The 144,179-nt window shown below is 41.8% G+C and overlaps 3 protein-coding genes across 3 annotated transcripts; 1 reads left to right on the forward strand and 2 right to left on the reverse strand.

Annotated features, from left to right (window-relative positions):
* Positions 1-268: 268 nt before the first annotated feature.
* vsig8b (V-set and immunoglobulin domain containing 8b) lies at positions 269-7,546 on the reverse strand. The gene is made up of 8 exons (XM_073466551.1): positions 7,405-7,546; positions 7,010-7,090; positions 2,880-3,049; positions 2,552-2,753; positions 2,157-2,309; positions 1,945-2,067; positions 1,623-1,761; positions 269-1,541 (listed from the first exon to the last, which is right to left on the reverse strand). Exons 2-8 carry the CDS (start codon positions 7,080-7,082, stop codon positions 1,298-1,300), a joined length of 1,104 nt encoding a protein of 367 aa, XP_073322652.1. The 5' UTR covers positions 7,083-7,090; positions 7,405-7,546; the 3' UTR covers positions 269-1,297.
* Positions 7,547-29,968: 22,422 nt separating this feature from the next.
* On the reverse strand, positions 29,969-31,955 carry lrrtm4l2 (leucine rich repeat transmembrane neuronal 4 like 2). Its single transcript, XM_073467127.1, has 2 exons — positions 31,952-31,955; positions 29,969-31,581 (listed from the first exon to the last, which is right to left on the reverse strand). The coding sequence occupies exons 1-2, from the start codon at positions 31,953-31,955 to the stop codon at positions 29,969-29,971; spliced, it is 1,617 nt and encodes a 538-aa protein (XP_073323228.1).
* A 14,737-nt stretch (positions 31,956-46,692) lies between these two features.
* LOC140996442 (leucine-rich repeat transmembrane neuronal protein 4) lies at positions 46,693-105,270 on the forward strand. Its single transcript, XM_073466851.1, has 3 exons — positions 46,693-46,723; positions 47,068-48,611; positions 105,052-105,270. The coding sequence occupies exons 1-3, from the start codon at positions 46,693-46,695 to the stop codon at positions 105,268-105,270; spliced, it is 1,794 nt and encodes a 597-aa protein (XP_073322952.1).
* Positions 105,271-144,179: the final 38,909 nt, after the last annotated feature.

Below are 144,179 nucleotides of genomic sequence, written 5' to 3' on the forward strand. Positions count from 1 at the left end.
GTGACAACACCGATTAACCTGGTGCACTGATCTTTTACAGGAAAAGACGCTCAACGTCAGTAGAGCGCTGTGCTAATTTATTGCTAATGCAAACATTTTCTACAGCTGCAGCTTCAAATTAAAAGCATTTACCTGGTGAAACAGGAGTTGGCTTTTATTTTGAAGTAGGCTAGACACAGAAAATGCTTTGTACTCGGTACCAGAGATGCGTTTACAGAGCAAAATAACGGGCAGCCCAGAAGGATGGATTCAAAGGATGAAGCATTCAGTTAAAAAATGTTTAATTGTAGTCATACTTTAAAAAAGTCATACATTGATCGAGCTACATGCATCATAGAAAAAAAAAGCAGCAATAAAAATACACATTTTTGATATTTACATTTTAAATAAAGTTTTAGCATAATCAGTGTAATAATGACTGAATTGTGAGATGTCGTTGTGCCACAGTGCATTATGAAAGTCAGCCAGGTGTACATTGTGTGTCCTGGGCTGAGGTGAGATTTTATGTGTTGAATACCAGCACCAGCACTCCCATTATTCTCCGATTTAATATATTCTATTGCACCATTTGTCACATAACCAGCCAAGCCAACAGAATAAAGTGTTGGGATTATATGTTTCTGCAAACCACGTGTGAGCATTCCTACAATATGCGTCATATCATGTTTACATCACACGTACATGAGCTGATGTTTATGTCGTGACAGCTGCCAAGCCAGAAACCACTGTTCGAGGCGGTGTTTCAACATTTGTAAGCGTGAAATCACTTGATATTTTTTTTACAAGGCGTCAGGATGTTTTCCAGCCGTGCTTGTGGCGACAGAACCACGTATTTTAAGCCAAAACACGATCTTTTCCTAAACATAACCGAGTGGTTTTTGTGCCTAAAGCCAACCAGGTGGAGAAGAGGCTGGTTATATGCACATCATGTCGGTATAAGGATATAGATAAGAAGGTAACGCCTGTACACTCACTCGGTGCCACAGAGGTTTAATAAAGGCGTTTCGATTCCACTTGGACCAAACTGTTTCAGCTGTTTGAACAATCTAACCTGATAAAAGGTCCAAGTCGGATCAAAATGTTTTCTTTACAGCACTTCTGTGGTGTGGAGTGCAGTTGTAACCATCTTTCCTAAACTGAACCAGATCGTAATCACAACATAAAACTGAAGGATATCTGTGTGATTTACAGAAACGTACATTGCCAACACCTGTTCTAGCTTTACAAAGAGTCTTATTTTCTTCAGAAGGCGTAGTTTTATACAAAAAATAAACACTGTCAGGCGTTCTGGCTGTAGTTACACAGGGTAACCGTACTGATGGTCATATTGGAGGGCAGCAGATTTGTCCCCGACAGGAGTGGACAGTGGTGTGCCGTTACTCCCCCCTGTGTAGACGGCACTGCGACCTGACGCCCTTGCACCGGGCAGGTGGTTCCTCACGGAGCTGTAGTGCACCCCGGGGTGGGTCCGGTACCCCAACACTGAACGGAAACTGGTGTTTCTGCTGGAGGGTCTGCTCTCTGGGGCCACGGCGTCCTCCCTGAGGGAACAAGTCACACACGTCTCAAACACATGCTTATTTCATGGATGTCAGAAATCCTCTCCAGCTCTGAAACAATACCTTATTTCATTTGCAACCTCTTTCTGATATTTGCGCTTGTGGCAGCAGCAGATGAGGAGCCAGATGAGAAGCAGGAGGAGCAGCAGCAGCAGGAGGGCACCTATCACCGCTCCAACTATGACACCCGCCTTGTTGGTAGCTGAAGGAGAGGACATGGCTCAGCTTTAATTCTTTGTAGTCATGAATTCCAGCTCTAAGAGGCTTACATGTGGTGTAACGACTCTCAGACTAGAGCAAATATTTGGCAAATATAAGGTTCCTTTAGGGCACAAAAGTGTTAAATACTTAAGAGTAAAATGAGATGATAATATCATGGACTTACGGTTATATGCATGCAGTGCATATTTGCACTGAGCTTTGCCGACAGCGTTTTTCGCCTCACAAACGTAACTTCCGATGTTGCTGTCTGTGTGGTTCTTTATCAAAAGCTCCCCCGTCTGTGGGTCTTAATGAAAGAAGACAACGTTCAGTACAAACACAGCATCATGAATGTATTATAGAAAAGCCTTTTTGTCCGCCGAGCTGCTTCTTCACCTTGGACTGCAGTGGATGGTATTGAACCTCCAGTCTCCCTCATCCACACATAGCTGAGAGGGGTGGATCCCTGAGAAGATTTGCAGCGGAGGGAGACCGGGCCACCTTTCTCCTCGCCTCCCTCCACCCAACACTTGGGCGGTGTTGGAGGAACTAGTGAAAGGAAATAAATAAAAACAATTTTTAGAGTCATGCCTCAGTGCTTCGGTTCATCATGGAGAGGGTGTAAAAGGAGAACAATCTCAATTTTGGCTGCAGAGAAGGGTGTGTTCACTGACTGAGACTGAGCAGAGAAGGTTTCTACATTCCTTGTGAATGAGAGCAGCTTTTAAAAGAAGAAAGGGAAGGCTGTGAAAATGAACAGGTATAACCGGTAGAAAGGAAGTCTTCCTCACCCATCACTACCAGAGTGAGTTTTCTTGTGTCAACACCCGGCGCCTTCTTGACTTTACACAGGTACGTTGCTGTGTCTGAGACCCTCACATCAGAGATAGCGATGGAAGCATCGCCCAGCTTGGGGTCCCCTGTGAACTTCAGTCTGCTGGAGATGCTGGGATCGCCGTATCGGTGCGTCTGACCTCCAGTGAACGATAAGATCTGAGATGCAGAGATGGCTGTGAGTGATGACACTTCGTCAAAGCAGGTTTTTCCACCAACAGAGCCCAAAGGGGAAAAGATAACCCCCCTCTCTAACATGTTTATCTGGTCTGTCCTCAAACCTACCAGTTTGTCTTTCTGCGTCATGTCTGGGCTGACGTCGGACCACTCAATATCCAGCTCCCCTGTGTCCTCGGGGCCGGGGGTGTAGGTGCATCCAAGGTTCACTGTCTCCCCCTGGGCCTTCTGAATAGTCTGTGGCCCCGAGGATGTCACCACCATCGCTTCTGTCACATCTGAAGGGTCAGAAAAATTCAGATTTGTTTCATTCATCCAAGTATTCAGACACTAATCTACTACTTAACTGAATGCATCATATTCTATAAGATCATCATGTGTTTGTAGCACAGCTGTTCTGTGACAAAAACGTTTCTCTAAAAAGTTTAATGTCAGAAAAACAGCCTGTATTCAGCTAATCCAAGAGGCTTTTTAAGTCTTTATTTAGTTTATAGGAGCTCTATATAACAATTTGTAGCAATTTGCATGTATTAATCACTTTTTTATTGGCCATATGTGAGCGGATTATAAGGTGATGTGAAAAGTGAGACCTTCCCCGTCTCTCTCGGTTGCTTCTAGACTGTGGATTTCTTTGTGAAAGACTCGGATTTTCTGCCAAAGTCCAAAGGATGTGACTTTATTCACGTTCTCGAGTGCCTCGTCTCCACGCCGCTAATGGAGACCAACAGCAGCAAACGTTAGTTTAGATTCTGCCATCATAAACTAACAAACTCCTTCCAACACAAGTTCCACAGAGACCCTTTAAGAAGTTTTCTCAACACATAATCCTTCAGTTCATCACAAACATCTGGGGATGCCTGGCTTTCACTGGACACTAACAATGTAGAAGTAGAGAGCATAAAATGGAAATGCAGCCCCCTCTCCCTCCGAACGCTTCAATTAAAGCAGCCTGGTTGGTGGCCTTACACTTCCAAGTATGATGCAATAGTTACCCCACTACCATCAGTTCTGGAAGCGCCCCTGTTGTGCAGTGGAGCGAGAAAAGTCAGAAAAGACGGAGGGTGGTTGGGGCGGTTGGATGGGTCATACCCACGTAGGGCTATATATATATATATATATATATATATATATATATATATATCGACTTTGATACTGTTATGGCACGGACTGAATCTTCTTTTGTTATTCAAACCAAATTTGAATACCTCTGGAGTTAATCTCATCAGCGTCAGGAAGCTCATAAGCATGCAGCATGTTTGTTGTGCCAAGATCTGATAGTGCTGGTGATTGGCTGTCTCGAGGCATGCAGGAAAAAAAAGTATGTTACGCCCAGAGACTGGGCTCATCACCAGTATAATGTATGCAATGTTTGTCCTCAAGCTTTATTTTGAAAGTCTAACAGGACGTTGCACAGTTATTATTTCTAACTTGACCACAGAGCCTGTCACCTGCAAAAATGACGCTAGAGGGGTCGGTAGAGCGCCATAGTTCAAAGCTAAAGGCCAGTGACCAAGCTCTTGTATTTGACACACTCACGATGGACAATTTAAGAAAATAGGATTAAAATTAATGCTGCAAATCCGTGAATATCGCCTCTTGGGGGTGGGTGTGTTAAGCTAGTAACGCTAATGTACCCTGGAGCTGATAACCACAGCTGAGATGAAGGGCAGCTACTGAGGTCTGGTAAGCTCACTCCTTTCTGACTCCAGCCCACCAATTCTTTTTCGTTTTCAGACTTGCAGTCTTCAGCCCCAAGTGTCAATTTATCAGACTTCATGCAGCTCCCTCTGGAGCCACAAAACGCTTTATACGAGTACTTGCCAAGACCTGTAAACAGACTATGATGTGTAAAAATGGTGCAGTTTTCCTAAAAAAAGTATACTCCTTGACTTAATGCATTTTGTCCACCACTGATTTCATCCCACAATCCTCCTCCCTCCGATTTTCATGATCACCCATCCGGGCCAAAAGACAAACAGAAAGAAAAGACAGAACTGTCTCTCAAACACATTAATATCTCTCCCTCTTAATAACATTCAAGCTCTGGGCCTGAGCTCGTAAACAGTCTCAGAGAGGAGTAGGTGCTGATCTGAGACTAATTGGCCTCTTAAGCCAAACGGAGGAGGATTTAGAGCTGGAATAAAAGTGAAAGAGGTATTTTTGTGAAAATGAGTTACGTATTAATTTAAAAACTCTTGAGGCTCATTAGTTGTCAGGAATATATTAGTAAATGATGATGAAAACTGAATGGATGAGCAAACATGAAAAATGCACTTGACAAGTGGCAGTTAAAAGCCGCCTCTGAGTTGACACACACCCTGCTGACTCACTGTTTATGGCCGTGGATTTTAATTAATGCTGATAGCTTGACGTTTGTAGAAGGAACACAACACGATTATTATCGTCACGTGAAAACAGCTTCTTTCAACAGATCCATCCAATTTAGTAATTCTTGTAACGCTGTCATTCAATTTCTCAGACAACTGGAGCAAATTTCTTTTCACCATTTTCCACATTAAGATGTTAAACATTCACTAAATATCTTAATGGAGCCTATTGATAAATCAAATCAGCCTCTCTTTTGACAACACTCATCATTAAATCCACTATAGCACTCAGAAAGCACTTCAATTCCACTGCAACAAAACAAACATGTCGGAGGTTTTAATGAAAGCGATTAAATGGCAGAACCTCAAATTAGTCACTCAAATGTTTACAATGCTAGAGCCCGCTTTGGGTTAAATGCTGCAAACCAAGGATGGTGTGTTTTCTATGTAGAGCGCAGTCACTAAGCTTTACACAAATAGCTGTGGCTATTCAAATCCTGTGCACCTCCTCATTTGCACTTACAATATCAGCTCAGATAACATTTCCTGCTCAGTCTGCTGCCGAAACTAAAGGGTGTAATTTATAAGAAATGGCCAGAATTCAAAAGGTAGCTGCAAAACTGTAGGTGGGCAGCATAACTACCTGCTACCTGCTTTGCACTTGCTATCTTTAGCTATCGTTCGCAAGAAGGTTTTCATTACAACCTCAGATGATGACGCAATCAGTGCGGTCAACACGGCTCAGCAAACACTGCAGACTGGGACTGAACGCAGCCTCTGAGACCGACGGAGCTCAGGTTTGAGACAGGGGATACAGTATGGAGGCGATTTACAGCAGCTCTGACGAGGACTTTGATTTTGACAGGCGGCGACAGGAGAGGCATGAAGCGGCAGACGAGAGAGAGAGAGAGTCGGACATCAGCAGCGGGTGAAAACGGCATGTAGAGCGTGTTTTACGATGAGTTAACGAGGCGATGAAGCTCGTCTTAGTTCGGTAGAGGAGAGAGAGACTTGAATTCAGATGGTGTGCGGTTGTATTTTTCTGTTTAGTCAGGAAAATAGGTGTGAAAATATTTCCTTTCTTGACAATTTGTGAGCTTTTATTTTGTTTTCTTTCAGACGAAGTAGTGACTCCCCCAGCTGAGACTACAGTGGCTATCAGATTGTCACCTCTTGAGGTACAAAGTGGTATCACAAGACAAGAAAGACTGCTGTTAAACACAACGTTATCTTTGACATAACGTAAGGACACTGTTGTTCCTTCACATTCTGTTGATAATGTTTTAAATTAAAAGCCTGGCTGTATCTTACAAGTTCCCCCTCTATCTTCCCTTTTTGTTTTTGTTTGATTACATCTGTTCTGTATGTACAATGCTTGCTTTCACTCTGCTGCATGCATTCAGTCTGAGTTTACTTCTGTTTTATGTTGTTTGTGTAATAAAACAGACAGCTTAGATGGAGGCCAGGGACTAATTCCTCCACTGGGGACAATAAAGGCTGTCAGGGTCATACTTTTACAAATGCACAAACCAGTTTGACCATGAACAACGGAGAAAAAAAAGAAACTATGAATGCTATTCAGTGCATCTTCCAGCCACCCTCATTATATGTACATGGTTGATTTATTGTCTGAAATGCAATTCATCTAGTGGTATTACTGCCGGATCATCAGCTAAGAGCATGTCAGACTGCCCAGCGTGTAGTATGAATCACAATCAGACCAGGAGGAAACACTTGTACTGTTAGAGATCATATATTCTCCACTCTCTGGGATCATAATATTGAAGCCTGCTTGTAAACACGGCAGTCAGCGGATGAAAAAGGATATTCAGAAACATGTCAGATGCATTTACTTTGGCTGCACTAAACCTAAAACACAATCTCAAGGGAAGACAAACATATCAGACTCACCTGTAGTGAGCCGAGTGGTTAACAGAAACAGCAGAGCCACCTTTAGCCCCACTCTTGTGAACACAGGCTCCATTAAAAACCCTGAGAGAAACATAAAGAGAAGAAATGATTCAGATAATGTCGACTATCTTTGAAATGCTTGTATACCGTCTCTAATTTAATTTAATGGAAATGGAAAGCCCTCTGCTGAACTGGTGTCCTCAACCTCTCTTTAACAGACGTTGTTTATCTTAAATCGAACATTCACCTTGGAACCAAACAATCGCTGCCTCTATTTTTTTAACAGCTGAGGTCGAGAATAAATGTGGATATAAATGTAAACAAGCAGAGGCAAAAATGAAAAACTCTCTCTTCAGTACAATCAAACAGAGAAGAATCAAAGAGCTCTGACGTACCTTAAAGTTAAAGAATAATCCAAAGTAAAAGTGTGTCCTTAGGCTTGGCAGTGTGTCAGGACTGGTGAGGCGTGCTTATTTTGTTCTCAGGTGAAACTCAGCAGCAGTTACGTTGGCCACACCCTCTCGGTCCATAGTACATCTGCAAGCCACACCTAGAGCTGGAAACATTTCAACACTCATCAAAATACCTTTGGACTCTCGTTTTTTTTAGTTTTTGTTTAATTATTTAATCATAACAATAAAAAAACAAGATTCAGAATCCAGAAAAAGGAGTTAGGTGTCAGTTGTGCTGTCGGTATTTGTTTTTTAACCACAGTTTTATGGACAGTAGCTCATGACAGAGATTAATGATTACCTGAAACTGCTGCGTAGTTCAACAAATATGTTGCTGCACCGCTTTTAAAAAGGGACGATATGTAAGATATGGCCAGAGTTTTAGTTTAAAACATTCAGAAAATTAATATTATCAACAGAATGTGAAGAAACAACAGTGCTGACATTATTTCTTTGCCATTTCTTTTCTTTTTCTACTTGTACAGATCAACAGATCATTGGTTTTATGCCCTTATAACAGTCATTTAAATGATTGTACTCTTTTTCTCTGTTCTCTCTATAGACAGTATCAGGTCAGATATAACCACGGTACTTTTGGGGTTCTACACTAAGGCCAAATGGTCGCATTTAAATAATGTTTTAAAAATGTAACAATATTTCACAATTGACAACAAACTAATAAACACAAAAACAAAAAGAAGAGTCATGAGATGACAGAAGGGAAACAGTTTGAGTTTCCTTACCTGCAAAACCCACCAGGACACGTGTTGGACGCATGCAGGCAGGCGAGGGTGAAGATAAAAAATAATTTAAATAAATTCTCAATCCTGGAGTAAGATGGGAAAAATGTCTGGCTCTACACGACATGTTCACCCGCTGCTGATGTGAAAAAGATGTCTCAAAATAACAATTTTTTGTATGTAGTTCTTCTTTTGGTGAGTTTAACAACTGAAGTAGATGGGGATCTGATTTAAACACTTAACAGCTAATGTGAGGACTTTGGGTGTATATAACATCTTTTTAATCAGTTTAGGATCTCGGGGCTTCTGGAGATTTAGTTTACACCAGACGAGCTGTATGGAGCCATTTGATGTTTTTTTGGTTGTTCTTTCCGTTTTAAAACAAGTCTCCAGCTGCTTCAGTTGTTTAGCATAATGCTGCAACGCCGTTTTTTCTGTGAAGCTCCAGAAATGTTTTGTGGACTACGAAACTTCACCTGACTTTCCATCAGCATGAAGAGAGGAGATAATCACTGACTTTTTCATCTCTGGGTGACTTCTTCCTTTAAGTCTGAACAGGTCTTCCCCGACACACCCGTGAGACACACCTATGAAAACACCCTCGTTGTTGTTGACAGACGGTGCACAGGACGTGTTGATTTGTATTTCGTTGCCAAGACAGTGACGGAGCCAAGCTGCGGAGCAACTAGTTTTCAGGCTGTAAATAAAGCCTTTATTAGATCATCAGTAATTTGAAACTGTTGGAGCTGCTGTATGTGAACCAGCCGACAGTATCACAGCTTCCTATCAGCTGTAAATGATTTACCAAAATGAAGAGTTATTACGATTTATGTAATCCGTTTTAATGTACCAAGTCTCACTGTGGCTGATGATCCAAAAAATGAAAAGAAAGACATTTTCGATGAAGTTGGATGGGCGGTGAAATTATTCCGTATTGATCGTATGAGACTCTACAGTATGTGATGCGAGCACGGAGCGTGACGTTGGCCATTAGGAAACTTAAGTGCTGGGTTAATGCAATCCTGCCAATAGCGTTCATTAAGGAGATGAACAAATTAGTGACGCTCAGCATGAAACATGATCAGAAAGCATATTTGAAATCCGCCCAAAACCCCCTTCTCTTTTGTTGCACGCTGTGTGTTTGCAAGTCATACACCTGGGCTTCACGCAGCGAGTGTGAGTGACACCTGATCTATAAATCTGCGTAGGAAAGTGTTCATGAGTGATCCTGAAAATGTCAGGGTGTGTGTGAAGCTTTGCGGTGTGGCTGTTTAACCAGCAGGTGGTTAATTGCCCCACTCCCTCCCCCAAGTGATAGAGGAGGTTCTGGCACCGGAGCGCTGCGCTGAACAGACTGTGTGACAGGACAAGGCGGGACCAAACAGCCAGCACCGGGACAGACCACCATTAACACTGCAGTAGAGAGAGTGTGAACAAGCATGATGAATACATTTGTGACCAGAGCGGCCTTTTTGTCACTCAGTGATTTCTTAATTATCCAACTTAACTTTGAGGGGACGAAGCTAAACTCTCTTTCTATAAGGCAGAGACTTTCTCTCCCTGTCTATTTTCCTAGATTTGGCAAAGGTAGCCTAATCACACCACAGGGTAGCAAACAAACCACCTTGACAGATGTCCAAATTACAAGTAAACAGCCGAGCATGGGAGGCAAACAAATGACCAAAGAAGGGAGGGGAGAGGCTCCAGAAAGGCTGGGCTTGCCAGCAGCCATACTGAAATAGCACAGCAGCGTGAGTCACGGCGTGTCAATGTCAGGGAGCCAGTTGGGCACATATATTCGTCTTTTTAAGGTGGAACACCACTGGGACAAGGATGGCGCTTCTGGCAGAGGGAGGCAGTCACTCAGCCCCTCAAAGAGCTACGTGAGTGGAATACAGCCAGCACACCATATTCATGACCCCTGAATCTCTGCAATTAAACAACCACTCTGACAGTGAAATTGATTTTTTTGCCTCCTTTACAACAATCAGTTGTTATTCACAGATGTCCTGCCCATCATAAACACGCAGCCTGGATGGTGTTGGTTACAGAACGCAGTAATGAGTACATATATAGCAAATGTTGCCAGTCGTCGTCCAGTTTTGACTGTTGTCTTGTTATACTGTGAAACTGGTAATATTAGTTTCTCTCTCCAAGCAGGGTGCATTTTTTAGGGCTGCTCCTGCCCTGCATGCTTCCACGTGTCATGCTGCAGAATAAATAATAAAGAGGCAACCGCAAAGATTCCTCCTAGCCTCTATGATTCTTTATCTCAGTGAGTAACCCAGTGGAGGAAAGGGCACATCTACCATCAAAGCATGCATGAGCGATGCTGGACACAGCAGGACAAAAATCTCATTTGGTTGCCTTCTATGTATCATACTCGAGTATTAATGATAATAAAACTCATGCAACTAAAGGCAGTATTATCATGACTGTATTTTACATAGGAATGCATGATATGGATTTTCTCAGTTGATGCCAAAAAAGATAACCGATAATTCCACATTTTTGCATCTTAAAAAGAAGTTTATAACCTGTAGTTTATTCACACCTGAGGCAGAGAAAGGCTCAGATGTAGTGAGCAAAGATGGATGATTTAATATTTCTCAGCTCTGATAAGATTTGTTGTCTTAAAACTTCTAGACTTTATCCCTCCTCTCTGAGCTCTTGCAGAAAATGTGTTGCAAACTGCTGACTGTCAAGGTTCAAACAGCCACCGACTGTAGCAGAGGTTGTAAATGCTGTGCTTGTTAAGTCAATGAACGCTATTTGGCTTCTTATTATTGGTTCTTTTAATGGCTAAAATTTTACTAGTACTAGAGCTGCACAAAATTGGAAAATACTAACACTGTAAAAAAACAAAAATTGCAATATAAATATTGGGATGTCAAAAAACACAGAAAATTTCTGCAGATGACATGAAGAGCTTTATGTGCCTCTGAGTGTGTGTATTCACATCATCAGCAGCTCCCTGAGCCAATGCTGGATACAATTTTAAAAGTATTAAATTTTTTTTGTAAACATTGAAGGTTAAGTGACCGATCAAAACTGTTGTGTGTCACTTGATTAGCGTCCTCGCTCCTGCCAGACAAAAACAAAGGCTTTATTATCTCGGCTCGAATCATGTCTGATTGTAGTGGATCATAACACATCTGGTGTTGAGTTAATCTGCATGGATGGATGTCAGTTTTTGAGCCCAAAATATGGCCTGCAACAGACCAGGTGAGCTTTGTTTTTAGCCTAGCAGCTTGCTGAAAATGCCTTTACTACGTGGCAATGCATATTATTGTGGATTCATGATATGGATTTTTTCAGCCGATACAATAACCGATAATTACCTGACTCTCATGACCGATACCGATTAAAGAACAATGACTATTACGCATGCACACATTGCGATGTCGAAATATTGTGCAGTCCTTACCAATACAAAAAAATAACTAAAAATATCAATTCAACGATATCAGGCTGATATATATCGTGCATCCCGTTTTCTTTCTTTTCCATCCACGTAATTGACAGAGTATATAAGAGCAGACGGTGATAAAAAGGTGAAGATTACCTCTAGCCTAAAAACACAACATCCCGCACTGCCCAGGCTGAAATGTGCGTAGGGTGAGCAGGGTTGCTACATCAAACGGGCACCAAGGTCACAAATTGTACATTTTTGGTCCAGAAAATCACATCCACTGTGAATCTCTGTCCGTATGTGGACCATTATGGAGAGGGGTGTCAGTACATCTAACCAAGAATGTGTGCCAAAACCTTATCCTGTGCATGCAGACAAAAGACTTCCTGAGGACGGAAATTAAACAGATGCAAGAACCAGAAAAGCTTGAAGGTCCTGTTTCATTGACAGCAGGCTGCTCCTCAGGACCGCTTCAACTTCTAACCTTCAAACATGAAAAGGCAGAAATTCTGCATATGAAATAGGAGAGTAAATGGGAATTTATCTTGTATTTACTACTCCATCCCTCCCTCGGTTCACAAGCTGCCCACCCACATATCCCCCTGCACACTCACACACACAGAGAGCCTAGAGCAATATGAGCATGGTGGACCCCATAATCCAATAAGTTGTGCTTCTTGTGCTAAACCCAGTGAAGTCTGGCACACACAGAGAGTCCATGGAGAGTGCGGTCCCTTAAGCCTCGCTAGCAGGAGCGGGATAGAAACTGTATTCTCTGAAAAAGAAACGTCAGATCTCTCTTCCCTCTCTCCGCTTCTACGATTGCTCAGATTCCCCCCACACACACACACACTGGGGAGTTATGATGTAAAGATGTGTTTAATGCCTTATTCTCTTTCTATGACAATGTGAATTAAGAGAAATAGTCTTTTTCGTAACAGCCTGGTTCATCAACTGGGAAGATGACTGCTTTTTTATTGTCTGTTTTTTTCCTCAGTCAATGAAAAACAAACAAACATTCATTTGGAGAGGAATAATTTCTGCAGGACTGATGCTCAGTGGAATAAATTCGCATACATTCTTGGCCACGCTTGAAAGCGACATAATAATTCATAGAGTAACGGCATTTTCCATCAAAACCCTCACAATAGTTTATGGGGGAAAATTTGCATTCTTTTGATGCTCTTTGTCTTTGTTGTCTGTCACAGCAACACATTAGTGAACTCTGTTGTAGTCAGACAGTTATAGTCAACGGCGGGCAGTAATACTAACATGACACTGTGCTGCAAAACAGGAGACACTCTCAGTGTAATTAAAGACAACACTCACGCTATCAGACAGTTAGGGAGGACACCCCATCCACTGTTGTCACAACAAAAAGCTGCGTATCTGTACTCTGTCCTTAAATGTAACACAAACCGACATTTTGGGAAAAGAGCTTACTCACTGTCGAGGTATAAAAACAAGTAACTTGGTCACTTCAGAGAAGAACATCATCAAGCTGTCTGTAGTTGACATTTTCATCAACTTATTGATGTGCTGTAGCCCCCACACCTTCTTTTATTTGCTCCATTTTCAGGTTTGTCTCTCCACCTCTGCTTGTTATTGCTGGCTTTAGTAAATAGAAATATGAAGTATTAGTCCTGATTGCTTCGCACAGCCCCGAAAGTTTCAAGAGATTATTACACCTTGGCTTGGTTAGGGTTAAGGAAAGATCAAGGTTTCCATTAAATTGATCACTCCAGTGAGATCTTTGGGTCTGGTGTTACCGTCGAGATTTGGGATGGACCGATATCTGCCTGGCAGATTAATCAGGGTCGATATTCAGCATTTTTGGATTATCATTGTCAGTGTTTTTGTGTGTGATTGCAGACAAAATACATTTTAAAATGCAATACTTTGGCTCTGAAGCAGCATCCTTTCTCTATCTTGTAGTCAACACTCTGTGGCCACAACACTGTCTAATTGGTCACATATCACAAGTAATAGCCTATCAATACTGAATAATTGAACCTGCAAAGTAACTAGTGACTAAAGTTATCATAAAAAGAGTGGAAATATAAATACATATAAATGGGTGACCTCACAGAGACTATTCACTCATCTTGTGGCTCTGTTCGGTCTCCACCAACTCCCAAAGGAAACATCCGGCTCTGTGGCAGCGTAATGCTCCAACATATTCATCTTTATCTGTCCGCTTTGTATTTGTTTTTTAAAGCTTTATCACAGAAAACAGCTGCCCGTTGCAGCTGGAGACTTGATTGACAAGAGTGGGGAGACTACACCAGAACAGTTAAAAGGGAACTCCGAATTCTTTTTGAAAACTCTTTAAAAAATAGAGGAACTGCCAGCAAGAATGAGTCACAGCTGATTATTTAACTGATTTTGACAATCTAGATGAGACAACAACTGTAACAGCTAACCTCCTGAGATTTCAGAGCCAGACTTCTCTTTGAACCAGACTTGTGTTTCTGGTTACAAAAACAAAATTATCTAACAAAAAGGTCTCTCTATGAGGAAGTTGTTTCCCGTAACATTATCAGACACTTAAAAAACAACCTCAGCTTGTCAATGACAAAAATAAGCACTTTAAGTGGACATAACTTTGACAGTTGCCCCAAAGGATTGCGTTGAAGCCGTTGCAGCTGTGCTGAGGCGATCTACTGGACCGATTTCAAAGCTTTTGGTGAGCATTAATCATTTACACACCAAAACATGTAATTACAGGGTCCAGATTTAAAAATCCGGAATTTCCCTTTAATTTGTGAGCCATTATTAAATCAAAACAATGAGCTGTAAGACACTAAAAGGCTTCTTAAAGCTACTGAGAATTAACTGCAGAGCCAGGTGATAATTCTCTCTGTGGGTTTGTCATTGTGAGCGACCTTTCACATTAAACAAAATCATCTGATTCATTGTTTATATAGAAATATTAATTAAACGTATTATTAACCGGAGGCTAATCCTGACTGACTTTAAATCAAACTGCCAACCCCAGACTATCTTGTTAAGAAGCAAGAATCAGCCCAAAGACATCACAGTGACCTTACATAATACTCTGAAGGTCTGAAACTTCTCTCCCTCCCTCTCACACAGACACACTATCTCTCCAGATGAATGGCTGGTGTGGGTGGATTGGCCGCTTTGAATTGAGCCAACCATTTGAACTGGAAAGAAAAGAGTTTTGACACAAGTCTGGAAGGATAAAGAGAGCGAACTCGGACAGAAATACTCGATGCTTTTCATCTGTGATTCTGCTGAAGTGAACTGTGAACCTGAACCAGAGAAGTTCCTGCTTCCCTCCACTTAAGACAGACAGATGGTGAATAACACACAGCTCAGTAAGAATAAGGTGGGCAGGACCACCCAGTCTGTGCTTTCTCCTCCATTGTTCAGATGAATATTTAGAAACAACAACACATGTTTGGACAATAGGTGACACAGACAACATAACTCTTTTTTAGTTTGCAAAATGTTCGAGGCTTCTCAAAAGCACCAATCTACAAAATAAGCATGCAGGTGCAGTGGCTGGTAGCTCCTTCAAATTTTGCTAGTTATTATTTCGGCTTTAATGCTTAAGTAGTACGATCAAAGGTAATATATTCGTCAACATTGGAGGAGAAATTGCAGGTTTTTGATTAAGAGCAGTGGACATTGAGACCATCACTACCCAGAGGCATCCTTCAACGGAGAAGAGGGAAAAGATCCAACATGGAAGTCATGCTTATCCATCTCATCAGGTCATCTTTACAGAGACCCGTCTCCACCACAACATCCCAGAACATCTTTACAGAGGCCTGTCTCCACCTCAACATCCTGTAACATCTTTACAGAGACCTGTCTCCACTACAACATCCCAGAACATCTTTACAGAGGCCTGTCTCCACCTCAACATCCTGTAACATCTTTACAGAGACCTGTCTCCACTACAACATCCCAGAACATCTTTACAGAGGCCTGTCTCCACCTCAACATCCTGTAACATCTTTACAGAGACCCATCTCCACCACAACATCCCAGAACATCTTTACAGAGGCCTGTCTCCACCTCAACATCCTGTAACATCTTTACAGAGACCTGTCTCCACCACAACATCCCAGAACATCTTTACAGAGACCTGTCTCCACCACAACATCCCAGAACATCTTTACAGAGACCTGTGTCCACTGCATAATCTCAGAACATCTTTACAGAGACCTGTCTCCACCACAACATCCCAGAATAACTTTACAGAGACCTGTCTCCGCCACAACACCACAGAACATCTTTACAGAGACCTGTCTCCACTGCATAATCCCAGAACATCTTTACAGAGACCTGTCTCTACCACAAAATCCCAGAACATCTTTACAAAAACCTGTCTCCACCACATAATCCAAGCACATCTGTACAGACACATGTCTCCACCACAACATCCTAGAACATCTTTACAGAGACTTGTTCCTTTTAATTTGAAGATGCCAACCATATCACCTTCACCATCTTGTTGCTGCTCTTTACATACACCCCGATGTAAATTCAGAAAATCAATGTATGTAAATCACTGTATATATGTTCTATGTTTGCTTAGTATGAAGGAGTTTTCAAACTGTCATGTCATTATGCAACCCTGTGCTGTATAATGACAAATAAATCACCTAGAAATGAAATAATCATGTCTTAAAATAAAAACCAGTCACAAGAAACTCCTGTGAGAAAAAACAAACCATCTTTGCATCAATAATACATTTACACGTAGATGTCATTTGGGAAAAAAATGCAGTCTTATGTTCATAGATTTTGACGCTCTAAGTTTATATAAGACTATAAGATTCTCATCAGAGACATTATTTTCTCTGGCCTGACACATCAGATTAAATTAGATAAGTAAGCTGTGTAGGTCTTGGATTTGTTCATGAGTGGGGATAAATAGAGCAGGCGGCTCTGAGAAGGACATGTGGTCTCATTTGTTATGTTGCACTTGAAGCATTGTTGTAGTGAAGTTCAATATCCTGAGTGTGTATGTGCGACAGGGTACAGTATGCTCATTGCATGGGTCAATCTTCATCAAGGCGTTTAATGAGTGTTTTAACGACTCACCGGGTGAATTAGCTCAGAGGATTTTATAAGGTTATAGACTTACTGAGATGTCTAGTTGTTTCTTTTAATCTTTAACTATTTATTTTCTATTTTTTGTTTTGTTTTGATTCTTTTAAATGAAACTTTGAATCTGTTTTTAATGTTTTAATCCTTATGTATTTCTATGCCCCTGTGAAGCACCTTGATATGCCTCATGTCTGAATGCCGCTGTATAAATAAACTTGCCTTCAATCTGCAGTATCACTCGGGGTATCTTATTGATAAATGTTTGATTCTTCATTTGAAGTTTCATCAATATAAATGTGATGCATTGTTATGATGCATTATACATTCATCCATATTGTCTATTAATGATTAAAAATACCCAAAAGTCATACTGAGCAAAAGGCAAGATATCGTGTTAAATATTATTTTGGTAAACACGGAAGTCACCCATACACATCGTACTTGGGTGAAAGTCTTAAAGTATTTTATATTAAATGTAATCTAAGTATCAAAAATACATGATACCTCTTTATTGTATGTATGTATATACAGTCTACCAGTGGTTGATCAAATATTGATGAGGCAGATCCTATTTTCAGCATTTTTCTGATTATTGGAATCAGTGTTTCTTTCTTTTCTTTTTTTTTTTTTTATCCAACTCTGATTAAATAACTTACTAGTTTGGCTCTGATGCAGCATGCAATCTCCAAGGTTACTAGTAGCCAAAAATATCAATGAATGGGGAGTGTAAGGGTAAAGAATCAGAAAATGGAAATACTCTTCCTCTTACTTTTCACCAGGAACAAATTCTTCTTCATTCCTCTAGAATGATGAGGGTGATTTTGTAGGGGACTGCATTTTATCAGACAATCAAAGCAGGCCCTGCTTTGATTGATAGATTGAACAAAATGATTGTGATTGTTGCAAGCAGAGCCTGTATGCCACAAGCAATAACCTCCATCATTTATCCAAGAGCCCTTAAATCAAACTAATATGAGACACAGTAGTTTCTTTTTGTATCAAGCAGCAAAATATACTGTCATGATGTCAGTGTGCCTTACTTGACATCGCACGGCCTGTGATGCACCTTCTGTGCATGCGCACATGGCGATGAGATGCTGAAATGGTATACTATGCAGCTCTGACAAGCATTTCAAAATTGTACTTAGAACTGGAACATAATGGTGGGCCACGGTCCAAAAGCAAACGCCTATTGTGTCATGTTGTTACGATGCAAAACTGTAACGAGGATCCTTAACTGACTGACTTCCTGCTCAAAGTGTTGCTCAGCCTGCCATGCTCAGATTATGACAATGAATAATTAAGGATCCTAAACATCAAAAGAGCATCTTCATCTCACAAAAATGACACAAACAACAATTTATATTACATTTTTTTTTTTTCATTTTAAAACATTTTTATCATCCAAAACATCTGATGGGCCAAAATAAAACTAATGGAGGGCCAGATTTGGCCCACGGACCCCACTTTTAGCAGCCCTGGTTTAAAGGATAAATCTTTTGATATTTTATTTCTGTATGATGAACATGGGCACTAGTTGATCCCACAACCCTGCTGCCTGAAACACTCACCAGATATGTGGTGGAATAGTCCAACACGGCATTATTTAACCTGATTTAAACCTTGTTTAACAGATTAACTACAGTGACCGGCTGTTTTAGGCCTTTTAAAAGATTTAAGTCTTCATTTGGGACCAATAGCCTCAGGGCTAAGAACTACAACTCAAGTTTTGAGAGACAAACTTGAACATCAGTGGCTTTTGGACTTTTAATGGCATTTGTTGACAATAACTAAAAAATATCATCTTAAAAATTATATTAAATGAAAAAAATCCCCCCTCATTTTTTAACAGTTGATAAATAACAACTTTATACTGCTGTGAATGTGCACTTCAGTGCAACTGCTAATATATGAATTATTACATGAGCATGTTCTATTCATTCATTTCCCAGTTTTGCCATTTAAATGCACATTGTAGATGTTGTGTACAGATGATGGGATGTTATAAAGTCTGTGGTATTTTCTATAACTCTCTGTCCAAATAGTTGTCCTTTACACTGTTAGTGTCCCAGACATGTCAAATGCACACATTTCAGATGAAAACCCCCACTGTTGCTGAGTAATTTCAGCCTACTTGCTGTTCTGCCATGCGTGCATGAGTTTTACCATTCATGGAATAAAGCAGATAAATAAATAAAATCTGTTTAAAATGTTAAAATGTCTTTCTAGTCTAACCAGGCAAAGCAATTTACCACGACAACACTCGTTTCACATGACTACACATATTATCATAACATTATAGAGGCGACTGCATTAAGGAAAGTGTGCATGAATATTACTGTAATGTATTTAAATTATTAAGAATTTACATGTTGCATAAGCTATTAAAATGGAAATCATGCTAATTGTCCCAAAATAAAATTATTCAATATATACCCAACAGTGATGAATGTTATTATATTTCGAGAGCAATCAGGGCACTGAAGTACACAAAGAAAGTCTCATCAGCTAGCCTCTAATTAATTAGCTCACTATTTCTAGCTGCAGTAATCACTGCATTGATGATGATCTGCAGAAGCCCACTTCTGTCCCTGAGAAGCACAATGCTAAAGGTATTTCAGTCTGACCCCTTATTCATAAATGTCATGAGTTATAGATTAGACTGGGGAAATACAGAGCACTCATTACTTCACCTAATTAATGAGTTATTGAACTAGATGTAACTATAGCAATGAGATGTGGAGAAGTAATAGTAATCTATAGATGACGAATCAGACAAGGAGCATTTCACACTCTGGCGTGTTGTTTTGAAAGAGAAAAAGTTAATCACTGTTATCAAACCATCACTGCCACTCTCAATAGAAGACCGCATACAGAGCTTTAAAACCAAATGTTCTCCTCTTAAAGGAAAAGTTCACATAAAAATGTAAAAAATAAAGTTTCATAGACACAAAACATTTCTGGAGCTTCACAGCAAAACAGCGTTGCAAGCAAATTAAGCCGAAAGCTTGACCATGTGTTGAAGGTATAAATAATGTCTTTTCAAATCAAGCTGTATACCTTCAACACGTGCTCAAGCCTGTGCGCGCTAATGCTTTTAGCTTAGCGGCTACAGTGATAATTATGGATTAAGGAAGTGTGTAAATAACACATCTTCAAATCAATTTGGGATCTATGGGGGTCGGACTCTTAGATTACACTGGACAAGCTGAATGGAGCGATTTTATTGTTTTTTTCCGTTTTAAATCAAATCTCCAGCTACTTCAGTAGTTTAGCAGAATGCTGCAACACTGTTTTGCTGTGAAGCTCCAGAAATGTTTTGTGCACTACCAAAATTCACCTGACTTTCAAATCAGAAGATAAAATGTTCCTCTAAAATGACGAGAGCAGGCAGTTTAAATGAGCTGTGGGGATGCAGGTCCGTAGCTACAGTAGCTGGGATGAATGATGATGGGGAGTCTTTGGACAGTCACACCGCAGACTTCAATCATGTCAATACATGACTGTTTGTCAGCTGAGATGATTTGTCAACAAGTGAGAGTTTTACTGTCCCATAGGCAAAACTGAGCAATACGTTTCATTTCTATTTCAAATGGAGTCGTGGAAAATGGAGGTAGGACCAAGATATTTGATTCTCAAGCCCAAAAAAAAAGCCAAATGACCAAACAGCATTATAATGACACTCCTGTAAAATGTGATGTAAACCTACTTGTGCTGATGGATCTCTGCTCTAATTAGCAAACAAGCTCTGCTGAAAATGTGGTTTTATTATTTATGCCATAGCGTGAGCTGTGCCAGACTGATGCTGATGTTGCCACAGTTCGTTGGTTGCCAATAGAGGTCAATGGATGCTAAAGATTACTTAACACCACTTAACAAACAGCCGAGGAGGAATCTGCTGCAGAGACAGAGCCCTGCAGGGAAAATCCCAGCTGACATGAGGTTCAAGTTGTTAAAGGAAGTCAAACCTCAGTGATCCACCAGAAATCCACCATCTCTTTTTTTCTCTACTCTGTAACAGCATTTGCTGTGTAGTCTCTGTGGTAATAAAGATGGGTTTTTATCTTTGTTAGGATGTTTCAGAGCACTGTGGATGCCTCCGCATGCTTCTGCTGCACTAATGCCGCCATCATTCATGCAGTAACAGCGAAGCCCAGAGCGCTGAGCCTGAGGGAACTTCTGTCAAAAGGAGGTCTCAATGCAGAAAAAACTTAATAAGAGCAATACATTAGAGCCGTTTATAATGGCAGTGTTTGTGACTCTGCTGTTACAAGCAGTACGCTGGAATAAAAACATTTAGAGGTGGAGAGCCAATTCTACAATGACAATCAGGGGGCTCAAAGGGAACCCCATACAGCACAGGCGCTAATTCACAGGGTTGCCAAGTCTACTTATTAATAAGACATAAGTCACTTAGTTGCTGGGGACGTTTTTTGGGGCTTGTCTCTCATTGCATCCTTCAGCTTGCTCCCATATCTCCTCTTTCTCCTATTAATAGAGCCAACAAACACCTAGTTTGTCCTGTTGTGGGACCCGTCTACAACCCTGCTCTCTCCGCCACTCCCCTCCAACCATACACACCATTAACACATAGCTGATATTTCAAATCAAATAGAGTGATTAATGTTGTTTTTTAGCTACTACGAATGCAATGCCAGGCACGAAGTCAGTGATATATGGGTAGGAAATATTTAAAGTTTGATCAAGGACTTGATTCGAAGTCGAGAGGGGGTTGGCTCAAAGGCACTGCAGATAATGCATGCACAAAAGTGCAGATCTTCTTCAACATGACAGTTTACACAGATGACAATACTGTACTTGATATAGTGAGTGGAATGATGCTATTAAAATCCCTAGAGTTTGGTTTATAATACAGTTACTTTTAAAAAGTAATACATATTGATACCCCCTCCAACATGGGTGTCAAAAACATGAACGCTCGCTGCAAACGGGTGTTTGAATGGAAAGTCTGTGAACTTGCAAGAAACGACAGCAGCAGATTTAACAGTTAAGAGCACTTTAAAAAAAAGACAGGAGGAGTCGGCTCCTAACACATATTCTCAAAGTCGTCTATTGAGCAACTGAATGAAAGTGAAAATGACAACTACAGATTGTATTTACTGCACGTTCCTGCACTTACATAGTTAACCATATTTCTCATGACAGAAACATCTTCATACATAAATATATAAAACCAGCAATATGACAACAGTTGCATTGAGGTCATACAATCCTCACAACATGATGCTTGTGATGATGATGAATCAAATCCATTACACCTGCTCAATAATTTAGCAGTGAAGGGTCACCAAGAAAGCATCCTAGCAGCAAGTCACAAGACAGCAGACCATCATTTCTGCCTCACACATGCTTTACCAGAACCAAAGACACTGTCAACATGCCAAAGAGGAGGCAGATGTGAAAGCCTACTTCTGCAGAAGAGGTAAATAAAGGCCGCGGCCACTATTCGAGGAAATACGGTAAACCACACCAGCCACAGAAGACACTTTCAAAATAAAATAATAAGCTCTATAATGATGGCAAAACGTTTTTCTTCAACAACTAATCCTCCATCGCGTCACTGCTCATGACTGTCACCTAAAATATTAGATAATATGACATGTTATATTAGTAACAACATGCTAACCCACAGGCATGCTAGCTAGCATTTAGCCAACATTGGACGTGAAAGGGCGCGCGATGAGCCACGAAAAAAACGTTAAAGCAAACTTTAGCTTCATATATTTTATCGCAGACACTTGACACAATCTAATAAAAAACTCTCAAGGCGAGAAAATAACTTTAACGTGTATTAAATTAACTTAATAGCTACTTACATAACCCCAGAGTAGAGTCGAGGGAAGACGTGTGTAGCAGTTAAGCTAGCAAACGAGCTAACGTCAAGGTTAAGAAATGGTATGGTCCGGTTTAGGGGTGTCCGAAACCATATTGCGGTATTATTTCCGGCATAAATATGGGTAATATAGATTTTGATATTTAAAAGTAGAGGAAAGACTTATATATAAATAATCCACTCATCCAAGCTGTTGTTTTAACTTGTTTTGGGGGTCCAAGTCTTAATTAAGGGAGACAGACCCCCCCCCCTCATCCCCTCTGGGTTTAAAGGTATAAATATTGGATGTGTTGTTCCAGAGTCTGTTTCAGCCTCCCAGTGATCAATCAGGTCACATTTGATTTCAGCTCCTCTTGATTTAAAATCAGAAAATTGACAGTGGAAAGAATCTGACAGCGTGTCTTCCTATTTCACATATTTTATTTATCATTATTATTTTCTTTTGTTCCAGTTTTGTCAAGTCAGCATCATGTCAGTCACACAGGCAGCTGTCAAACCACTGCACTGTCTTTGAAATGTGTGTATGTATGTGTGTGTGTGTGTGTGTGTGTGTGTGTGTGCATGTATTAGTGTGTGAGGCGACCAAAAGAGAGCACATTATTTTATTTCTTTCCGCAGAGCTGTACGCCTTTCCTTTTTTGCCTCTAAAGTGGATCCTCCGTGGACACGAGCACACTCTCTTTAGTGATGTTTTATTACTCAGGAAACAACAATATGACAAGGTGCGCTGCTTATAAATCTTATACATTTAATTGTTGTTTGCCTTTTGGTTGATTTCCCCGGCGTGGGAAGCAGAGTCTGCTGAAGAATCGGGGGAAATAAATCAAAGACACAAAGAAACAATGAGGTAACATCTCTAAAGAAAGCATTATATTACTCTTACATCACTCAGTGTGCATGTACAGCATGTGTTAGATACAAGATACAGACTTAATCTAAGCTCTAAATCTGTGGCTACAAATATAAATATTACATAAGCCTCTAAATGTAGCAGACATTCTGTCAAAGGAAGTAAAAATGCAGCTGAAAAGGTCAAGCTGTTAACTGGGTTTATGCTGAAAATGATTTCCTGATGTTAATTAAATCAAAGCTAGCTTTGGGATCTGTTGTTATGGGTGAAGAAGTAACCCATAAAATGTACTGTATTATAGTAGATTTCTGGAATAAATATTTCCACTTATGGTTTGTATAATATCATTTAACATTGCTGGGAGGATTTTTACTATAAAGTGTTTTTATTGTGAAAAACATTACAGGAATACTTTTGTTTTTCTATCTACGACTGCTTTCACTTGAACGCAGAGCACTCATTCTTTCTTCTCATTAAGCGACCCTGTATATGTTGAAGTTTCAAGTGGGTAATGAATTGGAAAGATGAATATGAATGTATGAATATGTTATTGTACAAAATAATTTTCTTGGAAGCTATTTCAGAACTCTGTGTGGCGGCACTCTAAGTAATGTCTCCTTGTTGGAACAATGATGTTATTCAAAAGACAGTTTGCTCTTACTGCACACTGTAAGGTCTTTCTTACCATCGACGTGAACAAAGCAGCACAGAGCAATTTTTTCTCCTGTGAAGGTCCACTGGGACGACTGACAAAAGCTGTAAAGCATTAGTATTCAAATGAATTTTTCAGGTGACATACAGTGCACAAAAGGTGGAGTAACAAAGAAATCCTGTTTTGGGAGCAGAGGAGACAGTGCAACTTCTCCCCGGCCCAAACTGTGACCACTGTCTTTGAATGCTTTCATACTTGACTGACTCTATTTTCAGCTGACGCTAATTTTGAATTTAACAGCCTGGAACTCATTATTTTGACTAGCTAGCTCAAAGCTACCAGGACTAACATGTGCATCCTTAAATTCATAAGAGGGTGGATGTGATTCTACTGGCTGTTGTTGCAGACAGAAAGAAAGAAAGAAAGAAAGAAAGAAAGAAAGAAAGAAAGAAAGAAAGAAAGAAAGAAAGAAAGAAAGAAAGACTCTGCTCTGTCTAGTGAGCTCATTTTGTCCTATTTAAGAGCTCTCTGGCTCAATGATCCTTGAAGAGATCCCTTCGAGTGGTTGGTAGGCTGTAAAGTACAAACATTACAGGGAGTGTTTTAATGAAACGCGCTCACAGAGAGGAGCGATGAGCATTTATGGAACATGACAGACAGGAACTGTTCCCAATATTTGGGCAGTGTGCTAATTATCTTTCTTGCTCTGAGTTAGATGAAACAATTGATACGACTCTCGTGTCTGCACTGCTTAAATCAAGCCAATAAAGTGTGTATGAAGATATTTCTTGTTGCCGGGCGGTTTTCATGTCAGAGCATTTCACTTGTTTGAATCTATTTTGTCCTTGATCATCCTAAAAAAGATTTTACTCCTGATAAATGTAATGATTATTATGCAATACAGATTGTATGACAAAATATCTGTTAAACCAAAAAAACAACCACCAAAAACAATACAGACTTTTTAATGAATAATAATCAAGTCAGAAAAAGAGACGATTACTGAATTCTCATGTTTGGGTGAACTGTTGATGATATCGACCTTCTCGTGTAACGCTCGGCAAGAAAAGTTTCAGAACCATCGCTCTGAATTACTCACCTCCTAAATGGAAATCAAGCCGCCAGATAAAAATAAAATATATATTTGAGGTCTACTGACAATAAAACCACGAGCAACAGTGTAGAAATGTCATCACTGCTGCTTTTAGTTGATTGTGCCTGCCTTTTAAAATCTCAGGCATAACCTTTGGCAAAGATGAGCGGAGCGTTGCACACATGTTACCTTCAAATAGTTTCCCCCAGTGAGGTATGTGAATCAAAATTTCATGCCTGCCAGTGAGAGCTGAACAAGTTATCCCTCAAAGTGAGTATTTACAGGAAGCGCAGGGAAAACATGCTGTATTTCTGGATGTTTCCAGGCATGATGTTACTGATTCTGTTTTTGGCCTCGGCTCATCTGCTCGGAGTACCTCGTGCTAGAAGGTACCGTGATAAACTCAAAAAGACATTTTCTTTTAATGTCTCGGAGCATTAGGCTGCGTTGTTGTTGCAGATTCTGCAGGTCGAGTGTGCTTCTATTTGTGCATTGTTATACCAAGTCAATGCTGAGCTCTCCCAACATTTTTCATCTGAACAAATATCCCCAATAATGATCTGCAGACCAAAGGTTCCTAATCAGCATTCTCTCTTTTCTCAGCTGCACAACACCAAAAGATTTCGAAACACGGGCAACTGCTTTTCATCAGTCACGATATGACAAATCAAACACTAATTACAATATCTGCCAAAATTAGATCAACAAATCATTTGTTCTGTACATATTACATTTTTCGTACGGCCCTCGCATTTTTTCCCATTGGCCACTGGAAGAAATTCATCATAAGAGCTGAAATATATGGATATGAATTCAGTTGGCAGCGTGCCTCCATGCCTGCCTGCAGGCTAAAGAAAGCCTGACTCATGTTTAGAAAGTGAATTATGGGAGATCATAAATTCTTATCTGAACAACCTTTGACCAGAGAAACTTTACACGCACAGCACACGAGATGTGTGAACATGCTAATGGCTGATAACAAGGAGAGGGAGTTAAATTCACCTCAGCACAGGTCTGAGAACAGCAGCTGTGGGGAAAGACTGTAGTAAGCATTAGATTATTGTTTTCAGATGAGTGCTACACAGGGAGAAAAAAACACCTTTTTTAAAGCTGTAGCACCAGCACTGCCTAATCCTCACTGGCTTAACTCATGCACATATGTCCCCTGGCGTAGGTTAATTTTCTCTCCTCAGCGAGCAAGGCGGAAAAAAATGAGGCAGGGAGAAAAGGAAAGGAGAAGAGAGGACAGGAAGAAGACAGACTGAGGTGGGCTGATATCTTCTTAATAGCATAACTGCTTTGACCCGTAACACCTTCTGTCCCTCAGCAGCCTGCTTCTATTCTCCCTTTTCCTTTCACCGCACACGAGGAGAGTATATTCAGAGAATTCATGTTTATATAAAAGGGAGACTCTTAAAGGGACAGTTCAGCCCAAAAATGACACTTCAGTCATTATCTGCTCACTGAATAATGAAATTTTTGTGGTTCACGAAACATTTCTCGAGCTTCACAGCAAAACAGCGCTGCAGCATTCTGCTACACAACTGAAGCAGCACAAAACCACCAAAGAAACAAACACAAATGGTGAAAAAATGTAACCTATTGTGAGGTGAAGTCTTCACTGTAGCTGCTAAGCTAGAAGCCTCAGCATGCACCCCGTCTGAAGTGAGTGCACGAGGGTGTAAACAACATCTCTTCAAATCAATCTGGGGCTTCTGGAGATATGGATTATGCTGGACGAGCTGTATCTGCAATTTTCTTTTTGGTTGTTCGGTTGCCAACACAATCATAAAAATAAATGAATATGCATTTCTGCAATCCTTGGATACATTGAAACTTTATGTTTTTTTAGGTTCAATTTTCTTTTCATTCATTCAGTTTTGTCGCCGCAAACAATCCTCCACCGCCCAGTATGACAGTCAGGTCATAAACTTGTAATGTGAGCGTGGGCCGACACATCAGTGTTTTGCGGGAACGTTAAGTGCCAGTATGTTATCCTGGTGACTGTCCATGAGCTTGTTCATGCACAAAGGTTGTAAATAAAAAAAATTTCTAACCAATTTGGGATATGGGAGACTTGGATTACACCGAACAAGCTGTCTTTTACTTTTTAAAATGATTTGTGGACAACAAAATGTCTCCTTTCCATTTCAACTTTCCATCGGCACGTGAGTGAGTAAGAATTATCATTTTTTGGTTGAACTGTTCCTTTACTATGTCTATGTTATGTTAGTGAACTTAAGTGCTGGTAGATTCTGTCAGCTTTGAGCAACACGAGCTAGCTGTTTCCTCCATTTCTGGTCCTAATGCGACGCTAAGACAACCAGCTTCTTGCTCCAGCTACATATTTGCCGTACAGATATGAGAGTGGTATGGATCTTCACGTCCCGCTCAAAAAAACTTCCACTGAACACCAACATTAACATGATGCAGTGTGGAGGCACCACATAAATATATATACATATATATATATATATATATATATATATATATATATATATATATATATTTATATATATATACACACACATATGTATGTATATATACTGCTGCAGGTTCTTTAATGGCATCATCCAGCGTCTCTAAAATATCTTGTGTTCTATAAAACTTCACTGACTTCCCATCAGCGTGTGGATGAGCAGATAATGACCGAGTTGTCATTTTGTGGCTGAACTGTTCCTTTCATCTTTGGTTTCAGGGACTTTCATATTGTTCTTTATCATCGTGGACAAGCACAGAAATGGCGTCGCCTACTTGTGCTCCACATGCACTAAAAGCAAAAACCTGCAGGATAAAAATGGAGAATGAAACATGCCGTCTCCACAGAGCGGCTCTGTTGGGTCTCGGGGACCGACATGAGCCACCTACACCGAGCTGGAGTTGGTGCGTAACCCAGATACAATCGATACTGCTGTCAATACCGTAGTGCCACGAGAGGATAGGAGAGACAAGAGCCAGAAAATGAGACGACATGATGGAAAATATGTCAGCTCCCTTCTCACGCAGCAGCAAATCCAATGAAAATGTATAACATCAAGAGCACAATGCCTGGATTTAGAGAGGGGATTTTTCTCCATGTGAAGCTCCAGTCATCGATATTCTCATCACACACACACACACAAACCTTCTCATCAGTTCTCAGTGTTTCTTTTAATTACACAGTCATAATCACATAGAAGGCCTAGTACCCATACTGTCATGTCTTTACACAAACAATGCATAATCATAATGATAGTAATAATCCATACAAAAGTCTTTATGAAAACCAACAGCGTTATTTTTGACACACCAAGGCCTTCGTTAGACCCGACAGATATTTTTTTTTACAGCTTGGAAAATATCAGTCCTGAGATTAGACTCGTGGGTTTTAAAGGAACAGTTCACCAAAAATAAACAATTCAGTCATCATCTCCTCCCCCTCATGCTGATTGGAGCCTGAGGCGTTCTGTTTTTTAACGTCCCGACCCGACTCGACAAAGTTAATGTAAGCTGAAGCCTGTCATACAGTCGTTACCATAGTTACGGTTGTACAGATGTTTACCCTGATTACAGACGTGTACAGTGTAGATGATCGTTAAAGCTATATTTTCTCTATAGCACTGACCAATGTGACCGAATCTGAACTGACCCTCGACATTGTTTCTTTTTTATATATATACATGTATTTTCATGGCTTTATTGTGATAGTACAGCCAAAGATAGACAGGGAATGGGATGAGGAAGAAGGGTTGATGTTGAGCAAAAGGCCACAGGTCTGTTTTAAACCCTGGGCCACTGCTGCGAGGACACGACCACCATCTGAGCAACTGGGGACATCCGCTTCTAATGTGTTCAGGTTGGGTATCCACGCTCGAGGAAGGAGCCATTTTATGTGTTTCTGTCATTTTCTACATTTTAAATTAAGTCCCCAGCTCCTTCAGTTGTTGAGGAAAATGCTGCAACATTGTTTTGCTGTGAAGCTCCAGAAATGTTTTGTGGACTACGAAACTTCACCTTCCATCAGCGTGGAGGGAGGAGATGATGACTGAATTCTCTAAATTTCAGGTGAAATGTTCCTATAAAAATAGTTTGTTTGTTGGGCTTGTTCCACAATGAACCGAAATACAACATTATCATCAATTAGAGCTGATAGTTTGATAAGAGAGAGAAGCATCTGCAGGAGGGAGAATGAATTCATGCAACAGATCTCAGGACGAGACGCTCTCTCTGCGATTGTTCACACATTTTTTTTGCAGAAGTGCTACTTCTGATTGCTGCACCATGTGCCGAATGCGAGACAGTTTGATGGGACCAATAGTATCTGTGAGGAAAAGAGGTGCAACTCTTCCAACCAGCAGTCGGTAAACCAGGAAGATTCAGGACATCATCCCCCCACAACACGCTCACACACACACATACACTCAAAGACGCACACACATCCTAAATTTGTCCACAAGCTACATAATAAAAATCAGAACTAGCATGTAAAAAGTGGCCTTGTTGGTTCGTTTGTTCTATGGCGATATAGTTAGACTAAGGTCAGCCTCTGTACAGAGCTGACGTCTACTGTAGCAGAGATCCACTCATTAGATTATACACAGCTAACCTGGCTGACCCCACCACTGTTCCCGTGTCAGTCAGGGTGATAATTAGCTCCAAATATACCTCCCGCAATCCAGTCTTGTTTTCTGTGCACGTAATTATATTATACGATGTCCCAAAGTGTTTCCCTCAGAGCTGCAGAATCCGTCACCTCACATTAGAGATAAAGCCACTTAATCTGGTGGAAAAACCATTTACCTCTGCTTCACAAATTGCAGTTTTAGTCCCTTAAGGTGGACCTCAGACCTCACACTCTATGGATCCTGATATGGTGCACGTGCACGGCCTCTCGTTCACCAAAGTGTCCATCGTCTCAGAGTTCGAGTGGTAGCTCAGATAGTACTCTTGCAGCTGGGAGTTAAGGTCCTGCTCCTGCTTGCGGGCCTTTTTCCTGCGTTTATGGTTGACTGAGTGCTGCTGCAGCTGCCTCATGGTGTTGGGGTAGCGCCTCCACGACACATAAATAACCAGAAGGATCAATGACACTGACAGGAACAGGGCTACGCTGCCTGCAATGATTTTATGGAAAGCCATATGTTCGAACTGTAGCTCTGGGGTAAATGATGTCGGGGGTTCAAGGGAGACGGCTGATGTGGAGCTCATGGTCGTTGTCTTCCTGTCGGTCGCTGTAGGACGGACAGACAGAGGGGTTAATCTCTGCACAGGTGACTCGGTCTGAGCCAGGTGTGTGGCATCAGAGGGAGAGAGGTAATCTGTGATGTTCATGACTGGTGTTGATGTGAGAATGAAGAAGAGAGCAGTCGTGGATAACACATCTGACAAGTCCCCACACGTCGAGTGATTCCTCACCACGTCCACGACTCTCTCGCCCTGCACAGACTTGGGGCTGCTGCAGATCATACTGATGTCTTTGGGGTCCTTAAAGTTTCTGAGCCATCCCATGAGAGGGCAGATGCTGGGGCTGCAGTCCCAGGAGTTACCTGCCAGGCTGATGGCGGTCAGCGACGTCCACGCCGCCACAGCTTCCACAGGCACGCTGCTCAGCTTGTTGGATTCGAGGTTGAGCGTCTGTAAGTTCGGCATGCACTGGAAAACTGCCGGGTCCAGGATTTGGATTTCATTCCCTGACAGGTCCAGTTTCTGTAGTTTCTGCCAGGTCCAAGGCACGCCCTGATTGATGGATCGAATGCGGTTCCACTGCAAATAAAGAGCCTGCAGGTTGGTAAGGCGAGGGAAAATGAAGAAGTTAATCCTGGAAAACTGATTGTGCTCTAAGTGAAGTTCCTTCAACTTGTACAGTCCTAAGAAGGTGGTGCGGGTGAGGCTCCGCAAGCGATTATAACCCAAGTCCAGAAACTCCAGGCTGCGGCACTCCAGAAAGGTACGAATGAGGATCTGTCTCAGTCCGTTAGATCGAAGGTGGAGGTTCTGTAGCTTTCGCAGCCCGTAAAAATGTCCCGGCTGCAGAGACTGCAGCTTATTATAGGATAGGTCCAGGTTCCTCAGGTTTGGTATGGCTCTGAATGTCTTATTGTGCAGATGGGAGATTTTATTGGAGCTGAGGATCAGCTCCTTCAGCCTGCGCACGCCATGGAAGGCTAAAGCATCTATAGAATTGATGGAGTTGTGGTCCAAGTAGAGCCAGATGAGCTGATTGAGATGAGCGAACTGGTAGGGCAGCAGAACCAGCAGGTTGTTATAACGCAGAGACAGACCCTGGCATCCCGTGGTGATGTTTGCTGGGATGTCTTGGAAGATGCCCGATTCGCAGTAAACAATCTTGCCTTCGCAGCGACAACTGGCGGGGCACATCCTCTCCCCCTTGCTGAGCAGCAGCAGAGCAGCTGCCTGCAGAAGAAGACATGATAACCTCCAGTCCAACATCACAGAACCTGTTGGGGGCAGATAGGGGGAAACAGGCAATCAAAGGGGGGGACTTTGTTTGAGGAAATTGCGTCCGAACAGGAGAGAAATGAATTCTTCAGACAGGAGATCATGTAGTGAGGAGCAGCTGGAGGTCTGAGACAGCAGACCTGCCTCATGAAGAATTAATAACAGGGTCTGATGTTTGCTACTTTAGAGATGTAAAAGCAAATATTCACAAACGATTCCATTAATGCTTAATTAACAGTAAACTGCCTTTTCTTCAGATGTAATAAATCCAGTTTGGAACTAATAAATCTGTCATAGGTCTGGAAACAAAACATCCTGATGAGGGAGAAACTGTGTTACTAAAAAAATGTGAAGCTCATCATGACTTACCCATCGTTACTGAGGGGAAGGAGTAATCCTCTGGAGGAACCGGATAAAGAGCACATTAAACTGCCCTCACAGGAGAAACATCGCAGCCTCAGAGTCGCTCAGCATCACTCACGTCTGTTTCATTAAGAGGAAGAAAAGCAGAAAATGCAAGTTGTCCGGAAACCTCCTGGTCCGGCGGAGAGAGGACGCCTGCACACTTGGAGCCGCTGGTTCAGCCTGCTGTGTGCGCAATAACCCGTTTGAGCGCCAGTAGACTGATGCACAACCCTCCTCTCCATGCAGTCTCCCTCTCTCTCCCTCTCTCTCTCTCTCTCTCTCTCTCTCCATCTCTTCCTCTATGTCTCTCTCTCCTCTCTCTCCTCTCTCTCTGAGGCGTAGGCGTCTTTAAGCACACACATAAGCCTCTAATATAACACTATATTTATCACGCGTGTATAATCAGCTGTCAGTGGATTATCTCTGTGAGTGTGATGTCTTGTTTTCATTGTTGTGTCAGTGTTACAGGTTAAATAACATCTGTGCGCTGTAATGTAAAGGACCTCGCTCAGCAGGGGGGCAACATGAATTATTAAAAAAAAAAACAAATGTCAAAAAAAAAAATGTCGACATGAAATCTTGTGCATTCACAGCAGACATCAGATTTAGATTTTTAATATTTAATATATATTTTTCTGCTGCCTTCAGTCAGAGGAGTAACGGATTATAAACATGGTCCTGTAATAAAACACACTGCTGACATAGTGAAGATGAAGATGAAGATAAAACAACTGAAATAATGTTTCCTTCCTTCAAAATAAGAGAGGTAGCATGATCCAGATCCAACATTCATTCATTAATAATTAGAAATTAACAGGAAATAACAGGAAGTCTAGTAATCAGAGGTTCTGTTCCCCGTTTGTAGCTCGTTAAAATGTTAATTATGGTGTATATTCAGCTGCTAATTGAACGTAATGTCTTGTTTTAATTCATTTTCTCTTAAATGTTGTGCAGTGGCGGACTCAGGATGTTTGAGGGTCGGGGGCCAAAACAATAAAAAGGGCACCAGGGCGCAGAAAGTGGTGTTCTTCACCACGTTTTGTCCACTGGATGGACACCTTAAAGGGCACTTTAAACAAATGAATCTTTAATGTATTTTTCCTGCAGCTTTCAGAGGGATAGAGGATTATAAACATACAGTGAAGATAAAGATGAAGACAAAGCAACTGAAATAATGTTTCCTTCCTTCAAAATAAGAGAGGTAGCATGATCCAGATCCAACATTCATTCATTAATAATTAGAAATTAACAGGAAATAACAGGAAGTCTGGTGATCAGAGTTTTTGTTTCCTGTCTCTATCTTGTAAAAGTGATGATTATGGCAACAGCCGGCTGCTGAGCTGTTAGTTTAATCTAATATCGTGTTTTCTTTCATGTTCTGTTTAAATCTGTATAAAAATAGGACAATGACTGCTGTGATGTGAGCTCAGCTGTATTTACCTTGCTCAGCAGGGGGCAACATGACATTCTTTGTTTGATTTATTTTCCTTGTGATGTCAAACGATGTGCTTTTAATCAAAGGCTGGCAACCCGGTGATGATGACACACAGCTACTGAAATAACATGTACTTTGTTCACAATAAGAGGGCAGCATGATCCAAATCCTCCATTCATTCATTCATTAACCATTTATTCATTAAACTGACAGGGAGTCTGGTAATTACGTCAAATATTCAGCTGTTAATTGAATGTAATGTCTTGTTTTAATTCATTTTCTGTTAAATGTTGTGCAGTGGTGGACTCAGGATGTTTGAGGGGCAGGGGTGAAAATAATAAAAAGGGCACCAGAGTGCTTTTTTGTCCACTGGAAGGGCACCCAAGAGGGCACTTGGTGTGTTTTTTTCCAACATGAGGACACCAGCGATGTTGTGTTATAGATTAGAGGGGCAATATGTAAGAATTGGACTTCAAACATTCAAAAAGTAACTAAAATCAGCAGAATGTGATGAAATAACAGTTTTGAAGTTGATGTTCTGTGTTGGAGAGATATCTACTGAAGTTAGCCTGCTAACAAGCTAGCTACAGGCCAGAAAAAAAACTCTCCTACTTTCTCCCAGCGGTCAAAGCTCCTGCTAGTGGTGCATACACACCTCCAATCTAGTCTGGTCCACTAGTCTGGCTAGCTGCACGGCTAACTGAGCTAACAAGCTAACAATGACTACAGTCATGGACGTATAAACAGAATACAGTTCCTCTGGCGATTTGCTGCCAACATTTGTTGGGAGTATGAATTTAAATAAATCTGGTACTTTCGATCGAGTGTCAGTATGTCAGTGTAATAACATAATGCTGGTGACACTGATGAGGACGATGATGACATAACAACTAAAATAATATTCCCTCAAAATGCAGGGGTGGCATGATTCATTTAAAACTGACAGGAAATTAAAGGAAGTCTGGTGATCGGGATTTTTGGCCCCAATCTGTAATCTTGTTAAAATGATAATGATGGTGATGATTTTCTCTCTAATGTCGTGTTACAGGTTAAATTAATGTGTATAAAACAGGCTTATGAATGCTGTATGTGTAATGTAAGTTACCTCGCTCAGTCTGCGTCTCCATGAACTGTAAAAAAATAAATGTCAACAAAATGTGGCATGAATCATAGTTACAACTTCTAATTTAATTTCTTTTTTCCTGGTGTCTTTTAATTTGCTTTTAATCTCAGGTCAGTTAATAATAAACGGTGCTGAACGTGATTCAGGATTCAAGTGTTTATTGTCATTGTGCACGAAAGCAAAACAACAAAGTGCAGAAGATAAATGTAATAATAAGAAAAAGAACAAAATACCAAAGATTAAATTGTTGCTTAGAATGAAATAGGAAAGGATTGGATCACTTATATCTTCACAAAATAGAAAGAAAAACAAAAATAAATAGGTATAAAATAAACAGATCAGCAGGTTTTTACACACACAGCAGTCTGATGTATGATGAAGATGATGATGTAGCTTCAAAATAAGGGGGTGCATGATCCTAATCCACCATTCATTCATGAGTAACTTCAACCATTCATTAAAAAAAATGAAATAACAGCAAGTGTGGGAATCAGGATTTCTGGTCCTCGTCAGCAGCTAATTAAAGTGATAATTATAGAAACAGCTTAGGTGTGAAGACACGCAGCATCTATGAACAGTCCGAGGCAACAGGAGGAGCTCTGTAGATAAAGAGTTAACACCTCCAGGTGTCTGGAGGATGCTGCTGAAGACGTGGCAACAGGAGGATTATTGGTATTCAAATTAATGGGCCTCATGAAGAGAGGAGACAGCAGACGGAGGAGGGAGGTGAAGAAAAACACGGGAGATGAAGGGGAAACCGTCATCCTGTGGTCATTTCATGCTCATTTTTCACACGTTGCTTTGTCTGCTCTGAACAGACATCCATCAGATGTTTACAGCAGTGTGGACACTGTTTCTGACTGCTCGGCCTGAAGAGGGCCGAGCTGTTCTGTGTGGTAACAGCAACCCCTTGTGCACGCAGAAAGAAATGTCCCGTTGAAAGAGCAGCTGAGGGTGAGCTTCAGACAGAGGGGGGAGAAGTGTTCAGATCCTTTACTTCAGCCGTGGGCAGGACGGCTGCAGCATTGTCGAAGGTCCTGGGTTCGATTTCCGGAGTTTGCATGTCATCCCCATTCTGTGAGAGTTTCCTCCACCATCATTACATGTACGTTAGATTAATTCTCAGCTCAGTGCCCTTAACCAAAGCCTGTAGATCTGGAGCTGGTCCCCTGGCGCTGTAGGTTGGCTGCCCACTGCTCCCTCGAGACGGGTTAAATGCAGAGAAACAGTTTCCCTATGATGTTGTTGAAGGTTCTCAGTCATCCAGGTCATGGACGTGTTTCAGTTTCTTGAAGACATTTCAAAACAACAGCAAATGGCACAACACAGGAGGGCCAACTCCTCAGGTCCAGACTCTGCTGTCCACTTACATCTGAAGGAGACAAATCATTCCTATGAGGACAACAATGTGAACATCTTGTCCAGAGAAGACAGATGGTTTGAAAGAGGAGTAAAAGAATCCATCTATGTCAAACTGGAACGACACCTGGGCTCACCTAGCCCGAGCAACCCACATGAAGGCCGGTCGGGTCAACGATCCACACGTGTCCTTACCGACTCTGGCAGGACACTCCCACACAGTTTAAAGCCTGCCAGGATGAGAGGTGAAACGTCTTCAAGAAACTGAAACCTTTACTTTCAATACTGTGAGTATAGTACTTGATTAAATGTACTGAATTACTTTCCACTACTGTCTAAAAATACATGACTACATCCAGGAGAGAAATCAGCCTCCAGATCACTTGTGGTTGGAAGAAATGAGTTAATGAATTCATATCAATATTTGTCTGGGAGTGGTAATATTCCTCTTCAAACATGATTTCCTGCGATGCCTGTGGTGGATTGTACTGAGAAGAAATGATTGTGTGAGATCTGCTCCATGAACAGCACAGGAGGGAGGAAACCGAGAGGTGAGAAAATGAGCCATTTTCTTAAGATAATACCTCTCAGACTACTTGCGGCACACTCTGCCTCACACACGTCTCAGGAGATCACATGTCATTCAAGAAATGTGGACATAAAGTGTGGGAAAACGTGCTGCTCGGTAATGATGCTGCAGCTTTGCAACAGAAGAACGCTGCACTGACTGCCGGTGATCATGAGCCTGCTGCAAGATCCATTTATGCACCAGAACCTATATTAAAATAACCAGCCAGCCAGATCTTTGAATAATCATCTTGAGAAAGGTGACAACTATTATCTTCTAACTGCCAATTACAGGAGACATATAGAGAAGGAAAAGTGGATAATAATTCACACTTTGGTGCACAATTATGCTGTTTCAAACCCATTCTGAAAGATTCAGTCCAGCTTAAATTATGTTAAAGTACACGACCTTTAGAAAGTTACAAAAAGTGGAACTTTGAATGCACATACGGTGCGTAGTATACATGCGAACGTACATGTTGAAGGCCGGCAGCGCTGTATGCTATCTATGCAGCACACACTGTACTGTATCTGAAGTTTCTTGTCATTCTTACTGATGCACACTCAGACAGATGGCTAGACAGATGGACAGATAGATTTATTCCTGCAGTCTGCCATCTTTCACTGACTTCTTACCCCTCTCACCAAGCCATATTTTCCAAAGGTGCAGCCATGTCACCAAACTGAAACCAGTGTTGGTGCAAAACAGCAGACTGTCGTCAGTTCTTAGATTTTGAAAACGGCGTTTTTTGGTGGCCTTTGTCATAAGATAGGAGAGGAGAGGAGAGGAAAACGATAGGATAGGATAACAATAAGATAAGATAAGATGTGATATGATGTGATGTGATTAAGTACAAGTGACTCAAAATTGTACAGTACTTGAGTAAATGTATTTAGTTACATTCCATCACTGAGTCTAACCTAGTGCAGTATAACATAGAAACAGATATATAAGGTGAAATATAGTGATATAGTACGACATAGTGAACAGCACGGCAATGTTTCTCAGAACAAGATATATAATAATATGGTGTGAGCAGAGTAAAGTACAATATACAATGAAATACAAAGTAATAGTAGTACTAGTAGTGTGAGTATCTTTGTATCCCAGAAGTCACACTTGAGAGTAAGATATCATGTTTAAATATGACTTTGATTAAAGTGTTAGGCACCCACATGAAAAGTACTTGAGTAAAAGTATCTGATATTAAATATACTTTAGCTTCAAAAGTACAAGTAAAAGTAACTTATCCATACATTATGTATCTATACATAATCAGAACTGATTTTCAGCATCTTTTTTATTAAAATCTTTTCATGTGTTGCCGATAATATAGACAAATTTAAACAGAAGCTCTACTTTTGCTAGTAAGTAACAAGTAACTGAATTCATTAAATAAATGTAGTGGAGTAAAAAAGGACAATATTTGCCTCAGAGTGCAACAGGTGCAGTCAAGAGAAAAGAGAAAGAGATGTTCGCCTGTTTGCATCATGTTCTTCTGATATGTGGCAGCTGTTTTTCACCAGTTTCTAATCTTTTAAATGTTTGAAATGTTCTATATTTTAATGCTATCAACACGGCCCGACGACTTTAATTGAGAGCCTGAGGACCCATTAATTTAGCGACAGTGCGAAGGGGTTTCAGAACATCCCGTCGCTCATGCAAATACACGACTCCGAGTTAAACTCAGGTGCTTCATTAGATTTTCAGCTCATTAATTTTACCAGCACGTAAAATTAAAAAAACAAGGTGGAACAAACCAAACAGCAACCTGACGAGTTGAACGGGAATAAAAAAATGTTATAACAGGAGACTGAACGAGTGGAAGTTCAGTTATTTATAAGATAAAGTATAATTAAAAAAAAAAAAGACGTGTGTTGTTGTTTCTGTGTGATAACATCCGAGGGAGGAGACGCACTTCACACATCACAAATTAAAAAAAGGGAAGTTTAATGAATTTATAGTCAACCATAATTATAAGTGTGTGGCAACAAAAGATATGTAATGTCACACAGTCAGAGTGATGGATGAATATAATTCATTAAACTGCCCTTTTTTACGTGATGACTCAAAGAAGAAGAAGATTTAATAACTCTGCCAATTTTATATCACACTTTATTGTTTACATGTTTGTAAACTAGGAGAAGTTGTGTCTTTGCACAGTAACATGTTGTCCTCTGCAGCAGTATTATGAAAGCGTGTCTGGAAGGTTGCGTCACTCTTCTGAATGTGTGTTTACATGCACACACATCACATTCATGCCCTGCGGTGTGTAGACCTGCTCGAACAGGAGCAGTTCACCTGCAAATCAAAATGCACATTTCTCCTCTCACCTGCAGAGTATCTGGATGTATGTCTGCTGTCTCTCCAGTATAATAGGACTAGATAACACTCAGCTTGTGGAGCTCAAAGTGCCAAAAAAATACGTAAATGTCTCTTTACACATTCGTGACCCGGTTACTCAAGATAATCCACAGAGCTTGTTGTTGTTGACTGTTTTATTTACTGTGCAGGAGGAAGCGTGCGTCGACTCACGAGCGAGAGACTACAAGCTAAGATGAGGAGGACGCCATCAGTGTTTATACCCTGCGCCGTCATGAGCAGCAGCTTCATGAGAGCCTCGTGTCATTCCTATATCATCTGTAGTGCTGGGCAGCAACACATTACTCAGTAATATATCACTGTCAGTCATTCATTAGCTGCAACCACTTATCTTTTACAGCAGCTCTATTCAGCTAGTGGCCCTGTAACAACCTCACTCTGGCCCTTTGTCTGCTTCTAAGCACAAAAATACTTTATATTTTACTAAAGGTGTGTAAGCAGAGGGAATCTTCCTGCTCTTTTGCAAAACAATCCTATTTCAATTGTAATAAAGCTAAGAAAAAATAAACTGTGCATTGTTTTAAACTTTGTTTTTCACAGTTTTACAGCCCAGACAAGGTCAAAGTTCGGCACCGTGGGACTTTGAGTAGCTGAATAGGCCGGCTTCACAGGGTCGTGGGGGGCTGGAGCCAATCCCGCCTGATGCTGGGCGAGCGGCGGGGTACGCCCTGGACAAGTCGCCAGTTCATCACAAGGTCATTACAAGGACTGCAATTTCAAAATCAGTAATAATATTATAATTACTATATCAAGTAACGCTGTTTGTTTGTTGTCCTCTGTAGGCTGTCTTATGATGGCGTGCATGTGTGGCAGGTCACGTCTGCTACTAGCCTAAAAGCTAAAGGAAGGAGGATGATGGAGGGAGGAATGCCTCTGTGAGTTTGTCTCAGTCAAAGATAAAGAAGACTGTAGTCTGTGGCAAACTTTGTGCAAACAGCAAAATGATTTAAACTGCAGAAAATACAACGTGTAAATGACTGAAGCTTCTGATACGACAGCACAGAGACGTGGAAACACTGGAGCTTCTGCCAGTGAAGCAGCGTGAGCTGGACTTCAGCAGGACACAGGTGTGAAGACATGAAGAAGTAATACATCAAGTAATGTAACTAAATACTTCTGATAACAAGTCATAAGTAAAGAGTAACTTTCTACTCTTGCCCAACACTGAACATTTCCCAATATTTAAACATATCTCCAGTTTTTATCGAGTGACTTTTGAATTCTTTTACAACATTTCTTTTTCTTTTATATATTTTTTACGTGAAGCACTTTTCTAACTGTGTCTTTGAAAATGAGCTTTACTCGCTGTCTGTGTTTTGGCTCTCTGTCTGTCTCTGACCTTGCCGGCCCCTCAGGGTTCGTTTGACATTCTGTCTCACACATCTGTGACTGTTTGACGCAGGATTTAAACGCAGAAGCCCATAATCATCATCTGTATAATGCATCACTTACAGATCCTCGCAGACTTCATAGCAGAAGTGTGTTTTTCTTATGCATGAGTGTGAAAAGGTAGGCGAGAGGTTTTTGAATCATCATCGTCTGTCGAATGTTCCTGGAGAAGAAGAATCTGAAGGCGGCACGTTAACCTTTAATACAACCGTGTTTTAAAGCACCTTCTTCCCTCCTAGACTTCGTGGAGAACCATGCTAAGAAAATAGTTCTCTCAAAAATAAAGCAGAATATGAAATCGGGTCAGAGGAACAACTTTTAAGTTTGCAATCTGAAAACTTCAAGAATCCTCTCAGCGCTCTGAGTATCCTCCAACTTTAAAAAATGAAGCATGCACGACACGATCGATGAGCTGTGGTGAGATGAGGATCAATTTTAAGGACATCACTTCATACATATAATCAGAGCAGAGTCAATATGCAGCGCTGGGTATATTACCAGACAAAAAGAAGTGTGTGCAGTGTTTCTCTCTTTTTGTGGCTCATTTGAAGTGGAGAAGCAGCGGGGGGATAAAGCGCCAGATGTTTCGGGACGAGCCCTCTGTCTCAGAAATGTTTACCTTCTGCTCGCCAGTTTTGTGTGTAATTCGCCGGATAATTGAAGTAACACATTTAGAAGTGAGGGTCAGAGTATAAAGAGTTTCTTTGATGGTGTTTTGTGCTGATTATTTCACTTTTTATACGTTTCCACAGTGTGTTTCAGTGGGATTCATTATGCTTCGAGAAAAAAGCAGGTCCTTCCCTCGCTCTATTATTCAGGGCTCAGTCAGTCACAGACAGTCATTAAAGTTTCATAGGAAGCAATTTGGAGGCTGAGTTATTTGCAAAGTGAGGTGAGTGCATATGGAGGTACCATACCTTTGTTTATGGCTGTGGCTTCATGCTTTTCATGTCAACACTCTGCTCTCTCGCGGGATTTAATTTTGACTTGAGGGGAACTTTTGTCGAGAACTACACAGTCACAGAATCATCATTTCATTTGAAGAATGTTTTGACACCCGGCAGCTGTGAGATAAAAAGCAGGAAAACATTAGAGTCAAAAACAAAAAAACAGTTAACGTTGTGATTTTCCTTCCAGTGTTGGGAGTCGACTGATAATATACCGTGAAACTTGATTATTGATCCGTGCATTTCTCTGCATCACCAGTTAAAGCAAATAACCCCCGAAAAAAAGCCAGATGAAATGTGAAAGTGGGTCATGTCAGATTTGTTCAACAGCACAAAGCAGAATTGATGAACGGGCCAGAATTTAAGAGGACGTAGCGCAAACAGATGATAGCACAGCAGCGAGAGTTTAAAGGGTGGTGCAACAGGAGAACAAGACAGGAGACTCTGGCTGTTCATTACTGTATATCAAAAATAGATCTGACAAAATATACAGATGGAAATGACTTTGAGCTGCGGGTAAAGAGAAAAGACACCGAGGGTATCAGCAGGGGCGTGTACAGAAGGGGGGCCTGGGGTGGCTCTGGCCTCTGGAGGAAAAAATTGTTTTTTGAGCTCAAGATATTCAAAGATTTATTAAATTATCCTCAGAAGAAATAACAGTTTTGACATCTATATATTGTGTTGCAGGGATATCTATTGAAGTTAGCATGCTAACCAGCTAGCCCCCAGCCACATTGTGCTTCCAGAGACAATCCCCCGGTGCTCTGAGCTCCCAGTCCAGACAAAGTCCACCAATACGACCGCTCGCTGCATTATTAAAGTGACGACGGGGAACTTTTAAGTGTTTATGAGACAGTCTCTGATTCCTCTGATGATTATAAACGACCTGTAACAGCAAACGAGACCATCAGCGAACAGACTGCTGTTTTTATATCGTTATTATTAATGCCTGTGCTCGGGTCCGACCACATATATCACATATTAAATCACATATAAATACATTGTATACCTCATCGTGATCCATCCTGCGGCTACAGTTAGCATCACTTAGCTTGGAGCAGGAATTCAACAGGTGGCCAGTTCTTACATATTGCACCTTTAAAGAATAAAATGGGAGCTTTATATTATATATTTTATAGTCTCGCTCTGTCGCGTTGTGATTGGCAGAAAGATTATCTTTGAAATGCTCTTACTGTAAGTTGTGTAAACAGATAAAAGCATCAGCTGAATGGATCTAATGTCATGTAAAGAAATTAGAAATGTGAATAAAGGACTGTAGGAAACTGAGACTTTAAAAAGATGTTCGTGCTTCATCCCTGAAGCAAACTGAGGTTTGGATAAATAAATGTTTGCACTTAAGAAAGAAAGAAGAAACCAAACTTCACATCAGTCAGGTCAGAGTTGTGGTTTATGATCCTTTAACGCACAGTAATTAATTTCGGCCACTTGGGGTCTCTCAATCATAACAAAACAAAAAGTCTCACGGGAATCATGGGAGTTGTTGTCTTCATTGTTTAACAGCCGCCTGATGACTCAGACACAAATGTTCACAGACGAGGTGATGTTTGACACAAACCGTTACCTTGATTAAAATCACAGATTTCTCAGGGTTTGAACATTGTTGGAAACATTTATATAATGATGAACTTACAGCTGAGAAAGTTGACCGATGGAGGGCTTCATTAAAGAGGTAAGTACAGCCAAAAAAAAGCAACATTTTTAATTTTAAATACTGCAAAACTGAGGCAGGACTCTCACAGTAACACTCTGAGAAACTGTTTGTAGTAAAAAAGAAATATATGTACAGAAATGTGTCAGTTATTGTCCATTTTGATGATATATTGTGTATTTCTTATTTATTTGAATCTTGTTCACTGTATTCAGTCACTCTGACTCAGAGTTAATGAATGAAACACATTCAGTTAATGTCGTGGTTGGTTTGAAAGCCTCATCACTGCGAGGTAGTTCAGTGAAGGATGCTGCACTGAGAGCTGTGCACAGAGTACTGGGTACTGTAATTGCCATTATTCCAGTCACCTTGGTGTGTGTGTGTGTGTGTGTGTGTGTGTGTGTGTGTGTGGTTGTGTGTAGGTCCCTGCCCCGTCCTTCAACTCCAGTTAGCGGATTGATCCAGCAGTGAAAATTAAATCAGGGGACTGCTGCTGAAGTGCGAGATGCATCAGTTTTATTTTAGTTTCGATCTCTTTGTCACAAACTATCTGCGATCGGCGGTCAAATGTTCATTAACGTCCATCAGCGTTAATTACGTAACCCATTAAGTACAGGGGCAGAGGGAGCCATTAGAAGTGATGACTTTGACCTCGACTCAAAGTCCCATCATGAGGCCTTCAGAGCGCTTTGTTTACGCATGAAGCGCCTCAGCGTCGATAACCAACAATGACGAGAGAGAATTTAGTTTCATTAACACGGATTCAAAATTATTTCAATGTTGTTTTTATATTTATAATCAAATAAATGAGCTAAAGAATAATCACACTCTGTCTGCTGAACCGGCGCCATCTTAGTATTTCTGGTTAAAGGAGCAGTTCATCCAAAAATGTAAATCCAGTCATCATCTCCTCTCCTCCATGCTGATGAAAGTCAGGTGAGGTTTCGTAGTCCACAAAACATTTCTGGAGCTTCACAGCAAAACAACTGAAGTAGCTGGAGACTTGATTCAAAACAGAAAAACAACCAAAAAAACAAACAAAATGGCTCCGCACAGCTCGTCCGGCCAAGTCTCTGGAAGAGATCCAAGATTTGAAAAGATTCTTGTGCTGTAGCGTAGGCAACTGGACCTGTTTCCTGGATGACTGAGAACTTTCATCAACAAGATCTGAAAAGATGTTTTCTCTCTACACTCTTTTCTCTAGCCAAAGTCTTCTAGCTGCTAAGCTAAAAGTGTTAGCACGCACCCCGTCTGAAGTGGGCGCTCTAGCTCAACAACATGTTGAGGACAACACGTTCCCAACTTGTTAAATACGGCAGCTTTGTCAGCGGCCTTAAGCTACCGACCCATCTAAAGTCAGTTCTGTACGTGAAGAGCTCCGTGGTCAAGTCAGCAATAATGAGTAAAAAAAGCAACGTCCAGTTTGACTTTCAAAATAAAGCCTGCTGACAAACAGTCAGCATATTGTGACTTATTGTGAATTTCAGACTGTTATTAACGTTGTCAAACATGCACGGTTTGGTTAAGTTCAGGAAAAGATCAGACTCGAGGTTACAAGAACGACGATAAGTCTCGTAACTTACATAACGAGTTAAGTGAGTACGTTACTCATCTAACCGTCACTTACATCATTTATGTGCGTTTAACTTACTTATGTAACAAAACTTAAACACACATCACTCTTGACTCTCGTCACGGTCGGTGTACAACCCATCAAAACTTCCGACCACCCCCGACTTGGACCTTTCATGCTCTTTAAACTGCTGCGCTAACAGAAGTGAAGGGACCAGGCTGCTGTGACTTTTTAGAGAAAGGGCTGTCGTAAAATAACGTGTTTCAAATCCACTGGGGTCTGGGAGCTCCTGGAGACTTGGATTACACCAGATGAGCTGTGTGTATTTAAAACAAGTCTCCAGATACTTCAGTTGTTCAGGAGAACGCTGCAACGCTGTGCTTTCCATCAGCATGGAGGGAGGACATGATGAATGTATTTTGATGTTTGGGTTAACTGCTCCTTTAAATTTCATATGTACATGTAGAAATGCTTGATTCTTAGATTGTATAAAGGCCGGTCTGGATCCTGTAGATGCAACATGAGACCGTGAACAGTGTTTTTCTTGCTTGTTAGTGTTTTTCACAGTGACACAAACGGGCCCTTAACGAGCTGACCTTTTCACTGTAGGTCTGCCTGCCTATGAAGCACTAATTAAGAATCATATTAAAACCACTGGGGGTCTTCTGAAGTCAGCGGGGGGGCCGGAGTAGTTACATCTCTGCACTACGCCTGCAGTGTGATCAAACACAACACAGGCTGCTGCTGATCCTGAGTCAGGTGATATAACACCACATTAACGCTGCAAACTGCAGGAACAGCAAGAAAACTGACGTGTAATCAGACTTAATTACCTCTGAGGGAAGTAACTAGAAGTACAATCTGTTCCAAGACTGTACGTTTGTAGTCATGTACTCGTTTTTAAAGTAGTTACTCAGGTGCAGCTACATTTACTCAAGTACTGTACTAACATGTTCTGCTACTTTGTTTCTCCTCCACAACAATTCAGAGGTAATTATTGTCCTTTTTTACTCCACTACATTTATCGGACAGCTTTAGTTACAAGTTACTTTACAGGTTTGGGATAATAATACAGAATATAACCAACAAAAGCTCCTTCTAATGCATCAGTAAAAATATTCTGATGATATTTATATACAGTGTTGTACAAAAGTACCCAAAAGTGAAAAGTACTTGAGTAAAATCTGATAGTGAATGATATCAAGTGCAAAAAGTCAAATTATAAATACATTTATTTAACATGTATGTGCTACTTTGACTCTGGCGCAGCATGTAATCTGCAAAGTAACTAGTAACTAAAGCTATTAAGTGAATGTAGTGGAGTAACAAGTATAATATCTGCCTCCAACATGTAGTGGAGTGGAAGAATAAAGTGGCAGAAAATGGAAATACTCAAGTAAACTACAAGTACTTGAGTACTTTGCTACATTCCATAACTGCACACATAGACCTGATATATAACCTTTAATAGAGCCGTTCTGTATAATGAGTACTCGTCCTGTGTGTCTGTAATCAAACTTTATGTCACAAACAAAGGAAATGAAACGTGTAACCGTACAAGTACTCGGATACCAGCTGTGAGGAGCGTCTGACTGTCAGGTTGAACACTGAGCTGCAGCTCTGTCCTCTCCTGGGTGCTGCAGAGTCTCCGTGCGACCAGCAGAGGGCGTCCTGTCCTGAAACGAGCCGCCGCGCTCAGTAATCCTCCTCCAACACCGTTCCTGTTGCTATACAACTCATTTATTCTTGATGCCGCGGTCAGCAGCTCTGATCCTCGGCACACTGCGCCTCCTTCCCTGCGCGCTCCACAGCTCCAGCGGGGGGGACAACTTGTCGGATTGTGGAGGACAGTTTCTCCACCTCGCAGATTTCTTCACTTGCTCGGTTTTTCCGTCTCTTTTCCGTCACTTCACCTGCGTTTACCAGCCGGTGACTGGCTGTGTGAGATGTGTTTGAGAGGCTCCAGGAGCGCGCTCTGAGCGGTGTCATCCTGCCTCATTCAAGGGCTTTTTAAAAAGAGGTGGCGGTCTGACGTGAAGCCTCCAGCTGATGTTGCGCGGTAACGCAGGAAACTACAGGCAGAGGTTGATGCACACCTTCAGGAGCCGCTCACATCTCCGACAGGTGTGCGGCCGTGCGCAAAGCGGATCCCGGGAAGTGCGTATATTCCCCGTGAAGACAGGCGGGCGTCCCCTGGTGCGTGTCCAGCTGTGCGTCTAACATGTGGACCCGGGGCGAGTGCACCAGAGAGCCCTGAGACATGAGGAGAAGCCGACACCAAGCAAATATGGGTATGTATGTTCACCGCTCCTGTCTGTGCGCAAAGTGTCTGCTGCATGAACGATGACTGCAGGCGGGAGGAGGTTTGTCTCTCCACAACTATTTGACAGTGAAGCCTGATGCATGTGGAGATTAATCACCTCTCCAGCGTGTCCAGAGCATGACTTACAGTCATTATCACAGTCAAAGTGTGTGTGTGTGTGTGTGTGTGTGTGTGTGTGTGATGAACAGAGGGATGCAAATGAAGGAGGCTGTGAATAACCTCCTCTGTGGACACATCAGAGCTCAGTGTGGCTTCTCATGCCTGTGTCTAATGCTCCTGGTGTGTTTTCCTGTCACTTCCCCGTGTCTGCAGGACTCCTCGTGCTTTTCCGATGGCTCGTATTCACAGTGGTGGTGCCCGCCTGGCTGCTCGCCGCTCCAAGCGCCATCCGTGAGCGTCCCTGCCCTCAGAGCTGCAGATGTGATGGGAAAATAATATACTGTGAGTCCAATGCTTTCCGTGACGTGCCAAGCAACGTGTCTGTGGGCACGCAGGGCCTCTCCCTGCGCTACAACAGCCTGGCCAACCTCAGAGCTCACCAGTTTGCAGGCCTGAGTCAACTGGTTTGGCTCTACCTCGACCACAATTACATCAGCGCTGTGGACGGAAAGGCTTTCCACGGGATCAGGAGGCTCAAAGAACTGATCCTGAGCTCCAACAAGATCACACTGCTGAAGAACAACACTTTCCACGACGTCCCCAATTTACGTAATCTTGACCTTTCCTACAACAAACTGCAGGTTCTGCAGCCCAATCAGTTTGTGGGTCTGAGGAAGCTCCTCAGTTTGCACTTGAGGTCGAACTCATTAAAAACCGTCCCGATGAGAGTTTTCCTCGACTGTCGGAATCTGGAGTTCCTCGACATCGGCTACAACCGTCTGCGGAGCCTCACGAGGAACGCCTTCGCAGGACTCCTGAAGCTCATCGAGCTTCACCTGGAGCACAACCAGTTCTCAAAGATCAACTTTGCTCATTTCCCGCGCCTGACCAACCTCAGGGCGCTCTACCTGCAGTGGAACCGGATCCGACTGCTGACCCAGGGCCTGCCCTGGATGTGGACTTCCTTGCAGAAGCTGGACCTCTCAGGAAACGAGCTCCAAGTGTTGGACTTGAGTACGTTTCAGTGCCTCCCTAATCTGCAGACTCTGAACCTGGACTCCAACAAGCTGAGCAATGTGTCTCAGCAGACGGTGGAGGCTTGGATCTCCCTCACCACCATCAGTCTGGCCGGTAATCTGTGGTACTGTAACCCCAACATATGTCCCCTGGTGGCCTGGCTCCAGGCCTTTAAGGGGAACAAGGAGACCACGATGATTTGTGCCGGCCCAAAGGAGGCACAGGGAGAGAAAGTGACAGATGTGGTGGAGACTTATAACATCTGTACAGCCACGCCGAGCCCCATCCCCTCCACCACATCACCCCCCATCACTCCTGGGCTTCCACCTGAGCTGCCGCCTCTGCCCACACAGTCTGCGGCGGATAAGAAGCTGATCTGGAACAGGACAGCCTCCCCCACGCCTTCCCAGGCCTCCCCCACCATCCCCCTGCCAGACACCGAGTACGTGTCCTTCCACAAGATCATAGCAGGCAGCGTGGCCCTCCTCCTATCTGTGGCTATAATCCTCCTGGTGATCTACGTCTCGTGGAGGCGCTACCCCAGCAGCATCAAGCAGCTCCAGCAGCGCTCGGCGGTTAAAAAGCGGCAGAAGAAGGCTCGGGAGACTGAGCGCTCCCTTAACTCGCCGCTGCAAGAGTACTATGTGGACTACAAGCCTTCACACTCAGAGACTATGGATGTGCTGGTTAATGGGACAGGACCTTACACATACACCATCACAGGCTCCAGGGAATGCGAGGTATGACCGTTGCCCTCCAAAAATCCATTTCCACAGCGAGGCATGAGAGGTAAATTTTCTAACAACCTGCGGAGAAAAAGTACCTGTGTTTTCTCCTGTGCTCGTGTCTGTGTGGGGATAAGGAAGCTAAAGGTCGGTGCATGGTGACTTGAGTCTGCTCGGTTCCGTGTGGTTACCCAGCTGTTGTTCTGAATCATGCACTTTCATTTGCTCAGATATGATTCCCATTAGCTCAGACTGCAGCAGCAGCAGCAGCAGCAGCTCCTCTCCCTCTGGATAACTTACACACAGTAAGATGCACGATAAACAAAGTAGGTTCATCCTTCATCTCTGACATAAAAGAGCTGCCTGATGAATCTTTGTATTATCATCCAGTCTGTTATTTATCCACTAACGGCCTGCTGTCCACGCCGTAATGAGCAGAATGAATTGGATCAAGTCACTGTGCAGGTGGTCCTCTCCTCTCCTATCCTGTGTGTTTGCTACGTCAGCAAACACACCAGTCATGTGAGTTGTGATGTGTGTGTGTGTGTGTGTGTGTTGCTGTTTTAAATATGTTAATATTTACAATCAGCTGATCGTGTTTCACATTCTCCATTTCTGCTTCCAGCACTTAACATTTAACTCATTAGTTTAATTCAGGTCCAAACAGTCGCCGCAGGAACGCAAAGGCCTGCAGCCAAAGAAAAGATGAATTATACATCTGGGCTCCATTTCTGTCCGGCTGTTGTGTTTCGACCGAGGAACAAAACTGCGTTGTGATACTTTATCTTCGTCTCACACATGTAAAGAAAATATTAGGCGACAGAAGACAAAACCTGGACTCCTTCACATCACTGTGCAGCAGAGGAGTCATGCTGATCCAAGCTGTTTGGGCACCTGCTCCACCAGATTTATGATATCTGGATATTTAGTTTATCATTTTATATTACAAATCAAACATATGCTTCTAATTATGTCATAGATTAGGGATGGGGGGACATTTCATCATCCATATTGGGATGATTGTGAATATCCTCAGTAGTGACTCGTTTAGCTCGACATCGTACAGTTTCATACTTATTTCCTGATTTATTTTTTTGAAATGCCACAAGAGGAGCTCACATTTCTTCAGTCATGCCACAATCCATCCTCCAAATGTATCCTAAGCCTGTCACCATGGCTGAAGTCTCCCACAAGAAAGCTCACTTAGATGTCTGTAGATACTTTGGACTGGGAGATGAGATGCCCACCATTTATTTACACTTTATTTATGCAGGGGGACCTCATGATTTATGATTCTCAGGTCAGATTGATTATTTCTTCACCAAAAAGGTTGTTCTCTAAAGAAAGATGAGTGTCCTGTGATCTGTGATGCAATGACAAATATTTATTTATTAACAAGATGTAAGCATAAAAGTCTTTTCCGTGTCAAATTGGGCTCTTCTAAACGTTACCAGATGAAATCTACAGCTACACTCGTTCACAGCACGGCACTGTCGTGCATTGATGCTGGAGAGGACGCAAGTCAAGCTACAGACTAACAACGTGTTGCATCTTTCCAGCAACGAAAATACTTTAGTTGTATTTTGGAGAACACAGGCAGTTTTCTTTGGCTAGCACCAGCTAAAGTTAGCCACCGCAGTTGTTCAGCCTTCTGGCTCGCTAGCTGGTCGTGACTTGTGATAAATGGTCGTCGCTGTGGAGGCAGAGAGGAGACAGGAAGTTGAGAGAGTTTTTAAGATGGTCATGAAAATCTTACACTTGGCTCCCCCCCCCTCTCTCTCTGACAGCACTGTGTCATGTCGGCACTCACGCTGCTTCTCTGCATTGTGTTTATAAAACAGTTGTTACCATGTTGGCAGCCTGAGCGTTGTCTACATGAATGGGCCTTTTTTATGTGAGTTTATCCCCTTTAAAATGTTTGGCTGAAGTGAGGTAAGACAATCCTCCCAGTCTTTTAATAGACACGTCAAACTGCTTCGTTATTTTGTGTTTTTCCTGGAGAAGGTGCGCCACGCTGCCCTGCTGCACAGCACAGAGGGACGGAGACAGAAGGCCTCGACAGAAAGACTAATCAATCCACTCCAGCTTGATGAGGCACTTTTTTTTGCCTCAGTTCTCTTTTTTCGTCCTAATGCTTTACATCCATCATCTGTCCTGCAGCTTTTATATACATGTATATATTTGGCAGCTTTTTTAAGTGTGATTACCAGAACACGTGGTGTCGGTGAAGATGTTGTGTCGCTGGAATCTTTGCTGCACCTTCGTGTCCAACATGCTGCGGAGAGCAGGAGACATCTTTCATCTTCATTGTATCTGTCAGACCAAGACCACGTTTTATCTCAAACTGCCACACAGCTCATTTCCTATATTCTGCGTGGGGCCTATAAATCATTTGATAATATGTCTTAAGTCAGTGGATTGCACTGTGGCAGCACTTACACTCCTGTTGTGTCCTCTCACTGAGAGGCTGCAGCACCCATACGTTCATTGTTTTCAGTAATGTCACATATACGAGGTACACGGGTAGCTACATCAGCTCTTTGTCAGATTATCTGTGGCGGAGCATTTCTCAAACGCAAGAGGAGCTCGAGGTGAGACGGTCGGCTTATCAATCTTGTAGCTTTCATGTGAGAATGTGGCACGGGAGCATTAAATGGCAGACCTAATGGGGCTTCTGCTAGCTAGAATAACTAATAGCCCATCAGAGGTAAGGAGCCGAGACTTCCCTCTGCTTTTGTTATTCCTCGCCCTCTACAGCTCAGGAGAGCAGCCCGAGTAGTTAAAATGTGATGGGATTGTGTGTGTGTGTGTGTGTGTGTGTGTGTGTGTGTGTGTGTGTGTGTGTGTTACAATGGGCCAAACACAATAATGCAAAGTAAGAAACACATTTCACAGCAGGGAGACTTCAACCACCAGATTTTTAATGCACTGGTGCACTTACACTTCCAAAGCGGTTCAATCGGCCGCATTATTTCATCTGAAGCAGTTTATTGTTTATTAACCATCTAACTCAGAAGTCAGTATCCTGCAGAACAAGAAGCCCGTGCTGTGCAGGGACAGAGTCGAGGACTATTTGCATCACAATGCAGGCAGCGCAGACACGAGAAGACGTTCTGTAGTTTTATTTAAAGCCGGGGTCGGAAGGATTGGAGGAACCAGCGAGAGCGAGCTACGCTTTTAAAATATCCAACTCGATAAAGCCCAACTCTTCATTCCAGGCCTCTAAAACACACGAACACACACTGCCTGACGACGCCAACACCACCTGCCCTGGAGATCTGTGTTAACGCCTTTCCCATTAGTAGGAGACCAGTTTGCAGAACTGTTTTTCTGCTTGTGTGTTACGTTCGTCATCATGAACTTGAAACAGTAGAAAGCAGATGATCCAGAAAACGTTAAAACTTGTTTTAAAAAGTCTTCATCAGTAATATTCTGATTTAGACACATGGTTTGTTTCTGATGGAAGAAGCTAAAGAGTGAGACAGCTGTTGGGCAACAAGGCTTCGGTCGAGATCACTAACGGTGGTTATTGGTTATTTAAGATCTGTTTACGTCAGGCACACGTCAAACTCGCGCTGACTGAACGCTGTTCAAGCTGCTTGAACAGAAATGCATGGGTTGTGTACTGCAGCTCATCGTTGTCATTGCTAACCGTCTTTAACTACTTCACGTCTCATCACATGTAAGAAACATTATCATCACTGTAAACAGCAAACATGGCTACTGTTGGTACTCACAGCTGTGGAGCTAGCTGTTAGCAGTGGAACATTTTTGGATGCTCGATCTCTGACATTCTCATTAATAGCCGAAGAAAACCATCTCTGGCCGAGCCTTGTAGACGATTCTGGAGTGTTTGGGCAGAGTTCATGCAGGTTGGCAGGTCGGCAGGTAAAAAATGAGGTAGACTGTCCAAACTGTTAATTTGATCCGAATGAAAGGATTGGAGAGGTTTATTAGAGGCCTGCGACAGCCACAGCCATCAGATCTGTTTCAGAACATTTGATTTATTGATTTCTCTCTGGATGTAAAGAGATTTTCTTTTCCTTTTTATCCAAGCATCTTTATTTAAGGGATACAAAAGCAGACGATAAGAACAGTAAGAGTCTTCATCCCATTTTTCCCTGATAGTGAAGAAAGTAAGAAAACAAAGATAAAGAAAAATAGAACAAAACAACAAACCGAGGAGGAACTGTGCCCAGGGGCTGCAGCGGTCGGCTGGTTAGTTGTGTAGGTGCTGAGAACTGTCAGTCTGTCAAAAGAAGCAATTAGAGGGTCCAAAACTGTGCAGAACCTTTTATTTGATCCTTTAAGGAAAATATTGTGTTAGTGTTTAAACTCAGAGCCATGAAGACGCATCAGTCATCTCCATTTTACAAGTATTGTCAGACTATTAGGCTGCAAATGCAATAACCCTTTTATTTAATATTATTTTATTTTACATCCCTCAGGACTCCAAATATTGTCTTTCCAGAACTTGGTTGCATCTAAAGCCTCGTTTCAAATCTTAAATATTGATGTCTAAAAATCCCTCCGATTTTCTGCAAATACAACAAAAAAAAGCTGCTTAAATAAGTTCCCATCCAGCTTTAATGGCACACAGCTGAGAGTGAAGAAATAAAGATATCTGCTCTGCTCCAGGGTTCAAACTCACAGTCGGAGGCAGATTGTAAATGCCCCGTGAGCCCCCTGCACATTCTTTCAGCCGTCCCCGATAGCGAGCACTTAAGCTATTAGCTGCATTTTCAATTAGGAGAAAAAGCTTTGTAATTGAAGCCCGTTATCTTCTGCACATGCCCAGACCGACTCCACTCGGAGGAAATTTTCCCCCAGCACAGCTCAGCAGGTCGGCTTCCACACAGCTGCAAACTGAACTGTGAATTTTGATGAACACTTTGAACCGAGCGGCTCACGTGATCTTCCTGTGGCGCATTATTAAGAAAAACCCTCGCTCGCCACCACGCCACCTCGAGTCCACCCTCAGATCATCTCCCTGCAAAGTTAGCTCAGACAACATTAAGGTGAAAATCCCTCCGTCTTAACCAGAGGCCATTCTTCTTCTGTTCTCGGGCAGCATTTGCTCACATTAATAAGGTGAGGAGATCCTGCTCACAGATAATTAAAGTGGGCTGTGAGAGGGCAGATGAAGTGAGGAGACAGGAAGGAGTGTCTGTCACCGCTGCTGCCGCCGCCGCTGCTGCAGCTACCTGACTGATACAAATGCATCCTGTAAGAGTCGACTAAAAATAATATAATATTCAACTTAACTCATTTTTCAAGCTGACAGGGTCAGAAGCATTGTAATGTTAAAACTCTGATGAGCAACCCAGTTTTTCAAGCAACAATTTAGGCCAGCTCGAGCTTTAATCATGCAGGAAGTTGTTTCCAGTTTTTTCCTGCGTCTGCGCTCAGAAGTGTGGCACCCCGCGTCGCCCTCCTGGTTATATTAAAAACTAATGGCTCCTATGCATCCGATCGGTGTTTACTCAGAGCAGATCCTGCAGCTGTTGGGAACATTTGATTCACCAAACATTTGTTTTAAGTTTTAAGCCTCCTGAATATGAGCTCTGTGTTTAAAGTGTCAGGAGTAAGAGAGGAAGATGAGGAAGCGATCAAAGTGATTCCGCCTCGGCTTTTTCCAATTATGGCAGCTTGCAGTTCATCTGTGCGTCGATGCACAGACGGCAGGCTTCCATCATGTGATGGATGTTTGACAGTTTTCAATATTTGTTGTTCACTTGCCAAATAAAGGTTAGCCACATGAGGGAAGTAGCCTCTAAAAAAAGATGTCTTTTTTTAATGTGCGTATGCTGCGGGGCCGCACACATTCATGACAACACAACACACTGAGCTGAATGACAAATTCACGTTTTTAACTATTTAATAAAAAATCTATATCACATGCCATTAATTCTCATTTCTCGTGGTCGTCTTCCTGAAAATTACTGTAGCTGCATGAGTGGATGGCAACAGTCCATGGCACCACAGAAGAAGACTACTTAGCGTTTATCATACCTGATGATTTTGTGAAAAATGGGCTCTGCTTAACTCCATTTAAACTCAGCTGCAGCAGAATGCAGAGAGAAACAGCCTTTTAAGTGGATTGGCTGGAACGGCTCTTACACAACATCATTTTTTAGTGTCACGTATCACTTCTCATTTTGTAAGTGGTGATATAAAAATATCCCCGTGATAGATTTTTGTGTAAAAATCAAGCACACACTGGGGACGTGTTGGAAATGTGACTGTTTTTTGTTTTTTTTCTAATTTAAGTTTTAAATTCAGTTTTGTTTTTCTCTGCAGACGAGTCAAATAAAATCAGGACAGCAACAGGCTCATTTCAGAATGAATGACTTATTCATCGCTCCAAAAACAACATGGCCGTCGCAGCATGCCAGCGAGACGTGCGCCTGACGTTCATCATGCAGGAACACATGGTGGTTTGGGTTAAAATAACTAAGTTACTTATGTTACCTACTTATGCACTTAAGTTATGTACGTGATGTAACTTAACTACGTTAGTAAGTTGAAATAACTCACCACTGGACATGAGCAGCGGTCTCTCCATCCTCCTTCTTATGTGGACTTGTTGCTTCACCTGACTTCCTCCTTTGCTGCCGTGATAATTACTACAGCCACTAGAGGACGCCACTTAACAACAAACCAAAAATACGGGTCGTAATAATGTTATCATTGTAGCAACAAAGGACCCAAACGCAGACTCCAGGCAGGCAAATGGTGGAACAAGTACAAACTTAATAAAGAGTCTGAAACACACAGACTAAACAACTAATGAGGACAATGAAAGGGGATGAGAAACAAGACAAAGACAGGAAGTAACACAACATGAGGATGAACCTTACAAAATAAAACAGGAACCAACATCACAACAATTAATCTGCTCTCGTTTTGGTTGTTTTTCTGATGAGGGAGGCCCGAAAACACAAAAAAGATTATAGAAGCCGTACAGTTCAAGAATACAGGACTATATAACCAAAACTGTGACTAAACAAAGTTACATAGTGCACCTTTAAGAAAAGCAAAAAGGTGTATTTCCTAAAAGTTAAGATGTGTTAACAAAAAGAACTTTGCCTTCAGCTGTAACGTCAACTGATTCAGCATTTTCTTACTCCACAGAGACCTGGAGCCCAAACTTTCCCCCTCGGAGAGTTGAATCTGAAACAGAACTGTTGCTACGGGCTAAAAGCAAACATTTATTCTGCAGCATTGTGAAGATGGAAAATGGTACGAAGACCAGCATTCACACGTTTTTCTAGAAACAGCTGTGGATGACATCAAATCAGTTTTATTTATACAGCCCAAAATCACAATCAGCACGGCGGCACGGTGGTGAGTGCTGTTGGAAGCACCGGGGTTTGAGACCGGGAGTTTGCATTTTCTCCCCGTGTCTGCGTGCGAGTTTTTTGCGTGGAAAAAACACTTTTAACAGGGAAATAAGGTGAAATGATGGATGATGGTGGACTTGACAAAGAAGCAGAGAGACGTCACCTTCGAGTCCAACACGTTTCTCTTTATTAGTTTGTTTACCAATTTCACTGATTGTGCTTTTATTGTGTCGTCACCTTGAACCACCACGTTGTCAACAAGATGAATGACAGCTGTTGTGATGCAGCAGTTGGAGAATCTCACTCATGAGACACAATCAGTTGCACTTTGTCTGCCGTCCTTCTCATTGACAGGTCTGATGAGGGGCGTGGTGAGTAGAAGGGCAAACAGATGTTTGATTGAGATTTATAAAACAGGACCAGACGTACGCACAGCTTAATAACCCTGACACAAACAATGACGATGCATATTTCTGTCGCTGTGCGTACACAGCGTTAGTCGTGAATCTGCACAGAGTTTTATGCATCTGGCCATGAATCGAGCATTATGTTGTGCCAGCTCCGGCCCCTGGGCCTCGCTTTGGGCAGCTCCGCTCTGTACTAACGAAACACTAGCCTCTAAAGAGAGACTTTAAAATGTATCCAAAACTGAATTTATACCTTCAGCTTCACGCTGTGAATTCATGCCGAGTTAAAACGTTGCAGGGGGAATCATTAACAGAAGTGCACATTATCAGAACTTAGACCTATCTTTGGTGTGAAGCACCTCTCGGGCTGCTCTGTGCGTGGGGGGAAGATCTCCTCCACATAAACACACTCTGGGATATGTGCGATTTCTGGCTTCTGACAGATGTTCCTCTCGGAGGTGTGATGTCTGCTCGGCTGAGGAGGTGGAATACATTGAGCACACTGAGCAGCAGGGAGAGGCAGTCAGCGCAGTCACAGTCTGCAATCCAACACGGCTCGTTAAAACAAATACTGGCAATTCTGTTGTTTCACAGTAATTAATCTTAGCATCTCTTCTTTCATGCGATTGATGTCTTCATGATTTTTATTACTCTCATTAGGATCTACTAATAGCACGTGTCCCCGCCTGCTAATAGCTTAATCTGGCACAAGCGGAAAATATGATGTTCCTCCTCCACGCTTCAACACAGTCAATATTGAATTTCGCTCTGCGTTAGTTGTACTTATTTACAGAACGTATATGATGAAGTGCCGTTCGTGTATCTGACTGATCAGCTCAGACTCTCGCAGGAGCCAGACGACTGATAGCTGTAGGCAGATCTCTGAGAAAACATGCAGCCAAATGAAAGTCGTCGCTTTGTTGAGCCGCAAACCTCCACTTTAAATTGAGGTCAGCTGTGATTGACAGCATTATTAACTCTGAAATGCACTTGATATTACACAATAACTCAGTCCTTCACTTAAGCCCAGGATCAAATTAACTTGTCTGTTATAAACAAATCAGGCGAGTCCGTCTGTGTTAGGACAATATTATGCGATAAAATGTTACAAGAAGAAGAATTTAGAGGGCCCAGTTTTATTCAGACTAATTTGGGCCCAAATGAAAAAGACCACAGAGATAAATGAGACTGATTCATCCTCTCTCCACATCACGCTCATCTCCAGTGGTCGTCCCCTCCTGCAGCCACACACAAACCGCGATGAATAATTAAAGTGATATTAAACTTCCCTCTATTGTGTTTCAAGGCCGCTTTGTTCAGGCGGTGGTGAAAGCAGCTAAAGCCAATTTTGTGTTAATTAGAAGTGTGTTTTGATCTGATGAGAATCTCACACCCCGTTACTGAAAACACATCATGTCGACAATCAGCTGGATGCGTTACTGGAAAACAAGGATCGAGCAACAACAACTAAAAAGAGCAGAAGAGTCTACGGAGCCACGCCAGAAGCCTGATGAGGCCGAGCTAAATGCTAACATGCGGATGATTAGCATGTAGGATGTTTATCAATCCTAGTTTAGTGTGTCAGCAGGCTTTAACAGGGCCAGTGTGAAGGATTCAGGAGGATCAGTTGGCAGAAATAGAAATATAATATTCATAATGATGTTTTTATTTGTTTAAATATTGTTTAATCACCTGAAACTGATAATAAATGTGTTTTTGTGACCGCAGAATGAGCTTTCTATCTCTGCAGAGGGAAGAAGTCATCTTAGAGGAGTGTCTTGGTCAAGGACACTGAGCGGAGAGTTAACCTAACATACATTTTTTCATGATGATGGCGACAGCATGTAAACTCCACCCGGGCAGGGAATCGAACCCAGGACCCTCTAGCTGTGTGGCTACAGTGCTAACCCCGGAGCCTCTGCAGCAGCCCGGAACAAACCAAACACCGGCTCTCGAGAGGAGCTTTCACGTTTTTAGCCGAAGTCAGTCAGTGTTATTAATTCTGCAAGTACTTTGTCTTAAACCAAAGATTTGGACGACCTGAGACCTGCTTGTAGCCCCAGAGGGAATCTAGTTGGATCCACATCGTTATCTGGAACGGGGACCATGAGTGTCCAAACCTTGTTGAGATATTTCTGGTCCAAAATGTTGAAACAACCAACCGAGATACTGAGAAACAGTCATGAGTCACGACACTGTAATCGACCGGGTCACATGCTCTCGTGCCTTTTCTCGACTCTTTGACTTGGCTTCCAAGTTCAGACTTTTCATGGATTTGCCTGCGAGTGCACTGATCATAATCTGATTGAACCGAACGTGTGTAACAACAACTCATTGATGCGTGCTGCAGTGGAGCAGCAAACTTTCCAAACAGCGGCAGCGGCTGATATTTATAGAGTCATGAACAGCGTGCCGTGCAGCGGGCTCCGGTTGTGCAGTCAGCAGGACGTCAGGAAACCGCGTTGACAGGCGGCAGTAAGTGTGTCTGTTGTGTTAATGCAAGCTAGCCTGTATCACGCTTCAAGACTACTCCTCCTGCTTTCTGCCATAATGTAAATATTTAAGCTACAAGTGTGCTAGCGGTGTCACGCTCATTGCTGATGAAGGGACAGAAAATTAGAGAGCAAATTATGCACCGAAAAAACAGACAAACTCCCTCAGGAGGACGTGACAGATGTTTGATGATCTTCAGGTGAAAGTGAAGAAGCGCTCAGCTGTATTTAACAGGCAGCTGATGATGAAACATCACAGCATTATCTCCTGACGCCTGAAGCCTGAATGAATCACCGGAGACGTTTTCAGACCGATAAGAGATTGATTCGGCCACTTCTCTGATCTTGTTGTCTTAATGAGATCGGAGGGAGCTGGATGACAGATGTTAGTCGTGTTGACTCGACTCTTAACGGTCATTTGTGTAAATTTATGGATTCGTTTGAGTGTTAGTCAGTGGCGAGGCCCCCACCTGACCCCAGCTAGGCTTCAGGTCGGGGGAAACATGGTGTGGGTTGAAATCACTACTTCATAAAAGTGAAGGGGACCTTTGTCAGTCATGGGAACAATAATAACCACTCGGTCAAGATGAGGGAACATTTGTGGTTGAAAGAAACCAACACTGACTGGAAACTCTTCAGCTTCCTGACTGTTTTCATTCACTGACGCTGTTGTTTGTTTTCTTGGGCGGACAGTCTAAAGTCTTATATTGTCAGTTTTCCAATCTTATCTGAGTAATTAATACGATTGCCTTCGAGGAATTACTTCATCGAGCTGCGATGTAACTTGTTTCTCTGGGCTGATTTTTGCTGTGTGAAGATGTAATATCTCATCCACTGCAACATTCTCCAGCTGGCCCGTATAACTTCAGGGGTGAACATCTACTTTTGGTGTCGTACACTCTGAAAGATTGGCTCCCAATTTCTCACTGGCATTCAACAATCCATCATAAAAGAGAAATGCATTATAGAAGAGGCCCGGAAAAGCAATTTCTTCCACTGACAGCGGCCTCAACGGACCACAATGCAGTGATATCCTGATACGCTGTGGTTTGAGTGACTTTTTGACTCGGGCTGCACGCCGTCACTGTGGAGGTGAACGCAACAAGCTCACACTGCAGTTGTCGAAAAAAAAAAGGATTCAGGGAAAAAGCATGAGATCACTTAGTGAAGCCGAGGCAGATGTGGCCAGTTGAGGGAAGTTGGGCGCCCAAAAAAAACTAATTCATGCCACCTCGATGCTAAATCAGTGCTGGCATGCTGCGAGCCCCACAGATTGATGATAGATAACAGTGTAAGAGTATCCGAGGGTGGATTTTTCCATTAAGTCTTCAGTCTGAGTTAGAGCCAGGGAACAAAAGAACAGTTTCCAATTCTGGGGGAGTCCAGACGAGAGTTTCCCCTTGAAAACAGTGTTGTGTGCAAAAAAAACCAACAAAACCCTGTGAATATCTGAAAACCTTCCCCGCAAAACATCTGAATCCCAGATTGAGTGTCCTATTATTACAGCGTATCTATCAATCAGTAATCACTTGGCCTGGATTCCCTCAGTTTTAAGCGTCTGTTCACTCAATCAGTGACACTCGCGCTGTAATGGGATTTGACGGCTTATCTGCCGCTTTATGAAAAGTCGTGTGCCGCAGACAGAACGAGTGATGTAACACGAACGTATCAGACACAACATATCATGCTGTTTCATGGTCACAGCAGCCACAATCAGTTTTTTCCCTCCTCAGTTTGAAGCAGTTACTGCCTATTTAGCCCTTCATTTTATTATGATTCATTTAATTAGGGTTATTAAGCTAATCAGGCTGAGATGCTGAAGTTGTGCCGACTGTGTCACTTTCATTTCACTGCTAAAGAAGTTGAAAGTGAGACTGAAGTGTCGACTTGGCACATCACCACATGTCCTACTAAGTCGGAAGGACTGCAATTTGTTTCTGCGTCCTCCTCTGCATAAAGACAGGACAGTCTCTTTTATCTTTCATCTCTCTCTCCGCTGGGAAGCTGTTTTGATGTACTGTTGAAGTCTACCTCAAGAATAGTATTGTGATTTCCCCAGAAACTAAAACCCCCTTCATCATGTAGCTGCAACGTCTCCGTCTGTCTGATGGGACAAAGTGGTGAGTCAGTCCGCACAAACTGAGAGTGATGCAGCATCTCTGCCAACTTCTCCCTTCTTCTGGGTTATTATATAATGCTGTCAGGCAGCTGGTTGTGTGGGGAGGAGACGTCCCCAGAATAAGCTTAACCTGGCACATTTCGGTTACCTACTATCTGGCAGTGCTCTTACTGTTTTTTTTATAGTAGCCTGTTTATATTCACTGCTGACACAGAACCAGAAATCTGATCCAACAGGAGAAGTTTAACAGGAGTAAGACTTTATTCAGACTGCAGGCAAATCACATCACGTTTCTCCAAATTTGATCCTGAAAACAGACGGACTGTAACTGCACAAGTGATCAGGTTTGTTTCGTGTGTCCACACATCACCAACCTGTCTGCACCGGTTGCTGTGGCAACGACGAAGGCCTCGGTCGTGTAAAAGTACTCGGCTAAAAATGTACTTAGCTAAAAGTAAAAAAGTAAGTCGGATGACATGATCGGCAGGTAATGGAGTAACACGGATGAACGGTATCGGTGTATTTGCTCTCTGATGTGCTGTACTGCCTCTCTAACACACATTTTTAGTTCAGGCTGTTAGAATGCTAATGAAGCTAATTAATCCAAGCTTTAAGTACAGCGGAGACTAATTGGAGTGTTTTAAAAGAGCAGTTCACCCAAAATATGTAAATCCAGTCATCATCTCCTCCCTCCATGCTGATGAAAGTCAGGTGAAGTGTCGTAGTCCACAGAACATTTCTGGAGCTTCACAGTAAAACAGAGTTGCAGCGTTCTGCTGAACGACTGAAGCAGCTGGAGACTTTTGCCTTTTCTTTTCTTGGTCAGGACTTTGTTTAGCTTTTGTGTTTCTGCTTTGTATTTTTTTGGTGTTTTTTCAGATCTTGTTTTACACATTTTGTTATTTAAAGCTCGCTTTTGATTCGTCACCCCGCCTGCCTTCTGAGTGTCTTGTGTTCGGGTCACACATCCAAGCCATCAGGATACAGTTTCACCCTGGAGACATGAATGTTTCCACCACATTTCATGACAGTTGACGAGATGTGTCACTCAAAGTGCAAAAATCCCGACCTCAGGATTCATCTGCCGGCGACCTGAATGCCTATAAACCAGTTTGAGCCAACACATTTAGTATAATATTGAATCTTTGCTGGTGTGTATAATTTGTTGTGACATGCATTGTGCCCAGGTGGAGGCAAGAGGAGGGATTCATCTCTGCGTTTTCCCTCTGGGTGCCAATCTAACCTTTTCAAATCAAACAAATGGGTCAGGCCTTTGTTCTGGCAGAATATTTTTACTTGCCCTGTCAGAGAGGCGTGTAATACACTCTGATCAGCAGGCTGTTTCATCTAAAATGCTTTCAGTTGTGAGTGAGTAGACATCCGGCAAACATTAACCAAAAAAATGTCACTCAGCTGACAGACAGGCGGGCAGAATGACAGCACATGTGGTCACTCAGAGAAAAGAAAACCACACGGTTACAGTATGTGGGCTGGATCATCCTGTTCGGATCAAACAGAACCCCGGATGATTTAAGGCTTTCTTTCCCTCTCAGTTGTTCGTTCCCCAGGTACCATCCTCCGTGTTCCAGTGCCGTGTTTTTACCCCAAACATCCTCTTTGTTTCCTCCCAGTGAAAAAAAAATAAACAGGCAGAAAAATTAGGTAACCTGCAGCGAGCGGACAGACGGACACACAGACAGAGCGCTGCTACCAGCAGAATCTCAGATTGAAGCTTTTCTTGAGAGCTCTTCAGTCGTTTCTGACTTGTTCTGGTCAGGAAGAACAAATCTGTGGGATTTTAAGTGCAGGAAATCATCACAGCGAGCCGGCGGAGGCAGACGAATCACACAGATTCCTGTGAGATGAGCTCATCTTTTCTCCTGCCATTACGCTCGCTAATCAAATTAACTCCAGAGTGACATATTGAGATAAAACGCCCATTTTGGTTTTTAATGTTGGTCGATGGCCAAAGATTATATTGAGGATCTGTAGAGCCTGGTGTGAAGGCAGCTTGTTATGGCGGTGAAATGATCATCGAGGCACGTCATCCATCTTTTCCCCTCACATCAAAATGATCCAACGCATAGAAACAAATTAGTGTGAAGTTATCACCGACATCAATTCTGAAGATCTCACACTGATGCCACCTCGCTCGGTGAAAGCGTCGGGGCTTTAACACCTGGCTGGTTTCGGTGCGGTTCGTTTAGACTGCTGTGAAAGCTGTCAGTCATTCTGTGCTGTGGACTCAACAACCAGGTGGAGGCAGGAATGACGTGAGCTGGACGGTGGCGAAGGAAAAGCGTCCCTGTGAGACTGATTTGACTCTGAGCAGCGCCCTCTAGTGGTTTTATTGCTTATCATCAAAGGACTGTGGAAGTAAGTGGGCAGTGACGGTTATATCGTTTGAAACGGACGTATCTAATTTAATTATGAGCCTAAAGTTGTGGTTCCTCGACCTGCTGCTGCTGCGGAGGAGGAGGAGGAGGAGGAGGCGGAGGAGGAGGAGGAGGAGGAGGAGGAGGAAGGATGTGAGGAGAAGCTTGAGTCAGTCGGTGATAAGCTGTGGACCGCTGCAGCTGCATGTACAGGAGGTGAACCAGAGAAAAGTCCTGGCTCAAGGTCCAGTTTGTAAGACAGCTGAATGTTGGTGAAGACTCTCAGGCATCCGGGTCGGGTCACGTTAAATCTCTGAGTGCTATACGGAGGAAACTGGACTTTCTTAAGTCTCCTGAAGATTTTGATCATGAAGGTGATTAACGGCGTTATCCTGCACTTGACACTGAACAGAAAGCTGCTCCTGTTTTTATCTGCACAGATTCTGACTCTGACTTTTTCTTCTTCCAATCGCTGCAGTTTCTGATATTTGTATGTAACAGTGTTTTTTCAGTTGTCAGTCTGTTTGTAGAGCATTTTGTTCTCTGTGAACAAAACGTCAAACCTTTCTTACAAAACAACATCTAGTCACAAAGAAGAGACTTTCTACAACCTGAGAGCATGAAAGACTTTTCAAAAGAAGAGTTCTCTCTCTTCTTTTTTGTCACATTGGTATAAAAGTGGTCAATTTGAAGTCTAATAATACTGATAAAGCTCATAATCACAACATAAATATACACATTAGAAGCTTCAAAGCGCTGCTTGATCCGCTGCCGCTCTCACCAGAACCGTCCGAGCTCCGTCGGTCTGTTCAGCTTCATGTTTAAAGTTCTCCTCTTTCATCACGCCTCCCAGAGTGACCCGTTAAGATGTTTCCTGTTTGCCTGATGTCACTTGTCAGCAGCTGATAAATGAACGGGTTGTGACCGAACAACAACAATGTGTCGGGTCAGCATTCATTGTTGTGTAGAAAATGGAGGAGCCTCTCCAACCACCAGGCGGCTGCATCTGAACAAACCCTTGAATGTGTTTATGGTAACATATTCTTTTCAGTCCATCAGACACAGCTGCTGGTAGACGTGGCTCATATCCAGCTCTGTAAATGTCCTCCAGTTAGAGGGAGGTCAGGGTCCGGGTTAAAATAACTGCAGTGTTAATGTTGGGAAAAGCTTCATTTGGTTAAACTACTTTCTCGTGGACGTGAAGGCCAGCGACAACATCTGTGTTTACATGGAAACTAATATTACACTAATAATCAGAATATCATGAATAAAGATGCCTCATGTAACCACGTCAGTCTGAAGAGACCGATCTGATCTGATGGAGAGTGGTGCTGTTAACCTTTGAGAATCCATACAACAGGAAAATATATTATTCTGGTGGTTTCTCTGTGGCTGGATTGAATATACTCTCTCCTCCCATGTTCATGTGGGCGTCACTTCAGGTGACGCTGCCTCCAGGAGCGACAGGAGCCGGTCTGTGGCCGATTCAACTTCTCTGTTGGAGATCTTAAGAGATTGAAGGGATTGAACGCCTTGGCTGGAAAAGTCTAAAGATGGCTAAAGGTCAAAGTGGTTCAGAGCAGATTGTCAGAGGCTAACTTCTTCCTCTGTTATATTTCCTGCAGATTAGATGTTTCGCAGCAGGAGGAAACATCCTGATTAAATGCTTCAGGGGATCTATTTATTTAGTGTCCATGTGAACAATACACTTGCGGTCCAACGTCCTTAGCTTCAACACGTGTCATGGCATCGTGCCTGAGAAGGAGTGAAACATCAGCGTGGTGTTGTGTTTCCATTACAGCCGATTGGGCCGACGCTGATAAACACCCGTGACTTCTGCAGCCTGAGTCATTTGACCTGTGAGTGATTGCAGACTGAACTCTGCACTCTGTTTTTTGTTCAGTGTAAAAGGGGAACTCATTGAGGTTGACCGTGGTCATGATGTAACAATACAGCGAGGGAGGATTCGCACACGGAGAAGAGAAAAAACTCAGACTACAGTCTGGATTTTAGATCCAACTGTCGGTCCACGTTGGATTCTTCAGTGCAGAATGACGCATATCTTGGACGACCCTATATATGAGTTACTCTACAGGTGCATGGTGCAGGTCATCAAGGGTTCATGAAGCCAATTACCAGCAGATCACCTCATTACAAACACACCAAACAATACGACTCCACAGCACTGACTCACACACTTACAGATACTAATACACACAGTGTTAGCCTGCACACTGGAAATGGGGCCGACTGGTACAAAGAGACAGCTTTTCAACGTTTGTGAGCGTGACAACAAGATATTTTGAAGGAGACTTGGTGATGATTTCCAGCTGTGATTGTGGCGACGACGAGCGGATATTTTTGATGAGAGGTTCGAACATTTCCTGCCTCGTTTGTGCCGAAAAAAAAAACAGGTTTTTGTGATGAGAAGCCGGGACACCTGCTGCGTTTGTGGCGACATAAACTGGGTATTTTTGACGAGAAGCCGGGACGTCTTCCGGTGTGTTTGTGGCAACAAAAACATGAGTTTTCCTCTCCCTAACTGAGGGTTTTTTGTGCCTAAATCCAACCATTGCATACTCAAAGAAAAATGGAAAATTGTAGTGAAAGAAATGTAAAGTTCCAACATATCTGAGGTTTGCAGAAAAGCACATTGCTTATGTTTATTCTGGCGATTTGGTTTGGCGCTTTAAGGTAGAAGATGTATCTGTATTCACCATGAAGATTAAGAGACATCATGTCAGTGTCAACAGAAAACAAACGTCACACATAGTGATGGTTGATGCAGCTGTTTTCCTGGGGTCTCCCACATGGACTGTATGTGATATTTATGTTTGATTCGATGTAACCGTGACGTAACGCAGATCCAGGAGTGGTGGGATACTGCATGTTCTGCAGAGCATTCCCACCACAGATAAATCAGTGGGTGAGATTATCCCTGGAGCCTGGCAGGAGAGGCATTTCATCAATTGGAGATCAGGACTTGGTATTGATCTGGCAGCGCGTGCTGTGCATGTTTGACATTACTGAAACCTCCCTGTTTTTTGGTGACTCCGGGCTCTCAGTCAATCCCCATTTCCATAGAGCTCAGAGGTGTGAGCTCGCTGCAGTGGCAGGAAAACGAGAGGTCGTGCACTTCTGTTGCTTCTGAGGTGGTGTTTTCTTCTCCTCTCCACCCACCTGTCAGACTGTTTGTTTTCGCTGTGATAGTTTAACCGTGTTGCAAAGACAGCGTCTTCAAAATGCACTGGATTTCTTTTTACAAACCTGGTGTTTGACTTGGAAAAGCAAATGTTTCCTTTTGTATTAAAGCAGCTTTATTCAGGCTGTAATATCTTCCTAAAATATTAGAGAAGCAGTGATGGAAGCTATTTTCCCCTGCAGAGCTTTTTATTGCCCACAGTGCATTTTTTTTAGTGGTAATGTTTTTTCCAACCACAGTGACACAGCAGCACAGTGTGTAAAATATCTCTTGTTGCTCTGTCTCAACGTTTCAGTGCCACAGCACACTTGAAGCGGACGATAACGGGGAGAAAACAAGGCCGCTGATATGAATCGTCATGAGCCGCGGCACTTACTTCAATCTGCTATACATCAAGCCACAAGTCACAGAGACGCACGTTCACACGCTCTGCTCGAGTCACGCATGGCTTCACACACACACACACACACACACACACACACACACACACACACACACACACACACACACTGATGCAAACATTCATCACCACAGAGCTGTGTGTGAAGCGAACATGTGTGGCGGTTACGTCTGACAGCAAAGTGAGGAGAGCGAGCTCCTTCTTTCATTGTGGATATGATGAATAAATCCCTCGTCGTGTACTGTTTGTCAGCAGTTTGAGAGTCGGGCGGCAGGCGGTGGCGTTTTTCCAATTCAGTGACAATTACCGCAACAGATACTGGAAAACCCATGACAAGGGCCCTAAAGCAGCCCCTGAAGCTGTGTGTGTGTGTGTGTGTGTGTGTGTGTGTGAGCTGACACCCCGTCATGTTCCTGTTAATGTACTTGAAAGATGCTGAATGGAGAGATTTTACAGTCTCATGAATTTCTCTCTCGTGGTTAACTGTGTATTTTCTATTACTACTGGTTACACTCGCAGAGAGGCTCGTCTCCCAGTCATTATGAAAGCTCCAGTAAGATTACATTAAAGCAGCGAGGGGGCCACTTTATGATGGAATAAATTTAGTAATAATAACTCTAATTTTGCATAATCCACTGGATTTAAAAGGGACAATTTGTGAGATATGGACAGAATTTGAATGTTAAACATCCAAAAAATGAACATCATGAGCAGAGTGTGAAGAAACAACAGTGACTTTGTACTGTGCTGCAGAGTTAGCATGCTAACCAGCTAGCCCCGGCCCGTCCTGTCTCCTAACACCACTCTGTAGCTCCAGAGGTGATCGTCTGATAGCCCCTCCCCAGTCTGCTTTCCCTCCACACCTGCCCTGCATCACCTTCATTAGCCCCGCCCTCTTCCCAGTGTTTTCCCACTCATTTCCCTCACCTGTGTTTTTCCTCCTCTCTCCACCTGCACCTCATCCCCTCGTTAGTTTAGTTTGTATTGAAGTCCGGTCTTTGTCCAGTCATCTGTTGTGTTTTTGCCTGCTCCGGCTTTTGGGTCCACCTTCTCTGCTCCAGTGTGAAAAAAAACTACTTGGTTAAGTTTAGTTTTTGGGTTAAAATAACTTCGCTACTTACATAAGTTGCTGTCACGTCACTTACCTGACGCTATCTGCTCTCCTGGCCCACCTGACTTGGGCCTTTCTCGTTCTTAATACTAGTTTTGATGCATTGGGAGTGAGAACGGGCTGCAGAGTCATAGTTCTGGTCAGATTAGCTGTAAATCACCTCTGTGCTGTATCGTCTGTCTTCAGACTGACCTCCGTTGGTCTCCGGGGCTGTGCTCAGTCCCAGTTGTGTTAGCTGGGTCCATTCAGCTCCACGGCTAACTGAGCTAGTCGCTACAGCCAAAGATAACTACAGCAGCGAGCAAGTGAGCAGCAGATAGCGGTTGTGCTGCCCCCTACAGTTTTAGAGCTGCCTTTGGATTCTTGCCTTTTCTTACACTTACACCTTTAATGATGTCCTAAACTCATGAGTAACTATAAGGACAAGGAAAACTTGGAATTAGAGAAAAGTAAATCCTAGAGTTGAACTTCCTGGCGTCTCAAAATTACCTCCATTAATCATCGCTTACATGGAGGTTAAAAACTGTGGGCTCTATTTACAGGAATCAGCGGTGCGGGTTATCAAGCTCCTGAAAAAGCCTCAGTCGACCCCTGGCTTCATGGCGGAGCAGCCACAGGACACCGGGCTCCACTCAGACCAGTGAACTTCTCACCCTGTTATGCAAAGCGAGCCGAGCCGCTGTGTGAAGGAATCTCATTTGGCTGCTGGAGTCGGTAATAACGACGTCTCGGGCTCATAGCTGAGGGCTGGAACAGCGATCAGCCAGTGAATCTGGAGCTTTGCTCTTCAGCTCGGCTATTTCTTTAAGTATTAACCAAGTCATTCTAGTTGCCTTAACAACCGTGTACCTCTCGCTTCTCTGCAACAGAGCCTGCTTTTATTACAAGAGGAGAAAAATGCAAAAAATATCTGTGGATTGTGAGACATTTTATTGTGGAGTCACTCTCAATTTGGTGCTGATATCTGACTCAGAGATTTAAATGGATCAGCAACAAAAAGGGATTTCAGTGAGGACGGGATAAATATGCTGAGATAATATTTTGTATTCTAATAGTGGCCTAAACTGTGGCCTTTACTTATGTTACCACACAGTATGTCATATCTGAAGAAAACAATCTGATGTGACTCAGGCAGCAGCAGAGCTCAGACGAGAGGTATCGCAGGTTTATTGATGTTACGTTTAGTTTCTGCACTCTGACGCGTCGCCAATCAATCAAACTTTATACAGCACCTTTCAAAAAATCAAAATGCAACTCAGATTAAAAAGAAAACAAAAACAGATTGGGAGACTAGTGCACAGCACTCGAAATAAAATGAGTATTAGAATAATAAAAGATAAAGAATTACAGATACAAGCAATAAAAATACAGATAAAGAAAATATTACACCAAAAAATGTATTTAAAAATGTTGGTACAATGAAATACGTGATGATAATAATGTAGAAACATCTTTATAAGATCTATGTAAAAAGAATAATGTTTCCAGGAAAAAACAAATGAATAAATAAAAGTATAAACATTAAAACCATAAAATGATACGTCATCTGGTGTTTTCCCAGAGGCGACCAATGAAACGTTACTTTAAATAAAATTTCAGATTTATTCTGTCTGAATATTGTTGAAAACATTCGTGACAAACAGCTCAACAATCATTTTCAGACATTTTAATGCCAAAATATTACCTGTTTAAAGAGTCTTTTTATGACCGCTGGGGGGGAAGACAACTTACAAACTCACACGAAGAAACAATGAAAATACTCCATTCTTCACTTATTTATCATTTATTGTTATGCTGTACTTCTCTTTTTTAGAAATGTAGTTTTTACAGATATTTTGGGGATATATTTGACTGTTTTCCCGTCAGTCAGTGAAAAAGTATCTTGATTGATAAATCAAGTCGTATAAGGAGCTGGCGTCAGCATGATGTCATCAATATGGTGTCATGTCTGGTGACGGACGGGACGAGGACTGATCACACTTCTGTTCACTCGTTTATTATTGGCTGCAACAGAAACCCAGTAGTTTACCGTTTTAACGAGCACTAGTTGAGATTCCAGTCACTTGTGAATCATCATTACGTCCTCGCTGACAGATGAACTGTTACAAAACTGTTTATTCTGCATCTACTAAATGTAACTCGGTGCGTCGAGGAGCTGAGCAGAGACGAGTCTACATGCTACAGGCAACATGTGAGGTCCCAGTTAGTTAGTGATTCTTTACACTGTTATTTTACTGTCTGCTGTGTTTCCCTGCTGTCTTAATCTTTATCACCGTTATCCATCGTTATATTTAAAAGCACAACAGGCAGGCAACAGACAGAGGATCACATCGAGCGCAGCACACACACTGAGGAAGTCCAGTTGAAAACAAAGAAAGCTGTGACAATGAAGCTGCTGACTGAAAACTAAAGCAAGCAACAAAACTAATAAAGACAGGGACAAATCCACAAGAAACCAAAGAGAAATACAAAAACCAGAAGCTCTGGGAATCACACACACGAGGAGCAACTCAGAGACACAGAGAGCAAACAGATGAGCTGACAAACAGAGAGGTGAGGTACACAGGTGAGGTGGCTGATCAGGGACAGGTGAGGCTAATCAGGACAATCAAGAGAGGGACAGGAAGTTACACAACATGACGCACGAGGAGAGAACTACAAAATAAAACAGGAAATGACTAACAAAAAACCCCAAACCAAGACAGTTCACACAATTCTGTTGAATGTATGAAATAATTATGTGAAAGAAGTAAAAATATCTAATAAATGATTTGAGTTCATTTTACAGTTAATATTGATTTTTTTTGCTGTTCTTCTTCTTCTTGTCATTTATGATTGTAAATGAAGTCTGATGGTTTGACAGGCAGGTCTCATGTTTACAAAACGAGTTTTTAGTGAGGGTCATTTTAACGTGGTAATTAAGGATGCTAATGATTAATCATTAATCGCCATTAAGAATTTAACCGATTAAAAATGTCTTAATTGACAATCAGAGGCAGAAATACAAAAAATATATTACAATAACGGATTACAGATACTTGTTTTTCAAATATATCCAAATAAAACACAAAATACTGGTGTGAGAAAATGTATTTGATTAAAAAAACAAGTAATTTAAAATTTTTGGGATTTAGTTGCCAGCTGTTGAACAGCGACAGACGGGAGCTCCGTAATTTAATTTGACTTTATCTGTTCTTTCATCTCCTAACAATAATAATAATAATAATAATATCCATATTTATAATATAATCCATTGTTAAGGCAGCCGACTATTGATTAAAGAAATGACTTAAAATTTGCATCCCAGTGGTAATTATACTTTTGTATCAGACAAATATGACTGTTCCAGGCAGAGTATTTTAATTTTGATGTATTTAATAGCCTGTTGTGATGCACCAGTAGGATGGTTATGGTTATGGCACATCTGACAGATGACTTCTACATACTGCACCCCACGCAAAAAAAAAAAAAGATTTCGCCGCCACCACCGGACTCATCCCTGTGTTCATCAGCCTGTTTGTGAGCAGGGTCTGTGTGGGTATTACTGCACCTCCACCTGTGTTTGACTCACTGTCTGATCAGTGCAGATAAGAACATTAACAGGAGAGCAAACACAGCAGCTTCATCCACCGTGCTGCTGGCTCTCCACCCTGTCCTCCCTCAGCCGTCCACACGCAGCTGTTTACAGCGCTGAAATCATAAGTGGTGTTCCTCGTTATATAAACAGACGTCACGCTGAATATTAACAAATAGAGTTCTTGTTTTTCAGCGATACACAACAACATACATTATTCTCATAGACGCACAAAAACACCCACACAATCACTGACACCGAGCCAGGTGCTGATGACTCGAAATCGCTCGTACTGTAGGTGTGAGTATGACTGTCTCTGTGTGTGTGTGTGTGCAGTAAACCGGAGGCCCGTCCACTGGGACCGGCTCCAGCCATTGGACATGGATGAGACTTAGACTGCAGTACAATGAAAACAGATGTTTACTGTCATTGTGGAACGGTTCTACTGTCCAAGTGCATTTGCATGTTGAGAAGTGAAGCACAGAAAAACAGTGTTTGTCTTCACGGCTGCTGAATATAACGTCTTTGACGGAGATAAATGCATCTGAATACATCCTGAGCCGAGGCTTTATAAACATCCAGGTGATTTTGTGAGCGTCATTAGAAATGAAAGCCCAGTTCGTCCTCCGTCTAACGAGGCTAAATTGAGAGCCGTCCTCCTCTGACTGTGTCTATCACCTGCTGTCGTCCTCACACTGAGTCACAGTGCTCCGTCATGAAAGTGAAAAATGCTCAGTGTTTCCTTTTAAAGGAGACAATCTGTGAATGTCTCGGTTAGCTGGGCGGCCATTGAACACTGTTTGCTTGTTGTGAGCTGGTGAGAGCTCACGTCCTTGTCCATGAGGTGAATCCTACCTGTGCAGAAGGCTGAGCAGCCTGAACCCACCAGGTTTATATCTTCAACAAACAAAGAGAAGGCAGCAGAGACTCTGAATGTGTTGAGAGGAACATGGCTGTCTGCACTCACTTTCTCCCAGTGATGATGGTTTAATGATGAAGGCGATCTTTAAGTTTTTAGAGGGATTTTTAGTGAAATAAGTAGAATAAATAAATGAAATAAGACGAAATGAAAGGTTGTGTTCGGGGCGTTCCTATTTATTTTGTAGCACTGGGTGGATATTTGGATTGTAAATAAACTGGGACAGTTGTTTGTATATTAGTTGTAAATAATTATGAGAATTTGTTGGAATAATCTGAGTTAAATGAAGAACAGTGAGAAAGGTGTAGGGATATGAGTTTTACTTCTATCTAACCCTTTTTGGACACTGTGACTTTAGTTTGTTTTTCATTATGTTGTCTTGTCTTGGTTCAGCAAGCTGACTGTAGCTGCACCGAAACAATTATCTTCATGTTGATAAAGACTCTCAGTCATCCAGGTTTAGTTGCCTACGATATAGCATTTAGGATTATTTTCATAGTTGATTAATCTCTTGATTTTTTTTTTTTTTACTCGATTAATCGATTAGTTGTTTCGTCTATAAAATGTCAGAAAACTGTCGATCAGTGTTTCGTCCTCAAATGTCCTGTTTTGTTCACAACACAGAAAGAAAGAAGAAACCAGAAAATATTCATATTTAAGAAGCTCAAATCTTTTCTCTTTCAAAATTATTGATTATCAGAATAAGTGGCGATTGATTTAATAATTGACGGCTAATCCATCTGTCGTTGAAGCTCTTATGCTAACACTCTCACAATAAAATTGCTAACATGCTGATGTTTACGAGGTGATATTCAGCTCGGTCACCATCTTGATTTAGCGGCTCTCCATCGACTCGTCCTCTGAGGACTGTGAACGATACTCCATGACCGTTCATCCAACAGCTGTTGAGTCCGAGCATGTTAGCCGAGCACAGGTGATTCAGGGATCTTGAGGATTTTGGATGGTGGTCGGGGGTCCATGTGTTGGTCACCTGGTTGGGTGAACGTCGCATGTATGGAGGCAGCAGCTCGGGTTTGATTCCCGCCTCTGGTCCTTTGCTGCATGTCTTCCTCTCTCTCCACCCTCTGTCCTGTTTGACTCTCTGTCTAAATATTGGCTAAAAGCTCCAGTTTTTCTACCACATACCATGACTTTGAACTCGAAGCATGCATCTGTGTGTTGCAAATGCGAGCTCGACAGCGGAGTTCACAAAGTCCTTTTAAAAGGAACCTGAGAAGTCATACAGGTGTACGACATCCTGTAAATCTAACAGACGACAGAGTTCACGTAGCTTTCACATTTGCAATTTACTTTTTTCTCTTTCTGGAGCGAGCGGGGACGATATCGAGCGGAGCGGCTCTGAGAGGAGCGAGGAGCAGAAATTCCTGCCATTCTGCTCGGATCCTTTTTGTTGAGACTTTCCAGTAGAATAGAATATTTCAGCCTTATTGTGGTTCTGGAGGTTAAGTCATTCGATCGCCGCAAAAAAATTCTCTTTCAGAGACGATGAATGTTGGTACAAAATGTCACGCTGTTCCAGCTAATAGTTGAGACATTTCCTTCTGAATCAAAGTGGTCGACCAACCCGCCCACTCTGCCGTCCGTGGACCCTCACTTGTATTAAGGCAAAAATCAAATCAGCATCTCCACTTCTTCTTTGTTTCTATAACAACGTGTTCCAGCTTGTGTCGGAGCTGCTTCTGGGGAAAAAAAAGACCCGTTGAGAACACAACGTTTCATCATTGACCCAAACACAGACAATTAGTTCGGTTTGGCAAAAACAATTAGCTGCGTCTCTGCACAGCTCGGCGGATGTAATCCTGTTGTGACTCGACTGAGTAAGTGTTTCTACATGAACATGAGACTCTGATCCTGTCACTTCAGCAGAGATGAGTCAGTTCACATCTTTTGTACTTTTTCACCTTTGCTGATTATACTGTCGCTCGGTGAGCTGCCAAGACCACATGGCTAATTAGTCTTCCTGAGGTGATTCACATCAAGGACGGAGACATGCCAAATGAGTAAACCTGTGATGACTCACGAGTCGGGATTGAGCCTTGAAGCTTTCAGAATTGTTTTCGGAGAGCAAAATGTCAGATTCTCTGGCAGAGGATTTCTCAGAGTCCTTGACGACGGACAGGACTTTCTTCATTATGAGGCACATTGTGGGAATAATTGCTGGTGGAGAATCATTTTTGAGAATCCTTCAGGAGAATCTGAAGGTTTCTGAGGTTTATAAATGACCCTTAACTAAAACTATGTGTATATAAACATGTACATGTACTTTTGTTTATGTGAAAGCATTACATTTCATTGTACATACATACAAAACACTGAATGAATCGTCCTCTGCTTCCACAGTCTTTAGTTAGGTGTTGACTCAGGTAGACTTCTGATCCCTTCAGCTCTTTCTTTGCCTTTCGCAGTGTGTTTTTCATGCTTTCTGTTCACAAACCTTATTATTGCGGCTGGTTTGTGCTGCTTGCTTCTTGCCAAGGGAGAGGGTGACGTGCCTCGCTGTTGTTGCTGTTGTGCACTTCAATCCTTTTAGTCTGAAGAAAGGCACCTGTTGCTCCGTGGCGTTGGCGTCCAGCTCGCTGTGCCGTCCACTGTAGTCACCAGCCCGCTTACAGTGATGTTTTTTCATCCTTGTTTGCTGCTCCAAATCAGCCAGACCGGTTCTCCAGAAAGTCGATCCTTTTCTCCTTCTCGGCGTTTTGTAACCTCACGACTTTGACCTCTTTCACCAAGTCCAATATTTTTGCTGCGACCTCCTCCATCAGAAAGTCCTGTTTACCCCTCATGCAGCTGCTGATACACTTTATGTTTTTCTACCTTTCATTTTTGGATCATTTTGGCTGTATTAATGCATATTGTATACATTTGACCAAAGGTTTGTTTATGGTTATGGTTTATGTCTAAGTTAGTTAGTCACCGTCTCAGTCTGCGTTGTTTCTCAGTCCGTCTTCCAGATGTAAGCGTCAAAATCCAGGCAGTGTTTCAAGGCTGGAGATCTCTGTGGTAGATAGTCTGAGGTCTGTGATCCAAATCATTAGTCAGTTGCGAAGAAAACTTCCAAAATCAAACACGAGATACGCGAGCAGGCAGGTGTGTGTGTGTGTGTGTGTGTGTGTGTGTGTGTGTGTGTGTGTGTGTGATTTCTGGGAAATGTTTAAGTTCTTGCAGGGTTTGGTTTGTTGCACAGCAGATAATGTAATCCTGTTCCGTGTGTCTGGACGGAAATATTCAGCCCGGTTCCTCGGCTCACTACACACACGATTTCACAACTTCAAACTTTTTTTTTGAACTAATTTCTGACGTGGAATTTCATCAATCGAGCGCTACAGGTACGCTGTTATTTTCAGACTCACACTTGGGAGATACGACATTTATTAAAGCGCTGCCACCAAAAAAAACCCACCTGAACACTGAACACTGGGGAAATTATTGAATCTTGTCTTGCAATCTGCTCTTTGAGTAGCTGATGGATGCTTGGTGATACTCTGCTTCTCATCATTGACGGCGTGTCCTGTGATGTAAAGGGTTTCTTCTCTCATACATGTGCTCATCGCTATCGGGTATATTTCCCCCCCTGCAAACATTGATCATCAACAGCACTCGGCTGCTTTATCTCACCAACTGAAGGATTGATATTTCTGCATATTTTCCTATAAATGCTCTGGCAGGTCTGGAGTCCTTCTCATCTGAATCTAAATGTGAGCAGAGGCTCATTTAGATGAACTCAGTGGATTTGTTGTTATCGTATTAGGAATCCTCTGGAAACTAATGTGTCTCCTTCAGCTGTCATTGTATCAGCGCTATATTTAGTAACTCCAGCAGAGGCTCTGAACGCAGCCCATCACAGGTTACACCTCGACGTGCACAGCTTCATTAGTTTAACACAACGTTCAGCTTCGTCCCTTCTCCTCTTGACGAGGTGAGAACGGGGCTCCCATCTCCAAATGTTTTATTTCAAATGATAACATTTAGGGAAGCTTCACTAATTCTTTCAGTGATGAATCCAGTTTGCATATTCTTGTCTTGAAGCCAAACGTGATGATCAAACACTCGTACAGTTAAACGTGCAGCTCCAGCAGAACGTGTCTCGGACCATCTCCTGCACTCATTAAGCCAATTGTATTTCAATCTGTTCTTAATGCGCGTTGAGTGTTTCTACATCTGCGTTCCTCTGGTCTGAATCCCCATCCAGTTGTAATTTGATTGCTCAAGATGCATGACAACACAAATGGAGTCAACATTGGACCGGGTAGATGGCAGAACCAGCGTACCTCACAGTCACTATGCTATTCTCACAGTCAACACTGCGTAGAGTGAGAGGATGACAGAATAATTCAGAGTTGCACACTTTGCATCGGTGATAGTGCTGAAGGAAAAGGTCGAGGGTCGTCAGAACCAATGAGTTTCTGTCTGTGTGAATGTTCACAACGTTTATTATCGGTCCAGCCGTTATTTCCTGAGAACAGCGGGTCAGTCAGGAGCAATAAGACGGACAAAGATGATCAATTTTTGCAGAAACAACTAACTGTGAATAGTAAATCATTCTGTCAGAGATGAATCTTAAATTTGTTGATAGAACAATATTTCTCAAACTTTCTACACTGTTTACCACATCAGAAAATATTTTCTGCTCTCCAAGTATCTCCATGATGATCGATGTCGATGTCGAGGTTGATGCCTAACCCTAACCCTAACCCGCCTCTGGAAACTCTGGGAAAACTATAAAAAAAAGAAAAAGAAACTTTTTATAATCATTTCTAGGATTCCTGATGTCTGAGATAAACACAATTGGAAACCCAGCTGTCCAATTAGGTTTCTTCCTGTTTGTGTTATAAGATATAAGAAGTCAGGTATTTTAATACAACTTTGAATGAAAAACAATCACAAGCTCTGCATCATCCCCCCGTCATCGCTCCTTGATTTTGGTAGCTATTTATACCCTCCAATTTCCTGTTTTTATCCTCTTTTAACCCCTATACTGGGGTTCAGAGGCGTGCAGTAAACACCGCAGAGCCCCTTGTTGCCTGGGTACATACAAACCATCTCATTGCCCCATAAAATGAGATCTGCGCCCCTTATTTGCACCAAGGTCCCGTGGCTGCGTCGCTCCCACAATGGGAGAAAACGGCCACAAGGCTGGCAGATCTCGTCCATGGGCAAGAGGTTCAATTACTTCAGTTGTCATGGAGCAATAAATGACAAATTAAGTGGCTGGCACTGAACACTGCTTGAAGGAGGCTGCATCAGAATACTAATGTCAGCTATGTCTGTCAGCGGGTAAAGAGAGGCACAGCAGAAAAAAATTAAAAAAGGCCTGAAGTTTGGGAAAAAGAAAAACAGAACTTTTGTTTTGCAGCAGGATGTGTTCCCTCCTCCTTGACCTCGATTCAGAATAATTAGGCCTGTTGGTGCATGAACGATAGTACAGCGATGTTTAAATTGCTATTTTAAAGAACACCTTCTTGTTATTTATAGATATAATAAAGAGCTGCGTGTTGTTCGTTTAGATTAAGGCCTCTGTCTTGTTTTATTCTTCCCAGCGGTTCGTGATCTTCTGCTAAGACAGACTGGAACAGGCATTGTAATCCTGTAATTAGCAGAGTGTGCACACAGACTGTAGACTCTGGCTAATGAAAGTGCTCCGTCGTGACAATTTTCATCATCTTAAAAAAAGCTAAAATTCTTTTGCCACACCAGCAACCCTGTGAGGCTTTAATGCTCATTACACAAAAATGGAGAGTTTTGCTACTTAACAAGATATATTTGGTTTGACCTGATGGTGGCACCACAGGAAACATCATGTTCTTACCTGAATCAGATAAGGTTATCCACTCAGGACATCTCAGAAGATGTAATATGTAACATTTCTGAGTTTACTCAAGGTAACGGTAGGTTTCATTCGGTTGCTTGTGTTATTACTTTCAGGAGAGAGTCAGAGAGTGAGGCAGGAAGTCGGAGAACGAGACTAAACGCAACGTGAATCAAACTTTAAAACATCACCGCCTTTGTTGTGGATCATTGTGTTCATTCGCACAAACAGCCAGATTACTTTACTGTCGATCTGCCATAAGTTAGCAAACAACAGCGCGCATCGAGGACGTGTGCGTCCATCTGAATTGAGGTGAAGCTCTGACTGAACTCAGCCCGCAGCAGAGACTCTGGCTCTCTCTCAGAGCAGAATCTGACGAGACTCCAGATGTTTATTCCTCCAGACGGTCTGGATCTGCACCTGACTCTCATGTTTATTTCTTTGTTTTGATCTTTGAGACCACTCGTGCGTTTAAAATCATCATGAACCAGAAGAACGTCTTCATCTCCTGCTACTGAGTGAAACTGACTAAAGTTGGCAGGGTTTTAGCAAACACAGCAGCTTGAAATGGAGCTGAAGAGGACTGCTGATCTCCACCCACACCTCCCGACCTCCCTCACCCGCCTTATTAGATCAGGAGGAGGAAGGAAAAGGGAGAATAAATAGAATAAAATAACTACGGGCCTCAAACACAAATATAAACAGATTTCCTGCAAACACTCTCCTCCTCCCATGCTAACTCTGACTCACAAGTGTTCAGATGCAGTTTTTTATGATGAGAGGGGTTTGAATAGTCGCCTCACATCACATTTAATTGGATAAATGTATGTACGCTGCAGAGCTCGAGATACATCTTCAAAATGTTTGCAGTGTTTTAATGGGAAGGGAGAAGAGATTCAAAGATTATTTTGACTTATTTAGCAGCAGGAGTTCAATGATACATAGGAGATTAATGAACATTTAACATTCTTCACTTCACTGAGTCTTTAAAGGTGAAACAACACAAGCAAACAAACACAACATCAGCATATTATCACCATATAACACACATGAGACATGGAGCAATGTCAACCAATGACAGTCTATTAATCAACTCTGATTCAAGCTCCTTAAATGTGAATATTTTCATTTTTAGTTTTTTTCCTCCTCTATGACAGTAAACTAATTATCTTTGGGTTGAGGACAAAACAAGATGTTGACATCAGGTTTCAGAACACTGACTGACTGTTTTCACCATTTTCTGACTTTTATAGACCAAAACAACTTCTCTCGCTGCTGCTGCTGTAAATGCACCTGGTGAAACCAGTGATGGAATAAGTACATGTACTCAAGTACTGTATCATTTTGAGGTACTTGATTTGACAATTTTCATTGTCTGCTACTTCATACTTCCACTCCACTACCATTTTTTTTACTCCATTACAAGACTTACTTAAGTTACTTAAGTTACTAGTTACTTTGCAGATTACATGCTGCACCCGAGCCAAAGTAGCACATTTTTAACATTATTGGCAATTGAACGTTGAATTCAGAGTACAAGTCACTCGCTCCATAGTATACACGTTAAAATGACTTTTACTTGTACTTTTGATTCTTAAGTACATTTAATATATTTTAGCCAGATATCTTTATTTTTAGTTTGACTTTTGGGTAATTTCTAAACCAACGGAGTCGACTGAACCAAAACACATGTATTAACAGACTGTAAAACCAAAACAATGAGCTGAAAGACACTAAAGGACAAAATTGTGAGGACCCAAATGCAAGACACTCGGGACGCAGGCAGGATTGAGAACAAAAAACAAGCTTTGGTAAAAAGCCGGAAACTAAAAATGATATAATCCAAAAACCAAGAAGTGCAAAGATGCCAAAATACAAAGTAGAAACAACAAAGTTCAACCAAAAGCAAAATTCAAACCAGTAATGACGTGAGCAAAAACCAGAAACATCCCACGGGGAGACACAGGGAGACACGGAGAACAGGCTCAGGGGAACAACACAGACTGTATACACAACGGCTGACAGACAGACAACACACAGGTGAACACAGAAGAAGGAACAACACACGACACATGAGGGCAAAACTTCAAAATAAACAAGGTAATAAGAGAAACAGGAAATAAGAGAAACATGACACGACTACTTTCAACTTTACAAAGACTTCATGCTGGACCAACACATCAGCAAACCCGCTCTGCCATCCCTACAGGGGGGCTAAAAAAAAAAGGACGTTAAACCAGATCAGCGTCGGAAGTTTCGGAGTTAATGTGATTGCTTTAATCTGCTTGTGGTTTTTTTCCCCATCGTGATCTAAATAATCAAACTGAGGCCAAACTGAAGCTTGTAATCATTCACTGACTCGTTCCTGCAGGGCTTAAAGAACAGATGCAGGGTTGTGCTTTTGTCCTAAATCACTGCCGACCTCACCGACATCTTCAACACCTCCGATCCTTCATCGTATCAGTGAATTTTAAATGCAAGTAGTTGAGAAAACATTGAGGTTGCTGACCTCCACTCCCCCTGTTCCCTTCATTCTCCCCGCTTGTTTTTCTTACGTGATTTATTACTGTACATTCAGCCGGGTGCGTTGCCGGCCTGTGCAGCAGACAGACAGTGTAACTGAGTCATGCTGCAGCAGTTTTGTCAGGGTAACAAAACGGTTTTGCACCGGGACTGTGAACCTCCATCCCCCCCCCTCAAGGTGACCCTCCAGGGAGAGATCCTGTCAGGCCAGCCAAGGTGACAGCTGAGCACCTGAAGAGAGCGCCACGCAGATTCTGCAGTAAAATGAAAGGCAGGCGTCACGCGGATGAGATTCATTCATCTTAATCAAGTTGACCATCAAACTGGTGTGGCTGCAGAGCTGTTAGTTAGACAGAGCGAGGAGAGGAGAGGAGAGGAGAGGAGGGGAGGGAGGCAGACGGGGCCATGGGAAAGGCTTCTTCTGCTGTAAACACAATGTTCTCTTCCAGCTTCAGTCCTGTGAAGAGGGAACACAACCCGTCTACCTGTTGGCAACATCCTGGCAGAAGAAGCTCGTTTTGTAGAAGCTGCTGCGAAGCACATTTTAATTTGGCTCCCTAATGCCTGGCAGCACAATTATTCTTTAAAGTAAAAATCTGTCACACGTTCACATAAATAAACCTGTTTTTTTGCCTCTCTTCGTCATTGGCTGACATACTGTAGCACAACAGTGATTCAAAAGGGTTAGTCTCTTTACGGAGGCTGTTTTAAACCCCCACCGTCTCTGAGGTCTTTTTCAGATGAGATATCTTCTGCCACACAGGGAATGATGCATTTTATGTTGCCAGCAGTGTGTCTGTAATAAATACTGAGTAGTTAGCACAAGCGCTGAACAAACAAGGACAATGGTACCACCCACAGATGTTCAAATCTCATCAAGTTCAAGCGGAAACACTGGCGGTGAAAACATTGTTTTGTTCAAGCCCACTTTAAGATATTTTGACTGTAAGGAAAGATTTGTGTTGAATTACATGATTAAAAATAGCTAATTCTCCGTATTCTCCACTGGCTGTAATGTAACATGCAGTGGTTTTATGTAATAGGTGGATGTTTGCACTGTGCTGACTTCAAGGTTTTCTGTCTTTGTGTGTCATATACTGAGCCTGTTTTTCTGTTGTTGTGTGGACATGAGCTTTGAGAATGACGATGTGCATGTAAAGGTCAGTATGTGTGCATAAGAGCTGAATGAAAGTCATAATGTCTAAATAAATGAGGGAGATACTGCACCTGTAGCAGTATCTGATGTGGAACATCAGAAACTTCAGGTGCTTCACCCACGCTGCCACGGAGCAGCAGAGGAAGATGCAGGCGTGATCGTTTGAATGATGGTTTGAAATGCAGCTGCTCCACTACCAACAGTAGTACTTTGTAGTAGTACCAGTAGTAGACAGTAGACTTTACTGAACACACTGATGGTCAGTTCTTGTAAAAGCTGTTGTAGTAAATGTTGTAGTAATGGTAGTATTAAAGGCTGTAGTGGCTGTAGTAACAGTAGTAGTAGTAGTACCAGTAGTAACGACAGTAGTAGTAGTAGTTGTGCAAGTAGTAATAGTATAAAGGCTGTAGTTGTAGTAGATGTAGCAGTAGTAGTATAAGTAGTTGTGGTAGAACCAGTACCACTAGTAGCAGCAGTAGTAATAGTAGTAGCTGTATTAGTAGCAGTAGTAGTAGTAGTAGTAGTAGTATAAAGGCTGTAGTCGTAGTAGTGGTAGTATTGAAGGCTGCAGTGGCTGTAGTAACAGAAGCAGTAGTAGTAGTAGTTGTAGTAGTATAAAGGCTGTAGTCGTAGTAGTGGTAGTATTGAAGGCTGCAGTGGCTGTAGTAACAGAAGCAGTAGTAGCAGTAGTTCAGCAGTAGTTGTAGAAGCAGTAGTAGTAGTAGTTGTAGTAGTATAAAGGCTGCAGTGGCTGTAGATGTAGCAGCAGTAGTAGTCGTAAAGGTTGTAGTTGCCGGAGGTGGGATTCCAACCTCCAACCCTGTGATCATTTATCATTATTTATTTATTCTCTCGTGTAATATTTGGCTGAAAAAAGCTGAATATTTAAAAAGTACAAGAGTTCTAACAAAGCGGGAGAGAAGCAGCCTTCTCCTGACAGAAGTGAACGTTGTGATGTTCGAATGGTTTCTGTAGCTCAAACAATGATTCAGCAGTCATACTAATTAGTGTAGGCTGCTGACAGTTGGCTTCTTCTTCTTCTTCTTGGCTCTTTCCAGTCGAGCAGAGCTCCTTTATTTCACTATCACTTCAAACTGCTCCATGATGAAATGGATTGTGATGCCTCTGGTTGTATCGCTGTCCATTTTACAATAATCCTTTCAAACCTGTTTTTTAGGTGTGACTAACTCAGACTTTAGCTTTATTGTTTTTAATGCTACTGGTTGATGATCTTGAGGAACTAAGAGATATTTTGAACACGGGGAACAAGATGACACCAGTGCCGGTGGTTCTTCATACGAGAGCGATGGTATTCAAAAAATACTGCAACCTAAACCTGATGCAACCAGCTGCTCCCTCTGATCTCACAAAAAGGACCAACATGTCTGTAGAGGGAGATTTTTGAGGAGGCAGTTAGTCTCTAACCTTGGTGACTGGATACTTCACAGTAAAAGCCTTTCAGGTGCTCGCCACAAGTGGCAGGGGAGAAGTGTATAAGGCATGGAGAGCAGGTGCACAAAGTGTTCAGGTTGCATTAACAACAGAGCACAGGGCGGAAAAATCTAGGCGGTTCAGCTGCACATGGATGGACCTGTGAGGGGCAGAGGTGGAAAGAGGATCTGAAAACCGACACTGAGTAAAAAGCAGAGACGCCTCACCGCTCAGATACAAGTTACCTGTTCAGATATCACTGCAGTAAAAGCCTTTAAAATTCAGATTTTAAAGAGAGACGCCTGTGAGACAGAAGAAACAGCTGGCAGCTGGCAGGAGAATAATCACATTTCATTTCTCTCCCAGGAAATGAATGATGAGAACATGTTTATACAAAAATACACTCTGGAACAAATTTAATAATAATAATAATAATAATAATGTCCGGGACGGTTTAAATGAGTTACAGCTGCAGTTAATACAGGTCAAACATAGAAAGCTTCAATATTGTAATAAATCAGCTGCCTCTTAAGCGTCCCCTGAATGCAGCATTTACTGTTAAAGAGGACGACCAAGACGAGACACAAGGGCCAGTTAGGCTCAAGTGCTGGAAAAGTAAAACAATATGCTTCAAAAAGGTCTCTTCATTAAAACGCTTAAATCAAATTAAATGGTCTGAGCTTAGTGAGGCTTGATGTACCCTCGGTCTCAGCAGAGGGAATCTTTTTATTTTACTTAAATAAAAGCTGCTTCTTAAAGTTCTTGCTTGTGTTCTGGCTCTCTGTGGACTGAAAATTAGGCCAGTGGAGCTAACGGGCTGCCTGCAGCGTGTTGTTGTGCATCACAGATGCCAGAACATCAAACGTGAGTGACCTCCTTTTACTACCGACAGGCAGAGGATCACTGGAGATCCAGTCAGTGCTGCGTCTTCTTCAGCTCCAGCATCAGGGTTCGACCTCTGCCCTCACTGTATGAATGTGCGTTAATGGGTGTTGTAAAGATATTTGAGTCGGAGGACCAGAAAATAAGATATTCACCCCGATAATCGGTCCATCCCTCGATATGACAACGGATATCTACATGATAGAAAAGGTTAGTTTTTGTTTTAACTTGAAGAACGAGGATTGGGAAAGATCGGTGCAGGTTGTCAAACCCTTGAGACCTGATTTTGTCAAGTCCTACTATCACTCTGGGCTCTGCAAAGGTGCTTTTTCCCCTCAATGACTGGAAGTCCATTTGTACTCTCAGTGGGTTTAATACTGTCTGGATCCTAGATACAACGTTTAGGTACGCAGGGCCCAGAAGAAGGAATTTAACAGAACTTCACTCGTGCTTGAAGCCACTCAAACCTCATCGTAGTGAGCAGAGACATCATGTGATGGTCATGCTCTCAATATTGTGTCGAAGGATCAGTTATCCACTGTTACAACGATGCAACTGCATGTAAAGGACAGCGTGGTTAAAGGAACAGTTCACCCAAAGATAAAAAACTGCTCGGATGAAAAGTTGGGTGAGGTTTCATAGTCCACAAAACAACAGCAGCGTCGCAGCAGTCTGCTAAACACCTGAAGGAGCTGGAGACTTGTTTTAAGACGTAAAAAATAAATACAGTGAAGTTAAAAGATGTTATTTACACCCTCAACATGAGGTCGAGCTCATGCACCCACTTCAGAGAAGATATCTGTCTAAAAATGGTGTAAATGATGTCTTTTTAAATCAGTTTTGGATCTCAGGGCCATTCAGAGACCCGTCTTACACCGGGCGACATGTGTGGTTGTTTTTTCCTTTTAAAATGTCTCCAGCTACTCCAGTTGTTTAGCAGAATGCTGCAATGCTGTTTTTGCTGTGAAGCTTCTTCTAGACTTTCCATTGGAGTATATAATGACTGAATATATATTTTTGTGTCCTGCATATCAGGCAAATGTCATGAGCACAACCAGTGTCACCAAATGAAAATAAATCTTGCATATCGGCTCCATGGAGACAGTTTGAGACTCTTTAAAGTGGAGCAACACATTCAATCAACATCAGTCCTTTTATTTTGGCAGAGAAGAATGACAAGATAATGTATGGCTCCACGCAGCAGCTATTGTTTCACAGCTCTGGCCTCGTGCCGTTTCATTTCAGCTGTATATTATCCTTCTGCAATATTCACATCTCATCACCGCAGATGAATCTTTGCCGAGGCCTTGGCCTCTAATATCAACTCGATCCTTCCAGTGCAGATCGTTCCCTCTGTGGAAATATCACGGGAGGCCAACAGCTGGCTGCAGTTCATCTCTTGTCGCCTCACATTTTCAGCCACATCAATATTGGACAAGCCCGGTCAGGTTCAGAGGCTGTTTGAGACTGTAGCACTTAAACAGATGGCCGTCCTCTCGGCCTCTCTGGAAGGAAGAAGACGAACAGACGGGGATAAACTAAATCACTTTTTTTCCTTCTTGTTGTTCCTGCCGTTCATTGTCTTGAATAGGTTTTTTTTTGCAATCAGTTGTTTCCTCGCAAAATATGTTGGCTCTCCGACCAATCATGAGGGTCGAGATCAAATCTAGAGCAGGACAATTACATGTGTGTGTGTTTGTGTGTGTTCATCTGTGTGTGTGTTCTGGTCATCATCCTGGAAGATTTAATATCAGAGTGGAAACTAAAAGGGATATTCACGTAATGAAAGAGCATATAAAATATCATGGGGCACACACACACACATATGCAATCTGCCACAGCATTCAGACATACAGCCTATTCTTTAGAGTTATCACCATGGAAACTGGACATGAGTTACAAGCTTGTACTACGGCGGATGGAGCGATGGCACAACAGCATGCTGCATCCTCCTCTGTGACATTAACACAATCACACATAATCATGTTTTAACGCAGAGTACGATCTTAATCTGTCACCTGAAACGTTAAATGCACAGATTGTTTTAGCTGCCGTCGCCGCAGCGCCTCTGAACCGACGCAGTTCTCGCGACGTGTCGGTAAAATGTGCGGCGCTGATAAGAGTATAATGGAAATCCCCTTATTTCAATATTCGGTTATACATCATCAGCCAAACTGGTTCTCATGTTGCTTCAGTCCTGAGCTCTCAGATGGATTAAAAGGTATTACTGAACCTGTCATGCTCCACAAAGTCAGCCTTTTTTTTTCAGTATAGTCTTAAAGATCCCCTCCAGACAGGTTTAACTGTAGGTGGTAGAAAGATTCTGTGATTTAATTAATAATTTGCATCTGAAATGAACTTTCCTCTGTATGAACAATGGATGTGTTAAGTTTCTGACAGCACACATCTTCACTGTTTCTGTGTGCAGCAGGTAGTTTTCAGCAACAAAAAAAAAAAAGAAATTCTGATAAATGTGCCTACCTTCAATATGCACTTTTTTGGTTTTGGAGTTAAATTTTGAGCAGGTTGGTGTGTAACCAGAGAAAACCTCGCCCTGTGAGGTGACCGCCAATCACTGTTAGTATGCTAATAACGTAATGACACTGGAGGTGGCGCTGGAGTAGGATAGAATCGCAGGGAACATGGCGGATAGCACGGCGACAGGCAACAGCACCTTCTTCTTTCCAGTCTTAGGTGTGGGGACATTTTTGTCGACGAGGGAACAAAAACAGTGGACAGAAAAGTTACTGTCTGCACTGCTTGACTCGTGCTGCCTACACGAGTAGAAACTCTTCAAACATGAGCACACATCTGCACCGCCACCACCCAGAAAACGGCAGCGTCTCTCTCTGATGCCTTCAAACAAACTCAACAGTTCAGAAAAACACACACTAAAAACCTCCAGCGCAGTGGAGACGTTCAGTGCTAAAAGACTTGCAGCCCTTTTCGGTGGTGAGAGATGTCGGTTTTTTATCACCTAATGAAAACACTTGATCCATGTTACGTTGTGCCCTCGTTCATTTATCAGCAGCCAAGTTATTCCCGATCTCTATGAAAAGAAACACAAAGCCAGCAGCTATCTTTGAATTTATGTTTCTCTCAGATTATATATGAGCTATCAGCTGTGAGCTGTCAGGACAAAGGCAAACTTCTTTCTATGATAGCAGCAGTCACGGCCAAAAGGCACTTTTGGCGCATTTGAAAGTGTCATCCAGGTCATTGTAATTTTAAGTGTTGTATCGTAGGCAACTGGACTTGTTTCAGTTCCTTGAAGACGTTTAGCAGCTAGCTGGGAAACATACCAGAGTGCCTAGCAGCTAAACAGAGAGAGACGTGTCCCTCAGGAGCTGGTGAGACCAAAGCGGAGCTAAAAATAAAGAGTGTATTGTCACACTGAGAGCAAAGGAGGTGGAACCAAATGCAGGCGACGCCAAGTGGTTTTATTCCACAATAAACCACGAGAACAGGTGAACTGACCAGCGGGACCAGACAGCTCAACAAAGACTGAAGCAATGACTGGATTTAAATACTAAACTAAGGAGGGGATGAGGTGCAGGTGGAGAGAGGTGGAGAAACACAGGTGAGGGGAACGAGAAGCTGATGCAAGACAGGTGAATTCAGGCTGGGGAGGAAAAAGGGTGAAAAAAACAGATAAAGACAGGAAGTGGAAAGTCACAGCAAGACCCATGAAGATCATACAACTACAAATCTACAATAACAGAACAGAAAGCCTAACAAGACTATGAATGCTGAGGTTGTAAAGCTGAACTTGTGACAAGTTAAGCTGAGATCACACCACAGGATTTTAGCCCTGATCTTCCACTTGTCAACTGTGTCGCAGACAGAAAGCCCCAGATCAGAGGTTCATCATAACTCACTTCGTGTTCAAAGACTCGATCCTCTCTGCTAAATATCTGGTTGAGTCGCAGACGGATTGACACTCCTCTCCCTCTCTGCTCTGCTGTCATACGCAGTAGCTCTCTGGACCCAGTCTTATCACGTATATATCTGTATGGCGTGGGCACAATGATAACCGATACACACAAAGCTTCTCAGTATTTGTGACCGCGTCGTCCTCGCTGAACCACAATATGAAGAAATATAATCCTTACTGCTCGCGCTTCCTAATCCGTCCTCTCACATGTTCTTTTCTTCTTCATCTTCTTTCTTCTTCTTCTTCTTTCGCAAAAACAACCTGGGCTGCATCCCTCCTGTGTCACATCTCACATGTGTGATCTGTTAATGTGTGACGCCTCCTCTCGCTCAAGTTGCAACCGCGACAACTGTAAGACTCCGGATTACAAGACAGGAAGTTGGGTGTTTGTAGGAGGATGTGTTTACAGCTTGTTTCCTGTGCCAAAAATCAACTTAATGCAGGTTTAAGTATTTGGGATTTGTGCTGCGGACACAAACTCAACCACGGCTGCTGCTGCTTCGCCATCTCCCTCCTCAACCACACCACTAATTCCCCAATTTTGGATTTTATATTTCCCATCACTGTCAAACCAGGACAAAAGTTGCAAAACCAGAACCGGACTTGAAAAGGATCCTTCAACCACAGACGGGTTCTGGGCACATGTAAAGAAAACTGTGTGGAGCTACTTAAACTTCAAAATGATTCAGATGCAGAACTTTTTTCTTCTTCTTCTAAATATAGGACTGGAGAGGAAATGTAACCGAGGAAGAGTTTCGCACACGACTAATTAGTGTACCTGCGTTAGGCACAGTGCAGGTATTTGTCAGTCTTCCTTAATTAGCACATAGCTTGTTAGCTTGACTGCTTCATGTTTTTGTGTCTCGCCAACACAATGAAAAAAGAAAAGAGTGGAAGGAACCAGAAAGTTGTGGTGAAGAAGCCAGCAGGAGGATTATAGCAGACTGATGTAGCCCCCACAGCTGAGTTTAGGTTTATCCCAACCCCATCCTAATCCTAAACCCGTCCCCGATCCTCGCTCTATATTTAAATTTAATCCTCAAATTAACCCCAGACCTGCACTCATCCTCCACACATGATGTTTAGTTATGAACTCTGCAGACTTGTTACTGACAAACACATTCACTTAATTGGACAATTTAAATAAACTGTGTGGCGCAAATTAACATATCTGTGATGCGCAGGAGCTCCTGCACATCAGCAGCGTTCCCTCAGAAGTCTCCAACTCCAGACCGTCTGTAAAATCTTCCCATCAAACAACAACACCGCCAAACTTCCCCTGAATCAGTCATCCACACAATCAGCGAGCATTCAGTCTGAACCGAGGTGATTGTATCATTACCATATCCATTAAACACGTCTGTCAGTCTACTCTTTCATATCTTTTTCTGAACCTATACTTCTTAAATTATCTGTGATGTGCAACATTAGCTCAGGATCTCATCTGGACGAAGTAAGGCTGATAAACTCCAGAGATCCATTAGAGGATGAAATAGATTGAAACGGGCACACTGAGTTCCTTTAAGTCTTTTCTTTTAGTGTAACTGAGTTTATCTCTGTGAGAAACTTCCTTCACTGTGGTGAGACAGTGAAGATAAGTCCAAGAAATACCTCGGTTGTCTTTATATATCTTATACTATGATTTGTTTGTGTATCTATTTATATTAAACCAATTAAGGACGGCAGAAAAACACTACAAACACAACACTGACATTTTCCCCCTCGAGTCACGAGAGTTGCTTATTTATCAGCTGCAACATTAGCAGAGCAGTGCGGAGTCATGTTTATTTTAATTCTACTTTTGGTTTCTATGAACTCCTGAGGGAAATTTTTGGCTCTTAAGCTCTTAGTTTGTCACCACCATCGGCAGCAAGTCTCTAACTGTGTCTGTCTGCAGTTTGGTGATGAGAAGTGTTTACTGGAAAAAGCTAAAAAAGTTTTTCTTTGAGTGGGACGAGAATAAAACCAAACATGAAAAGTCCAAAAACCAGAACAATGAACAATGAACAGATGCTGAAAAGCTCCGTCGAGCTGCAGGGATCTGCAGAGCCGGCTGGTAATTGTACTTTTTATATTTCTATGAGTTTATTTTATAATAATATGTAGTTATGATAATTTTACATTATTAATCAAACGTATTCTTGTAACTATGTCGTAGATAGTAGATAGTTAGCACCCCTCTCCCAGCAAAATTTGGTTTCTTCCAAAAGTTGCCAGATGAAATTTGTCCTCCAGCAGCAGCGTCACACATTAATGTGACGAGATGTGGGCCAAGTTATAATTCACAGTCTCACTGAGGTGGTTAGAAGAGTTTTCACCCCTTTTACAAACATGTGGAAGTAAAATGCAGGAAGTTTCAAACATTTTATTGAATTTGAGCATTTTGAGAGATGAAGACGTAGTTTTCTTTGCAAGATAGTCGAATAGTTCCAACTCAAGTTAGTGGACATCATAAACTGTTTAGTCTTCTGGCTTCAGATAAGATAAGACAAAATATTACAATAACAACCAGAGGGTTCTCCGGGTCTGGGTCACACACTGGGCCCAGTTTTTAGGAGAATAAAATCAATAGAGTATTAAATATTAGTGAAATATACAAAATATCAAGTGTTTGAGGAGTCATTAATAAAACCTGTGCCTAGTAGAATAAGAGTAAACTAACAATGAACTAAAATAGAAAAAAGTGATATTGGCAGTGATTTTGAAAAGTAGATAAATAAAGAATAAAGAAGTAAAATGGCACCTGAGTGTCAGCGTAATCAATCACATGATATTAAACGTTATATTGTGTATGATGTAATAATAATGTGAAATGATGAAGTGAAGTTAGACAGAGTCAGGGGAGGTTGCCTGGTTCCTTCAATCTGTGGCTTTATTCTCTAACACACAAACAAATAGTCGTGTGATTTATTATAAATATACAAATATTGATTTCAGCAGCTTTAAGTGTATTTTAACAGCCCGGATGAAGTCCTGACAGTCAGGAGTTTGTTCAGATGAGCTGAGCTGAACGTTTTCTGATCATTAACAGTGAAAATCTCAAAATATTCTGGGAATTTTCATAGTTGAGTCTTTGTTGGACAATTCAAGGCCAGAAAAACACATAATTATATCTGCCCCTTCAAAGCAGAGTTGGATTAACGTCACTAAATCAAATAAAAACCAGCATGTTGATTCATAGATAACAAAAGAAAAGAGAAATCAGTGCGTTACATGTTGTTCATCATGTCAGTGGAACATCTGGCATTCTGTCAAATTGGATTATTTCTGTGTCTGAACGCTGTCGATTTATTTCTCTTGTCATAAAAAGATTATTGAAATTGCAGCAAGGACAGAAATATTCAGACCTCAGTACGATGCATGTCACAGAGGGATGGCAGCGTTTAGCTCTGCTGTATGTGCATGTTTCAATTAACTGTGAAACTTAAAATAAAATGTGAAAGAACGATAAAAACACTATGATACCGTCACAGCTACGAGTAAACAGCGGTGACCTTCCAAACTATGTATCTTTCGTTTTTCCGGATTGAGGCATTTAATGACTGTTTTGACAAGCAGCATCAGCACATAGTCACTCTGTGTGTGTGTGTGTGTGTGTGTGTGTGCGTGTGTGTGTGTGTGTGTGTGTGTGCGCGCACTCAGGAATGTGTGTGGGAGTGTAAAAGAGAAAAACAGTCAGCGAGGGAGAATGAAACCAAACACAGTAGCTCACATTTTACTGTATGTGCCTCCCATTGAATCAGGATTAATCTATGCATCTATATACTTCTTGGCATCCGCATTCAGGGTACTTATATCTCTATACATCAGGAAAGACTCCATACTGACTCATAAATTGTCCGTCCAGTAAATAACAGTAAATCTCGGCGTGCTCTGCCAACATTGATGAGCAGAAAATGGGATGAGCAGCATTAGGAGGAGATAAATCCCCACATCTGAAGGATTATGGTTATTTTGACAAATGCAAAGCGCTTTTCAAATAGAAATGTAATTACATGGTGAATATTAAAGTCAGCAAAAGATCATCTTTCTGGAATTCCTGTACATGCGGTGTTGAGAATATACAACGTATGGTTTCCTTTTAGATGGATGTCAATTATTTTCCTCTCTCCTGGTTGTTCAGGCCTCACAGGGACGATGCTAGTGGTCCGCTGTCTGTTTAATCTGCTGTGTGATTTATTAAATATTATGTTTTATTGTGCAGACATCCTGTTGTTCTCATGCACATTTAAAGACAATCACGAGACACCCCCTTGGCCCTCCCCGCAGACGTATCCAGACACCTGGACACAGTGTTGGAGGTGCAGCCCAGTTCCTTCCTATGAAAGATGCTCAGTGGAGCTTGAAACCCAAAAAGTTCGACTTTCTGAGCATAAAAATATCGTCTGCGAATCGTCCGTGTTGTCGGCCCACAAATAAATACATTTATTTAATCTCGCAACTCTTTTAGACTTTCCAGATTTTATTGGACCCGTGTCTTATCTTATATCTTGACAACACACCGCCCCTTTCAGGTTTACTATCTCTTTGTTTTTTATTTGACATCAGGACATCCGAGCGAGGAGGATGAGGGTGCAGGACATGATCCATAGGAGACAGAAATACAGTTAATAGTATCGCCCAGGCCAGGAAAAAGAAAAAGAGCAACGTTGACGTCACCGCCACCTTTTCTAAAAAGTTGAGAGATTTTCAACTCGGAGCAGCTGCACAAAAAAGGCGGAGCGTTGAAAAAAAAAGACGCTGGGCGGTGCAATAAAAAAAAAAGCTATTTGGACACATGGCCTGAGTCCAGCAGTGAAGTTGCTTCACTCAGTACCACTCCTTGATTATCAGTGCAGAACAGCAGCACAGATTGCTAACGTTAGTGTCGCTAGTGTCCAGGTAATGAATGAGTGAATTGCGAGCGTCCATATTATTCTGCATCAGATAAACTCCATCTAACAGTCAGTCTGATGTTCACATCGAACAAGAACCATCCAAACGACCTACTTCACACTTGGCAGGCTTGTTGCTGTAGACACAATGAAGTGCAGTGTCCGATGTGGTGCCATCTGGACACCACGTTCAATATTAATACATTTTTAATAAACAGCCACTGTGCAGCAGTGGGGGCGTGGCTTCACACGTGATCCCTCTCACATGATCTCATGGTGAAGCAGACGTAAACATGATGGAGACTAGCGTGGTGCAACAACTTGCTGCAGTGAGAAATAAACAAAAGCAGAAGGTCAGCTCAGGTTTCTGTTCTCCAGAGAGAACTGGAGGTGAGATCTTAACGTTAGCTTGGATGTGTGCTGTTGCTTGGCAGCACATCAGCTGCTCCGGGACGCCGCTGACATCGGTTGTTGTGGATGAAATCATCCAGATTTTTAAAACCTAAATATCAAAAATATTTGACATTATCAGGGTGGCCCTGACGAGTCTGTGAGGCTTCAGACTGGATCTGTAAACTCCTCACATTACCAGATGATCTGTGCTGAACAGCATGTTTTGAAATGGCACTGCAGCAGCCAGATAAATGTCACGGTGCTGTCACTTCCGTCTGCTTTTTGTGTATTTTCAGAGGTTTGTCTGTTTGCCAGCCTGATTTTTGCTCCACACCTGCTCTGCATTTCCTTCATTAGCCCAGCCCTGTTCACAGTGTTCTTCTCAGCCTATCAGCTCCTTTCCTGCTCTCTTGTATCCCCTTCTCATTACCCTCACCTGTGTTTCTCCGCCTCTCTCCACCTGCAACACATCACCTCATTATTTTACTCTGTATTTAAGTCCAGTCTTTGTGTTTGCATGAGCCTGCTGTTCGGTTTATTTTGAATAAATGTTCTGCAGCTGGTCTCTCTCTCTCTTGCATATGGGTCGACCTTCTTCTGCTGACGGCATGTTGGGAAACGTCTGGTCGTGGGACACGGGTGCTCGAAATGACTCGAAAATGAGATTGAGCCTTACAACATTAATAACACTGAACATGGACACTACACAGTATGAGAATGTGTTTTTCTCCCACAGTTTGCCCTCAGTTAATTAAGTTTACTGGCTGATTGTTTCCAGCTTCATGTCTGTGTCAATCACCCTGAAGTCATTTTTCAATTTATCCCCCCTAAGCAACAATCAGGGCCGTGGGGTCCGTGGCCATTAGCATGCCATTCAGCATCCATGAGTGTGTAGCCTAATAGACAGCGATGATAATGGAGGCTTGTCTGTGCTCTCTCGCCGCAGCGTTGACCACTGAGTGAATTATCCAGCTGACAGAGAGCAGCAGCACAGCTTCGGAGGCGGAGGATGTTGTTAATATGCCAATGAGAGCTCATGCCTCCCGTGCCAGTCTGAGGCATGCTGGCATGGTGCAGCTGCCTATCACCTAATTGGGAATCATTTAGCAGCAGCTTGACCTACATTCAGAGCAGAGCAGAGGGGGGACCACCTATGTGGATGTTTTTTATTAGCAATCCAAAGCTAATAGCTCGGGAGTTTGAGATAATTGCTGGTGTGCTGTGTCACAAGAGTTTGTGTCATTATTCTCTTCAGTAGACGGTTTAATTGAATCTTTGTTATAAAACACTGAATTTTGCCAGAGAGCTGGTTTTAATGTGACAGTGAAAGTTTCAGATATTAAAGGAGCATTTTGACGTTTTGCTGAGAGTTGGATTCTCGAGGGGCCAAATAAGAGCGGGAGGGAAAAAATCAAATCGAGATACAATCTGACATATTTACTGACAGACTTTAGAGGGATTATTTTAAACATCAGTCAGGTTTGTAGCTCAGTAATCTCCCTCTTTATATCAGGGCGAATACTTTTTATTTTTTTTAGATTTTCATGTCACTTATTTGTGCCGTTATTGAAAGTGACGCTCATGACTTCACTTCACTCACTTCTACACTTTGTGTGATTTTTATTTTATAGGTGTGATTGATGCCATAATTAAAAAGAAGACATTTGACTCATAATATAAAATGATCATAACCTCATAGAAAATATAACAGCGATAAATTAAAGATGAATCAACGAATAGGCATGACATCAAGCCCTCATTTAATCAGGTTAGTACGACTGCGATCACGGATCTCTTTTAAAAGGGAACAGGGAACATAAAATCTGAATATTTGAAATGGTTTAAATACTCATTTTTCGCAGTATTAATACACAAGTACCTGTGTTTTTGACAGCGAGTTGACACGTGCACAGCTGCAGTGTAAGGCTGCACAATTAATCGCAAAATAAGCAAAATCGCAAGAACTGCAATTAATTTATAAAGGTCAAATGTTGTAGTGCTGCAGAGACGCTCTGGCCTACAAACCTTGTCCTCCAGATGTAATAAAACATGTTTCTTTGGGCAGAGACCAGGAGAAACGCCACATCATCATGATTTTACTAGTTTTTCAATAACACACGCAATCACAACATCCCTGTTTGACCGTATCGTGCAGCCCTACTGTAGCGCCGACATACTTCTGCCTCCTCCAGAAGTAAAAATGTACTTAAATGCTTTTGTTGTTGAAATACAGTGTGCAAGCCTTCCTATATTTATCTTTTAATAAGAATCTGAAATATTACACCCTCGATGTTGGGTCAATTTTTCCCTTTGTTATGGAAAATGGTATCGAATATCAATATTATTCAAGTTATTATATCAAAATTAGAAATTCCAGCATCAGAGAATACAGAGAAATATTCAGATAAAACATTTGCACACAGACAAACTGGACTCGATGGATTCAAAATTGTTGAATTGAAAACCTACAAACTGTGACTGTGAGTTTAAAAGAGAAGAAAAGTAAACAGGACGTTTCTCAGTAACGGTTTGTAAATAAAAACAGCAGTGCACCTAAAGCAAACCATCAATACTCAGGGATGAGTAAGAGAGCGGCAGTTTGTGGTGAATCTCTCCATCCAGCAAGTGAAGACAATGAGCAGAGGCATTCAGATACAGCACATCTCCATAATCAATAACAGACAAGACAGGTTTATTTATACAGCACCATTCAGACACAAGGCAGCTCAGAGTGCCTCAGAGACACGAGGAGACATTAAAATAAGACATTAGGACATCAAGCTAATGTTTGAAATGCATTTAAAAGACAATAAAGCAAAAGCAAAAACAGTTAGAGATAAGAAATGCATTAAAAAGACAACAAAAACAGCAAGTTACGGATTAAAAAGAATTATGAATGTTTGAAAGGTTTAAAAAGGTGGACTCTGCAGAAAGAAAACTGAGACTTGTTTCTATATTAAAGTCTCAATAATAGCTTCAGCTTTTCTGTCACATGCTGGAGTTTTCTCCGACACTGCAGATCTTCATGTTTTTGAAGTGGTAAACGACATAAGTCTTGTTTCATCTGCATTCAGCATGCAGGTGAAACGACACCTCTGAGAGGATCAATACCACCATCGCGTCTTCACGGTAAATATGAAGCTACAACAGTAGTCACAGTTGCCTAGCTTAGCTTAGCATAAAGACTGAGAACAGGGGGAAACATGTAGCCTGGATTTATTAATTTCTCAGAGAGTAAAATATGGATCTTGTTGAAAAAGATGAGGCGTACTCATCTATGAGTGAACACAGTTTGATGCAGATGCTCGGTCAGGTGAGCTTAAATTATGGTAAGCAATTATGGATGGTTTAATTTAGAGCATACAGGGCTATTAATTTTGTTATTTAATTAGCGGTGATTGAATTAAAGGAGAGTGTTGGGCCTTGGTGGAGGTATGCACTCGACTGGGTGCCTTTTTCTAGTTTATTCATTTATTTTAATAGTGCGAAAATAAAAACCTTAATGCAGCTGTTTATATGTTGAGAGGTTTGATTTATAAATGTTTTTACTGAATATTTTTGTATTTCTTTGTCACGCTGTTGTCTTTATGATTGTATAATTAAATCATCTTCAATTTGATTCAATTATCTCTATTTCTACAACCACCGTTTCATCATTATTTTTTACTTCATTTTGTTTGATTTGATTTGATTTTGTACTCATGTTTCGCTTGTTAATGAGACCTTGATCTCAATGTGACTTCCTGATTAAACAAAGTATAAGTAAACAAATAAACAAATACAAAACAGCGTTGAAATTAAAGACAGAAGTTATTTAAATGTTGGACAGAGAGAGACAAAAGAAAAGGTGTGGTGTTTATTCATCAGCTTGGTTCAGATATCTTTTGCACTGATGTGTCCGGTGTATGTTTGGTTTCGTGCCACACTCTGCAGTGTTGGACAGAAAAGGCCACCAGAGCTGCTGGTGAATAATTTGTCATGTTGCCTGGGGTGAGGATTTCAGTGCTTATGTTTTGCTGAGGGCAGACTCAAAAGTGCATGAAAACCACACTCTCACTGTCTGCCTCTGCAGCAGACCTCGTCTCATTTAACTTGTCATGTTTTGGCAGTTTTCCCTCCGTGTTTATGTCATTTATATGATTTTTGTTTTGTCTAACACGCTTGATTATTATTTTTTATTATCACTTTATGTGTTATCACCGCCCAGACAACTAAACTGTAATGAAATCGGTTAAGAAAACAACAAAGATCTCTTTTGTTTGTTCCCACGTGAAGCTTAAAACAAGTCAGGATCATTTCCAACAGTTTTCAGACGCTGGAGGTTTCCGCTCATAAACAATGAGTCATTCGAGCTGAGAGGAAAGATGCAAAGCAGATATGTATCATAAAAGTGAAATGGGATGAGCTCACCTCAGCAGGATAGACATGCAGTACAGCACCTGTAACAGAGGTGTAGTTTCCACAGGTAGCAGCCTGCGCTCAAGGACACTCTTCATTTCAAATTGACTTCAGGGTAAACAGCAATAGTTTAAACCGTTAACATAACGTGAAGACAAGATCGGGCCGATGCCAGATGCTCGCTTTATAGCCTTGGCCAGCAGCCAGTGACTCGCTGAATAACGACTTACTCTTGTCAGGAGGAAGCGAGGCTATTCTGAGGTAGCTATTGTAATCAAGAGATTTGAATTCATCTTATATTTCTGCGGTTGTGTAGTGCACAGCTGGTTTGTAGAGGACTTCCTGAGCTGCTAGAGTTGAGGTAAGATGGTGATCATGCCTCAGGCTGTGTGTATGCAGCGATCGGCTCTAAGCAGCTCTGCTGGCAGCTCTCCAAGCTATGCTAGCCAATGAGTCACCTCTCTAAGAGCTGCAACCATAACAGCCAACATTTCCTCAATATTCCTGATTAAACCTGAGCGCTCACTCTGCTCGCTTGGCCAGAGAGGCTTTTCATTCTTTTCTTCTGTGCTAAGACGTGAAACTGATCCTGTTTTTGTTTGCTGCTTCAGAGATGCTGATATTAAAAACTTGATCTCATTCATGAAGAGCCGAGAAAAGGCGGCAGCCGCTCCGTGTGAATGGAGCGGGTTTAAAACGCAGGACGGTGTTTTGTTGACCTGCTGCAAAATATGGAAAAACATTTATTCTGATGAAATGACTCTTACCTGAATCAAGACTTATGAAGAGAGCTGACATTAACTTAATTGACTTTGTTTTGATGTTTTGAATGTTGTGTTGTAGTAATTAGGAAGTGTTCTCATCCAGAGACCATCAGTGATTCAGAAAAGCTGTTTACTCTTTTCACCCAAAAAATAAATAAGGCACAATAATTTACCGGCTAATTGAAAGACATTATGAAGCTGTAGGAATTAAAAATGTGACCTTAGCTGTCTTTATAATAACCAGGACAACAAACTATAAAAGCAGTGGCTTCATCAGTTTGGTCCAGACAGAATATGAACAGCTAACGGATGGATTGACTTGAAATGTAGTGCAGATTTCCACCGACTTTCAAGATTCAAGATTCATTTAATGGTTAATATGCAACACGAGTTCAACACGAGTTGGAGGGATGATGTATTCTTGAAGGCTAACATGGAAGTTGGCACGGTTCCTTTGACTGAAGCATGTGGGATTTTTGAAATGGATTTTGGATTATAGCAGAAAATAATCCCTGTGACAAACACAAGTTTATGATTCTTACACGTTTTGTTCATCAAGATCATCTCCACAGATGAACACCACTTGTGTAAATTAAATGTGTAGCAGTAAAAAGCTGATGTTAGGCTGTAAACAGACGACATCACGGTCACACGCTCACTAAGCGTCTTACTGCACAATTACTATCCAGGTTTTCTATAAACTGATCAATGTACAAGTTGTAAAGTCAGAGTTAGAACAGTTTGTAACTAAAGTGGGCCTGTAAAGACGGACTAGTGAGTAGATGAGTCTCCGTGTTCGCTGTGAGGACGTTTAATGTCCCCGACAACCTCTGTAGCCTCATTTAGACACTTGTTAGCAACCGCTAATACACGGAAGAGCTTTATAATTAAACTGTGGGACATTTAATGATGATTTTATGTTGGAGAACAAAACATGGACATCTCTGAAGCGTGTGTTAACCACAGACTATAATTTAGACATTTAACTGAAAACCCTGCGACACGAGGGAACCAGAAGTACAAATCAAGTCAAATCAATTCTATATATGAAGCCCACAATCACAGTCACGTTCCCTCAGTGGCCTTTACAATCTGCACAGTGAACCTCTGTTGTCATTGTGAGCACGTTAGCACGGTAGCATTAGCATCTAACTCAAAGCACTGCTGTGACGGCCTCACGGGGCTTCTAGCATGTGTTGAGACGGACTGTAAACCTCTGCGTGGTAGAAAATCACTTGATTTAGGTCAATCTGGCAAAGCAGCAGGGTGCCGACGCAGCACAGGGCCGTCCATCTGCAAAACACTGATCACATCCATACTGGACGTTATCTGTAGGTCTCTGTGATAATGTTTAGCTCACCATCGTCACAACTAAATTTTAGACAAACTGCACGTCCTCCCCACAAGTCTGCACGGTCTTAAATATTATATAGGAGCGTGAGCCAACATACATGAGTTTACATTCATACTGTAAGTGTGAGATCCCAGTTTCCACCACTTCACACTTTCACTACCCACCACTGCGCTCGCTGTTTAACTGGTGTCTCACTCCCACTTTAATTAATTCACAGAATTAATTAGGACCGCAACTAACAACTATTTTCATAATCAATTAGTTTCAACAAACAAAGCTTCTTCTCGTCTTCTCGCACTGTGCTCTTTCAGACAACTTGGCAAAGGCGAGTGCAGACGGGGCCAGTACAGTTAAAATAAAGGAAGGGAAATGAAACTATATTCGATCAGATATTTGCTTCAAGTTTCTGTTGTGATGAAATAAAGGATTCACTGTAGGCGGTCTCTGACTAACGACGTTAAATATCTTCCATCTTCAGCAGTTTTGTGTCTGTCCTGACAGACAAATGTAAGATTGCAGGCTAAAAGTCAAATGTAATGGACAGAAATACCTTCTGTTTGTTTTCTCTCCATCTTGTGATGGATTCATGTTGCCAGGCCCCGGATGTCCACAACGGCAGTATTAAGTTAGAACGGCAGAACATGCTGTTTTCTCTACCTCCATCATATTTCAAATGCAAACTCCGGAGACAGTGAGACGCCGCCATTTCCCGTTAATTATCACACTAGCATTAGCACATTTGGAAACACACATCAACGGAGGGAACAGACTTTGACACAACTACCGGAGCAAATACCCGTCGTGTTGCTTCAATCTCTATCACACTCCTCCTGCACCGTCTTCGCTCACTGCTTCTTCTCTTGCAGTGAAGAGTTAATCACGTTGTTCAACCATTACCTGAGGATAGTGACCGGGGAAAACCGTGCCACGTGCTTCCTTTGTGTCGTATTTCTTCCCTCATTTTTGTGGGATGGTGTCGTTTTTTAGCTGTTCCATCAGTAGTTACTCCAGACTGATAAGTAAAAAGCAAAAAAGGCTGTCTATCCTACAATTAATCATTTGTCACATGTAAAAGTATAAAAGGTACAGATCCCAGTGAAATGGAAAATGTAAATTTCTGCTTCACTTCTACTTTATTACATTTAAGAGAGAAAAGCAGCAGATATTCCACCATCAGCGCTCGAGGAAAAAATACTGAGGGAGGCCTCACTAAAAATTAAAGACCCAATGAAATAAGAATTAGAATTTATTTCATGGTAAGCGGCTCCATGTGAATAAAAATGTCGGCCTTACTTAGTGAGCCGCGAGCTGAGGGGGCTCTCTGTGTGAGATGCAGTCGCTGATGGTTCAAGCGAAGAGCTGGGAAACGCAGGAAAGTAACTTAAGTGTTTGAGGAGGAGGCAATAAAATCACAGAATGAGGTTGTTATACAGTGTGGTTGTTTTTAACGAACGTTAACACCAAACCTGCTGTGGGGGATCGTGTGTGTGTGTGTGTGTGTGTCTATACACTTTATTGGCTTTCTGATTGGGAGCATAAAAATCTGTTAGACCCAAACATTTGCATACATGCATACATTTTGAAAAAATGAAATAGATGCATCTGAAATTCATCCAAAGTCCAAGCCTGGCCTCGAGCAGCGAAATGACTACGACATCAGCACAATCTGGAGCCTCTGCTGTGTCAGTTTTGTTAGATTTATTGGATAATGTGAGTATTTTTATTTTCTTTACGTCGTTGGGTTTAGAGAAAGGTCTGATTCCAAACAGTGAATTGCCGTCACAGACAAAACCTTTGACGTTGATGCATTATTCGCCGCAGACTGAACATAATGATAAAAAATGAGCCGGCGCTTGTGTCGGGTTCTTTGAGAAGGTTTAAATCAATCGGCACAGTGACGGTAAGCAGCTCGCTGTTTGAAGCGCAGCATAAAAAAATACCCCGACACAACAAGCAGGCAGTCACTCTCACAGATGTAACTATTTTATGTTCTCGTTTGACTGACACAGATCCTTCAAAAACACAAAATGTTACACAGACTCTTAACTGTTTAATGTCTCTTTACTATTCATACTATTTATTGTGAGAAAACCTTTGCAGCGAAAGCCTCTTACCTTTTCTAAAAGACGTATTTGTTTATGTGTTTACAGATCTGTGGCGGTAGAGTAAAACAAAGAAGACTTTCACTGTCTCAGTTACTGCGGCTCGGTTTATTTTACGGCACCGTTTGGATCTGAGCCGGGATAAACTGGCAACGTGGAAGTTGAACAGGAGGAGATGCTGCAGAGACAAAGGTTGCGACTGCTCTGCCAACTGTTACTGTACACAGAGCGAGCGAGCGAGAGAGAGAGAGAGAGAGAGCAGACCAACCAAATCTATATTGACTTCACCACTTACATGTTTGACTTCCTTACTATTGCTATAATTGGAGAAAAGGAGCCCAGCATGTAGCCTTTCCCCTTGATAATTTGTGCAGAGAAACTCCCAAATCCAGACGGCACCGCACACTTTGCTCATTTTGCATTCAGAGCATTGTTGTTCATGAATATTTTATTAAGTCCTCCGAAGTATAAGTGAGCAAAGTTCAGCTGCTGGATTTGACAATAGAGTGTTTTCAGATAATCTTCCTATTACAGCAAAGAGCAAACGGAGCCGGATCGTTTCCTGATAGGAAAACATGACCTTCTGTAAGCTGTGATTTTACAGTTAAGGGTCTGAATGGTGATAGCGCTGTGAAACCTGACCTCATCAGACACGGAGATAAAAGACGTCTCTGCATCGAATCAAGCCTTTTGTGATCCAATAAAATAACAACAGGTTCTGCACACATTATGATGAGGTTTGAGGCTTCCCAGTAGGAATAGCACAAATGGTTTAACACCACGGCTAAAGTTTAAAAGTATCCAATCAAAAAATTTGTGGTAGCAGCGTTCAACAAGCTCAGTTAGCTCTTTTACTCTAATAAATACAGAAATAAATACCACAAGCATATTAATACAAGCAAATTAGCCGACAAAAACGTACCTCAAAAAGGGCTACCCGACCCAGCAGTCACTGCTGTGGGTGTGTGCTTTGTGCTAGCTGGGTTAGCCGCTCAATAAGACTGTTGCTGCTGCAGCGATCCTGTTCTTTGGCTCAGGGGCTTTGTGCCAAGCCCCCAGGAAGATGTATGTAAGCTAACATTGTGAAAGCAGCTGCTGTAAAATGGTCTCAACCCTCCTGAAATGACTCGTTTCACTATCATGATTTGAGCCTTTTGGTCCGATAACATTAGGAAAGTCTAGAAGAGCACAACTAGATCATTTTATTTTTAGATTTTATTCCCATTTAAGTTCGCCGGGCACTAAACCAGAAGCTTTTTACAGCCAGGAAGTCCAGCTGTTTAGGCTTCATGCACCACTGAGCAGCTTTCTTAGGAGTGAACGGGGCTCCAATGCTGTATCCAGATTGTAATAGTTGGATCTATGCTGTGTGCTTTGTGCTACTTGCTAACGTGCTAATGTACGAAAACACCTAAAACATTATCATAATGAACGTAAACAAAGATCATGGCTATTGTTAATACTCACTGCTGTCAAGCTAGCATGTTAGTCTGTCCACCTCTGCTGTTGTTGTGCGACTAGCTCACTAATAGCTTTAGCAATATAGCCGCCTAGCTATTGGAGGAATATCATCGTATTTATTTACATCGTATTCAAAACAGGCTGATAATTTTATATTTTTCATCTTCTTTTTTTGTTCGCCATGGCATTTTCATTGTGTTGTTGTTTTGCACATTAGTACAATGACAATAAAGTATCTTTGAATCATGAATAGCCCATTAATAAAACTTTAATGACAAGACAGCATGAAAACCTTGAAGGCCGTGAGCTTAGCTAATTAAATAAATAACTGGACATTCAACGTACCTCAGTGGGATCGTTTAAGCTCTCAGCCGTGTTCCCGTATCATCATCAGAGCCTACACCGAGCATGACCAGCTGGACAGGAGGTCACATCAGACATAAGACCCATATTTTACTATCCTGATCATGTCAGATAATAAACTGAACTTAGAGAGCGTAAATGAACCCCAGCTACTAATGTTAGCATCATAAAATGGTCAAATTATCATACATTATGGCAATTATGGCATCACTGATCATACAGAGGGTGAATTAAAGGTCTGCAACAGCCACAAATGTTTTGTTTTTATTTGTCAAAACATTTGGTTTATTGATTGCTGTTGAGACGTTATGAGATTTTCTATGAATATAACAGCTTCAGAATAACCTTCCAGCCCGACCTTTAACAGTCATTCATCGCACTGCATCAGACTGTGAGCGTTAATGAAGAATATGCAGAATATATCTCCATGTGGAAGTGAACTTGACTGAAGTGCATTCAAGTGCTGCATGTGCGTCATCCAACATGAATGTTTCTCCACACCGTGTTACTGTTGCTTTGTTGCATTTGGAGATGCATGAGTGCATCCATATTTTGCGTGAAGGCATTAATAGTCATTAGAAATATTAATATCAATATTGCACAGACCACGATGCAGCTTTATGCCTTTTAATTGACATAATTCAGACCACACTAGCACATAAAGCTAAGAGAGGTCTTTGAATCAGCAAAGTGCTTGTAATGTAATAAGCACTCTCTTCTAAATGGAGCCTTGACTCCATTTAAAAGAGGGCAGAAAATATGTGTGCACTCTTGCTTAAGGCTTTCATCTTGCATATAAATCACTCCGGCTGAAAGTGGGTGTTTGAGCGCCACAGATTTCAGGTCTTGGGGCGCGCACTACAGCAGCAGCCAAGGCTGCATTAATGACAGCACTGTGCCACGACTGCATGAAGTAAATTAAGCCAATTCCAAATATTCTGAGTGAATAAAATGTTGAAATGGGGGATTTTTTTGGCAGATTTAAAAGGTTTAAGTGTTCTTCTTCTTCTTCTCTCCTTCCCCTTCTTCTGCTTCCTGCTTGCGTCTATAGGTCCCGCGGCAGCTGAGTGCTCTGACGTTGTACAGGTGTGAGCCGTCGGTTCTGGATTACTGCCATGCCCACCTGTCACTGCGCCTCGACATGGGCATGGAGCCCCCAACTCAGGCGCCGAGAGGTCCGAGGCCAGCCAAATACCACCCGGGGCTAATGGCTGCCCTCCCCTCTGAGCCTGTGCTGCCCTGCCCCCAGACCCACTCCTTTCACCAGTGAGCTGGGGACACTGTGAGGCTCTGTGTCCAAATTACTGTACTGTATGTCTGCTGCACAAAACCAGTGGAGCACTCAGATGAAAAAGGAGGCTATGTGGGAGGAAACTGGGTCTGGTAAAGAAGCAAAAGAGACAATTAATCTACTGCAGAGCATCCTGGAGCCAGGGTAATGAAAATGAAAATATTTCTCGGTGGAAATAAAGGGGTGCAGCAGTATTGATTAGCGAGCTTCTGACCTACCTGACCCTCAGTGTCCTCAATTAGAGAAGGAGGCTGAACAGCAGCATGACTTTCCACGTTCTGCTCTGCCTCCCGAGGAGTATTAAGGATAATAATTTAATGATTTTTTTAATCTTATTAAACATTTTTCCTCGACTTCTCCTCATCTGGGCACCTCTCTGCTGCGTCAGGTTCAGTAATCAAATGCAAAATGCTATAAACAGAGCAGGGAAACAGCATGATAAGCAACTGAGTAGCAGAACAAATGAAAGATCAGCCAAGCTAAAAGGTTTTCTGCTGCTTTTTTTTTTAATCACGCTGTCAGTCAGAGGTCTCTCTGTAGCTCAAGAAATGAGCCCCACCAAATGAAATTACCCACGACGAGAGAAACAAGTCAGAAAATAAGTAATTGTCATATAAAATGTACAGCCTACACATCTCGCCGGCAGTAAGTATAATTTACATGGTGACTTTTGATTTCCTGAATGATTTGTGATGTTTATCACGTAATTAATTTAATGGAGCTGAAGAGATAAACAGATGAAAAATAAACAGATCTTGGTGCACTGGGAGTTGAGATATTTACTTTTCACCATCCATTTAAAATCTCTCCTGTACTTAATGGTTTGTTTTTAACTGTGTTCTTCAACAAGTTATCTGACTGTGCACTCATATATCTACATGTGTGTGCTTTTTACAAGATGTTACATTATAATATATGGTAAATAAAACTGTGGTAAATGACCAGTAACAGTGTCATTCATCAACCCAAACAACTGTCTGCTGTATTTAGAAAAGCTGCGTAGGTGGTCGAGACTGAAAAGCGCTGAAGGCAAATCTGATTTAAAATCATGTCTGGTTTTTACCGTAGTGATCAAGACCCTGAAGGCAACTTTCCCTGTTTTTTCTCCTGCTTCATTACTGCGTTGTCCGATAACATGACGTAACAAACTAACTGTCTTAAGGACCTCTATGTGACTTCCAGGAAAGAAAAAACTTGTGTGTGAAAGAATACCCAATTAAGATCCTGGATAATAATAGACAGCAGCTCCATGTTGTGCCGTGAAAATGGTGAAAACTAAATGTGATATAATTGGAAACGTTTGTCAGCTGGGAATATACCGTTAGTTAGAGCAGCGATCGTCGAATCATATTTTAGCAGCTAGGCGCAGCAAGGCTGTCAAAGCTTTAGATTCCTGCACGTGTTGAAACGCCGAGCATGAAGCTGGAGGAGAAAATAGTCTGAATGTAAAGAGTCAGGAGGGTCGTGTCCGTCCAACAACATAAACACAAGAGCAGAAGTGTAAGAACTGGATTAAACTGTCTGTATCTGCGGCGAGGTCGACAAACACTGTTCATCTAATCATAGTGAACTTCGGATGTCAAACCCTTTAACGTCCACATGACCGCACGGAGAGGGTCATGGTTAGAGTTACGATTGGATCAACAACATTTCACGCACATTAACTATTCATGACTTGACTTTGCCACCTGAAGAAAAAAAGAAATGCCAACAGTAACGGCTTTATCTGGTGTCGCCGTGTTGGTTTTGTTCCTCGAACATAATAATTAATGTTGCTTTAAACTTTAAGCTTTGCTCTGCCAGGCGGTCTGCAGCCGAGAGGGTCAGGAGGCTTGTTTAGGTTTAGATAAAGAGGCTTTGTGTTGAAATGGACCTTTTCAAAACGTTGAACACATAATCTCTCTAATGTGTTTTTCTGTTTTTTTCATTGTCCCGAGTTTCAAAGCTACGACACGATGAAAACCTGATCTGTCAGATGGAATTATGGTGCCGGAGCAACATAATTATGATGCTGTAGGAACGACACGGCGACATCACATCGTGCAAAGCGGTCGATTGTTTTGCGTTCCATTAGTGAACTACATTTTCTGAGGTCACAGGTCACAGCAGACAACATCGATTTTCAGCTGGTGAGGATGTTTTTACTTGGCACACAGGCTGAAGCATTAACCTCCGTCTGTTAGTATGATATCATGTAGGCATGTAAAAAAAAGGAGTCAATTAAAAACATATTAAACAGTCAGCCAGAGACAGTTTTCATGTAGGTCAAATATGAACGCAGCTTATTAAGACTCATATTTACGTTTGTTGTGAGGGCGTGGCATCTTGTGGCTGTGGTAGTTATCGTGGCTGAAAAAGAGGAAGTGAGGAGAAACAGTATGACGAGCAAAAAGTCTGTACAGAGACGAGGATGGGGACGGTTGGTTGGGTAAAAGCACAGGAAGTTAATCTAGGAGGAGTTAATCTGTTTGTGTCTGGTGCGAAACCAAACGACGACGTTGAGTTATTTTCTTTTAACATGAACATAATGCAAAGTAAGTAACTTAATAAAAAAGGTACATTTGTAACTGAAGTTGTCAACATAGTTACTTAAACCGCAAACCTGCAACGAAGGTCCGGTGCGCTGCGACAGTCATGTTGTTTTGGGTCACTCAAGGAGGCGATCAACCTTTTCAGTTGTTTTAATATGAGGATGTGTTACTTTCAACAAATTCATGGAGTAAATGGTCAATCGTGCTAGCTTAATCAGCTAGCTAAAATCTGCCAGCAACAGATGTAGTTTCAGCTGCGAAAATCAACAGAAATGAGAAGCTTTTATTGTGTAAAACTCTGAAATCAAGAAACTATTCATATATTTATATATAAATTTAAGTGGTAAGTTGTCCCTGGTGTCGCTGTAAACTGCATACTTCTGTGTGAGAATGGAGAGCTTTGTTAATGTTTTGTGACATGAAATTACAGACTGTATTTATTATATATGTTCCTCTTTTTACAGAAATGTTATTTTCCTTGTATTTCCTTGTTTTTTGGGGAAAGGGAACATAATAGGAATGTACAGTATCTGTTAGATTTCAAGATTATCAATTCAAGATTAAAGCTGATTGTATAAAATCAGTCATGTGACATCATGATCGCAGGTGAATGATGCATTGATTGACTGCACACTTGTGTATGTTGAGATTTTCTTATGATTCCTCAGTGACAGACATCTTGTAAACGCTCCACCTGGTGCTTTTCTTCAGTGCCGAGGATATATCTGCTTATGACGTGTGACAGCTTCACGCTGCTGGAGGATTTAGCGCTCTGCGGCCGCACACACGAAACAGGTTAACGACGCTGATAGATTGCACAAACTGCGCTCACTTCAAGAGTTAGAGGAGGGTTTGGTGAGAGGAATCAGGACAGGAAATGTTGAAGAAGAGCATCTTAGACTTACGCGTTCACATGCATTAACACCAACAGGCCGATGACTCATGATGCTTCACTTGATAAGCACTTGTGGGAAACTACTGTCTCCAACAGCATTAGCACACAAACTTGGAAAAAATAATTATCACCCAGAGCACGTCTTGAATCTGCCGTGTGACTCACAGAAACACGACAGAAGCTGGAGATATTTTCATCATGGAGGGCTGCTCGGTGATTTTACAGGTGGCGAGATGATTTGGGGCTGCGGGAAAACCTTGAAATGATTCACAAAAATATATAACTGTTGACAATTTAGTGCAGGCTCAGGCATGTCAGAGGGTCACTGGGGAAAATCACTTTTTAAAGCACCATGTCGAAGCCTGCACAGTGCAGAACAACAGGCTGTGTGGTCCTCACCGAGGCTGACTGACTTGTATTTATATCCAGTTCTATCACCGACTTAATTTTCAAAAATGAAAAGTGTCAAGATAGTGGCAAGAGATGGGGGTTTTTTTTGGCTTGTTATTCACTTGACACTTTATCTGTTTGGACAACACACCGGTCTTTCTGACAATCTGTTGGCACTTTTTCCTCAGAAAGCAGACACAAGCTATTTCCTCCCTCCTCGGAGCTGTCAACGTGAGCCAGGAAATGTAACACTTTATATTTTGTGGGCTTAAAAACCCTCTCATCTCTCATTCTGTTCCATTGATTTCATCCAGTGATCTTATTTTCTGCGGGATTCGGGACGTCACCGAGGGAGCTGTCTACATTTACAAGACTCATAAAAGCACAATAAAGTGTAGAGGTGTAAAAAAAAAAAAAAGGCATGATGGCTTCTCCATTTTGTGTGCTTCTTGAACATCCTTTTTAACGCCTATGTGATGCGAAATCAGTAACTGTGTACACTTGTTTACTTAAATCATCCAAAATCCAATAAAAATCAGGCCAGATGTTTTCGCTCTTGGCGGAGTCTAACCTATATTCCTACCGTGGATGCGGCGCGGTTGGCATAACACAAAAACAAGTGGGAATATTTACCTTTTCAAAACTAACAGATGTACGGCTCATCTCAACTCGCAGGGTGAAAGGTAGATGTGCTTTCATGTTCGGCTGCACTTCAGGCAGCGGTGTATTTATCTGGAAACATGCGGCTTTGTCTCACCCACGAGCTCCCGGTGTATTTGAAGTATTTCGATTTAAGTTTGAGCTCAAAGTTTCTGTCTGTCTGTCTTCGTCCGCCGGCACGCTGCCCTGTCATTTTAGAGTTGTGTTGCCACTGCTGGCGGGCAGGGCAGCTGCGAAAGCTCTTGATTTCCCCCGAGAGTTACACCGCTGCTATGCCCACACTTTAAGATTACCTTTACCATCTCACAAGGCTCGCTGTGACACGGCGGTGCTGCTAGTTTATTTTTAAACTGCCTCCTGAATCACAAGGCGATCAACTGCTTCCCTGATGCATTTCAGGGTCAAAGGTGTGAAGCCACTTTTTAATTCTTCCATACACTCGACTGTTTGTCTTAATCTATAACTCCCACATTGTTGTTCAGTTACATAATCCTCCATTTACAAATTTAATTATCTGAGTGTCGGCCATTATTTAGGGACAACTATCCCTAACCCAGCGATCGACTCAGTCTCACTGTTTAGGGACTGTACACAAAGATAAGGGTGGTGTTTCAACTTAAAATAATGTAACACTGTTAAAGTAAAACATGTGTACAATTACTTAAACGCACAATACTGTGTGTAATCTCTACCAAAACAAAACAAGAGAGTCACATCAGACTCTGCTCTGATCGACGGGAGGAGAGCTCAGAGATGACTTTTTTTTAACTTGTGGGATTAAAAAGTGGATTTATCTTCACTCCTGTTTATCAGCCTGACTGCAGCAGTGATCCGGAGGTGACCTCCATCGTCAGGTGTTTCTGTTCTGTAATGTTGACTGCTGACTGGAGCTGGAGGGGAAATGTACTTTACTTCATGAACGTCACGTTACAGTCTCCAGAGTCTCTGCTGAGAGACTCTGGAGACTCACAAACACACTCAGACCCTCAGAAAGCAGCTTATTATAGCCCATATTGATGCTTGGCGGCGGCAGCGGCGCCTCTGGAGGAAGTCAGGAGAAGTCGGATCAGGTGGGAAAAGTCCAAATACAAAAAGAGGTGGATGGCTGGAAGAAACAAGAACTGGACTTTCATCCAGGGAGCTGCTGTTCGTGTCCAACGAAACCAAAAGTCACGGGTGAGTCATTTTAACTTACTAGTGTCTTTAATGTACGTCACATACATGTGTTCATATTATAGTTATTTTGACATAAACCTAACAAAGTCGTTTTCTTGCCGAAACCCAACAAACGGCGACCGTACCACAAAGGTCTGCTGCACCTGTCGCTGGTGCGCTGCAGCAGTAATGTTTTTTGATGTATGTTGTTTTGGGCGTCACCGGCAATCAACCCCATTCAGTGGTTTAGGTTTGAGGACGTGTTGAGGAAATCAATCAGGCTGTTTGGGCCGAGAAACTACTCGCAATCAATAATAAAACACAAATGAACCTGCAATCAGTCTCGCTCCAGCTCAACGTAATACACAACAAAGGTCCAGTCGTTTTTTAATCATTTTAAAGCAGAATTCTTACATGTAATCTCTTTAATACCTGAGTGGAGCCTCTAATGTGCCACAGTGTGCACATAAAGAAATCCCTGACACAGACACAGAGCTGTTGTCCTTGAGGGAAGAAGTTTAACCCACTTCAGCTGCCTCAGAAAAGATCCGACAGCCTGTCAAACGCTCACAGAGTACAGCAATCTAGTTTAAGGAGAGACTTCAGAAAAAGGAAATGACTAACGTTTCAGCACAGAGTGTGTCTTCATCAGAGACAAACAATACACACTCACATCCTCTTGAATAACTTCCCCTCGTTAGCACCTAATCCAGCACAGGCTGGGAATAAAAAAGGGGAGGAGGCGATCGACGGCATGTAGGCAGCATTCACAATGAGAGCGTGTAAATATCACAGAAGGGAGGATGTGAGGCTTTCTAATATTGGGTTGCTGTTATTCAAAGTAATTTAACTTCTGTGATATTTACTTTTTACAGATTTGCTGTTTTTGTGAACCCTGCCTACATGCAGTGTTTGCCCCCTCTTTCCTCCAGCCTGCCCTGGATGTCCTGATGAGGGGAGGTTGTTTAAGACGACCTGAGTCTCTGGGCTCTTCTCATCTCTTGCTCCTTTTGTCCTCCTGCCGGTGGCCCGGAAATGGTTGTCAGCGGGGGCCAGGAGTTAAGGATGTCTCAATTTCCCTTAAATGCATCTTGAGGAAAGAGGAGGCTTTGCTGGAGGAGCTATGAGCGAGGATGCACAGGTGTTTTCCTTTGTGGAAGTCAGCTGAATTAAAAGTAAACATATAAGTTGTGGTGAACGCTGTTCTGCTCCTCTCGTGCTCCCCTCAGACGGATGATGCCGCTGAGCCACACATCGTATTTAATTGACGTTGCTTTGAGACGACGGCTCTGAAGCACGGACGTCTCATTTTGTTAAATGCGTGTTTCCTCGTCTCCTCTCATGTCTCTTCTCGCCTCCTCGCTTCACATCTCATGAGGGAGGGACCAAGACTGAAGGAGAGGAGGCGAACAGAGGAATCGAGAATGAACAGACTTAGAAATCAGAAGTACTGTTTGACTTGAAGACACACCTGGCACTGACACTGGTTGCTCCGGACTCTCCTGATACAGACCTGTTGTCATTTATGAACCATGAGCTGTCCTCTTGATCTAATAATTAACATGACTGTTAACTAACATCCAGCAAAGGAAGTCCACATTTGGATTCCTGCTCTCCTGAGAACGTCTGACCCGACCTTCAACCACAACTCTTTTCTCCCCCATCCTAATCACTCTCCTACAGTCCCTCACCCATTGTCATCTGGTAATGCAGAAACAAAAAAAAAACATATTCATCACTTGAAATAATAAGAAGCAATTCACATGTGGACGTCAGCTGTTATTGGATGAAGGTTTTAATATCTAAATCCAATATGTGATTTCCTGAACAGAATGAGGCTTCAACAAAACACGACTGGGAGACGACACGCTGAGGCGATAATAACACGGTTCAACCAGGATGAGTCTTGAGTGAAATTTGGTGTCTGTGCTGAAAAGAAATTCACAGCTTCCTTTAAAAAAAAAAAACTGTTAGGAAACACTGAAATTAAGTTTAAAAATGCCACAGCTGTTTCAGCCACTGTCTCTGCTCTCGAGGAGGAGCCTGAGATAATGCATTGTCAATAGCTGCTATTTAAATAGTTTCAGGATCCATCTCCCTCAATGCCACATTCAGTGTTGAAAATGCAAATCAATTATGGTAAATAGAGACACGGTTAAGCCGGTATTGTGCTGTGTGGTTTGTATTTAAGGGCTGAATGCCACTCACTTTATCAGACACACGCTCCCTTCAGGATTATAGCAGCAGTATGTGCTATGTAATGTGAAAAGTCTCCATCGAGCTCCATCAGTGGTTAATCTAGTTTCACATTTAGAGCAGCTGCAGTTAAGATGAAGGGCCGTCGGGTCGGCTCGCTCAAGGATTTCCACTAAATTCATTCCTTACCAGAGGCCTCGATGCTGACTCACAGATCTGACTTTGTTAAACCGCTGCATTAAGTAAAAACAGTGATATGTGAGTTATTTGCAGCCCTGTGATACCTGCGGAAATTATGAGTTCGACTTCAAGTTATTTGTTTCACTAAACGAGTATCTGCAACAGTTAGCAGTCTCTGCAGGAGTCCTCTCCTCTTCATAGGAGCCAATGATCTTCTGTTATTTTAGCTCGATGGTTAACGCAGCTGCAAACCCCTGAGTTGCTGACATGAAGCGAGTCACTGAACAATGTCGTGGATGTCTGTGGTCCGGATTTTTGCAAGGTGTCCCACGCTGTTGGCACTAGTTGGCCCTTGTCGGCAGCTTTTTGGCTGATTGAGCATATCAGCGGTGGAGCCGTCGATCAGAGAAATCACTCTGATTGGCTGTTCAGCTAAGCGAATCACTGCACGAGAAGAGAAACAGAAACAGAAAGAGAAAGGGAAGGGAAAGCTCCTCGAACCTGTCACTCTTATTTTTCAACTCCTCCTCTTCACCAGTGCTTTTGCCCCTTTTGAATGACAAACACAGACTGCTGCCACCTGGTGGTATGGAGAGTTATTTCCTCTCACACAGGCGCAGAACGTAGGAGCTAGCTTACTGTCGTCTGTAGTCTTTGTGGTGTGTTCAAGTGCAGCTTTTTTGGCTGAGAAACAAGTGACGTGAAGCAACACAACAGTCGGCCTTTGTCGCTGCTAGTTCTTTGATGTCTGGTAATAATAATTCAGGGTATGATGGGGCTAGGAGTAACGTGTATAACTGCTATAAACGTTAACATTCCCACATCAATCATTATTGTCTCATTAGTGTCTTTGTCTTCATGGATTTCTGTACACTGATTATAAAAGATTGTTGCATTTCTGTTAGTCTTCCTTTGCATAATAATTACACTGGTCACCACGCGCTGCTCAGTGCACAGATTGGTTTTCTGCTGGGAGTAAAAAGGTTGCTAGGCAATCCATTGAGATCTAAGAAAAGGTCTGTATGAGATGTGCTGAAGACAGAGCTGGCAGTTGCTGGGTAAATTGCGAGCAGACAATCAAAGTCGAGTCACACTGAGCTGGAAAACAGAACGAAGCCTGTTTCACTTCCCGTCCTCACACTGCTGCAGCAGAGTGGATGATATCAACAGGCACCGTGAACGACAACATGCGCTGCAAAAAACAGAGAAGCTGAACAATTAATCAGGATATTACATGCTCTCATCCAGTATGTGTGACTGGCACAGGCTGAGGATGTGGCTGTGAGCGAGCTGCTTTGATTTTTGAGTGGGACAAGTGAAGGAGGAGGAATAATTGGGTTCACATTCAGTGAGTGACTGAGTGACTCCCACCCGTCCTCCTCCTCCTCCTCTCATGAGAACCTGAGGAAGAAAAAAAAACCACCCAGAATAAATAATGGGCTGTTGATGAAACAGCACAAATGTCTTACAACCGACCAAGTTCACCCACTGACACGGCACGACGGGGCAGATTGAATTTAACTGCCTTTCAACTTAATACACAGGTGTGTCTGTGTGCCCTGCAGAGTGGAGGGGGGGATTTATGGCCGGGAAGACTGTAGCTGTCATGTCCCTGCAGCAGCACCACCACTGCTCAGCATCTCTGCCAAGGCGCAGTTTACTCTGCCAGCACTGCCCTTGCATCCCAATGAGCTGCGTGCAGGAAACAGCTAATGTTACAGCCTCTCATCATGTATCCAGGGATATGAGCTCAATTAACTCAACATAAGCGCTGTCAATGGGGATCAAAACAGATACAAGCCCCGGCATTCAGCTGTGTCCATAATTACACTTTACGTAACAAACTCAGAGCTGCAAAAAAGGCAGAATTGGACCCGTGTGATTGATGGCTCTGATGTTGAATTTCTTTGTTTCACACCTCACATTTTTTTGCCTGTAATCCATCTTTTAGTGTCTGCATGCACCGGCTGGGGCCACGAAGGGGTGAGCCGGGAATAAAAACCAGAGGATGCTCCATCAATTTTAGCTTGCTACACTGATTTACATCTCTGTGGCAGAGGGCGATTCATGACTTGCGGAAATCCAGCATTTTCCCCTCCTGTTTTTCCACATGACTGAGAACATAATATGGCAGATCTAATCAAGAACGTCAAAGGAAATGGCGACTGGAAGGATCATGTTTAATCAGAGCGCTTGTATATTTAATCAGAAATGAATTAGAATAGCGAGGCTCGTTAAAGTAAGAGGAAGATCTGCTGCTGTCAGGAGCTGAATTGATGAGGGTCAGAGGAGCTGCAGCACGTCGGGGCTCTTTGTGACTGGCAGGGTTTCACTCACCAGTTATCGTTTTCAGGTGACACACAAACACCTGGCAGGAAATCCATTAGACGGATCCGAGGTGGGTGCGCTCCTACTCGTGTCTCTGTGATCGTATCACTGTAAGCTGGTCGATGAAACGCTTTTGACGCTTTTGAAATCAGTTCCATTTTTATGTTCTTTGTGTATTCATAACAGGTCGATGACACATTTCATAACTCATTCAGCAGATGAATAATGGATTTCCAGCATTCTTTCTTTACAGATTCATTTTTTTTACTGTCATGTTGTTAACATTATCTGAGGGGCTGCACAACACAGTTCACCATGAAAGGATTTGGAAATAAAGCTAATAAATAAAGACGGGTTGTATTTATGTTGGCCGCTCTTGTTATAATAAAGATGTAATGATAAAGCGGGTACACACAACTGCTGCTCTTTTATAGAGGTATGATAAGCCATGCACTCAATGTGTTAAAGGAACAGTTCACTCAAAAACATGTGAATCCAGTCATTATCTCCCCCTCATGCTGATGGGAAGTCCACAAAACATTTCTGGAGCTAGCTGGGGACGTTAGCATGCAGGTCGTCTGAAGAGCAAACTCTTTGCTCTGTACTATTGTTTCCTTTATACTTATTTTCTAATACATTCTTTGTTTACATTTATGTGTCTTACATGTTTATTTCTATATTTATATAAGCATATGCACCGTATTCCTGCTGTTTCTATACCTACTCCCTTACTTTATACCTTTCCTGCTTGCTTCATAATATTATACTCTATATACACTGTAGTGAAGTCTCTCAGCCAAGTGCACCAGAGTGTACTTACAACAACCAGAGTGCCAATAAACATCTTGAATCTTTAAGTGAGTGCCAAAGTCCAAATGAGCATACCTGCTAACCTGAAGCACAGAGAGCTCTGCTGAAGTCTCCATAACATCTAACATCACATTATAGCTCTTGATCTCATATTATCTAACCGCTGTAGCTTCTGTCAGTAGTGTTGGTATATAAGCAAAGATCAAGTGTTTCTTTTTATTGATTAATTATTTGCGTTCCTCATCATAGGACATATCTGTGGTGACTTTCCGCAGACGACCACTGCCCAGAAGGACCACAGCTGAGTCTAATCACTATTGATTGAGGCTAAGCTGCTAGTGACCACTTTTCACCAGACAATTACTTTCCAATAATGCACGGAGCAAATGTACGCATGTCCGAGCTCGTGCACCCCCACGCTAAAGCTTTTAGCTCAGCAGCTACAGTGAAGATTTCAGCTTTAAAAAGGGTGTAAATAACATCTTTTCAAATCAGTCTGTGATCTCGGGGCCTCTGGAGACTTGGATTACAGCGGCCGGGCTGTATGGAGACATTTTGTGTGTGTTTTAGTACAGTTTAGGAGAATGCTACAACGCTGTTTTGCTGTGAAGCTCCAGAAATGTTTTATGGACTACAAAACTTTACTTGACTTTCCATCAGTGTGAGAAGATAATGACTGAATTTTGAATGGCTGAATATGTGTAGCCAGAAACCACAATTTAATTTGAGAACATGAGGCCGTTCTAACCATATTTACTCACTAAATTAATCTCCAGCTAATGTCCTGTTGTCTTTATTAGGTTGCACAATTAATTCAAAATCATTTAAAGTATATAAAAAGGTTTGTAAACGAGCAAACGCTGGAGGAAATTACGCTTTTTAATTGCTGTCTTGCCATTACAGCTATTGGTTTATATTTTCTTCAGCACCGTCTCAGGAATACAAATGTTGTGATGAGCTGTGGAGTGTGAACTAGCTTTCCTTTAAAGAGACTGTTTAATACTTGTTTTCTCATCTGTCTTTGTGGAGTCTCGGAGCATGTTGTCTGTGTGTAAAGCCGAGGGGCCATCGTGTGCACTGCAATGAACTGATTTATTAAATTGTTTGCCTCACAGCAGCCACAAATATCCCCCCGTATTACAGGGGAGCTGGAGACTGTTGACTGGTGCATCGGTGCCGCAAAATGATAAATTACATCACGAGCAGCCAGGAGAGATCCCCGCACACACACACACACACACACACACACAGGAACAAAAACACTGCAGACACACACACAGCTGTACAAACGGGACTTTAAGAGTTTCTAATGTAATATTCTGGCAAACACAGGGGACATTTTTGTAATTAATTTAGTTTTGCTAATAACACTTCAGCGCTTGTACTTAAAGGCGACATTTTTAGTGCAGCTTTCCTTCTATAATATGAATAAAGGATGTAAATACTTCTTCCATCACTATAATAAATAAAATGTCAAAAGTAAAAAATTCTGTTTGGATTAATTAATGAATTAATTGGTTGATAATGATTTAATTAACACCAGTGCAGAACCTGATGTTCAGAACAGATTATCTAGTATGTGAGATGTTTACAGATCCAGTCTGAAGCCTTTTGAACTGCTCAGACTCATCAGGGCATCCGCTAATATTAAACATGTTTGATATTTACAGTCAAAAATCTGGATGATAGTCGGTACTTTCCGTGTCGGACCACATGAGAGTGACATCCCACATATATACTGTTGACAACAACTTAAAATTTCACCTTCAGTTCTCTCTGAATCATAGAAACCCTGTGTTGATGTTGTGGTTAACGCAATAGAGACCCAAACACAAGACACACAAAGGCAGCCAGGTTGCAAACAAAAAGCGAGCTTCAATAACAAAGCTGATGTCCAACATCCAGAAAACCCCAACTCCCAAAATACAAAAATACAAGCAACAAAACAGGATGGGGCAACTCCAACAAAGAGAAATATAAAACCTAAACGAAGTACAAAGCAGAAACTCGGAGACCACAGGAAGGAATCCAAGCAGACAAGAGAAGTAAACACAGAGACACGGGAACAAAACAGCTGACCTGACAAAGACAGAAGGAAAGACAAGGACGTAAATACACAAGAGAGGGAGGAAAAGAAGTGAAGATAACATGACATGAAACAGGAAACATCTTAGCTGAAAACCAAAACCAGGACAGTTGACCGCATCTCACCACTCATCAGACTCGTCACTGTAACACATCACCACGCTAATCTACATTTTGTTTATGTCTGCTTCCCCATGAGATCACGTGAGGAGGATCACATGTGTGGCCCACCTTCAGTCTGAGTCCTGAAGCCCCCCCTGCTGCTGCACAGAGCGATGTTCACTGTTTATTCAGGATGTATTAATATTGAACGTGCCGAGTGTCCAAATTAGACCAAATTCAACACTGCACTTCTGTCGGTCCTCAGCAACAAACCTGCCAAGTGTGAAGTAGATCGAACGAACGGCTCTCTGGATATGTGAATAACAGACAGACAGACTTACAGAGAGTCTTTGCTTTATGCTGTAGTTAGATTTGGCAAATGAGGGCATCATCTCTGACTGAGTTAACAAAAAGAATGAAAAAAATAAGCAGTCATTTCCCCAAAGAGCTTCATATAAATTCGAACCGATAAAAGGAAGAAACAACACATCTGTTTTACGTCGTCTCTCCTCCAGAGCTTCAGTGCTGCTGTCTGGAAAATAAGGAAATATAGAAACTGTCAGTCCCAATTCTATACTGCATCGAGCGTGCACCACATACTGTCTGTGTACAGATACTGAATACAGTGTACACTACAACATGTTTGTATTTCAGTCAGAAGATCCTCCATTGTTTTTGTGCATTGCATTGTGGGACTATTATGTCCATCAACAGCACACCCAAAAATCAAGATTTTTTTTAGCATTCTTGTGGTTTGAGTTAAACTAAATCTTGTTACTTTTCTCGGGCAAACACACTAAAAATCCCAAACCTGGTCAGATGAAGCATGTTGTGTGAATTTGGGTCACACTTCTGTCCGTGTTTTGGTTTTGGCATCATCACATCTGGGACCAATCAACACTGACACAGGATTACATGAGATGGAGCATTAATCTTTAAAATGGGATTTGGCCTCGCGCTTGTTTTCATGATTTGATTTCATGAAAGATTAAAATGCAGTAATCACTGACACTTTTATACACGAAGGTCTCAATTTAAGTAGCATAGCCGCTAACTGCTGCTCACTACATGGACCTATCACTAGTGGACACAGCCCTCGAGGCGGAGCCGCTCCTATGAAAGCTGCTCAGTGGCGCATGAAGTCAAAAACGCTCGATTTCCGGCCACGGTTCTTCCGCATTGTGTGGCCCATTGAGCGAGGGCACTAAAGAGTAAAATAATTTCATCGTGCGACTCTTCTATATTATATTTTCACATCTTACTCTGTGAGCTGAGGATTTATTTGGACCAAACCAGACGTGACTGTGGAGACAAACCAACACTGTTTTGGTGAGTTTTGTTTCGTCTTGGTTCAGTAAAAGAGAGAGACTTGAATTCAGACGGTGTACGGTTGTATTTTTCTGTTTATGATTTAAGCTGTGAAAATATTTCCTTTGTTGACATTTTCTAAGTTTATTTTATTTACTTATTGCACCAAATAGCAAACTCGCTACTCACTAGACAGGGCTAGCTGGTTAGCATGCTAACTTCAGTAGACATCTCTGCACAGCACATGGACGTCATTGTCGTAACGTTGATACTGTTGTTTCTTCACACATTTGTTTTAAACTAAAACTCTGGCCATATCTTACAAATTGCCAATTTAATGTGCTGCACATCTATGTAATTAATCATTAGTTCATGAAGGAGTAACATAACAAATAATAATTATGTGTTTGATTTTAATTAAACCCATTTAATTAAACCCCCTTAAACCCCCCCAGCAGGAGAATCAAAGAAAAAGCGCCATCTACGTAGAGGCGAAGGTGCCAAGAGATGTGTGGATGTGCAGAGCATAAACAAGACGAGGACTCAGCATCAAAGATGTTGCTAAATCTGAAGGATTACCACTGTGTGTCCACACCAAACCCAATAACTGTGAAATGCTTTGATGTTTGTTCAGGTGGCTGTTAAAACACTGTGCTGTTCTCATACTGGTCGGGTTTCTCTGCCAGTGTGGAGCTGAACAGTTGGCTCTGTAATTGAACTTTTCCACTAAACTTCAGGAAACATTCCCCAAAATATGAATACAAAAATCAAATGGTCTGTCCCAAAGTGCTTCATGCACGAGGATATTAAGTGAAAATGGATGTTTTTTTTAGAAACAAATCTTGATTATGCAAGATGTTTACTCTAAAAAATCCAGCGTTTTTCCTATTTAGACACACAGCGGTGCATCTTCAAACTTCACAGCTGTTAAAGCAACATTATGTAACGAGATTTAGATCATTTTAATGGGACAGTGACTCGTAACAGGGGTGAATGGTGTCTCAGTCTCAGCCACTCCACCCCACTTTCACTTGTTTCTGTGACATGTAACATCGGATCACAGTGCTACATCACACACAGCACTGAAACTGGATCATCATGTATGTATGGCTGCTCTGCCTCAACTCCTTTTGATTTACACAGTTTCCTGAAAGCAACCTGTAATTACCAGGTAGTGTAGCTACGAGTTAGCTCTGTTAGCTGACTCTGCTCGGGGCACCGTTGGACAGTGTTGGTGTTAACACCGCTATAACAGCACTTTTGGATCATTGGCAGGAGGAGGTTTTCAGGTCAGGGACCGGAATTGGAACCAGAACTGGAGTCGAGTGAGCGGGCAACAAGAGACAAGGGTAAATCTCAGAATGGCTTTTAGTCTTTTAGACAGCTTCCCTAAATAAAAGGCTGTAGACAGACGCCAAGCTGGATTTATTGTTGTTGAATAGTCAGTAATATTAGCTGCTTGCTAAGTTATATGTCTGGTGTTGTTGCACTGGCTTGATGTTTGGCTGTTAGCAAATTTATCAAGTTTTTGATTATAAGCCACATCAGCCTAAGTGAGGTTTAGCTGGTAGCATGTTACAGCCGGGTGTTATTTTCTCTGGTTCAAGTGACGTTAACTTGTGTTAAGTGAGTTGTGTGCAAACTTGACAAAAATGTCTCACCGTGCAGGTTTACTTACCATGCTCAGGCTCCAGGATCTAATGTTAGCAGTTAACAGATATGTCCAAGCTTGACATGTTGACATTATACTAAACATGGCATATCATGTTCACATTATATGCTTATTAGCCACCTTTCATATCAGGAGGTGAAGGGGAAGGTGATGGCGCTGGATATTTTGAAGGACACCTGGAGGTTTTGATTGCAACAAAAATGGTTATTTTTTCATAGGAAGTTTCATAGGAAGTCTCTATCTGTGATCATGGCGACTAAAACAGGTATTTTAAGTCAAATCATGATGTCTTCCTAAACCTAACCAAGTGAATTTTGTGCCTAAACCTAAACACACCATAAGCACAGCGGTGTGATGAGAGATGAATCAACCTTAACAAATGTAAAGTTGCAACATAAAGAAAACAATCGTTTTGAACTTGTCTGTGGTTTTGCCGAAACATGCTCACTAACATTTATTCTGGAGATTGGATCGGTTACATTACAGCTGACACATTTTTACAGAAACCCTGGGATATGTTTTTACCTGCAGGGGGGGGGGGGGCCTGATCACACACAAAATACAAATTACGACAACATTTTCTTTAAAGGTGCTCTATGTAACAATTTGTCGCAATTTCCATGTGTTAATAGCTTTTTTATTGCTCAAATGTGAGACTTCACGCACGTTCTCGAGTGCAAGAGTAGCTAATGTTAGTCTAGAAATGAGTCAGCTAACAGAAACTAAGGACCAGCCTCCAGCACAACACACACAGGTGTCCACTCTGTTAAGGAAAAGTATTCTTATCTCAAAATGTAAATTGTCAGTCTCTTTGAGTGCTGCTGTTACACGGTGTCATCCTGTATCTATTAAAAAATGTTCCTACACAGGCTGCAGAGCACCTCTCACACCTGTCAGCTCCGGAGATCACCCACACAATCTCTGCGTTTGTCTGTCTGCCCTGAGTAACAGCTCATCAGCTGCCAGGCTTTTGTGGACGACTACACCTCACACACACACACACACACACACACACACACACAGATTCACCGCCTCCACTGCCACCCGGACCTGTGCACATCCATCATAATTATGCACAGCAGGAATTTCAAATAGCTCCTCGTACTTCAGAGCAGAGGAACATTGCACCAATTTCCCCTCCACATTGTACAGCACAAACAAAACAGGGAAAAGCGAGAAAAAAATCTATTTTGGTTATTTCTGTTTACCGACTATATGACTTTTGGAAGTGCTTCAGTTAATTCAGCAGAAATCTGAAAAAAAAAAAAATCTATTTGTGCTTCTTGTGGCTCTTTTCATCCGGCACATGAAAAAAAAAAGTTGCTGCACAGAAAATGTTCGAATACCTGGAGGCTAAATGGAGTTACTATGCAAACCCATCCGGACCTGTGCAGGATATGTCACCTTTTCTGTGACATTTTTCACTCATCTAAAGAACGAATTCCAGCTGTGCTCTCCTGCCAGCGTCCGTATCCACTTTCTCAATTGCATCTGAGGCTGAGTTGACCTATGGGGCAGGGGTACATAAATCTCCACCGGTGCCACGCCGGCTTGTGTGGCCTCTCACAGGTTTATGAGGGTAAAAGGTAAAGAAAAAGAGAGAGGCAAGATACAGAAAGAGAAGAGATGGAGACCAGGGGATGTTCTGGTGCATCAGCATTGCTGTGCAGGAAAAACAGGCTCTCTGTTCTGAAGCCAGCGAGTCTGTTTCTGTTTAACAATTTCTTTCCAAATCCATTTACTTAATTATATCCCCTTGAAGTAATATCATTTGGAACAAAAACGAACAAATGATTTGATTTACAGGCTTCACAGACCACCATCTCCAGCTGTGTGAGGACCCCGCAGTTTTGTGTGTGTGGTCGCATATGTGTCCTTTTTTTATATTTCATGTGTGTCGTCCATGGCCTTGAATATACAGTGCTGTTTAGTGCAGAGGCTAACAGGATCAGCCGCGTCGTGTCGACTAAATGCAGCTCTGTGAAATTAAATCAGCTGTTTATGAGCAGAGTTTGGCTGCAGCGGCTGCAGTTCTGTCTTCAAGTCTTACGGTGACAGATCTGGTCAACGGGCCTCACACACAAAAAAGATGGGATTATTTTCCTTCAGATTGGATTATTCGCTATTAAATTTACTGCTAATCCATTTTTTTTCTTCCAGTGTTGCATGACATGTAAGATTCAGTAATCAAGACTGTTTCCATTCAGGTCAGGTCATTCGCTTCTATGTTGCAGTAAGCCGTATATAATACAGGAAAAATGCACAGTGGATGTCACCTTAGGGACGGACGAGGAAAAGGAAAGATGAGAATCGTAAATCACAAATCATAAAGTTTTAACTCCTTCAAAGTGGAAGGTTGGATGAAACTCGGGGGAGATTAAGTGAGATTAAAAATGCTTAATACCTGGCAGCTCATCATTGGGCAGCTTTCCATGAAGCAGTGACACGAAAGGTGACTTTGACACAAAGAGTAGAGCGGTGGATGACACTCTGTCAGATGGGAGAGGGCTCCTTTTTTACAATATCAGTGCAAAAACTGCTAATAAGCTGCAAAGAGCTGTGGTCACTGAGCTGCTCTCCTGCATGGGTCCTAAAATCTTTGTTGATATATTATTTGGTTTATTAAAACTGCCGTGTGATGTCATCTTTCTGATTTTAAAGGCATGTCCAATACATCATCTTGTACAGGTTATTATTTAATTAAAGTGTGTTTACAGGTCTTGGGGAGAACCACTGCAGATGTGAAGTAGTATAAAGCCTTTTCTGACTCCAGAGGAAGCTGCATGTAATCTGATAAACTGCCTCCAGTGATGTCACTTTGTGGCTAAGTTGCATTGTGGGTAATGTAGGCCCCAGGTAAAGAAGAAGAATGCATGGGGGAAAAAAGGTGATATCTCTGGTCTCCTGTATAGATTTCTGATCATTTGTTTTCCTTAAACGTATTTACTACACTTCACCTGACTTCCTCCTTTCCTGCCGTAATAATTACTACAGCCACTAGAGGTTGCCACCTGTTCAGATTACATGCAGCTTCCTCTTAAAGTCTTTATACTACTTTATATCCAGTTGTACTCCCCAAGAACCATAAACAAACTTTAATGTGTAAAACTGGTGGAGTCGCCCTTTAAACTTTGAATTGTTTTTATTAAAGCAGTTATTACTCTGTGTGAACTAAGTCATTCTTTATTTTTGTTTGTTTTATAAATGTCGATTGGAAACTATAATAGGGGCTATACATTAAAGCTGTCAGCCATCAGAGAGCACTTCCACACTCTGCAATGCCGACTCTATATCTTAAAGTTTCATTGACTCGAGGTTGCAGCCGGTCCATGTTCAATTTCCCTCCCCACAGTAATGTTCCCCCGAATTAAATGGGTTTGTGAAATTGCGAATATAGGAAACCACTTTGGAGAGATAAAATTATTTTGGTACAGTGAGAGCAAAGTGTGTATCCTCTTCTAAGTGATTTCAGGGGGTACAAAAATCAATAGCTCTCTAGTTGCATTCCTGCCAAGTTGATGGAGGTGGTGGAGTACAGGTGCAGAGATAGATCAAGTCGGAAATCAATCAAATCCGAAACATTCCATTTGAAAGGCGAGAAATGTAGGGCACTGGAGTGAGCAGGAGTCAATTTTGGAGCTCTGAAGGTTCAGTCATGTTGGAAAAAAGCAGACAGCGTACCGTCTGAGCGGGATAGAAAGTTCATTTTCAAGTGTCACAGGTTCAATTACTTTAAACTGAAGTCATGTCACCCAGCTGTTTCCTCACACTCAACAAAAATGATCTGCGTGTTAATGACTCGCCTGTAGAAAATGTGAAATTAAAGCATTTTTTTAAGACTATAATACATTTAATCTTCCCTAATCTACTTAACTGGTTGGGTAGGTATTACAGTGCTTGAAGAGTGTGTAATTTAACATCCCCCTGCACTTAAACTGTCTCAAGTGGAAACGGAAGCCTTTTCTTTTAATCTGACAAGTCATATTTGCTTCCTCTCCCCCATTTGTTTTGATGTATTTGAGCTGAATGATGGCGTACACTGCGCTCATTCCCTCCATCACAGGACGTTTTGACCTTTGTGGTGGTTTTGAGGGGAAAAAAGATTCAACACTTACCTGTGAAATGTCACAGCACTATCCTGGATGATGTCTGTGTGATTGTGTTTTATGGGGCGGGGGCGGGGGAGTGAGAAAAACAAAACAAAAATCAAAAAGTGTGTGAAGCAGAGAGGTGGTAACTTGCAGGGTGACGTCTCGTGTGTGTGTTCATGTGCAAACACTGACTCACAGCGCATTGTTTTTGGGCTTTTAAGACAGATTCTGAGGATATAATCTCGTCAGACCCCGGAGGCATCATGAAACTTTTATATTTGTGTCTCCTTCATGTAATCCCTGGAGAAAACGTACGTTTTGATTTTCCTGCACTGTTCTTTGTTTTAAAGGAGACACTAAAGCTTTAAATAAAGGCAACAAAAAGACTTCTGGTTCTGTTCTGGGGTTTTTGATAAAACTGAGCAGTTTCATCATCGGATTCACAGACGGCTTTTTGAGATAAATCCAAGTCATACACATTTATAATAGATCTGTGACTTCCTAATCATTTTGCTCCTTTAATTAAATCCAAGACGTAAACATAAGCACCATCATGGGAACCAGAACTGTAATACAGTGTTCATCTGATTTAGATTTAGTCTTCATCTTTAGTCAAATTTAGCCATTTTTATCCTTCATGGTTGTAGTCTAGTCAACGAAAAGTCAAACGTTTTAATTACCTCTTAGTCAAAATGTTTTCTCTCTTTAAACTCATTCGGTTAGCCCAGTTAGCGTCTATGTAATCAGCAGCTCCATGGCGTTGGAGCTTCAGAATCGAGGTTACGCCCCCTTTCTATAGCATCAAATTACTAATTAAAACCAAATGTATCAAATGACAGAAACCATCTTTGGGAAATTCTTATTTGACTTTGATTTTTGTGTTGCTGTTGTTGTTGTTTGGTCCATTTCACACCAATGTCATTAGCAGCATTCTCCTTAAATCTGGTACTCTGGATTAGGGATAGCAAAAGATCATGTTTGGGTTCAAAATACCCGGTTCTGCTGCCACCAACACGGCTGAAAAGGTTGCAAAGTCTCCTTAAAAACATCTGATTTTACTGCCACAAAGATGGTTTGAAAATGTCCCAACATATTGTCAATAAAACAATATGTCTGGTTTGCAGACACATATAATGCCAACATTTTGTTTCTGGGGACTGCGTTGAAACAGGAAGTACTGTTAAAAAAGGCTGCGTTTGTATGAATTACTCTGAATGAAATGATTTAAGTTGTTTGGACGATTTCCTAAAACTTAATAGAAAACAGAGGAATAAATCTGTCAGCGTTCTCGGAGGTCTGCGGCAGATGTCGGGCTCCACAGTTATCTCCCCGAGGTCAGAGAAGTGGAGCAGGTATGTACATGACAAGTACGAATAGGTGTTTGTGTGAGTAGCTATAATCGCACCGATAGGAGCCATTACCTGTCCTTCCCAGGTGAGATTATCAAGGCAATGGTGTTGAACTAATGACCAGAACATTGAGCCCAGACCTTTGAGAGCTGCTGGAGTCTGAGTGGCAGAGAGGGAGTCTGTCTGAGATGAAGCACCAATCAGCCTCTTAACAGCTTCTTACAGGACGAATTAGTCGAATTTATAAGAGCAGATAGAGAAGAGTCGGTGAATTAACGCTTAAAGGATGTGGGATGTGTTTTCTTGAGCCCACTTTAATAGTTCTCCTCAGCTCTACGAAATATATCTGTTGTCTTTCAGCGAATTGTTTTGGTCATACAGCTGCGAGGCTCCTGTTTTATATTCACTCTTTAGTCAGAGTTGTTTCCAGATGCAGCAGACGGCTGCTGTCCGTTACCTGCCCAGCACCAAAACACAAAGGTAGAGACGAGCTGGTGAACATTTTGAGTTGTGTCTTTGTGAGCTTTTTTCCTTAAAACACTGAAATATATCAGTTGAATATTAAAATACTGACTTCTTACCAGGGTTATACTTTGTAAAAGACTCTACTCTAAATAATGTAGCTCACTCTACATGGACAGAAAGAAATATAGCAATATTTAAATTAATACAAAGTTTCTTACCATCGATCAAACATTTACTTTCGTCCAACATGTTTCTGCGTATCGGACGTCAAACTTGGCGAGTCATATACCAAAAAATGTTGTTGCTGGTCCAACCTGAGGGCGTGTTCATGTGAGCCAGGAGCTCATTTTTCCAATTATTCCAACACCACCTGAACATGACATGTGCTATTAGCCACTGAAGAGCCAGATGTTGCCTTCAGGGGCTGGTGGAGACCAAACAGAGATAAATATAGTGAATATACAATTAAATAAAGATTGACTTTAAGTATTTTAATCACATTTAATTTAAATTTACATTCAGGACTGAAACATTAATACAACATGAACGCTAACATAGCTCCAAATCTGCTTTTTACGTTTAAAGTGTGATATTAAGCCGATGTTTGTCATAGTTTTTGTTTTTGGTTTAGTTATTGTGTCCTGTTTTATTTTGTAAGGTTCATCCTCATGAGTCATGTTGTGTTACTTCCTGTATTTGTTAGTTTTACCTGTCTCTGATTGGCCTCCTGTGTATTTAAGTCTCCTCTTTTTGTACCCTGTGTTTCATCTTTCATCTCATCTTTTCCATTCCCCAAGTTTTTTTTTTTTGGTTTGTACTTTTAGTTTTTGAATGTGGGTTTTTCCTCCTGCCAGTTTTTTAATCAGCTTTTCATTAAAGTGTGCTTTTTTTGTGTAACCTTAACAATTGCACCTGCCTCACCTAAAAAAAGAAGTCATTATCCAGGTGTACTACTGATATTACTAATACTAATTATAAAGCTTAATCCCTCTTAAAATCTCTCTAAGTCTCAAATTTCTCTAAGTCTCAGGAGCAAAGTAGTTATAAGATTCACAGTACAGCCAGGTTCCTAATGTCTGGTCTAATGAAAACCCTTTCTACCAAAAGTCACTGTGGTTTGTTGGCATTTTTTATTCACAATCTTCTCTAAATGTACGACTTTTGTAAACACACCAAACAAACACAAAGTCACATCAACAGAAGGTAATGAAATAGCTAATAAAAAAAAGGATGCATGGCTTCTAGTTTCCCACATTTATGGACTGTCGATCATGTTTTCAGAAAATGAAAGACTGCTGCTCACAGACTGTGCGTCAAACTGCTATAATATCAAGATAATCATGAAAATGTGTGTTTCCTTTGAAGAAAATATTGCCATTAACACCCTCCGTTGTGATTTCCCTAAATAACCTCCTCTTACGTGTGAGCAGTAACTCTTTAAGATCTGTCTCAACAAAGCCATCATCCCGTCTGCTGCGCGTGTTTTATGTCGGAGTCCTCGGCTGGATTAGACGGATGATAAGATGATACAAAAGAGCAGCTTTTGTATCCGGTAAGGCTTAAATAGCACCACATCTGCTCACCTCAAAGTAAGAGCGAAACCATAATCTCACACCTGCTGTTGGCTTTCGCTCAGCTGCGCCGACAGATAAATCTGGTGGACTGACACACTAGTGCACACACACACACACACACACACACACACATACAAACTGTCAGTGTGAATCCAAACGTCTGAGGCCGAACATCTGGAGCTAACACTCAACAGAGACTCTGATTTTATTGAATTATTCTCCTTCCTAGAAGAACTCTATGTGGTCAACACTTTAGAGAGACGAATGTTAGATCGGCATCTGTGGAGCGTCACCGTGAAGCAGAAACACATGAAGTGTAGCTGTCCTGTTTCTGAGGACTGAAATTTTCCATCACGTTTCCACGCCGATCCTGTTAGCACTGTCTAATCCGACTCAGACTGGCAGACTTGAAGGAGGCCTCAGAAACAGTTTGAGGATTACCCAGCTTCAGTTTTATTGACTCCACTCTTGGCTGCGACAGAGGATGCATATTCAGGGAAAAACAACAATCGAGAGGAACTGCAGCCGTGCAAACTGTACAAACCACGACTATTAAACACCAGGCTGAAGAAGACAGACCACAGCAGGTCAACAACACACTGAAAATCTGAATAAAGGACAACATTTTAGCAGCTACGAGCGAAAGAAATGAGAAATAACCAAGTCAATTATAATGTGGTCCGACCAAATACAACAAAATGTCCCAGGGGGGTTCTTCTTCTTCTTCTTCTTCTTCTTCTATGTCTTCCTCTTCTTCTTTTTCTTCTTCTTCTATGTCTTCTTCTTCTTCTTCTTCTTCTTCTTCTTCTTATATGTCTTCTTCTTCTTCTTTGTCTTCTCCTTCTTCTTCTTCTTCATCTATGTCTTCTTCTCCTTCCTCTTCTTCTTCTTCTCCTTCTTCTATGTCTTCTTCTTCTTCTTCTTCTCCTTCTTCTATGTCTTCTTCTTCTTCTTCTTCTTCTTCTTCTTCTTCTTCTTCGTCTTCTTATAATGAGGAAAAGTAGTACTATTAGTAAATAGTGAGAGTTAATTGAAGATTTAAGCCGTACGGTATACTGGTAGGTCTATGGCTTTTATTGTGAAAGGTACAAAACGGAGGGAGTAAAAGTTTGCAGTCTTGGTTCAGACTACAGGCCCTTGTATTATTATTTTACTATCTTCATGAGTGTAGGTGCAAATTTTAACTCTCGCTTTATTTATCAACTAAAAAATGTAGTTTTTGGTTTCTTCTGTCACCAAATCAGCCTACGAGCCCGGAACAAACCATACAAGTTCACCTTCCTCCTCGACGGTGCTGCAGCTGGATGTACTTGTAACAATCAGTCCCTCCAGGAAGTTAAAATGTCACAATCACAGCAATTAAAGCAAATTCTGTTAAATCTGTGTGACCTTGCAATTTTCTTCAATAACAGCAACTTTTCTGCAAATTTCACAAATCATGGTAGTTTCCAGTGACACGCAGTTAACAATCATATTCTTCTTCTCTACAAGAACTTCAAACTCACTTCCTTGTTTTTGTGAAGGTGCAGACACGACATTAACAGCCCAGCTGCCAGGATAAAATGTTTCATCACCACAGACACATCGACTTCGTACCGTATCGACATTACTATAATATACATGTCTTATCATGGTCACATTACATGTTTATGACCGAGAAGACTTCCAAGTGACCACAGTTTGAGACTCGAGGGAGGGTTGGCAGTAATTGAGGCTGCTGGTTTGATGCTGACATGGGTGAATGTGACAAGTGTTTCAAAGTGCTCCGAGTGGTCAGTAGACTGGAAAAGCGCTGCAGAAATGCAAAGTCCATTTACCAATTTAACATTTGTAAATGTGACATGCATCACTGGATATTTTAAGGAGACCTCAGGACAGATTTCTGCATTTCACAGAGCAAAAACAGGTATTTTAAGCCACAACATGATCTTTTTCTGACACTAACCAAGTGGTTTCTGTGCAGAAACGTACACTGCCAACATTTATTCTGGCAATTGAGTTGTACGCTTCCCAACAAAAAATTGCTACCAAAGACAACACCCTGATTTTCTGCACAACATGAGAAGACGCATTGAAATTGTTTAGAAATGCTGCTCTGGACTCTGTCTTTTAGGCCACAACAATCCCACAAAATCCTGAAGGGACTGACATCTGTGGTCAGTGACATTCTCAAACTAAAAATGTCCGTTGTTGTCAAACACACACATTAAAGACTGAAATGACGGAGAAAGAAGAGAAATAACAGCAACAGAGAACCGAATACAGCACAAGCAGCATGTGCCTTCCAATTGTAGTCGACACTCGGGGGGCCGGCAGTCTCACATGGCTTCTGAAGGCTGTCAGTGTTTGATATTTACCAGTATATCTACATCTGTTCCTCTTGTCTGTGCGGGTATTAGAAGTTTTTGTGCTGCAGCTCTGTTTCACTTCTCATTTAGCCGGCGCTGCCAACATGTCTGTCTGTTTGTCTGTCTGGCTTTCTGTTGTCCATTCAACCGCCCAGAGGGAGGAACACTAAATCTTTCAGGCAACGGTCTATATCATGTCCGAGGCTTAGGTTAACACAAAAAGACAGGAAAAAAAAACTACAAGGTAGTCCTCCAGCACTGCTGAACATTGCAACTTAAAGTCATTATAGGTAAAACGCAGGCAGATAAATGACTTTTTCCCTCATCCACTTACACAGCATTCATCAGAGAGTAGAATACATTAAAGCTAATTGAGCATTTTTGCCATTTGGGCTGTATTAATTGAAAAGCCATCACTGCCAGCCATGCACCAAATGACCACATTAACTGTCAACATTATGTTTGACATCCGACTAGATGAAGTAGTGCTTGGGGAGCTCTCAGTGGGCTCTCAGAAACACCAGACGAGAGCGAGCGAGCGAGCGAGAGAGAGGAGTCGTGCTAAGCTTGTGTGTAGGTGGTCGGGCCTAAAGTCAGAGAACAAATTGCCGTCTCTTTGCGTCACTGGTGCTAATCAGCGATGGATGGATTTGCCGTGTCATCCAGGATTTGTGTCTGCTGGGATGAAACTGCACAAACTTTTCATGGTGCGTTGTGGGTTCAGACGGGAAGCGACACAGAAAATAGAAAAAACGAGCCCCGAAGTCTATTTAGAGACGAGCGCTTACAAGCTGTTTTCTTCTATTTGCTCCTCGTCTCTGTTTGTAGAGCATCTATCATGTCATATCTTCTGCCTGCGAGATATTTTCACCCTCGTCGCTCCTCGGGTCTTCACCCTGTTTGAGTTCGTGAGCTTGTGTTTCACAGTAGGGAATAAAATGCAGATTCCTGTCTCCTTTGGTGCTCGTTGCACTCAGTCATGCGCAGCCCTGTGCAGTGGGTTGCTTGTAAGATGACAGCAGTATTTAATTTTAACATAAAGGTATACGCCAGATCCCCTTAGATATTCTTTGACTCGTGCGTTTGCTCGAGGATTATGTGGCATTGTGCTACGTAGAGATGCACTGCAGGGAGGAAATAGCTGAAACATTACATTTTAAAATTGCTTAGATGTTTTGAAAAGCTTAAAAAAAAGGGAATCTCGATGAATAAGCAAACCAGACGGGATTTTACTAACATGGACAGACAAGCAAATAAATACAGCACACGACAGAATGAAGGTTCATCCTTCCAAATCCACATCACCACACCTTTCATTGGTTATATCCGTTTGTGTGTTGCTGTAATATAAGAATATAGAAACATCTGAAACAGTTAAATGCATTTGAATATAATATATTGAATGAAAGATTAGGACTTAGTCTTATATTCATACCACAGCATGTGCAGCTTTGTGCAAATGTGTCCCTGGTGTGGAGAAAAAAAAAAGTTTTCTTTATTCCCACCTCGAGGACGCTCTCCAAGCTGCCAAACCTCCTGAGGATTCCTTCATCTGGAGACACGAGTTCATGCCTCTGATGAGACTTCCTCCACAGAATCTCATTTCCATTTTGGCTTCACTGCTAATAGAGAAAATACAGGGCGAACAGCGGCGGGTGGAGACAGGATGATGGGGTGCTAATCTGGTGCACGGAGGTGGTGGTGGTGGTGCATCTTTGTTATTTTTTGTGGGTGGAGGCCAGGGCACACGTATAAAAAGGTTTTGGATTAGCTGGAATTAATTATCATAAATTATCAGCGGGTGAGTCAGAGGATGGAGAGAAATCATGTCCAATCCTTTCATCTGTTTTAAACGCAGAGCTTTTCCCACTGTGACACATTGAAGGTTCGTTAATGGGGTGAGGAGTCCAGAGGAAACTCTGGGGAAGCTGTGATGTCTCCATTTGAAGGTTTCATGTTGTATAATGTGTCTTTTTTATTATAAAGGTGGTCTGGTGTATAAACACTGTGAAAGTAGCCAGTCACCACCCTCACCCACGGCCTTAACACAGCCGTGGGTGCAAAAAAAAACCTCTCTCAAAGCCATGAATGTATAATAGACGTGGATACCGCGGCGACGCTAAGTCTTGTTTCCATTTTTACCCAGTGGCCACTCGAGGTATTGCAGTAATTTTCCCCATGGAGCACCACTGTTAAAGAGACAAACTGCCAACAAAGTCAATTATGATTCAATTATGACTCTTTATATTATGATTTTTTTTATTCGTAAACTTTCTTTGAGTCGAGAAAAGTGATTTAAAAATCCATGACGCCATCACGATGTAAAATTAGCTCCGTTCACGCCAATGGACCATTTTTTTCACAGCAATGGTGGAGACGCTCAATAGCTCCTGGATGTTGGCTGCTAATACTAGCAGCGCAAAAACATTTATGCATTTATTGACTACTAATTACCAAAATTCGCTGTTCTGTCTCTACATATCCACGTATTCAAATTGCCTGGTTTCCTGGAACTGTCTGGATCTATATGAATCACGTGACGATCAGCATTTTGAACATCTGTTGTCGCGACTCTCTCTAATCAAGGGCTCTGCTTCAGTGGGAAAACAGGAAGTAAACCCAGCAGCTAGAGAACACTGAGTAGGCGCCATCTTTAGGTTCATTATCTAGCTCTAAAACACAACACAATGGGCGGTTCCTGCTCAGGCCTGTGAAAACTCACCAATCAGAGCAGACTGTTTTTTTCGGGAGGTGGGGCAGAGAGTGAACAGAGGTGCTGCAGCAAGTTAAAAAAGTAAAAAAGTAATGTGTTTTTTGAACATTGAAAGCATGGAAACCTATGAACATGAACGTGAGCATGATACAGGACCTTTAAACTCAAACTGAAGTGTTTCTGGACATATTAAAGTCCAGCCTTCAGCATTTTTTCATTTGCAGTTATTAGACGTTTGTAGCGCGATTCACTTCTGCAGGCTGTCTTTACTTTTTTAAAACTTCACTAATCATTATTTTTATATCAATAATGAATCATATAGCTGCGTATAATGTGAAGATCAACCCACAGAGAGTTTGCACCTGACCCTTCAGTTCTTAGTCGGAGTTTCTGGAGTAAAGCTGCTGTCAATAAAAAACAGAAATAAAATGTTCATTATTAGACAGTAAATAAAGTTATACCCTGAGTCCTCTATTAACACGAGCTGAAATTTATCTCCGTTTAGACTAAAACAAGAAATAACATGTTCTTTATTAGAGAGTAAAATCAATAATACCCTAAATATAAACCATAAATCATGCTGTAATTAGAAACTGCATGTAATGCCTCATTAGACCTAACATTTACTATAATAAGACACTATTAAACTATATTGTACTCTCATTAGAAACTAAACAGGAGGTGCTGAAACACAACTGCACACTATTTTAGAAAAGCATGCAATCATAAATCAAATACAAAACAAAAAATACAGCAGGAAGTTGGTGAATAAAGCTAAAAACCTTCAACACATGTTAACCTTAACACTCAGTAACCACTGATTAATAACTTCACAGCTCAAGGACCATCCCTGAGTTTATAAGTGAATATTACACTCATGCTAAAAGGTTAACTTACATGATAGATTGTTTGCTTTAAAGACAGATTAAGCCGTAGCATAAAAAAACATGAAGATGCCATCAGGGGCTAATAGACCTGCTCAGACCTTCAGGAACACGCAGGTCCACAGACAATTTTCCAACAGCCAGATTGTAATCCTATTATAACAGGCACTCTGCTCAGACAAATGAAATCATCTGCTGCTACTGGAGGGAGGCCAAGTTTACATAAATAAATTAGGAAACAGATTCACTTCCACCCCCTTCAGTGATTGCACCTGGATTCCCTAAACAGAAAAACAGCATAATTGAACTGATAAGGGCCTCTAAATAAATTGCACTCAAATCGCATTTGATTCAAATGGGTCGTCATGTTTTGGTCCTTTAAAATTTGTAGTCTATTGTTGATTGTATTAATGCTTTGCAGTCTACATGCAGAGAGCGTGAGGAACATGCTGAACTGTGAACACAGATTAGTTCAGCAGTCGAACTGGAGCGTCGCATTATCATTCTGCTATCAGGCTGAAAAAAGAAATACTCAGGCTTCTTTGTGTTTCTTGAAAACAATCGCAATGGTCTCGGGCAGCACAAAGCTCAGGATGTGGCAACAATAGTGTTGGAGGGAACTTATATTTTTCCTCAAAGCTAAATGACTGAATAGTTTGATTGCCAGTGTCTCCAAAACAAAAAGACCGTGTCAGCGTACCAGCGACAGGCGCACTGGACCGCCGCTGTACGGTCTTAGTTTGGGGAGGTTAAGGTCAGGAAACTACTTTGTTAGATTTAGGAAAACATCATTGTTTGGGCTAAAATAACTATGAACTTAACTCCACTCAATACTGATGCCTCTTTATGACCTACATCAGCAAGACTCTTGCTTATTATAGTTATTATAGTGATTCTTAATGTCTGTCAGGGTCGGGTGAGGCCTCTCACAGCCTGAGGACGGACGCTGATCTCCAGTCTGTCGATGCGTCACTCAAACAGAGTAAACTTTGTTTCGCCCTCGTCATCTTTTGTCCAGCAGAATAAACCAGAAATAAAAGTTCCTCGTAGTTTTAAAAACATCCAGTTTAAAATGAGTTCAGATGAACATGATGGGTGGTATAAATGGAGACCTTGAAAAGAAAAAGGACTCCATGATGATAGCATGGTGGTGGTAATAACACGTGCACGCTCCTGCACGCGCAGAGTAAAGAGGGAGTACATAACAAAAAGTTAATGAGGTTGAGCTTCAAGGCAGCGGCCCGTCTCCACAGGGAGCAGCAGGAGCACAGACTCTTAAAGAGTGAATGGATGGGGCTGTTTGATCGCTTGTTATCCAGGTGCGCTGCTCCAAGGTTGTTGTGTTATTGCATCTTGCCCAATTATATAAAGTCAATACCAAAGTGTTTTCACATCTGAATTCATTAGACCTGGCAAGGACCTTTTCCCCTGCTGCTACAGTCACTAAAGCTAAACTATGAAAGTCCTGGGACTTCATTACGATCCCTGCACTCTGTGAAAGGCCCTGTCGCTGACTGGGCCTTAATGGCAGGGTATCTGGACAGCTCTGGGCAGGAAATATATTTTACTCTGGTCGTTTTGTGTGCACGTGTGTTGTGGGGTAACTAAGTGAGCAATGATAGCCTTTGTTTCCTGAAATAGTTTCCTTTCCCCCCCGATTTAGCAATGATAGATGGGTGCAATTTTAATTTAAAATCCCTAAAAGGGGGGAAGAATATCTCGCTAAACATTTCATTATCCTGGCCCTGCAGAAATTATATGATGAATTAAAAAACAGGAATTGAAATGAGGACTTCACTGACACCGAGAATTCCCATTAGTGGCCAAGAAAATGAAAGATCTTTCATCAAAGCCTGAGATGACAGCGCTGTATCATTCACTTCGAGCAGCTGGATGAGCCTTTTATCTGCGCCAACCTCAGATTAATGCTTATCTGTACTTCTACATTGTAATACTTGAGTTTTTCTCCCTCTATTTAATCTGATTATTTAGTGCATCCGTGGAGAACAATCTTCAACAATGAAGAAAGAAAAATCAGTCCCTCCCTCGTTAGTCGCTCACTCCACTGAGGTAGTTTTGCTGATTTGAAAAGTGGATTTCATCACCGGGGTAAACACCGCTCCAACTGAAGCAGCCTGTTTTTACTTCTCTGTGCCGCAACACGCAGCTATATCAAAATGTGAAGTAATGATCCCGAGTGTATTACATTTTAATGGTGTTATTACAGCATACGAGTACAATTAGTCCATCAGCCGAAAGAGGAGATAATTTCCAGTGGCTCAGCTCCATTTAATGGCAGTCCCAGGGATGCTGGCACAGCAGAATAAGAGCATGCACCAGGCGACTGCGACAGTGGATGACATTTAGACCATAAACAGCTTCTTATAAGTTGTGATTGTGTCGGCAATTTACCTGAAGAGCCGCTGTACTTAAGTAAAATGCTTGAATAAAAGATTGGCTTCTTTTGTTCATGGGGAATATATGAAATATGCCAAAATCACTCTTGGATTTAATGTATATTTAACAGCATCATTTACAGCAGCAGTTTCTGCAGACAGGATTTAATTCGGGCGCTGCTGCTTTATATTATCCTGCGATTGTAGCGTGATAAAAAAAAGGTAAGTTGGTGGAGATCAGATGATGTACAGCTTCAGCAACACCCATCCCATGACATTAATTATTCTCTGACAGTTTCACGGTTGTCGGGCCACACGTAATGATGTCCGATGGGTCAACTTGAGATTGGACAGGTGAGACGGTATGTCATCCTGACATAAGGACAATAGGAGCAGCAGGAGCGCTGATGGACAGAAAAATTGATTTTGGCATTTTCCCAACATTTCTAACAGGCGTGAAGATCATGCTAACAAAATCCACTGAGGGGACCACTGGGAAACACGGTGCATGAAAAGTAAGATCAAAAAAATAATTGGTACAAGGTTTTTCTTGCTTGTATAAAGTGCAAATTCGAACCCCAAGCGTCTTTTATTCTCTTTTCTTTTTTCAACCTAATCACCAAAATGCAAACCACAGATATGTTGAAACTTTACGTTTCTTTCTGCACAAATTTTCAATTGGTTAGGTTAGACACAGGTTAGGTTGGGAAACATCGTGTTTTGGCTGGAAAAACCTGGATTGTTGGCTCAAACACAGCCGTAAATTGTCTCGATGTCTCATCAGAAACACCCGGTTCTGTTGCAACAAGCACAGCTGGAGATTTCCTAACTTCTCCCCAAAAACGTAATTTCTTTTGTTTGCACAAATGTGGCTGAAAATTGTCCCGAGGTCTCCTTCAATATATCCAGTGTTGTCATGCTTATCACAGTTGAAACGCAATGGTCCTTTGTCAAAAATATCCAGTGGTTTCACACTTAAAGGTTGGGAATTCTGGAGAAAGATAGTTGATTGTTGAGTCTCAGGTCATACCAACGTTTCGGGTCAGTATTGGACCAGAAATTCTTGCCCAAAGCATCAGTATTTGATGACCTGTGAATAAGACTCAACTATGTCTCTCCAGAATCACCTTCCTGACCATTAAACAGGTAGAAACTGTCAAATTATCTCACTGAAATACTACTTTGCCTTCTACCATGTGTAATTGGATGTTAAATTAGAAATAAGAAATATATATACTGGGTAAGATTGTGAGTTTTGCGGTTCATTTCAATGATCGATTTTTTGTAAAGCAATCTCCAGGATAAGGAAACCCTGAGAGGAACGAGATAAAGTAAAGTCTGGAGGTCCATTTTTTAATTCTGATCCAAAGTGTTTTCTCTCTCCTGTGTTTGTGACCTAAGAACAGGTGAAATGAATGTTTTGCCAGGATCATTTCACAAAGTTAATTTCATTTCAACTGTGAAAAGAGGTGGGAAGAAGAAAGCCGGCCGGTCGCCAGGATGAAAATGTTGGCAGGTATCGTTCTGCAAAACAATAAGTTAACAGTTGTACGGGTCTGTAATGGGTCCACGCACCATGTTGACATTTCTACAAAACGTGTCATATCGCTGACTCGCATGTCGGCTGGTGGAGAGGACAGCGAGGCTGCAGGAAACAAGGTTAGCAAGCCAGTGACTGCAGTTCAAGACTGTGTTTCAATATTCTTAAAGGTTGAGAAGGTGATTCTGGAGAGAGGTAGTTGATTGTTCAGTCTCATTCTCAGGTCTTCAAATACCAATGGTTTGGGTGAGAACTTCTGGTCCAATACAGACCCAAAATGTCGGCATTTGATGAGCTGAGACTCCAGAATTACCAACCCAAGTGTGAAACCACTGAATATTTGTGACCATGGCCCATGGTGTTTCAACTGTGAGAAGCATGACAACACTGGATATTTTGAAGGAGACTTCAGGACACTTTTCAGCCACATTTGTGCAAACAAAAGAAATGACGTTTTTGAGGAGAAGTTAGGAAATCTCCAGCTGTGCTTGTTGCAACAGAACCTGGTGTTTCTGATGAGACATCGAGACAATTTACAGCCATGTTTGTGCCAACAATTCCAGGTTTTTCCAGCCAAAACACGATGTTTCCCAACACTAGCCAAGTAGTTTTTGTGTCTAACCAAGCCAGACAATAAGCAGTGTTGTCACAACATAAAAGTGAAAATTTGTCCCTAAAGTGGGTTAGTGGTTTGCAGATCCATACAGTGCCAATATTTATTCTGGCGAGCAGTTTCGGCACACACTCACACTTTTCCCTTCATGACCCGGCTGCTCTCAATTCATATTATAAAGGAATCCAGAAGAGGCGAAACAAGTGGCATACGAGGCGACATTCACCTTGAGATAAAAACATGGCAGATTTCGCAGACAGGATTCAGGAACCAAGGGCGAGATTTATTACACAAAAACTGAATGACACACACAAAAAAACAAGAATCCAGGGAAACCAAAAATGACTCAAAAACACGAAGTAGCAACAAAAGAGCTTCAATGAAAGCAAAGTACAAATCAATGAAAACACAAGGAACAAAAAACTCGAACATACCGTGAGGTCAAACAGAGAAACGCTAGAATAACACTGGAGGACGCTGAAACACAACGATCTGACAAAGACAAGAGGAAGGACAAAGACTACACACACACAGACACACTAACGAGGGGATGAGGTGCAGGAAATCACGCAGAGGGAGGAACTGAAAAGCGACACACGACACATGAGGTCACAATTACAAAATAAAACAGGAAATAAGAGAACAACAAAAAACAGGAACATAACAACAATAAATGATTTAGATTTGACACATTGTGAAGCCTCTTGTGGCCAAAATGAGGACGACATACACAAAAAAGTGAACATAGCATTTCTATTTTATCTGATTTATTTGAGCATATATTTATTTGTCTCTATTCTGTTTTATTTTTTCTCTTAATGAATTCGCACCTCGCGTTGCTACTTGTTGTTATCGTTGACACGTTGTTTGTTGACTGTCAGATTGAATTTCTCCTACGAGGGATGAAGGTTCATCTTATCTCATCTCATCTCATCTCATCTCATCTCATCTCATCTCAACTCATCTCATCTCAGCAAACAGTTGGAACAAATTTTGCCAAAAACTGTTGTTTCACAGATGAAACATAATTTCAGCAAACGGAAATGTTTCCCCCTTTTTTCACAGATGAAAAGAAAAAATTGCCAATTTTCTGTTTCACTCATTAAAAAAATAATTACAGAAAAAATATCCTGGTGAAATCTTTAATCCATCTGTTCTTAAATCAAAAACTGAACACCAGAATATATTTTTCTCTTGCTTCTCCGTTTCCATATGAAAAAAAAAGATACTGTCTGTTTTTCTTTTACTGGAGAACAGTGTTTGTGTTTGTGTTTGTGTTTGTGTTTGTGTTTGTGTTTGTATACAACATGAACCTCCATGTCTAAATATAACACAGCACAAAAGTTAAATGTGTTATGAATGTGATGCTGTGTGTTCAGAATAAAGACAGTTGAAAGCTCGACAAAGCCTCAGTCACTCTGAAAAACAGTCGTACTTTTTCTCTGAGAGATAACCGTCGATGCCTGGGTTGCCATGGCTGCGTAGCGAGCAGCCCTGATGTTTATTTCCCCCCACTGCTTTTAAAAAACTGCAAGACGGGAGCAGACTAATCAGACTCAAAGTTCCTCCATTGCCACACAGAATCATGTAGCCTCTGCTGCCGCTGCCTTGTTCCTGTCAGTCCTTTTAAAATGATAAATGATTTTGCAATGTATTAAATAAATTACCTTGAGCGTCGCACGACAAGGAGAGTGCTGCAGATCTGTGGGTGGGAGCTGATAAAGGTGTCCTTGAGGCATTTCATGCACGGATGAATTCGCAGTGGATTAAAACAAACTAGACGACTGCAAATAGCTCCGATCTGTGGAGCTGAGAGCTTCTCATGATGAGCCTGCAGAGCCTCGGCGTGGCTCAGTTACAGAAACTCCTCTGTGTCGAAGGCTTCAAACCGCAGACGTGAAGTTATTGTTAGCTCGTGATGCATTTTAACTGAGAGGAGGATAATTGTTCTGTTGTTCACTGATACAGCGAGAGAAACATCCTTCATCCATCTGTGATTCACTGAGTTCATCTTCCTCACAAACATGTTTGATTGGTTGGATGATGAACACAGACAGACACAAACATGATGTGTCCAAAGTGAAAGTCATCCATACAAACAGTACTCGAGTAAAAGTCGTGAAGTATCTGATATTAAATGTACTTAAGTATCAAAAGACAAGTAAAAGTAACTCATATGTATTTACATGTATGTATTTACATGTATGAATGTATGGATATCATTATTATTGGATTAAATATTCATTTTTCTGACAATCTGAATCAGTGTTTTTTGTTCTGTTTCTTCAAATCTGATACTTATAAAATAAAGTAATGGAAAACTAAAACACATGGAGAGAGTATACCTCCCTGTAAGCCCGACAGTCCCCTTTAATTCAATCAAGCCTAATTAGATATCAAATAAAAGCACATTTCCAGATTTCTGTTTGGGTCCACATCAGGTTCAACTCACTCATAGACACCAGCCACACCAACTATGCCAGATTTTTTTTCAACCACGCAAGATCCGTGCATCATTCCCTTAGAAATCAAGAAAAATGTCACAAAAAACATCTTGCAATGTTACAGAAAGTGAGAAAAAAATCCTGGATCTGCACCAAAAGTTAATGAGGACCATTCTGGGCTGAGACACATCCTCCATCCAAGTTTCGGGGAAATCCATTCAGTAGTTTTTGCGTAATCCTGCTCACAAACCAACAAACAAACAAATGGACACCGGCGACAACATGACCTCTTTTCATGCAGCACGTATCAAATAAATGTAGCGGAAGTATAAAGCAGCAGAAAATGGAAATATCTCAAAAAACACTTCCTTCAAGATTTAACTAATGTGAACAAAACAGTTGAGTTACTGCAGTCAGAATGATTTATTATTATTTTCTGCAATAATCCAAAATCCAGTCGAAAGATCTCCTCAGCTGTTTGTGGCGGGCTCCAGGGCGATGCTAACTTCAGCGTTAGCCTGCAAAAATAAGCAACTCCCGCCGCGCTCAGCTGTGACTGAAGATTCATCTTAAAACATTTGAACCATTGACTGTATGAAAGTACGGACGGAGTGCAGAGGGACTTTAAACCTGCGTTGTATCTGCTGGTTGCGAAATGAAGTCCTATAGTAAGCTTATGAGAAAATGACCCTACTTCTCACTTGATTTAAAACCTCAATAAACAACTTCCTGATGAGTTTACGGTCTCAAACTGTACTTTCAGGTCTTCTTCAACACAGCGTGATGTTCATTCAGTAAATTATGGTCCCGTTTAGAGTCAATTAGACGGGATGCTTTAGTACGCGGCCGAGTTGTAAACAACAAGTCGCTACCACGGTGTGTCCTCGGATCAGTCGGGACGTCCTCCACAGCTCCAAGATGGTGACGGCCGCAGTGCGAAGATGACGGGTGACATCACTTTGTGTTTCCTGTGAAGACGCTGATGTTAAATTGTCATTCTGTAGTTTCACACTTAGTATAGAAAAAGAAATTGTTTCATTTCTGAAGTTAAATGGATCCAATTACCTGCGAGCACGGCCGCGAGTTTTTTATTTAACACACAGCAGGTTGTTAATATACAAACATGTTTAATGTCTCTCTCTTACAGAGGAAACAATCTAAACAACACAGAAATACATTCATATTCAGTGAAGACGTACATTTCCAATCAGCTTCTCACTGAGTAACACATTAAGACGTTACAGAGACAACAGCGAGGTCTGTATTCATATCATCTCCTCCATCATCTCCTCGTTGGTTTAGAAAAGTTGGTGTCACGTACTTCAGATCATCAGCTGTCACTCAGACGCCCACACGCCACTGATGAAGCAGATTTACTGACTTTTTGAGGGTAAACGGTTTAAAGATGTATTTTTTAAAAACTGTTGCTTATTTTTATTCATGAATATTTAATGTCGCAGAGGAAATATTTAACGATTTGAGCGAAGTTTTAAACAGTTCGTTCACAGAAAACTGGAAATATGTTGGAAAAATGCTTCAAGGAAATATTTTTGCACTTTCTTCAGTTCCTGTCTCAGATTATTGTCTCTGATGAAACTCGATTTTAAGACATTATGTAAGACGCCGTGTAAATCCTCGTCGTCTTCCTGGAACTAAACGACTGTAACGTCTTTATCAAGTGTTGGAAAAACATTCATGGGTTTATTGTGCTGAGGCTTTTTCAGTTTATGGCTCCGTCACGAAACAGCAGCAACAGCTTCAAGATATTTCTGTGGAATAAAAAATAACACCCACTCAGTCTCACACACACACACACACACACACACACACACGCACACAGAAATAAACAGGCTCAACAAACTAAACACATCTCCCAGAGACAGAAATCCACAAACACACACAAACAAACTGACATGTTTCTGTGGATATGTGATGTGATGAAACGGGTCCAAATGCACCTCACTCTGCTCTTCATGGTTCTGCTGTTCTGTTTTAAGTCCAGCAGCACGGACGGTGTTTCAGAACCGCCGACAGAGGAAGTCATGGATGTGTTCAAGGTCCATTCAAAGAGGCTCAAATGGACAGTTATTGCATACGCGAAGAGGAAGGTGTCACTCGCGGTCCAGTGAGCTGTGTGTGTGTGTGTGTGTGTGTGTGTG

This window comes from Pagrus major, chromosome 5 (genome assembly GCF_040436345.1).
Source record: "Pagrus major chromosome 5, Pma_NU_1.0".
NCBI lineage: Eukaryota > Metazoa > Chordata > Actinopteri > Spariformes > Sparidae > Pagrus > Pagrus major.

Coding starts and splice junctions, on each gene's coding strand:
- vsig8b (XM_073466551.1), bottom strand. CDS start 7,082: ATGGAGCCTGTGTTCACAAGAGTGGGGCTAAAGGTGGCTCTGCTGTTT. Junction 1,762..1,944: donor TGCACTGCATGCATATAACC/GTAAGTCCATGA, acceptor CCTCTCCTTCAG/CTACCAACAAGGCGGGTGTC. Junction 1,542..1,622: donor GAGGTTGCAAATGAAATAAG/GTATTGTTTCAG, acceptor TTGTTCCCTCAG/GGAGGACGCCGTGGCCCCAG.
- LOC140996442 (XM_073466851.1), top strand. CDS start 46,693: ATGAGGAGAAGCCGACACCAAGCAAATATGG. Junction 46,724..47,067: donor CCGACACCAAGCAAATATGG/GTATGTATGTTC, acceptor CCGTGTCTGCAG/GACTCCTCGTGCTTTTCCGA. Junction 48,612..105,051: donor CAGGCTCCAGGGAATGCGAG/GTATGACCGTTG, acceptor TTGCGTCTATAG/GTCCCGCGGCAGCTGAGTGC.